Source organism: Papaver somniferum, chromosome 3 (genome assembly GCF_003573695.1).
Source record: "Papaver somniferum cultivar HN1 chromosome 3, ASM357369v1, whole genome shotgun sequence".
In the NCBI taxonomy this organism is placed as follows: domain Eukaryota; kingdom Viridiplantae; phylum Streptophyta; class Magnoliopsida; order Ranunculales; family Papaveraceae; genus Papaver; species Papaver somniferum.
In genome coordinates, this window is record NC_039360.1 from 114672533 (window position 1) to 114816711 (window position 144179).

Below are 144179 nucleotides of genomic sequence, written 5' to 3' on the forward strand. Positions count from 1 at the left end.
CCAAACGATCACCCAAAGGTGCTCAGTCATGCTACCTTTTTAAGACGCTCAATCCGCGACTGATTCAATCGAGCTCTAAAACAATGATGCTTCTTGAACATCGATTATTTTCAGCTGCTTGTTTAAAAGTGATGCTTCATACACATCGATTATAAGCGATGTTTTATAAATATTGGTTTCACAAATAATTTATTATTTGACCTAAAAGCACCGTGTGATGCTTTCAGCGACGAATCTCACGACTCGACCCACTTACTCGAGACATCAAACATGTCACAAACTAGGGGATGCTCAATGGGGTATTGGTCTGGCGGTTTACAGCGTGCGGCGTGCAACGCGCCCATTACGAGAACGTGTCAGAGAAGAACGGACGGTTAACAACAATGAGATAGTGGGTGAAGGCGTGACCAGTTTCCCCCCATAGTGGAGACGTGGTGATCACCACTTTTTACCCAACTCCACTTCTCCACTGCCTAATCACCTCCACTTCCTACGAGATCAGGGTGTGCTCGAACATGACTTGTATAAATAGGATTTCAACCTATTTCGACAAACAACACAAGTGTTATCAACACAAGTAGACAGAAACCATTTTTCTGATACAAGTCATAAAAAAACCTCACCTTCATAATTCAACATTTTGATCTCAAACACCTTCTTCGCTTCCCTCCCTATGATCAACCCTTCTCCTTCACCTTGCGACCGGATTGAATCTGGAACGACCATTTCTTGGTTTAGGCCAAAGTCTTACAGATTGATCTCTCGAATCTAAAAGTACTCATGTGCAGTGCATTTGTTTAGGGTTTGAATTCGTTTCTCATCAACACACCCAAATTTACCAAAAACAGAAGAATCAGTTTTTACCCCAAAACAACTGGCGACCACAGTGGGAGATTAATCTCTCGGTTACAAGATCAATTTTCAATTTCATTTCAATTTTCTGAAATTCAAGATGTTGGATCTTAGGTCTGGATCAGCGACAAATCCCGATCTTACTGGTGCTGACAACACCCCTGGTGTCAACATTCCTGCCGGTGACACCAATGTACTGCCTACCAGCACGATCAACGCATCTCGTGGTACTACGCCCTCAACCACCAACACCAGCGGCGCAGGAAACATCCTCTTAGGCGTGACACCTCCAATCACCAGAGCCAGAGCCGCTGCCGCCACCCCCAATGTTTCTTCGAGCGTAACGCCCCAGGTCGTTACTAGACCTATTGCAACTCCCCCATCAGGACGAGAGACTGGAGGAGCCAGAGGAGGCAACCCCCTATTACCATTGTCGATTTGATGAAAAGACAAAAGGTTCTTGCTAAGGCTCAGACAGACATGGCTACAACTCAGAAGAAGGTACTCACTTTCCTCAAGACGCCAACGGAGTGACTACCACAAGATCCACATCAACCCATGGAGCCAATTAGGAGTACTTTAAACAATCCTGGCGCAAGCGCTTCAACAGGGCGTGCCTTCATAGATGAAGAAGTTTGTGTTGCTCCTGAGCGCTCAAGGGAAAGGAATCATCCGTCCAACTTCGTCACACGTAAGTACCTGGAGCGTCTCCTCCAAAATCGAGGAAAGGAAAACCCGGTGGACATGCACCAAAACCAACCTCCATATCCTCCTGATGTGCAAAGAGTCCCTCTCCCGAGAGGATACTCTTCTCCCCAATTTTCCCTTTATGACGGAACTGGTAATGCTCGTGAACACATCTCTCGTTTTCTAGAGTCATTAAGAGAACACGAATACAATCATGTCCTCCGCCTGAAAGAGTTTTCAAAGTCACTTACCGGGAGAGCGTACACCTGGTACAACAACATTGCACCGAACATCATATCCAACTTGTGTGAGATGGTAACTTCTTTCTACAAGAAGTATTTCTTCGTATCCGAGCAAATCACCTTTTCAGACTTGGGGAGAATGTTCCAACGAAACAATGAGCATCCAAATGATTACGTCAAGAGATTCAGGATTCAAGCGCTGGATTGTCACGATCCGAACGTGACTGCACAACAGTTGGTAGAGTCATGCATTAATGGCATAGTACCCATCTATCACACTCTACTGAAGAACTTTTGTTTCCAAACTTTTTCTGAAATTCATGAAGCCGCTAAACGCTCGGCCACGACAGCACCGACATTACTGGAGAGGACCAGACCCGCCAGAAACGAAGATGCACGTGAGACTCGAGGAAGCAGACGTCTCATCAACAAACAATACAATGTTGGACCCTCTGTAAGTGTAGTGAGTGAAGGAGGAAAGAGAAAATCTCCAGCGGTGGAACAACAACTCAAACGTGCAGCACCAGCACATCAAGCAGCTCAACCACGGAAAACACCAGCTAAAACGCCTTCGCAACAACAAGATCCCTGAGACACTGCTCCAGAATACCCATTCCCAGTGGTAGAAGTAATTGAGCTCCTGGAAGCATGGATTCAGGATGATGCCACAAGCTACCTCCTGTTAGACCCCCACAAACTGAGGAAGAGATGGCAAATCCAAAATACTTTTGTTACCATAGGTTCTTCAATCACCCCACCAATGAATGCAACAAGTTGAAGCGCATTTTCAAAGAAAAAATAGATGCGGGAGAGCTTCAACTAGGCACTGAGGTAGTTCACAGAGACCCTCTTCCAGTCAGAAGCTGCACACTTTCTGAGGACTCTGTCCACAAAGCCATGCAATCCATGATGGAGCGTGTATGTGAAATTCTTTATTTCTCCAAAGCACAACGTCAAGATATATTCGCATCCCTCAATCGCATTGTGTCGGGCAAGCGGCTGTTTTCAGTCGAAGGAGCCACTCTTAAGCCCCAACCTCTTTTAGAAGGTGTTGTTGGAAAATGCAATTGGGGACTGCTGACCACTACCCACCTGAAGGGCGTCAAATTCGACAACATGCTGATCGACGCGGCATCTGACTTCAACGTTGTTACCGTCAAGACTCTGAGAGCTGCAGGGATTTCGAATCAGGAAGCTGTTCATTTCCCAACCGTGATTAAAAACGCAGAAGGAGAATCAAAAAATGCTTACGAGTACATTAATCTCGAAATCAAGATAGAAGATGCTCTAACACGCGACAAGTTTCATATTGTTAAAGAATGCCCGAATTATGATATGATTATGGGCCGTTCGTGGGTGCATGACACCAAAGCAAAGCTATGAGTATGTCCTTTTCCAGTGTCTATACCTGAAAGGATTTCCAACAAGCCGTTCAACCCCGAAGATTATTTGTTTTTGTATCAACAACTTTCCAATGTGACGCAGCTACCTGGGGAGAGCCCATCGACGTACATTCGAAGATTCCGAACCCAAGTAAGTCTTATTGAACAATCCTTTCTACAATCAGTCAATCCACTTTCCGTCAAGGGTCGGGGACTTGACCAGATCGTCAACCCAGCCGCTACTAGGAGATGTGAATGGGTTGTTGGGCCTTTCAAATGCTTTATCAAAATCTAGAAGCTGTCGCAATCAAAGACAACGAGTCTAAGAATCAAGTAATTTTGCAACACCCAAACCCATTCCAAATTGGAGATACGGTAGTGAAGGTGACCGCGTTTCAAGTTGGAGATGTGGCAGTGAAGGTGACCGCTCATCCTGATTCGCCTACAGAAAGGGAAGACGAGCCATACCTGGTGGCAGATGTTATCTTAGGCGGTTACTGCAAGCTCATCAATGTCGACAAACTGGAAGGCGTGACAATTCACTCACGATGTCTCAAGCCTTTCAATACCTAAAACGTTGTGCTATTTTTTTTTTCCTCCAGCGTTCTCTTTAGTATTTTCTCCAGCAATTGCCCTTTTCATGCAATATTTTTAATTCCTCCAAAATGATTGCACTACTTGCATTCATAATTAGGGTTTCAATTCGTCAATTAATCGAAATATTATTTCCTTTTAGAAATCTCTTTACTCCTAAATCTTGACGCAAAGTCTTGAGCAAGCCTAAACCCTCATTATTACCCATTAGTTCAAACCAGAAAGACAAAACCCCAAAAAGAAACATCTCATATCTTTCGAGAAACATTGAAGGAATACATGCAGAAAGAAAAGGGGGGAAATGAATCGTATGATTATTAGAGCAAGCGCTTCGTACTCTGAAGAGCAGTCTACTCCAACAATAAAGCTGCCTCTCGATCACCACATAATTAGGCGGATTGCAACACATTATCAATTGGAGGACAGACAGGTTCGTGGTCAATCTCTGGTTTCCGTTATTGCATCCCTTTCATTGATTTTAGGGTTACGCGTAATCATCACGAAGACAGTGGACGGACGCATAAAAGCGCATCATCGCTTATGAATGTCGCATTCTCTTTGGATGTGCGATGGAATGGATAGATTCTATTGCAACCCTACTGGGGAGTACTACAACAAGGGATCCCAGATATCGTGAATAAAAAAAAACATCATTCAATGAAAACCAGGCTCGGCCACAAAACTACTGAGTATAAGAAGAAAGTGTCTACAAACTATGGAAAGTTCTCAACTATGAATGAAAGCAACAAAGGAAAGTCTAGTCATTAGAGGGATCAGCAGTGTCTTCACTGGAGCCGTCATTGGAAGCTGCTTCAACACCTTCATCACAAGCCACTACTGCATCATCTCTGGAATCTGTCTCGACTTCCCTTTTTGATGTCGTTTCAATGCCTCTCTCAACAGTTGCTTCAATATTCCCTCCAGGAGACGCGCCAACATCTTCCTTGGAAGATGTTTCAATATCTTCTCCAGATGCCGCTCCCATGTTCTACTCAGCAACCACTTCAGTGTTCCCTCCAACAGTCGCTTCAGTACCCTCCACAAAAGCTACTTCGACCTTTTCCTCAGGAACTACCCCAACAACCTTCTGAGGATGCTCCGATTCGTCCACGTCAGAATCGAGAATTATGATTCCTTTGCGGATAGGGTAATCATGCTTGTTTTCACTGGGAGGCCGCTAATGCTCGATCCTTAGCCGCTTTAGCCGGGCTGCAAACCTTTCAGCTCTCGCGCTCGTTGGCTGAGGCGCTTCATCGTGCCTCCATTTCTCCTCCATGATGACTGAATCCAAAAGGCCTGTGTACGCTCTCGAACGATGCGTAAGTGCAGAAGAAACATACCCTGTATGGCATGACCAGCTTCGCGAAACGGGGAATCTATTTTGGCCATCACCTCCTCGAACGCATTAGCCTTGGGTTTGTCGACTTCAAAGATCTTTTCTGGAGAAGTAAAGGAGTAATCATCACCAGCAGTTCCCATCATATACTGTAAAAAGGCGTTATGATTATATCAACAGTTGGTATAAAAATAAAATAATCATCATTAATAAAAAATCAAACAGCATGATGAACATGGAGCAATACCCGGAACGAAGAAGAAAAGCAATTCTGCGATGGGAGAAAGGCTTTGGTGTCTTCTTTATATTCCACAAATCAGCAAGATCCTGGGAAGAAAAGGAGTCTCTACTTGCCCTGTATAAAGGATCCAGATGCGCGATAACAATCAAATAGATACTTATCTATCTATCTGAAGACAGCTGACATGCGCTGAAAGGAAACGTATCTTGCTCAAGGGACGAGCCAAGCTCTATCCTGGTAATGTGCGCTAAAACTCTTCTTGTGAATTTCTTTTACTGTCACCATCTAGTGCTTACCCCGAAATAGTGTCACTATTACATGCAAAGCAGGGGAATTAATGTTGATGGTGGTTTTTAGTTCAGGGTCAAAATTGTAAAATATTTTATTTAATGCGATGTCATCTTGCAAAGAAATAAAGGCCATTTAAAAGTAATGAGTGTCCAAACATCTTTACTTACATATGTATTGAGCAATTCAACATATTTATGAAGTTTATTCAGAATTGTGCGTGAAGCAATAACCCCTCATATTCTGTATAGGGACGATCGACCTGATCAAATTAGCGCCCAACACTTTCAATCGATCAGCCAAAATGGGGTTGGCCTCACTGAAAATGCGGGGGTCTAACAACCTCACCCAATATTTCGATTAGCAATCTGTATGGACTAACTCTAATATACTTTTAAGAGAATCAACTAGACAGTCAGACTCAATCTTAATAAAAAGTATATCAAGGAGTTAATATCTCAAGCTCTTGATTTAATCTATACTCAAGCAAATAGAAATATGTGAGTCTTTATTAAATACAAGAGATATAAACTTGGATGGTACCAAAGACCAATATCCAAGGATTAATCAATTTCCAATCAACAACCAAAGGTTGGATTTCACAATTGATCGATACAACGCACAACCTGTGATATTTCAATTCTATAACAATATATAATGCGGAATAGAAATAACAGAGACATCAGAAGTTTTGTTAACGAGGAAACCGCAAATGAAGAAAAACCTCGGGACCTATTCCAGATTCAAAACCACACTGTATTAAGACGCTACAGACACTATCCTACTACAAACTAACTTCAGTCTGAACTATAGTTGAACCCCAATCAATCTCACACTGATCCAAGGTACAATTGTGCTCCTTACGTCTCTGATCCCAGCAGGATGCTACGCACTTGATTCCCTTAGCTGATCTCACCCACAACCAAGAGTTGCTACGACCCAAAGTCGAAGACTTGAATAAACAAATCTGTATCACACAGAAAAGTCTACGGTAATAGATAATCAGTCTCCCACAGATAAACCTACGAGTTTTGTTCCGTCTTTTGATAAAATCAAGGTGAACAGGAACTAATCGTTAACCTGGACTTATATTCCCGAAGAACAGCCTAGAATCATCATTCACCTCACAATAATCTTAATCGTATGGTAGCAAAACAAGATATTGCGGAATCACAAACGATGAGACGAAGATGTTTGTAATTTCTTTTTATCTTTCCCTGTCGGAGATATAATATCAAGTCAATCTTTCATTGAACTCGTACGATAGAAAATGACAAGATCAGATCGCTCAACTGCAAGAGAAGTAGTTTCGTCTGGCTTCACAATCCCAATGAAGTCTTTAAGTCGTTAACCTACAGGGTCTCGAGAAGAAACCTAAGGTTAAAGGAGAATCGACTCTAGCTAAACCAACTAGTATCACAAATAAGGTGTGGGGATTAGTTTTTCCATTTGCTAGAGTTCTCCTTTATATAGTTTTCAAATCAGGATTTACAATCAATGTTAGCTTAGTAACAAAGCATTCAGTATTCACCGTTAGATGAAAACCTGATTAGATACAAGCTAATATCTTTCAACCGTTAGATCGAAACTTAGCTTGTCATACACAAATGAAATGTATTTCATTTAGGTTTGAGTAACCGTACCTAAACATGTAACTTAGTTGGTTCACAAATAGTTAACCAATGGTTACCATATGAGCACTTTCATATTAACCGTATTCATCTTCTTCATAACTAGTTCAGATGACTTCAAAAGAACTAGTTGAAGATTTGTTCAATTGCTTAGGTCCTTATACATAGACACAATTGAAAGAAAATCTGTTTGATTCATTTGAGTCAATTCATGAACAATATAGCCATGTTTTGCAAAGATTGCATTCCTTATAATTTATTGTTTAAGTTCATGAACTACCGATTTGAGAAAATAACCAGCTTGGGTACGCGTACGGGTATGCGTACCTTAGCAACCAGATTGATTTGGTTTTGGTTTCCAAACTCAGCAGAATTTTTCGGGTAGAAAAGTTCTTCCAGTACGCATACGGGTACGCTTACCTAAGGTGACTGGTTTACTAGTTTGTAAAACTACAAACTCAGCAGAATTTTCCGGGAGGAAAAGTTCCGCCAGTACGTGTACGGGTACCCGTACCCAACCTGTCTCCTTTGCCAATTCCGTATGCACACATATGCACACAATTGGTTTCCGGTACATGGATTTATACACTAATGTGCGAACACACTATATATGCTTATATTCGTAGATGGTTACATAATCTCAACTCTACATTTCAATCATTGAAACATTCTTTTATAATGTTATAATAATCGTTATTAAAAACTATCGTCATCAAAGCAATTTTCAAGAGATTGAAACGTCATCATGACTTTCGTCACGTAAAGATGAAAATGGTTAAAGTGAAAGCTTACCAACACATATTTCGAGAAATAGATATGCGAGATAAACTCGGCTCGAAATAGAAAATGTGTATGTATGAAAACTATGATACTTATACGACTTTTGTCTAAAGAGTAGGAGATAGAGTAGATAGAATTTTGAGTGTTAGATAAGTTCAAGTCTTCACATAACTTTTAGTCGGATGAAGTTCCACTGGTTCCTTGAGTAGTTCTTCGTCTTCGTAAGATGATCGTCGTGGAGTCTGGAGCTCAACTACACTTAACTATCCTAGTCCGAGACTTAGCTATAAGTAAACCAGAAATCAAGACATATAGTTTTGACAACTAAATTTGACAAATAAGATTGAGATAGCAACGCTTGCGAGTTCGATCGATCAATGCTCTAACAATCTCCCCCTTTGTCAATTTTAGTGACAAAACTATCAATACATATGGATTACAAAATAAATAAAACTTTGTAGCTTCTCGTCCACATGCTTGATCTCCTTGGTGCTTCAACATTACTTGAAAAAATCGTCTTTTCTAAGTATTCCCATGATTCCATAGATTTTCAGTTCAGCATCATAGTTGTTGAAGATCCGTAACTATAACAATGATAAAACAAAAGCTCTCGATCATTGTTATATAGTGTCATAGTATTATTACACAGTATCAAAGTTCAATTGTATCACAACTTTGACAACAATACCATGGTGATATGTATCACTCCCCCTTAGTCAATACTTTCATCTCAACATGAAAACCACTCCCCCTTACATAATGATCCGAAAATTATATGTATTTGTAGTATGAACTACACATTAATTCTCCCCCTTTTTGTCAATAAAATTGGCAAAGGTACGAAAACGGGATCCTAATGAAATTTCCACGGAGATGCTTCAAGACAAAATAAAAGTACATATCAACTTTGTTTAGATGCAATCATATAGCCGAAGCTAAATGCATTCATCAAGGAATTTATAAAGATACAAGATAACTCCTAAAATATCCCACAGCCGCACTCCCCACAAAGATATGTAAATTAAGCGCAAGTTCAAAAGAACTCTCCCCCATTTGATGTCATTCCCGAAAGAACAACAAGAGCCACCTTACTTTCACAAGAAAAGAAGGATTTCTTTGGACATCAAAAACCACAAAGAAAATGATTTTGTATCCAAAATTCTCAATTAAATTAATCACAAGAGAACCCATGATTAATTTAATCGGAATACTCAACCAAGTTAACCACAAACGAATTCATGATTAGTTTAGTTGGAAATGCTCACATAAGAAGACTTATGGATCCGCACAGTATATACATAAAATATGGATCAGGGAAGATCAATACTTTGGAATGGACAAAGATTCATTCTTTTTTCATCACTATTTGCATAACAACATATAATAGACATAATCTTTGTAGACAAAAATTCATCCTATCTTCCATCAATTATTTGCATAACGACATAATAGGTTCATTTTTTTTTGTCAAAAGTTCATCGATCTTTTATCAATACATGCATATCGACATATGAAGGAGATAACTTTTGACATCATATGGGACAATCATAATTCACGGACGCAAACACACATATCCCATAACATATTGCAATATATAAAACCATAAAGATTAATAGTGCAAAAATCATCTTCCAAATCAACTTTAGAATTTAAATAAATAAATCTAAAAACATTGCAAGATGAAAACGTTGGACATAGCTATGTGTACTCAGAATAATGGCTATTCCAAACCCTAGAAATACTTCTTAAACAAAAACAAGAATAAAAATTCTCTTAAGAAGTTTCCTAGACAAAAAAAAATCTACTAGAAACCGATCACAAGCTAAACCAAAGTTCACCTTCGGTAGCTTCACGGATTTCGAGACATTTGAGCTTGTGATTTATATTATCAACTGCGTCTTCGGTGTAGATATCCTCATTGAGAAGTTCTTTAACATGTGACTTTATTAGACCAAGGTCAGTAGTAACCTTTTTCAACTCAATTCTAATCATATCAAGATCCTTCATAGTATCAATAAGTTGCAGTTTTGCTTCCTCAAAGTATTTAAGAAAGTCATGAACGACTTCAACAGAGACCATATCCTCATTCTCAACATCCTGGTGTGAGTAGGCATAGTAGAATGAGGCATTAGGTGCACCATCTTCTACAAGATTTCTTTTCTTCCTTCCTTTTGATTCGAAACCAAAACCTTTCTCAAGAAATCCCTTTGCAAAATCACCATTGCGAGATGAAGAAGAAGACATTCTTGACAGCCCAAAAATAACCTAGAGTATGCGTACGTGACTTGCGTAACTCAATAGGTCGGGTACTTAAAGGTTTCTTAGGGAAGGAATTTTTTAGGGTTTCCTTAATTGATTCGTGTCAGTCACACGGGTAACCTATACGAGTTCAATCTCGACCCAAAAGAGGGACAAGAGTCGACGAACACGACCTTGCTGAGACCTCTTGCAACAAGAAGAAATCATAATGTCTCAAAAAAAAATTAAGTCTCATAAGAGAAGCGATTTTTTTTGGGTACATAAGTAGCACCTTGTTTAACCAAAAAAACAAAAACAAATAGAAGTTTTGACAACATCAAAACAAATACTTGTGCAAGCATTTTTGCAAAGATACTCATGCTAAAGCCGATAACAAAATAGCTTGAGAATCTGAAAACACCATTTCCAACAAGTATACCTGAACATATCTATCAACCAGGATTTTTGTGTGAGAGATTTCAACCTTGTGATCAAGTAGCACAAGTATGAGCTTTTGGCTCATCAAATGAATATTGTTTTTGGTTAAACCCCTTTCTTCTGTACTTTGGAGGAAGACTATTATGATGTGAAAAATTGTCATAAAATTTACTATCATAGTATGACACATAGTAAGGATTTTTACCTGAAGAGTGTCGTCTAGATGGAGTACACAGTTTGTTGATGATTTCCTTGTATCCCTGAATAATAAATTTAGGTTGTCATCCATCTGCTCATATCCGCATTCTTCACTTGATACATGATTCATATCAGGGTTAGCATTATCCCCATTTCTAATAGGAGAGAGAACATGAGTTCTTCTTGGACGATATTTGTCAAAAGGTCTATTATGCTTTTGTGCATTTGAGGAACTCGTTGAACTGAGCTTCCTGGTAAGAAACACACGATGTGTACTAAAACCAATTGGTTTAGACATACGAATGTCAATTACACCTTTAAGAATCAAATCTAAGGTGTGTTGAAGTTGAACCAACGATTTGTTTTCAACTTGGGTTTCCTATTTTGCACTATATGCCCTTTTGAATCACAAAAGAGACACACTTTCTGATCACGGGAGTGATTAGATATTGCAGACCTAACATTATCGTTTGGAGATTTTTTTCTTCCAGCTGATGTGTGAATCCCCTGCACACCAGTTTGAGTGGGAAGAGAATCTGAAATTACTTCTGAAACTCGAGCTCTTTCAGTTCGAATAGAAGTAGAGGGTATAACAGACTTTTCTGAACATCCTTGAATGGAGAGATTACTTAAGAGATGTTCAATTTCTAAAGAATCATTTTCAAGTTTTGCCGCAAGTAAGATACGAGTTGATCGAACTTCAGTATTTTCCTTATAAGAAGCCTTTTCACTGGAGCTACAATCTTTTACTACACCAAGAAGGATATTGACATGTTTTTTCAACTGTTTGAATCTATCAGCTTGAATTATAACGAGATTTAGAATTAGTTTACTCTCTATAGTTGTTTCCTCTTGAACAACAAAGTCAGATTCATCAGGATAACATATGTCAGTGTTAGTCTGTTTCATTTGAACACTAGGTTCGTCTATAACAGAGATTGATGGATCTTTCTCAATAGACCTATTAGAAACAGAGTCTTTATTTCTAGTGATGCGTTTATCAGACATAGTACCTCTGCCCATAGAGTCAGATCGCTACAAACACAGACTTTTGAGGTCTTGAACGTATTTGCCTGCTCTGATACCAATTGAAAATTCGGGGGGTCCAACAACCTCACCCAATATTTCGATTAACAATCTATATGGACTAACTCTAATATACTTTTAAGATAATCAACTAGACAGACAGACTCAATCTTAATAAAAAGTATATCAAGGAGTTAATATCTCAATCTTTTGATTTAATCTATACTCAAGAAAATAGAAATCTGCGAGTCTTTATTAAATACAAGAGATATAAACTTGGATGGTACCAAAGACCAATATCCAAGGATCAATCAATTTCCAATCAACAACCAAAGGTTGGATTTCACAATTGATCGATACAACGCACAACCTGTGATATTTCAATTATATAGCAAAATATAATGCAGAATAGAAATAACACAGCCACCAGAAGTTTTCTTAACGAGGAAACCGCAAATGCAGAAAAACCCCGGGACCTAGTCCGGATTGAACACCACACTGTATTAAGCCTCTACAGACACTAGCCTACAACAAACTAACTTCGGTCTGGACTATAGTTGAACCCCAATCAGTCTCACACTGATCCAAGGTATAGTTGTGCTCCTTACGTCTCTGATCCCAGTAGGATGCTACGCACTTGATCCCTTAGCTGATCTCACCCACAACCAAGAGTTACTACGACCCAAAGTAGGAGACTTGAATAAACAAATTTGTATTACACAGAAAAGTCTACGGTAATAGATGAGTCTGATCTCACAGGTTGTGCGTAGTTCAATCAATTGGTAAATCCGACCTTTGGTTGTTGATTGAAATTGATTAACACTTGAACATTGGTCTTTGGTACCGTTCAAGTTATTTCTCATATCAATCAGGCTCACAGATTTCTATCTGTTTGATTGCAGATTATATTGAGAAATTGAGATATAACTCTTGGATGTTTATGCTTGATTGAGTCTGTCTGTCTATTTCATTCTCTTGGACTTATATCGGAGTTAGTCCATACAGATTACCGAACGAAATATTGGGTGTGGTTGTTAGACCCCCGCTTTTTCAATTGGTATTAGAAAAGGAATACATGCTAAGACCTCATAAGTCTGTGTTTGTAGCAATCTGACTCTATGGAAAAAAGCGATATCTCTATAAACGTACCGCCACTCTTCGATGGCTCGAATTATTTATGGTAGAAAATTGTTATGCGTGCCTTTCTTCAAGCACGTGATTTTCAATCATAGGTTTATGTTGTTAATGGCTATAATCCTCCAATGGTTACAATAGACGGCGTAACTGTTGCAAAGGATATTGGTAGGTATGAGCCTGACGAGATTCTCGCTGCAAAGAAAAATTCTGACGGCTTAAATGCTATCATACATGCCATTACCCCAGATCTTCAGCACCATGTGAGATGGAAGTATTGACTGAGGGGGAGTGACACATATCACCATAGTATTATTATCAAAGTTTTGATACAATTGGACTTTGATGCTGCGTAATAATACAATGACACTGTCTAACAATGATTGAGAACAAATGTTTTTCATATGTTTTTTTATTTTTATGGCTAGATCTTCAACAACAACGATGCTGAGTTGAACACGTTCAGAATCACTGAAGTACGTGGAGTAGCGAAGAATTCAAGGAATGTTGAAGAACCAAGGAAATCAAGCATGATGGATGAGAAGCTACAAAGTGTATTTATTTTTTAATCCATATGTATTGATAGTTTTGTCACTAAAATTGACAAAAGGGGAGATTGTTAGAGCACTGCTTGGTCGAACTTGCAAACGTTGCTATCTCAAGCTTGTTTGTCACGTTTAGGTGATGAAAACTATAAGTCTTGATTTCTAATCTACTTATATCTATGTCTCGGACTAGGATAGAATGTGTAGTTGAGCTTTAGACTTCACGGCGTTCATCGATTGAAGACGAAGATCTACTGAAGAGAGCTTGGAGGAACTTAATCAACAAAAGGTATGTGGAGACTAAAGCTTATCTATCACTCAGAATTCTATTCTATTCTATTCTATCTCCTATTGAGACGAAGTCGTATTGCTATATAGACTTATACATTATACACATTTGATATTTCGAGCTGAGTTTAACTCGCTTATATCTTTCTCGAAATATGTGTTGGAAGTTTTTTGCTTTAGCTACATTCATTATTATTCTTGACGAGTTTAGTTGGAAACAATTTATTTGTTGGAAACTGAATAATAAGTCAAAAGATGATCATGTGAAAATTGCCTTGAAACATCTTACATGATTTGTGTGAGATAGTCATTTGTTGTCGACTCGGAATGTTTTGTATTGATCATTCGATCACTTGAAAATTACTTATAAGCTAATAGTTTGTGTGAGACAGCTATTGTCGTATTATAAGGATGTTTCAGCGATTGAAATGGGAGTTTAGGATAATTAACCATTGTCTGGATATGGCCAGTATGCATAACCGTATGCAAACTGTTGTGTTATGATTCAGGTCCGGAAACCAAGTTTGCATACCAGTATGTGAATGGTTTTATTTGTTAAAGTCCGGGAACCAAGTTTGCATACCAGTATGCGAACAGTTCTACCTGAGTAAGGTCCGGGACGAAAGTACGCATACCGGTTTGCGAACTATCGGACAAGACCAAAGTCCGGAACTTAAGTTTGCGTACCCGTTTGCAAACTAAGTTGGTTTAAGTTCTAAAATCGGTTAAGTATGATTTCATACTCATGAACAAATACATATATAAATTAAGGAATGCAATCTTTGCAAACCGTGGCTTAATGTTCATTAATTGATTCTCTTGAATCAATCTGATTTTGTTTCAATTGTGTCTTGTATACTTCTATGAGAATATCAATAATTGAACAACTCTATGAGTAACACAATTAGATTCATGTGATTATCATTTGATCTAGAAGTTTTAGATGAATGTGGTTAATACAAAAGTGTTCGTATGGCTAATTTCGATATACACGTTTAGGTACGGTTACCCATATATAAATGAAGATATATTTCATTTGTGTGTAACAAGATAATACCATCTAATGGTGGAGAGATATTGCTTTGGATTTAAGAAAACTTAACTTGAATCTTAAATCAGGATTTCATCTAACGGTGAATATTTATTGCTTTGTTTAAAAGTTATCAAACCCTGATTTGAAGACTATACAAGGGAGAACTCTAGCAACTGGGAAACCTAATCCCCACACCTCATGCGTGCTACTAGTTACGTACTAGAGTCGATTCTCCTTTAACCTAGGTTTTTCCTAAAACCATTATAGGTTAACGACTTAAATACTTCATTGGGATTCTGAACCCAACTATTTTCTTTATAGTTGCGTGTTCCGATCTTATTTGTTCTATCTTTTTGAGTACTATATTTTCTAAGATTGGCTCGAGATTTATCTCCAATGGGTAAGATATAAAAAGTAATCACAAAGCTCTTCGTCTCATTCTTTGTGATTCCACAATAACTTGTTCTACTACCATATAGTTAAGTTATTGTGAGGTGATTGATATTTATAGGATGTTCTTCGGGAATATAAGATTGGATTATCAATTGGTTCATGTTTAACTTGATTTATCAAAAGACGGAACAAAAACTTTGTAGTTATTTCTGTGGGAGACAGATTTATCTATCAAAATAGACTTTTCTGTGGGAGATAGATTTGATTTGCTTATAAAGTCTTCGATTTTGGGTCGTCGCAACTCTTAGTTGTGAGTGAGATCATCTAAGGGAATCAAGTGCGTAGAGTCCTGTTGGGATTCATAGGCGTAAGGAACGCGACTGTACCTTAATCGGTGTGAGATTTGGCTAGGACTCAACTACATTCTATTCTGAATTTAACTTGTAGTAGGCTAGTGTCAATCAAGTCTTATCCAACAAACAAGGTCGGATTTATCAACTATGATTGAACTATGCACAACCTGTGATATTTCAATTATATAAACAAATATAATGTGGAAAAGAAATAACACAGACACCAGAAATTTTGTTAACGAGGAAACCGCAAATGCAGAAAAACCTCGGTACCTAGTCCAGATTTGAAACCACACTGTATTAAGCCGCTACATACTCTAACCTACTACAAGTTAACTTAGGACTGGAATGTAGTTGATCCCTAAACAAGTATCACACCGATTAAGGTACATTCGCGTTCCTTACCCCTCTTGAATCCCAACAGGACTCTGCGCACTTGATTTCCTTAGATGATCTCACCCACAACTAAGATTTGCTATGACCCAAAGTCAAAGACTTATAAAAAAATCTATCTCCCACAGATAAGTCTATTCTGGTTGTTGTTTCCTTCTTTAGATAAAGATCAAGGTGTACAGGAAACTCAACTAGTAGTCCGGTCTTATACTCCCGAAGAGCAGCCTAGAAATATTAGTCACCTTACAATAACCTAATTGATTAGTAGAAGAAGTTATTGCGGAATCACAAGAGTCTGAGACGAAGAACTGTTGTGATTACTTTTTATATCTTACCTATCGGAGATAAATCTCGAGAAAATCTTAGAGAAGATTAAGCTCAACGCGATAGAATAAGTAAGATCAGAATACGCAACTACAGAGAAAATAGTTGGATCTGGCTTCACGAATCCAAAATGAAGTCTTCAAGTCGTTAACCGAATAATGGTTTTGGAAACCTAGGTTAATGGAGAGTCGAATCTAGTTTTCAACTAGGACACACGAGATTATCGTGATTAGGTTTCCCAGACGCTAGAGTTCTCCCTTATATAGTTTTTCAAATCAGGGTTACTTACAATCAAAGCTAAGATAGCTTAGTAACAAAACAATTGATATTCACCGTTACATGAATTCAAGATTTAAGATTCAAGCTAAGTCTGCTTAGAAAATAAGCAATCAATCTCCACATTTAAATGGTATTAGCTTGATACACACAAATGAAATATACTTATATTTAGATATGGATGAACCGTACCTAAACGTGTATAACCGTTGGCTCAATAATAGTTAACCGAAGTTATCCACATGAACACTTATAGTTTATCCATATTCATCTAACATTTCTAGATAAAAAATGATGATCAATCAATCATGATAGATAATCAAATGAATCTTTATGTGTTTCAAGAGAGTGGTTCAAATGTTCATCATCTCATAGAAATATATATATGAACTATTTGAAAAATATTCGGTTTGGTTTGTAATTGTACAAAGTACTTATATAAGAACCAATTCATGAATATAATGCCATAGTTTGGAAAACAAGTTCGCATACCTTATTTCATTAAAGTTCCAGGGACTTTAGTTCGCAAACGAACTTGAGTTCATGAGTATGAATCATACTTACCGATTTAGAACCTAACCATTGTGTTCACAAACAGAGTACACGAACCACATTTCCGGACTTAGCTATTCTTAGTCGTTCGCAAACTGTGTTCGCAAACCATAATTCCGGACCTTTCACAGGTAAACCCATTCGCAAACACAGTTCGCAAACAAGAGTTCCGGACCTGAACTAGCATTCACAGTTCGCATACTAGGTACGCATACTGTGTTATATCCAGATGTTGGTAGTAGTTCTAAAACTCTCATTTAATCATTGAAACATCTTTAGAAGACAACAATGGTAATTTTACACATACCACTAGCTTCAAGTAATTTTCAAGTGATTAATCGATCAATACGAAACTTCCCAAGTTAACATCAAATGATTGTCTCACACAAATCATGTAAGATGTTCAAGGTAATTTTCAGATGATCATCTTGACTTAATATATAGTTTCCAACGAATAAATTGTCTACAACTAAACTCGTCAAGTAGATGATGAAGTTTTGCTAAAGCTAAAAAGCTTCCAACACGTATTTCGAGAAATATATAAACGAGATAAACTCAACTCGAAATTTCAAATGTGTATAATGTAAAAGTCTATATAGCTATACGACTTAGTCTCTTTAGAAGATAGAATAGAATAGACTTCTGAGGGATAGATAAGCTTTAGTCTCCACATACCTTTTGTTGATGAAGTTCCTCCAAGCTCTTCAGTAGATCTTCTTCTTCAATTGGTGAACGTCGTGAAGCCTAATGTTCAACTACACACTTCTATCCTAATTCGAGACATAGCTATAAGTAGACTAGAAATCAAGTATATAGTTTTGATCAACTAAACTTGACAAACAAGCTTGAGATAGCAACACTTGCGAGTTTGACCGAGCAATGCTCTAACATTAATATTTGTCTACGATCTTTTATATCCAATAGAATCTATTATCATCATCGAGGGTCACCTACCTAGATTTATTTCGCATACGTAATATCACCGAACCTCATTTGCTCGACCAAGAAATTGGATACGTAAGGGCACGCCCTACGGTAGTAGGTAATTTTTTTTTATCAATTCACGTAGATGACAAAATCTGATTTTCCACTATGAAAAAGGAGGTCAAAATGAACAAATTTGATTGAGTGAACCCAACTATCACTTGTGCCCCCACTTAATTTACACTAACAAACAAAATTAGTTGATATAATATGATAAAGTCCTTAAAATTTATCTAATATAAAATAAATTATTATTATTATATAATTATTTAGCCGTAATAGAAGTAGTGCAATATAACTGGGGATTATTATGTGGCTGCCAGCGAATAGGTTTTGACTGCGCGGACTAACTTTTACCTCGCCGCCTAACAAATCATGCGCGGCTCTTCATAATATGCAATGGGAAAACTAATAAATTTGCCCATTTGTCCATCCGTTTTTCGCTTCTTTTTCATCTCATAAATAAGCTCAAAATGGAAAAAATTTAATGCCCATCTCATAGCAATTGCCCTCAATACATAACAGTATTCACTTCCTTATATAGGGAGACCACATTTAAAAGCAGTTTTTTGGTTAAATAGGCCCTAAATTTGAATTCCTGGGTCTAAAAGACAAGCAAACTATGCTAACCTTTCAAATAGCCATATATTCAAATTTATGGTTCAAATAACCTTTTATGGATATTTCACCCAAACTTTATGACTGATTTTACATCCCGGTACTAATATACCCTTTTTAATAATCATCTTTTACAAGCTCGATGACGGCGACAACCTTTTCTTTTTCTGATTGACACAACTTCCTCTTCTTCTTCTTCAGTTCAGAGGCAAGAAGCACAGATCCGTTGATTGTTGAACAGGGATTTCAGCAAGGCAAAGAATGATAGGTCTCTAATTAGTGGAAATTTGGTCGAGTTTCAAGATCAGAAATGAAAGCTAGGGTTGCTGATGAATGAATCAAAGAATCTGGTGATGATAATTAATGATCTAAAAAGGGAAGAAGATGGGATTCACTTGGTTTCAATGAATTGAAGAATGAATCCATCAGGTAAACTCCTTTATTAAGGTTTTAATATTTCTGGTGGTAGCTGTATTTGGATTCGTTTGGTTAATTTTCTTTGTGCATGAATATTTTCCGGCTAAGATGTGTTTTTAAGATGGCGTTTAATTGTAAGCTCTAATTCTTATATTGGGTTTGTGTTGGAATTTCTGCCTGCTTAAGTTACCTTTTTTTTAAAGGGGAAAAAACTGAAAAAAAACAAAAAAATTGAAAGACCAACTCAGACAGAAGAACACTCACTCGCAATGAGCTGAGCGATACAAGAAGGAGGGAGAGTAAACCACTCATTTGAGGAGTGGGATGTAACACCTAGAGCTGCAACATTGTGTGCCACATTATTGGCAGTCTTCTTAACATACCTGAAGTCTACTGATCTGAACAGACTTAGCTCATCTCTGATTATGTCTATAGTACTTTGAATGCGCCAGTTTGGTTTATAGTGAGCATATTTGAGAGCATTGATAACTGTGATTGAATCCCCTTCCAGAATAATGTCTCTGAACCCCTTTCTTCTGGCCAAATCCACTTCTAGCAATGCTCCTTTTCCCTCAGCTTCAACTGCCTTGCAATAGTTTAGACTCTGATTTTTGCATCCCTGAAAACTTGACTTGGAATCCCTAGCAACTGCTCCACAAGCAAAACCTCTAGGTCCCGCTGCTCCATCAAAGTTAATTTTGATTTTCTCTACTTCAGGTGGTTCCCAGTTGTTCTTTTGGGACTCCATAATATCAGTCTCAGTCAGCATATTGTCCATATCTTCAGCTGTGGTTTCCATGTTATCCCAATACAACGCCTCTTTAAGAACATATTGTATGTTCAACTTGGACCTGTTGAATATCACAGCATTTCTAGCTTTCCAAACAGCCCACCAGACACACGCCCCCATCTTCAGTTTAGTGTAATCTCCACCTTCAGCCAACCACTGTGTCACATGATTTTGTATAGTCATACTAGGTTGTTCTCCTACTCCGAGGCTGAGTGGTGATGTAAACAAAATTGCTTGGGTTGTTGGGCATTGCAAAAACAGATGCTCACTGTTTTCAACCTCTTTATCACATAATCTGCATTCATCACTAATCTCATGTATGTGCTTTCTTATGTTGTGCGCTCATGAAATGCATTTTGTTTATCCCACTTTAATGCCCCCACCAAAAGTTTCTAATAATTCTGGTCAGCTGAGTAATAGTTCTTTTTGGAAGTAGAGAGGTCGCCATATAAAAAGGAGGGATTAAGCCTAGCTCAGTCTTGATCAACATTGTTCTACCTGCATGAGACAGGAATATCCTCTTCCACCCAGCTGTTTTAGCAATAAATTTATCTTCCAGAAACCCATGTGAAGAAGTAAGATGTGCAGCTTTAAGTAATTGATGGCCCAAGTATTTATCAGTACCCTCCATTTGTTTCACTCCTACCATATTTGCAACCTCCAATCTTCGATTACTTTTTACTCCTTTGCTGAAGTATACTGCTGACTTCTGCATGTTAACTTGCTGCCCTGACCAAGCAGCGTAGATAGATAGAATCTGAAGTAGTGTGTTGATGGTTTTGTTGTCGAGAGTACCAAACATGAGTAAATCGTCTGCAAACATTAAATGGGATACCATGGGGGCATTTCTGCAAGCTCTGTAACCATTATATAAAGCATTCTCCTCCATTTTCATCATCATCCAAGACAACCCTTGAGAGCAGAGAATGAACAAGTATGGTGACAATGGACACCCTTGTCGAAGTCCCTTTTCACTTACAAAGAAACCCTCCTCCTTCCCATTAATTACTACAGAGAAGCTAGCAGTACTTATACAGTGCATAATCAGTGCATGAGTGTGGCCAACAATACCAAAAATGTTGAGACAGTGACTTAAGAACCTCCAACTAATCCTATCATACGCCTTACTTATATCTATTTTTAAAGCAAAGTCTCCAAGGATGTATTTTGAGTTTGACATGGAGTGGAAAATCTCTTTTGCTGTCACTATGTTATCTATGATTAGCCTACCAGGAATGAAAGCTGATTGAGCTTTATCTACTAAACTGTCTAGGTGCCCTCTAATTCTCTGAGCTAGAATCTTAGTAATAACTTTATACATAATGTTTGTGAGAGCTAATGGTCTATAATCAGATGGAAGAGTTGGGTGTTTCACCTTTGGTATCAGCACCATGTTTGTGTGATTTAGTCCTTGAGGTAATGTCACCGAGGTGAAACAATGTTGAATTGTGCTTGTGACTTCATCACCAACAATCTCCCAGCATCTTTTGTAGAATAGCGCAGGCATGCCATCAGGTCCCGGGGATTTGAGGCTTTTCATTCTCTTCAGAATATTCCAGACTTCTCCTTTGAAGGGGTTCTTGAGATTTGATCATTACTCATGCTATCTATCTGAGACTCGGCTTGAAGTTGAATCTGGTGTCTGTCTTCCTCTGGGTCCTTCTTGAAAAGATTTGAGAAATGGTTTACCAAGTAGTGCACCACATCATTGGCTTCAGTCACCCATATTCCGCTTGGAAGTTGTGAGGCAGCAATCTAGTTCTTCTTCTTTCTTTGCATCACAAACATATGGAATACTCTAGTGTTTTTATCCACATTTGGTATCCATTTGAATTTACTTCTCTGTTCATAGTATCTTTGTTGCATGATGTTATAATGTTCAATCTTCTCCTTGAGCTCTTTCTCTTCCAGTCTAGTATCTCTTAGATGTGCCTCCATTTGTACCTGGAACAATTTAGTTTTACATTCTTCCACAGTTCTGAATATATTGCCAAAATTTTTCTTACTCCATTCATTTAGCTCCTTACCAACCACCCTTAGTTTTCTAATAGTATTCTGTTGGCTCTCAACCCAGCTCTTATGAACCACATCTTGAAATCCTGGATGTTCTATCCAGTAAGCTTCAAATTTGGTTGTGTGTCTTCTTCTCATTTTGTTGGTTCTACTTGTATTTAACAGAATGGGAGCATGGTCGCTGCTTATCCTTGGAAGATGAAGTACACCATTGTCAGGGACCTTGAAGAACCAATCAGCAGTACACATATCCCTGTCCAGCCTCTCAAAGATGGGTTTATCCACCACAACGCCATTTGACCATGTAAAGGCAGAGCCAATGAATCCCATATCAATCAAACCCCTCTCTTGGATAAACTTGATGAACTCAGTATTGGTGTTGCTCAGTTTCTGACTGCCTTCATTTTTCTCACTAACCGATGTAATAGCATTAAGATCTCTCATAAAGCGCCATGGGTTGGAGATTCGAGTATCATAAAGAGATAATCCTCTCCAGAATTTGTTTCTCAAATGGTTTTGAGGGGGACCATAGACACAGATCAAGTCCCAAGCATTTCCATCTACTTCCTTTATTCGACTATATATTATGTTCTTGTCAGCTCTGATAATTTCTAGGTCTATACTATTATTCCAAAGTAGAACACTCCTACCACTTCTACCAATTGCAGGGATGTCTATATAATTATCAAATCCCAGAGAATTGAATAAATTTACAGCATTTAACTCACCTATCCATGTTTCCGTTAAGAATGCAATTTGGTGTTTGCAAGCTCTGAGAAACGCCTTCAGATTGCGGACTGTCGAGATGTTTCTCAATCCTCGACAGTTCCAGGAGATAATTAACATTTTTCTTGTGGCTGGTTTTTGGCAGCCACCACACCCTTCTGATTATTGTAATTGTTGATGATCTTCTTTGCTGGGGTATAAATATCCATTGGACTCGCCATTCTTTTCGATCCACTCGAACATCTTCCATTGTCACTTTCTTTTTTGTTGTTGCTTGGTACTCTAGCTGCTCTTTTCCATCCCGATATTTTCTTTTTTGGGTTATTCTCTGCTAGGGAGGTGGAGGAAGACGATACAGTTTCTTATGTATTTTGAAGTTGTGAATTAGGGATTTGCTGAGATAGGGTATCAATTGGGTGTATGAAAATTTTCCTTATTTGGTTGGATACATCCAACGGGGTTTCCATGGGTTTTGTTGATTTGGGTCCGAATTTATTACCCTTTTCGTGAATTTCAGTTGTGGACGTTTCTCCTGCCTCTGTCCTACGTGTTTCACCCTCAATTTTTGTCATCTGAGGTAGTGAATTATTTATTGTCTGATCTTCTACACCCGACAAGACCTGCTCCACCTTCTTCTTTTCTGCCATAAATTTGTTTTTAACTCTAGGTGGATTCCTTGGATCCGCAGTGGTCTTTCTGACAGTGTTTGTCTCAGTACCAGCCTCAGCATCATTCAATTGTACAACAGTGTCGGTTGTTTTGCTCCCTACTGCCATCTTGTCTTTTGCTTGCGCCATACCCAGCTTTCGATACCCTGTATCATTTGCATTTATACTTCCGCTGCTGTCATCGTTGGATCCGTTCATCCTCAGTGCTTCCAAATTTAGATGAAGGTGACGTGTGTCATCCCTCTCATCGTCCGTCTTCTTCTCACCGTTTAACGGTTCTTGAACGTTTACCTTCAACCTCTGTATTGATTCAATGCAACAACTGATATTGATGACCCCTGGTTCATTGGATTTGTAGTATGCTCTAATTTATTCAGTATATATTGCCAATGATTTATCCCTCATACTTGCTGCTATTTCCTCTGCACTGTGACTTAGATCTTCCTCCAATTTCTTTGACAGAGATGGACACTGCTTCATTTGATGACCAAAATAGCCACAGTAGAAACATAGCCTGGGTACTTTTTCATACCTGAAAGTGATCTTGATCTTCTTTTTTGATCTAAGTGTGATTTCCATATCTCTTGGTAACGGTCCTTGGATGTTCAATCTTACCCTAAGCTTCGCAAATCTCCCCCACTTCTTAGCCATCTCCTTATCTATTGGTTCTGGATCCCCTATAGTTTTTGCAATATTATACACCTTCTCTGCGTTTAGCATACTAAATGGTAATCCATATATGTGGATTCCAAAAACAACATGCTTAAAATCATATTCTTCTAACACAAACCCATCTACTGCCTTCTCCAGTAACATCCAATCCTCTCTAACTGACCATGGCGTTCCCTGCAAAACTGCTGCAATATCACACAGTAAGGAGAATCGAGCGTTATAATAACCACTCCCCAGATCTGTAATAGATATTGTTCCCGATGGTCTCCAGGCTTTTGACAGTACTTCATTAAAAATATTGATGTTGTATTCTCTCCCTGAAATAAACTTAAAAACAATATCTTTGTTATGTTCTGAAACTTCTCCGTTTTCCTCATCTGCTTCCTCATAAACATATGTTTGCAGTTCTTCGATCTTGTTGTTGTTTTCTTCGTTTAATCTTGAACCTTCTCCATATCTTCCTACCTCGTTATCCATAATCAGTAGGACCCAGAAAAGGAACAATCTTCTAACTTTGCAAAAACTCTACAAAAAACGAAACCCTTGAAAAAAGACCACTCTTAGCTCTCAGTTGAAGATATCCAGAAAAAAACAAGTGAATAATCAATCACTAAACAAGGTTCACAAATCTGTGAGAGATAAAACATCCATGAAGAAGAGAAAAATCATCGGAAGATGAATAAAATCAAAAACTTGACCAAGGTCAAACTAACGACGGCCAAAATTGACCAAAAAAACCGCATTGCCTGCTTAAGTTACCTTGAGAATTTGGTTATGCATATATGATGTTCGTGAAATTTCCCCTAGCAGAATCCACATACTTGCATACATATACTTTTAAGTCAACAAGACTTCATCGTTTGTTGTGTGTACACCTCAGTAATAAGTGGTGACATTGTCGCAAAAAGTCATGGGTTAATAGTTTGAATTTTAACTATTAATTTGCTCCGAGGGACTGAAATTTATATCGAGAAAGATTAGTTAGTCCACTCATATCGGGATGGAGCCACCAATACTTCTAAGATTTTAGACCATGTGATGAAAGCCTGCAACTGGTTTTTAGTTGTTGCACCTCATGATGTACTTATTTTGATCTATCTATTTAATGGTGAGTACTTCTTACTTTTGTCTTTTTTATGTGGCAGTGGAAGGCTATTGGCATGTTGCTTTTGGCATTAGTATGAAACACCTTCAGTCATTACGTATTGGGGCTATATCATCTCTGAATATCCCACTGGCATATATACATGGGGATATATTTAAGTAGTCCAGTACATTGTTCCCGGCTAAGATTTTGCTTACAAGTTTGGTGACCTTTTTATTATGGTGAATGTGATGATAATGGCGGTGGATTATTTTATTTGAGATCTTGGATTAGTGATTTTAGTTGTGTATAATAAATTGCAGATGATTATTAGATTAAACTTAGATTTATCCATGAAATGCATAAGATGCACCTGAGTGCGTAGTATATAATCTGTCAGAAAAATAGGTTTTGGTCTAAATGCATCCAAGTGGATAATATATATATATTTTTTTGAATTTTTTGTTGTTCGTCTTATTTTTCTTGTATGGTACTTATATTTGGTTGATGTGTTAATGGTGAATGTGATGGTAATGGTGCTGGATTTATTGTTCGAGATTATGAACTAGTGATTTTGCACATAATATATTGCAGTTGATTAGTAGGATAAACCTAAATTTATCCATGAAATACACAAAATGCACCTGAGTGCATAAAGTATATTCTGGCAGGACATAGGTTTTGGTCTGGTTGCACCCGAGTGTATAATGTATATGCATATTCTTATTGGAAATATGTTTTGACCAGGTTGCACCTGGGTGCATAATGCATATTTTTATAGGAAAATGTTTTGGCCAGGTTGCACTTAGGTGTATGATGCATATTTTTATAAAAAATAAATTTTGGCCAGGTTGCACCTAGGTGCATAATGCATATTTTTACATGTAATAATTTTTGGTCAAGTTGCACAAGGGTGTATAATGCATATTTTTATAGGAAATAAATTTTGGCCTGGTTGCACCTGGGTGCATAATGTATAATCGGCATGGTTTTAAATAAAATATTATTTTTTTTCGAATTTTATACCAACAATGGATCTTGTTTTGTAGAGATTTTCGAGCACTTTTCAAAAATTTAAATTTTATCAAAATCCGACTTGTATTTCGGAAGTTAAGACTTTTTCGCGATTAATTTTAAATTGAAAAAATAAAATAAATAAGAGAGAGAAAATGATATGATACAGAATAAAGTTTAAAATAAAGGGTATATATGACTAAATTTTGTTGTGTCTTTTTCACCCAGACTTATATTTTACAAGTCCATTACACCCGCACTTTATGAATTGTGGTCATATGACCCATTTTTCGAATTTAAAAGATACTCCATTTAAGAAAACAATGAATTCCGAGTTAGAAAGTCTGGTATAGTGGTACATGTTTATAAACCAGTCGGTTTTCTGTGAATGTGTGAGGGCTGAAAGATGAATCCAGACTAGAAGCATGGTCGTTCTACAAATACAATGTGAAAAAAGAAAAGACGGTTTTAAGTCTAGATTCACAACAGAACCCTCAATTTAGGAACATCTCCCACATATAGTTCTAGATTCATCTTATGATCTCTGATGAGTCAGACCAACTGACAAGTGAGATGGTTCTTCTTTCTTTTGGTTGGGAATGAAACCTTTGCGAAATGAATCAAATGATAGAACGAAGGCGGAGTACTATCTTGGCTGAATATGGTGGTCACTTAGAATTTTGGGATGCATCCACCGGGGAGGTTGTTTAACTAAATCACCCTCCACCAGCATAATTCGAGTTGAGATTCAAGTCACTGGCAGTAAAACACACAACAAAATGGCATATGCATCTCTGATGATATGTATGAGTGCCAAAACTTTTTTTTTTTTTCTTTAATCGGTCAAATAGAAGTTTCATTGAAAAAGACACTTAAGGGGATACCTTAACCCAATAATTACAACCGAACAAAAAAAGGGGAGCCGAAAGGGGATTCGGCTACCCAAATAAAAACCACAAAAAAATAATTTATGACGGAAGCCGGTATAATGAATCCCATAGAGAAATCACCATATTTGTCGTAAGCCCTAACATTTTTGTACTTGATTCGGTCCAGAAAAATGCTTGCAATTTGATATTTCTAACGAGGCTTGCCAAAGTATGAGGGCCAAAAAACTAATTCACCGTTGTTATACATTTTGATTTAAAACTTGAAATTAGTCAACATTTGAATTGTAATATCGATGGATCAAATCAACAAAATGGCATATACATGATCTTTCTTTGTATTTGCTTAGTTAGGAGTTGGCTTTTGCCACTCTTTTAGTCTATGTTTTTGCTTTTGGTGATGGCGTTTGCCGTCACCTTTTGTCTTGTTGGAAACAGTGAATAAATAATGAAATGGAATCTCAAACAGCTGAGTCGCGGATTAGGTCGTTATCTTTAAGGTATTTCGCGACTCTGCCTCTTTGATTGTGCTAGCAGTCAAAAATTGTCGAAAACCTATGGGATAAAACAGCTGATACTCTCTTTGTTCGATTTATCTGCACCTTGAGAAATCGAACCAACTCTTACTCTTTATAACACTTGTTCAGAATACAAAATAGATGAAAAACTAATGTTATTCATCTTCTCCAGAAACTGTTCTTTTATAACTCATAGGAAATCAATACGCTTTTAATGAAAATAAATTTTGCAATTACTTCCCACTGAAATTCCTCCAAAACAGTCATAAAACGATAACAATATAATTACCAAAAATAACAGAATTAATTAGGGAATATTAATTTCAAAAAACGTTTTAGAAATTAAGAGTCAAGCCTGCAAAAAATCAGTTTCTGAATCACCAGACCTCCCAAGACCCCAAGGCCCCGCTCTCCCGGATTTTTTAAATAATAATATAGATATATATATATAATATATCTAGTCAAATGCATGGGGTAAGACTTGAACCCAAGTCTATAGTGTGGGAGCCCAAAACAATACCACCACACTATCTCTCTAAGTTTGGTAAAATATTACAAAAATATGTTTTTAAATATACTTTCCTCAACATGTCTCGCTTAGGCGCTCCTCCCCCGTACTCTTTTTTATGTTTTAATATACTCTCAACCTTTCTCTTCAAAAATAAAATAAAATAGAGATGAACACTACTTATTACTGGACGTACTGGCTTGGAGTCTTGGACAGGGTTCAAATTACTCTTGCGCTATAGCCGTGAAGGTACCGTCCACTCACTGATTACAAACTTTCCTTGCGGTATGAAGCCCTCCATAAGAGCATCTCCAATGGAATATGAGTTTCTAAAATATTGATGCCACCTAAGATTTTAGAAACTTTTACCAAAAAAAATTCTCCAATAGTGGTTGGATAATTAAAAATTAATATGACATGGAAGTTGAGTACGGAGGAGAGTATGGGTTTTTGGAAACTCTCATCCATCCCCACGTCATCAATTTATTTTAATTTTAGTTATTTATTAGATTTTGTGAATTAATTATCCAACAAATAATTGACAAGTGCATCAAATTAAATATGGATACAACTACTACGTGAGATGTTAATCAATACAAAATTTATATTTGTATTTTATGCTATCAGATTCTTTTTTTAGATCTCCATGTGGGATTCATATCCATGTTCCATTGGAGATGCTCTGAGAAAACAAGACCAAGTTACGCGACAAACCGCAACAGAAAGATGCACTTGTCAACGGAACGGAAGCCTTGAAACTCACCTTTACTCCCTGCATCTAGTGGTGGATCTGATGTCACTTTCAGAGCTCTCTCTCTCTTTAGTTATTACTCACTCGATCATCCTAGCTGACCTAATATTTTGTCATGCTTGCCCTTTACCTTTATCCGTTTCTTAGGATAAGCATTATCAGTTCCACCATTCAGATGCTGCGAATTGTGTGAAATGCTGTAATTTTTGTAGACGGAAATTTGAGTCTTAGGTTTAACAGATGCATGTCGTCCATAAATTTTGTTGCGTATGCTCTTTTGAGTACATTGGAGAGACTTAAATTTGAAAAGAGAAAAAAAACTGAAGACCCTTAGAGGCGTGTGATGTGAAGATATACAGATTAACACCAACTAAGCATGTATATTAAACAAGAAATCGTTTCGTTTTGAAATACCTTTGGTCCATCATGATTACTTATCTCATAACCCATTGACACTGATTGCCTGATTAGTTCAACTTGTTTAATCCGGTTTTTAAAGATAAAAGGTTGTCTCAATTTGTCTATTTTCATCGTCCAGTGTAGACATTATCTTAGTTTGGTTGATGTCGTGCTGCGTTTTCCGCATATTCATGTTATTATCAGATGTGGACAAATGCACGTCATTCTAGCTGACAAACCAACAACAGGAGCACCAAATAGAGTGGTGACCAGAGTCCAGACGGATAAATCAAACCAAGTCCCAGTTACAGAACTCTCGAAAACTGTAAAACCTTCAAAGATATGAACAACAAGGATTCAAGGAATGATTCCAAGAGACGAGAGTATATTCTTTCGATTACGAAAGTACTACTTGGCTTATCAATACCTCGTTTCTGTCTGTTTGCGCTTTAGACCCTAGTTAGCAATAGGCCTGTCAATATATGTCCGATATCCGGAATCCGTTTCCGATTATTCGAAATCCTATAGGATTTTATCCGTTTTATCAGATATCGGATAAAAATATTTATCGGATATTTCTTCCTTAACCTATCGATATCGGATTGGGCTATATCCGTTTGGTTAATATCCGATATCCGATAGAATTAGGGGTATAATTGTAATTTTGTCAATTCAATCGATTATCAGTCAATTCAGTCGAGAACCGAGTCATTTCCTTTTCTTTTTTTTCCTCCTCTTCTCTTCTCAGTTCTCGATCACTCTCGATCAATCACTCACTCAGTTGCTTTGCTTATCAATCACTCGCCCGCTCAATCAGGTACTGATTATCTTCTATTTCCATGTTCGATTTCTATGTTTGATTCTTATGAAATTAGGGTTTCATAATTATGAGTTTCCAAATTAGGGTTTCATAATTATGAGTTTTCAAACTCAATGAAGGCAAGAACTCTTGGAGTGATTCAATCTCACCTTGCAACGTATCCATTTTATTTATCTACGGGTATTTTGTATGTGTTCAGTTCTTATTGAAGGTGAGATTTTGCATACTCACTTTTGAGGTATGTCTCTTTGCTCTACTTTTGTAAATGTAACATTGGGCTATTTTCTCTCCACAGAAAGCTATCTATCTCCGCTTAAGCCAGCATCAAAGAAAAATCTGCAGAAGAAATTGGGGTTTCATCAATTTCAAATACGGAATCAAATTTTGTAAGTATATAATGCTCCTTAATGAAATACGCTGATCTTCCTTTAGTTTCATATGATTCATTAATTTCTTCCTTTTAGGTGTTCTTCAATTGTTTGTTAGTAAAAATAACGATGGCTTTCAGGTGATGGAGACGTTCCTCTTTATTTGGGTCAATGTTGACACCAAGGGGAATAAATTTTAGCTGTCTGCAACCCACTTACGACTCAAGTGTGTCCACAATATAATTGTTTTTGGCTAATATCTACAAATTTTGTTGTTCAGGCCTTTGCATTCATTTCAAATCCGAGAATAATCATTAACCTCATCTCAACTCAATTGGTTTTTCAGGTGCTGGGTTTCTTTTTCGTCACGTGTCTTCTATGTTTAGTGTGAAGGAAAAATTGTTTAGGTACTGATATATTTCAACTAATAAGGCCTGAAATGGAATCAGATTCATTTGGCCCCTAAACTCATAATTATGAAGGCCGAGATAACATATGATACTTTTATGGTTAATAGAACTCAGGTACTGATCTCTTGTTGTTGATGTTTATTGCAGACTCCCAAGAAAGGTGTTAAAACTCCAGTAGCAGCAAAGAAGAAGAATGTAAGTTGTAATCTCCAAGTGTTGTTAGTATTTTGGTTAGAAAAATGATGTGAAGTTTAGCCAGATGTTGTATTCTCATGTCTCTTAAAAGCTTATCATGTATTATTAGTATTTTTCTGTATTTTGTGGTGCATAACTTCACAAATTTTTAAGTTCCCTGCCGAACAAAGTCCCCTGTATCTCTAGGAACCCGCACTAACTTTGCACAGAATAGTTGGTATTGAGAGATGCATTACTTCTCATCTTCATGTTGAAAACCAGCACTAACACCTGTATATGGACTAAAACCACCAACTCCAAGACCAAGTTTGTTCTTTTGATGATCAGTAGCCATTTGACAGTGCAGAATATATCCATCAAACCTCTTAATTGGTTCTTCTACAGCCCTTCTTGCTCCTCCTACAGTTTTATATGAGAGTTAGTGAGACGCATCATTTTTTTCAACTGAGGTGTTTAGCTCATAGAGTTTAAATTAAACTGCATTCACCTGATGTCGTTATACTTGGACTAACCAAATTGATTCGCATCTGGTATTTCCGCTGACCGGTGATCCACCTTACACGAGCAACAAATTTATATATCCTTGAGAATAAATGTGTGTTATAATCTTATCAGTTAAATTTTGAATAATTAATTTTAAATTTTTATGATGAGTATCTTATTCTTATATGAATGTCGACTTCAATGACTTGTTATAATGCAGATGTGGAAAATTTGGAAGCCGAAGACGAATGAAGACAAGAGAGTCAGAGGATGGAGATGAGAGTGACAGAGACACACAGTACTTATCATACTTTGTGTTTCCAGTTTTTACTTTCTTTAGCATTTGCTTGTGTTTGTTTTCATGTATGTGTGTGAATAAGAGACTTACTTAGAGACATAACTACTTGAGTGTAACGTTTTAAGACTGTTTATGCGTTTGAAGACAATTCAGATGGTATGTATGAGAATTTCGCCTCAGATTAAAGATTACAGATTACACTGTAAGTTTGTAACTTGAATTTCATCTCTGATTACAGGTTCTTTTCATTTTTTGTCACTACAGGATATTATCGGACAAATATCCGATATCCGGTAGCTTAACCTATCGGATATCGATATCTGATTTTGATATCCTATAGGATATTCTCGGATATCGAATATCCGATAATGCTTAACCTGTCGGATATCGGATATCCAAATATCCGACGGATATTCTTCCATTGACAGCCCTAGTTAGCAATTCGGGATACGGATAGTAATTCGGGACGGCATACGTATGGGAATTATACGGATTCGGATAGGTTGGATTCGTTCAAAAATCCGGTCAACGGTTCGTTGTTCGAACAATAGTTCGGAATGGCATACGTGCATATTCGTTTTATAAATGTGAGTTCGGCACTTAAAATTCGGGTTACATATATGACAAATTGATAAGTATTATGACCTTATTACGAGACTAATTTTATTTGTATATGATTTATAAGATGGAAAAAAGATATTTTAGCGTGATTATTTAACAAGAGGTAAACAATTTAATCGCATAAATGTATTATAAAACGAGCTTATAGACTTTTAAACAAAAATCAACACATAAAACACTGGTTAAACGACTACCAATAGAAAATTTTAACTGAATAATTGTATTTAAATATAAAGTATATACAAATTCAAACAAAAACCAATCAACAAAACTCTGGTCAAAGAGTTACCTATGGGAGTTCTAGTTCGGAAATATCATTCGGATTCAGTCATTTCGGATACATTCGCGAATTATTCGTGAGGTCCATATAATCCGCGAACTAGGTTCGGTGTTGAAATAGTTCGGAAATATCATTCGGATTCGATCAGTTCGGATACATTCGCGAATCATTCGGAAATGATTTGGACAATTACTAACTAGGCTTTAGACTTCACGTTCGATTTAGGAATCGACAAAACAACTATGTACGTAATTAGTCATATGACTCAAATCTGTGTCATACTTGCTGTAAGTAAACCTTCTAGAGGAGGAAAACACATGCATGCGAGAAAATGAGGACACTATGATGGATAGGTGTTGTTTATGTGCATTATTACTCTGACAACTGCAATCCATAGCCTAGTTCTTAACCGACCCGTTTACTTCGTCCCCACGTTCGGTGGATCGGAGGAACCGGAAATATACCTACGAGTGCATCTCCAATGCAAAGGTCTTAAAACTGTATGATACATAATTTTTAAGACCTTCTCCACTAAATTTTCAACTTCAATGTAAGGGTAAAGTTCATAAAGAAAAATGACATGGCTAAATGGACGTAAAGGACTAGACTTTCTTCATCCACGTCATCTTTTTGTCCACATAAAATGACATTGACCACTTGCATCGGAGATGCCTTGAAAAGGCTTAAAACTTCACTCTGTCTACAGTAATGACATGTCTATTGGGGGCTCGGGAATATAAGGCTTCTATCGAGTGACCTTGGGTCATGCTGGCTACACGATTTCCCAAGCATCTGCACAGTAGTCTAGAAGGATATACGAAATAGATATGCTTCGAATGCATTGTACCTGAATCACACCTCCGGTAATAGATGCTCAAATTAAATCATGCCAGAAGTTCGCCATACGCTCAAAAAACTTCCGACAGGTACATCTGTTTACGACAGATCCACAGTCCATCCTAGGCGAAATTATGCCTCAGAAAATCTTAGGCGACAATTTGAGATGCGCCCATTTGCCGCAATATTTAGCCCAGAATGCATGGATTTCACCCGCTCAGCCAACGCAAGTCAAAGTAATTTTGGGGTACACCCGTAGGCCTTTCTAGAATCTTGCTTAATCAGTTGGGGAAGTGAGGGCGGTGAAAGGGAGTGATATATTGTCTGAATCCCCATTTAGTATTATTCCACTATTATACCTTCCTAAAAACGTATCCGTTCCAGTATTCATATTCACGTAAGAACCCCTTTTACAATAATACATAATTTACTTTGCGTCCACCAAAAGAGATCTCAATTGGTATTGTTACAATCATCCAATCTAAATGATATGGACGAGTCATATATATATCTTATAACTATACTTTCTTTTGCCAACATACACAATACATTTTCTGTGGAAGTTCGCAAGGGTACAACAATCCTTACGCCAGCTGCAGGGCTTCATCACGTTTGATGTCGAATACCTTGATCAGTGCATCTTCAACCACCTGAACCAAAAATTTAGCACATAAAGGTCAGTATACCAAGATTAATAATAGACCAATGGCGTAGGGTACTTCTGAAAATAGAATAAGTTACACCATGAAGACTAGTGTTAGTTTACCTTATCCGGGGTGGAAGCACCTGAAGTTACACCTATGGTAACAGGACCCTCCGGTAACCAGTTTTCTTTCTCAACCAACTCACCGTGCTGTTACAACACCAAGAGACAGCATATTAACTGAGAATCAAATTCACTAAAGCTAGTTCATATCAGATTTATTAAGAGTAACCTAACCGACATCAATGAACAAAGAAATGGATGAGCATCCAAATGCCTTGGCCATAAAGTAAGGCAACAAGCAGTAACCTAATTCAGCTGCAAGGCTGATGAGAAAAACAACTTACAAGCAATTTAAAGCTAATTTTATTTCCTGGTCCTATTCTCTGCTCACTGTCTATCCAGTAAGAAGGGATCCCACGGAGCTCGGCAATCTCTTGTAGATGGGATGTATTACTTGAGTTCCATCCTCCAATTACCAAGATGAGGTCAACCTTTTCCTCCACCAGCTTATACATGGCATCTTGGCGTTCCTGATATAAAACAGAAAACCGAAGGCATTACTGTCATTTTGCCTCAAAATAACCCAATCCGCGGTAGAGAGATAAACACGTGAAACAAAATTACAGCACTGTATCTACATACATTGACCACTAGTATTCAACAGACCTTTATTCATAGGATGCAACTTACATTGTTTAAAATCAAAGGACAACCATTCATGACCAAAACCATTAAAATCAAAGATCTAAAGAATAAGTTACCATCCACTAAAAAATATGCAATTACACCTCGATTCCCCACCCCCTGTGCCCTACTTCATACTTTCCTATGCACGAAGGTTCAATCATGGATGCCATAAAGGTAGTAGCAATGAATAACTCTAAAGTTGCTTACAAATGAACAGAAGATGTAACCATAGTGTGAAGATCAGAAAGTCACAAGAATTTCAGGCAACTATTCAAGCATACTATCAAATTGATTGCATGGAATGTCTGAGAACAACTACCTGTTTCTAACATAAGTGTGTTTCCGAGCCAAATGGCTTTGCTAGTGGATAATGGTAGAAACTGACATACAGTTTAAATACGCAACTTACAGTGTTGTTCTGAAAGAAAACCAATAATACTAGTACGTCAACGAGAGTTATACCAGCCTTTCGTACCTCGCCCAAATACTTTTAAGTACCACTTGGGAAAGGAATCAACTATGGTGGATTTTATGATGTGAACGAACTGAAGTATGCACACATACACGTCAACATGGTGGCTCCAGGGAGACTTTGCTTTTAACTACCATTAGGATTAAAATCGACATAGATTTGACTTCAAGTGTACATACATGAAAAGAGAAGTCCAGTTTCTGTGCTGCTAGACATGACTATAATAATACTTGAGCATATCCAACGGATACATCATATATATTGGAATAGGTCTAGAAGATAACAAGCAACCTTATCTTGACTAGGTAAAACATATTTAGCTAGGATATACAAGATTTACTAGCTAATTATAACGACTAGGTCTTCCCATGCACACCAGCTGTATACTATTCCGATAATATACTTATACACACTTAGCAACTGATATATATGATAAAGAATATAGACTTGGCACATGCGACTAATTGTTAGGTAATAGTGTTGCAAAGAGTGTAACCGAAGTCTAGTTTGTACCTACGGGAGAAATTCAAATAAAAGGTACACGCGTGGATCAATCATCAATAACCTATCATATGCTGCAAGCCTACAACAGGATATTAACTATATTATAGTAAATAATCCATAAAAATAGAGAAGAAGTGAGGAGAGAGGAGTACTTGAGTGGCGTCACAAATTGTATTGAAGCTTATGAAATGATCATTAACATTTTCTACTCCATACTTGCGCATCATCGTTCTCTCACACAATTTCCCTGATAGGTTAAACCATTTATCAGCCTGAGCAGAAATATAATAAACTAATTTGAAAAAGGTAGATAATGCAGAGCATATTATGCTTGTTCTCTATTTAGGAATTTTTACTAGTTTCTACTCTTTAGAAGGGCATTTCAGTCCTTATTAGTTTTGTGTTTCTTTTCCTAGGGGTTGTTTGTAGTCTAAAAACTACTCCCTCCGTCCCTAAATAGATAACCTAGTTATTTTTGAATTTTGTCCCATTATTAATAGATGACCTATATCACTAAACAAGGGGATATTTCAATGGTATAAGAAATATGTATAACTTGATAGCCATGTTTATATTTGTTATGCAGGTGTTTTAAAATGCTTTTCAATGCTACCAAGTTTACGAATATCCATGGTATAGTTTAAGAGATAAACCATTTCTAAATTGTACTAGTTATTATCCATAAGGGTATAATTGTGCAAACTTGAACTAGGTCATCTATTTAGGGACGGAGGGAGTATTAGCAAGTCTTTTAGAGGCAGAATCAGTTGATTATAGAAGAGTGCTGGGTCTCAACCTAGACTCAATTTTTATAGGCGTTATTTTATAGTTTTAACTTCTGAGAAACCCATCATACGAAATATAGCAAGTTGGCAGATATCAACTGTAACTTTTAGAGGCAGAATCAGTTGATTATAGAAGAGTGCTGGGTCTCAACCTAGACTCAATTTTTATAGGCGTTATTTTATAGTTTTAACTTCTGAGAAACCCATCATACGAAATATAGCAAGTTGGCAGATATCAACTGTAACTAACCAATCTCTTCAGTTTCTCCCTTCAGCATTGTAGTCTGATTAGCAATGCCTACTTTAACAAGATCAACATCTGGATCAAAACCCTTGGAAACTGCAAACTTGAATTTCTGCAGACACAAATAATGTCTTATAGAACTTAGCTACAAGACTCTCTGGTCAAAGATTTGACAATTCAGACAGAATAAGCCTTCAATGCTACCTCTAGAAATGCCTCTTTCGTAGAACTAGACCCATCAAGGCTCCCCCCAAGGATGTAATCACAAACATATGTTGCCTGGTCGAAGCAAATTAGTTGTAAGACGAACCAAAATTTTTGATGAAGTAGGCAAAATAAGGTAGTTCCATACATTTGATGGCAACCAAGTGAAAAATGTTGAGAAACAATACCTCTGCCATACTCTTCACGACAATATACTTCCCTGCGAAAGATGCAGTTGCAACAGTCTCCTCATGAGCATATTTACCATGAATGACAGAAGTGTAGTCTCCTTTCTTGTGCTTCTCGACAGTGTTCCATACCTTTCAAAATTTTAAGAACTTAGAAAAAGATTATAATCATATAAATACCAATAGGACAAGTCAGCTTAAAGGAACCATTCAGATTGCTTTCATAAAAAGTACCTTAGACACCCATGGACAAGTTGTATCAACTATTTGTACATTTTTCTCGCTCAATGTTAACATTTCATCAACTGCAGCTCCAAAAGCAGGCAAAATCACAACATCACCCTTATCAACAACATCAAATTGTTTCTCCCCATCCCCTAGAGGAATATATTCAACTTTCATCTCCTCCAATCTCTGCAGAACATGAAACTAGCTTTAACATAGATTTAGACAAAATATCAACTAACATTCCAATAAAACAGGAAGTTACAGGATTAGGAGAAAATCCGCATCTGAAGACTCACATAGTCTCATATTTGCCTATACATTTAGTGGGAACGATATCTCATCCTCAGAGTGATAATTTTAATCATGGAATAACCATAAAACTCTCACCAGTGTAGCTCAAGCTTCAACTATTCATAAAATTATCAAGTACCCATGAAACTCAAACTACTTTGGAGTATCGATTTAACGCATAATATAATCTTTAAAATCCTATAAATCTTTCCCTCAGTTATTCCGAAAAGCCAACAACTCCGAAATCATAACACCCCATAAATTCAAACTACACAAAAATCTTCCACCATAACGCCTCTAATCAACTCAAAATGATTAAAATTAAGTAAAAAAACTATAATACCTTATTAACAGTAGGATTATGAATAATTTCATTAGTAATCCAAATCTTTTCCTCAGGAAATTGTTTTCTCGCTTCATAAGCAATTTGAACAGCTCTTTCAACTCCCCAACAAAATCCATAAGATTCCGCTAATTTCACGGTAACATTTCCCCATGTATATTCATATCCATTTTCTTTCAAAGTCTTAATAACATCACCTGTAAACATACGACAGACAAAATCCTGATTCTGAATAATTCCCATCATGAGATGATTAATTAGAGAAATTCATAATCGAAAGCAGAAATCAGAAACTTACTAGTGTACTCTTGATTCATAAGTTCTAGGGTTTCAACTTTATGTCCAAAACCTTTACGATTGTAATTCTTGCCTCTGGTCAAGTTATGACGAAACACCTTAGTATCGAAGTCTGAATCACTGGAAGAAGAAGCTGATGAGGAAGCATCACTGACGTGACAACGAACGGGGAAAGGTTTCCTGAAAGTTCCGATACGAGTTCCTGGTAAGCAGAGACCATTTCCGATGGAAAGACGACAGAACTGTGGTGCGATGGCCATTAGTGAGAAATTTTGGATTTCTCTGAGAGGGTTCGAGAGAATTTTGTCCCCTTTAGATTCTCATCTGCTATTGTTGATTTTTAGGTGTGTTAATTGTTTTTTATATTTCTGGGGCACGAATAAAAGTGCCGGGAAATTCATTTGGGCCGAAAAGCCCAGTACTGGAATGTTATTAGGAACCAGCTTTTTGGACACCTCGGTGGTTTTCTTCTGCGGGGGTCATTCTCTCAACACTCTTTGTTGATAGGGGTGAGCAAAAAGTCCCGAACCGGGGATTTCATCCATATCTGTCCGTAAGATTATGGATGAAATCCAATTCGCAAGTTCTATAAATCAGATACAGATGAAATTCTCAAATCCGCATTTTTAACGGTTTGATTGCGGTTGGATTTTGAAATCCGCGGATTCACCCGCACCGTAAGATAGTAAAGTTTTATAACAGTTATGGATGTCAACATCCTCCCCATCTAACTTAACCCTTAACACACAGGCAATTCGTCCCTCCAATATCCAAAGCATAAAATAGCTTGTTCTCCTGCCTAATCACGACGTCAAAGTGATACGTTTTGAACACCACATATAATAACAAAGCAATAAAAATGAAGGAATTAATCAGATAGGTCCAGTTAAGATTAATTGAAGAACATACTTAGTATGCAAGTTATTAACATAACTGAGAAGCATCCTAAGATCACGTGCACCATCAATATTAAGTCCAGCTTTCATATGAGCAATCATTGATTTTGCAACTCTGTTTAGTACATCAATAGTAGTAGCACAACCATTCTGCAGGATTTCAGGGATCGAGTTTTCAGAAATGGTATTTGACCGATCGTCCATCCTCCGTGTAGGTAGGCCTGTCAATATATGTCCGATATCCGGAATCTGTTTCCGATTATTCGAAATCCTATAGGATTTTATCCGTTTTATCGGATATCGGATAAAAATATTTATCGGATATTTCTTCCTTAACCTATCGATATCGGATTGGGCTATATCCGTTTGGTTAATATCCGATATCCGATAGAATTAGGGGTATAATTGTAATTTTGTCAATTCAATCGATTATCAGTCAATTCAGTCGAGAACCGAGTCATTTCCTTTTCTTTTTTTCCTCCTCTTCTCTTCTCAGTTCTCGATCACTCTCGATCAATCACTCACTCAGTTGCTTTGCTTATCAATCACTCACCCGCTCAATCAGGTACTGATTATCTTCTATTTCCATGTTCGATTTCTATGTTTGATTCTTATGAAATTAGGGTTTCATAATTATGAGTTTCCAAATTAGGGTTTCATAATTATGAGTTTTCATAATTATGAGTTTTCAAACTCAATGAAGGCAAGAACTCTTGGAGTGATCCAATCTCACCTTGCAACGTATCCATTTTATTTATCTACGGGTATTTTATATGTGTTCAGTTCTTATTGAAGGTGAGATTTTGCATACTCACTTTTGAGGTATGTCTCTTTGCTCTACTTTTGTAAATGTAACATTGGGCTATTTTCTCTCCACAGAAAGCTATCTATCTCCGCTTAAGCCAGCATCAAAGAAAAATCTGCAGAAGAAATTGGGGTTTCATCAATTTCAAATACGGAATCAAATTTTGTAAGTATATAATGCTCCTTAATGAAATACGCTGATCTTCCTTTAGTTTCATATGATTCATTAATTTCTTCCTTTTAGGTGTTCTTCAATTGTTTGTTAGTAAAAATAACGATGGCTTTCAGGTGATGGAGACGTTCCTCTTTATTTGGGTCAATGTTGACACCAAGGGGAATAAATTTTAGCTGTATGCAACCCACTTACGGCTCAAGTGTGTCCACAATATTTTAGCTTTATGGTTAATCGAACTCAGGTACTAATCTCTTGTTGTTGATGTTTATTGCAGACTCCCAAGAAAGGTGTTAAAACTCCAGTAGCAGCAAAGAAGAAGAATGTAAGTTGTAATCTCCAAGTGTTGTTAGTATTTTGATTAGAAAAATGATGTGAAGTTTAGCCAGATGTTGTATTCTCATGTCTCTTAAAAGCTTATCATGTATTATTAGTATTTTTCTGTATTTTGTGGTGCATAACTTCACAAATTTTTAAGTTCCCTGCCGAACAAAGTCCCCTGTATCTCTAGGAACCCGCACTAACTTTGCACAGAATAGTTGGTATTGAGAGATGCATTGCTTCTCATCTTCATGTTGAAAACCAGCACTAACACCTGTATATGGACTAAAACCACCAACTCCAAGACCAAGTTTGTTCTTTTGATGATCAGTAGCCATTTGACAGTGCAGAATATATCCATCAAACCTCTTAATTGGTTCTTCTACAGCCCTTCTTGCTCCTCCTACAGTTTTATATGAGAGTTAGTGAGACGCATCATTTTTTTCAACTGAGGTGTTTAGCTCATAGAGTTTAAATTAAACTGCATTCACCTGATGTCGTTATACTTGGACTAACCAAATTGATTCGCATCTGGTATTTCCGCTGACCGGTGATCCACCTTACACGAGCAACAAATTTATATATCCTTGAGAATAAATGTGTGTTATAATCTTATCAGTTAAATTTTGAATAATTAATTTTAAATTTTTATGATGAGTATCTTATTCTTATATGAATGTCGACTTCAATGACTTGTTATAATGCAGATGTGGAAAATTTGGAAGCCGAAGACGAATGAAGACAAGAGAGTCAGAGGATGGAGATGAGAGTGACAGAGACACATAGTACTTATCATACTTTGTGTTTCCAGTTTTTACTTTCTTTAGCATTTGCTTGTGTTTCTTTTCATGTATGTGTGTGAATAAGAGACTTACTTAGAGACATAACTACTTGAGTGTAACGTTTTAAGACTGTTTATGCGTTTGAAGACAATTCAGATGGTATGTATGAGAATTTCGCCTCAGATTAAAGATTACAGATTACACTGTAAGTTTGTAACTTGAATTTCATCTCTGATTACAGGTTCTTTTCATTTTTTGTCACTACAGGATATTATCGGACAAATATCCGATATCCGGTAGCTTAACCTATCGGATATCGATATCTGATTTTGATATCCTATAGGATATTCTCGGATATCGAATATCCGATAATGTTTAACCTGTCGGATATCGGATATCCAAATATCCGACGGATATTCTTCCATTGACAGCCCTACGTGTAGGATCGAGCAAGAGAGAGGAGAGCACAACGCGGAAGCAAATAAACGATTACATTGATAATCAGTTTTGGTGTACATTAACTCATGGCTTACTAGCCTACTTATAGTCTCACAAACTTGACAATCATTCAAACGACTTTCCTAATAAAAACAAACTCTAAATAAAGCACACTTCTAGAAACTCTAAATATAGTAAAACTCTAAAACAAGCAACTGACACAACTTGCTCTTCTAGTTAACCCAAACTTCTAAATATCGCACAGTGTGTCAACAGCTCCTGTTGATCCAACTTGACTGCGTCAACTGCAGCAGTTGATCCACTCGGACTGGATCAACATCATATGTTGATCCACGACCCAAATCCATATCTTGGTTTAACTTCCAACATCCTCCCTTAAACCAAGATATCATTCAACGAGAATTCTGTAACCCTCCTCTACTCCTCATTTTCTTCCATAGATCGACGTTAGCACGTCCTTTTCTTTTATCATTTTCCATTCCTCTTCTTCCATTGATAAACGTTAACACGTTCTTGTCTTTTTTCATACTTCTTCAAAGAAACCACCAAACAAACCCTTACTCCTTGATACTCGATTATAGCTCATCCCAACTTCATGATCACACCGGAATTCCGTCAATCATTCTCAAACTCAAATCAAAAACAAAACACAAACAACAAACTAACTAAAAACGAAGCAAAAACAGCAACCAACAATGAAGCAATCTTCTAATTTTGCTTAACAACAATCTTCAAACACAAACTTTTCTTCTTCATCATCTTCATCGCAGCGGAACTTCATCCTTAATAAGCTAGAAACACCTCGTTGTGCTCTATACAACTTGCTAACCAAACACATCTTCCAATTCTTTAACTCATCACGGAGCATTGTAGCTCATCTTCAACTTTCTTCACTGAGTATTGTAGCTCAAACTCAACACTTGTTTACCTACTTCACTTGCAGGATTTCCACTTAACACTTCAAATTCCACATTGGAATTTCTTCTAGCCAAATCCCCACTGGGATTGCTTCACACAACTCTAGCCAAATCCCCACTGGGATTGCTTCACACAACTCTTATCCAAATCCCCACACTGGGATTACTTCTTCCTAACATGATCACACCCTTGTGACGTCACTTCCACAACTCACATGCTTAACCTCCTTTTGTTGTCTTCTCACACATCACCCCCTGGTGATTTCTTCTCTTACTTCACAACCTTACTGTTGTTTCTTCTTCTCTTTTCTTCTTTAGTTCCAGTCACGCTTGTTAGAGTCGAAACCTTCACCCTTCTTTGTTTTTACAAGATTCTCTCACAATCTTTCTCTTGTTACGCTTCTGCCACAAGCAATAACTAACACAAAGTCTGCCACACTTTGTAAGACTTCCAAGTTTCTGCCACAAACTTCAAACACCATGTTTGATTTTAACAAGATACCATCCTCCCTTAAGCTCAAACATAACCACCCAACATACCTTGTCATTCTAAGTTTCTGAATTCGATCACCTTAATCAAATTGTACCAATCATCTTGACTGTAATACCAACTTTGATCTTCTGTTGCGTATATTTCAAATCCATAACCTAACCCTTCGAATCAACCACTCACCTAAAGATTCTTCAAACTCAACTAACATCAAATTTGCTTTCTGCAACGTCTTCTGACATACAGTAACACTTTCTCACTGTCACAACTCTTTCGTCACACCCACTGTCACAACGGTGACCTTTGATTCTGTTACACTTCTGTAACTGTTCTTCTCTTCTGTAACAATCCATTAGTCATACTACTCTTCATCCGTAACAGTTCTCCTTTGTAACACCCAAGCTGTTACAAAATAACACTTTTTTTTTTTACGCACATCAGCAAAACTAGAACTCACTTGATATTAGGGTCGTGAAACCCCAAACCACCAGCAAACTACTAGAAGAATAGAGTTGTTGTACCAGCTTGAGCTCTTTCTCTATAATCACCATCGTGATCAACCATGGTTATCAACCATCAACGCCGGAAGTCAAACAACCCAAATTCTTCTGCAACTCTGCTTCGTCTGCAACCATGGTTATCAAATACCAACCCAAATTCGTCTACAACTTTTTCAATTCTTCAACACCGCTACCAAACTCAAACAATACCAGAGCAACACAACTTCTATCGTCAGCAAAACAAAAAACTTTCCGTTCAACACAACGTTATAATGGCAGCATCATCTCGGCAACCACAGCAGCCACAGAACCCTACAACTCTCATCGAGTTTCTTCAATGGCAGCAACCAACCATCTTCGTAGTACCAGAACCACACGTCAACAACTCCATGAATATCAGCATCTCTGACTCTCATCTTCTGTCACCATCACGATAAAATTGTTAGAGTTTTTCTCTGTATTTCTCACGCAAAACAGATTCAAACTCCATTAACCCGATCAAACAATAACAACAGCTCGTCTTGTCACTTGGTGAAGACTCACACGGACACAGCTTGCATCAGATTTTGAAGTAGCAACTACAATAGTAACAGCTCCATCTTCACCTTGCTCACGTTCTTCCATCTCCATTACTTCCTTGCTTGCAAACGAATATTCCAGCAACAACTTTTTTTTTTTTAACGATGCACCCACACAAACAAATCCCTCACGAACACTAAGAACACCAACAATGCAAATGTCAGCAATCATCAACAACAGCCATTACTCCTCCTCAAACTCTGTATTCTTTGAACTGCCATAGCTCTTCCGTCTCTATTGACGACAGTGTCAACAACAGCTACCGAGCTCAGCAATATGAGCAACAACAACAATCATTCTCAAACTCAAATCAAAAACAAAACACAAACAAAACTCAGCAATATGAGGGCAGCGGAAGCGTGGTGGGCCCATAACCTACAGGTCCCAGGATCGGAACCTGGCTCTGATACCAAATGTAGGATCGAGCAAGAGAGAGGAGAGTACAGCGCGGAAGCAAATAAACGATTACATTGATAATCAGTTTTGGTGTACATTAACTCATGGATTACTAGCCTACTTATAGTCTCACAAACTTGACAATCACTCAAACGACTTTCTTAATAAAAACAAACTCTAAATAAAGCACACTTCTAGAAACACAAAGAAACTCTAAAACAAGCAACCGACACAATTTTCTCTTCTAGTTAACCCAAACTTCTAAATATCGCACAGTGTGTCAACAGCTTCTGTTGATCCAACTTGACTGCGTCAACTGCAACAGTTGATCCACGACCCAAATCCATATCTTGGTTTAACTTCCAACACTCCGTCTTCGGGTTTTTCATGAAAATGTAAAAATTGTTGGTGATGATGATAATAATGATTACAGTTAATGGTGATTTGTTCAGCAAAATTACTTCCAATGCTTGTTTATCCTTGAAATTCTACACCAATGACGAAAAATTGTTATTATTTCTTTTTTAACTAAATCCGCGGTTAATCCGCATCCAGTCCGTATCACCCGTTGATCCGCCGATGTCAAATCCGCGGGTGATTGGGTCGGACACGGTTGGATTTTCCAAATCCGCAACTTTAACGGTTTGGACGCAGGTGACCCCTAATCCGCATCCGTCCGCCCGTTGCACACCCCTATTTGTTGATATAACACATTTCTCTCTCCAGAAAACTTTCTCTTCAAAGTTCCAACAAAATCCTAACATTGTTTGAGCAATCTCTGGGTTAGATGAGCTCTTTTAGAGCTGAACATTTATAGGTGCACAAGACTTAGCAGTTGGTTTAGCCGTCGAAGCAGCCATTTTGGCCTCTTTCTCTGTAGTCAAAGTTTTCATCCCCTTGGTGGAAGAATCAATAGCATCAATCATAAACGAAGGAATTGCACAACCTTTACGACAAAGAATTTTATTCTTTATATCAATGTATTAAGCATTGGCGACAAAGAATTTTATTCCTTATAATAGATTATGAAGAACTACCACCTTATGATAAAAATTTTTATTCCTTATATCAATGGATCAAGCATTGACAAGTGTGCCTATTAGGAAAATAGGTAGTGTTACATTCAGATCACAAACCATTGGAGTACCTACACGCACAGACGAAACTACAACAAGCCCGACACATGAAGTGGATGTCTTACTTGATGACTTACAACATTCTCATTAAGTACAAGAAGGGAGTAACAAACAAGTTAGCAGATATGTTATCTCTTCCACCAGTTCGAGCATTACTGGTATCCATGAGGATTCAACCATTGTTCCTCAAGAGTATGCAGAGTCATACCATCTAACAAAGACTTCAAGAAGGTGTTAAAAGGTATAAATAGTGGATTAAAAGGTGAGTTCGAACTCCGATATGGATTGTTATACAAAGGTCAATTACTTTGCTTTCCAAAAGATGGGGATCGTTTATAATGGTTGACAGAGGCACACACTTCCCGAGTTGTTGGACACTTTGGGATGAATGAAACTCTACTTAACCTTCGTCGTTATGTGTTTTGGACAAAAAAGCAAGACGATGTGGGTAAGTTAGTGAGAGGGTATAAGTTATTGTGTAGCACATCTAAACTTTCCAACAAGAAACGTGGGTTATATCTACCACTACCAGTACCATCAAGACCTTGGGAGAGTATTTCTATGGATTTTCTTGGTGGGTTACCAAAGATCAAGTCTGGTTATGATTATTTGTTCGTTTTGGTCGACCGATTCAACAAGATGATCACATTAATTCCGTGTACAAGGACGGTAATGGGAGCCGGTGCAGCAAAGCTTTTCTTTGAGCATGTGTGGGAGCATTTTGAGATACCTAATTCAATTATTTCTGATAGGGATAGTCGGTTCCTTAGTCATTTTCGGGATTCTTTATAGAAGATGATGGACACTAGGTTGAACAACAGTACATCGTTTCATCCACAGACATACGGACAAACAGAAGTGTCCAGCAGGACTATGGTTCATATGTTAAGGGGATATAATTCCAAGCATACTAAAACTTGGGATGAGAGTTTACTATATCCACAGTTTGTTTTCAATAGAGCAGTTCACAATTCTTCGAGGAAATCTCCTTTCTGGAAGTGCTATGGTTACTTACCACATAGCCCTTTTGATATAGTATTTTCTAGTGACACGTCAATGGGGTGGAAGGAAGAAAGTGAAGGACAAAAGGCACATAAGTTCTTGGAGAAGATATCTCAGAGTCACGCGACTGTTGAAGCATAATTAAAGAAGTCACAAGCCAAATACAAAGCAAAACATGACATGCATATTGTGCATTGTAATTTCGGTATTGGTGACTTGGTATGGTTAAAATTAGGTAAGGAACGACTGAAGGGGGAAGGTAAGCAGTTGAAGCCATTGAGATATGAACCTTTTCGTATTCTCGATCAGATTGGTGACAATGCCTTTCGTCTGGATTTACCACCTTATCTAGGAATATACTCGACTATAAATGCCAAATACTTGAAGTTGTTTGAACCACCATTACTAGATGATGACGGTGACGATACTATGATCTTACCACGATTAGAAGACTTATGGATCGATAGTGAGGAACCACTCAAGGAAGACTGCATATTGGAGCGAAGAGTGACCAAAAACACGACAATGAGAGAAAGAAGCTTTTCTAATTGGACGTAAAGGTCAAGTTCCCAGCAAGGCCAAGTAGTTTAACAAGGAAAAAAGAGACTCTTGAGTTCCTTAACCTTCATTTTTTAACTTTCACCGGAGTTCAAATTCTTAGAAGAGGGACCCATGATACAGGTGTATCCCTACTCCTCTTAGGAACTTAGTAAACCTCAAGCTAAGTTGAGGGAAGAATCATATATTAGGAAGGAAACCTTATTTGGGCAGAATTCCTAATTAGGAAAGAGTTTTGTTTTAGGCAACATTCTTAATTTAGGAAATAGATTCCTAATAGAAGACCTTATCGGCTGAGTACGATGATAGTCTAGAAATAGGGAGGTTTTGTTGTTAACTTAACACACAGACCTAGAAAAAGCTTGTAGACAAATACATGTGTTATTGTCAAAGGCAAGCTTAGCAAACAGTTAAGGGTTAACCACTGTTTAGAGAGATTGTGAGCGTAACAAAGAGAGAATTGTAATCGTTTTCTTGTTCATAATCTAGAGAAGATATATTTTTTTTCGAATTACTTCTTTGTGTTATTATTCTGAATTCTGCCTTTATAATAATTGTCACCTAGGTATAGAACCCATACGTATCAGATAAAGCAAAGTTGAAGACCCAACTGCGGTTACTGGAAATGATGTCGCTAACTGTACTCCACATATTGGTTAACTTCTTGTTATATAAAAAAAAAGAGTGCAAATTTGTGCACTCCTCTTAAATCGGGGTGCACAATCCTCCCTTCCTGATTGGAGGAGATATATTTGATATTTTTGCATAAAATATAATTTTTTAATTTTTATACGTATTTAGTGCCATTGTTTATCGCTTTTAATTATTCACCTAGACAAACTCCTTTTTTTCTTCCTCCATTAAATCATCTCTGTATACAAGCTTGAACCAGAAGAGGAAGACATGCTAAAAAAACAAAAAACAAGAGGGAAATCGATTCAACACTTCCTTTAATTTCTAAATAAATCTCTAGCTGCTTTGCTGAATTCACTCTTCGCTCACAAACCTGAACCCTTCATTTTCTCTCCAACTATCCATAAACTGAAGTTGCCGGTTGTTTGTTAATTAGTCAAACAAAAAAAGAAGCTTAAATCTTTGATTAATAATTATTGTCATATTTTCCCAGAACTTCGGTAGGTATGTATCAAAATTTGAGAATGTTAATATGATATATGATTATCAATTAGCATCATCAGATCCATTCTATGGATGTTGTTATGATTACACCAGTACAACACTTAACATTATTTATTAGCTTTGATCTAATAGAACCAACAGTTAATCAAGTGTAAAAATAGGAATTCATCTACCAAATTTTCTTTTGTTAAGAACCTCTTTTTATTTTGCAGCAAAATGGTATAATTTTTACCGAAGAAAGAAATGTGAAACAAGAAGAAGAAAGAGGGAACGAAATAATACCAAACATAAACTCGGAGAAATTTGTGCTGAAAATAAAAAATACAATAAAAATAAATAAATAGAAAACCACTATCCGGTTTTCCTGATATATCTCCTCCAATCACAAAGGGAGGAATGTGTACCCCGGAAAGTCTAGAAATAGGGAGGTTTGGTTGTTAACTTAACACACAGACCTAGAAAAAGCTTGTAGACAAATACATGTGTTATTGTCAAAGGCAAGCTTAGCAAACAATTAAGGGTTAATCACTATTTAGAGAGATTGTGAGCGTAACAAAGAGAGAATTGTAATTGTTTTCTTGTTCATAATCTAGAGAAGATATATTTCTTCGAATTACTTCTTTGTGTTATTATTCTGAATTTTACCTCTATAATAATTGTCACCTAAGTATAAAACTCATACGTATCAGGTAAAGCAAAGTTGAAGACCCAACTGCGGTTACTGGAAATGATGTCGCTAACTGTACCCCACATATTGGTTGACTTCTTGTTATAAATATAAAGAAATGGAAATTCCAATTTCAAAATATCAGCTAATCCATGTATCATGCCAAAAAAAAAGAAGAAGGTGAATTTCCACTTCTCAAAGTGCAAACTCAATTATTCTGCATTATAGATTTAATCTTCAAGACTTCCACAAACCACGACCCCGAGGTATAGTTGTATCCCCGGGCATTGTTCTTAAATGCCAGCCCCTGTCTTCTCCTTGATGATCCTGCACCATAAGCCTCGCGTTTTTAGGGGCCACTCAAAAGGATTCAGGGGCCATCAATTTATATCCATCCAAAGACTCTAGTTAAGGGGTACCCTATATGATATTGAAGTTACATAAATGCCCTTCTGGTAAAACTGTATAAAAACCAAATCAAAAAAAATTCTACTCATTTCAACTCTTCTTCTTCCGGTTTCATATCTTCCGATTGTGGAAGAAAAAAAACTTTCCCTCGTTCAACCGAAACATTGCCGCGAATCGTAAAATCAAAACATCGTCGATTCGTTTATAAAACAATGGATAAGGGAAATGAAACCCACAGACCTAGAACCAAAAATGTTGCTCGGGGTATCGATCCAAAGATTGGGATTTTAGCAAGAAATAAAGAAGTTCTTGCTGCAAATGAAGAAGAACGCGAAGAACGCGAAGAAGAAGTACCCGGCAATGTAGTCGGTGGTAGCGATTCCGATAGTCAAACACTTCGTCAACTTCAAATGGCCCCAATTAGGTAAGAATCTATCATTTTTGGGGTTTATTTCGCTTTAATTCGACGAATCGAGAAAAAATATTTCTAGGGTTTTCGGTTATTTATCCAGATTCGGGCGATATTCATGCTTATTTACTACTTCCGAATGTAGTCGTGTTCTTCATTTCTCAAGAACATCGACAGTATTCGGGAGAAATATTTGGTATATCTGCCGAATATTGTTGGCCATATCTTCCTGGATACAAATGGTAATAATCGGTAGTTTAATGAATTTTTTGCTCCCGAATATATTAAGTAGACACACAGTATTCGGAAGTAACACTCACTACCGAATATATATTGAAAAAATCTCAAAATTTCTGATATAGGAAAAATCTCATTTTGGGGCCAGTATTTATTCGGAAGACAATATAATGTTTTATACCTCCGATTGTGTAGATAAAATTTTAGAGTTTCTGAACTCCAGTTGATGAATATTCGGTTGTAAACATGTTTAGTTATATTCCGATTGTTTTTCATTCGGAAAAATATGTGTCTTCTTACTTCCGAATTTGTTTATTCGGGTTATAGTTGTGTACTTTGCTTCCGATTGTGTAGGATGAAAAATTTAGAGCTTCTGAACTCCAATTGATGCATATTCGGTTGTAAATATGTTTAGTTAGCTTTCGATTGTTTTGTATTCGGGAACAGTATGTGTCTTCTTACTTCCGAATGTGTACATTCGGGTTATATTTCCATACTTTGTCTTCCGATTGTATAGTTTGTAAATATTGTTCCTTTCTTTGTTGTTTAGACAAAGTCGAGAAAGGAGGAAGAAAGTGACAGCTAGTGCTAGGAGGGAAAGGAGTGCCAAAGATAATTCAAGTGCTCAACAAAGCTTAAAGAACAAAGCAGTCAACAAGGAGTGCAACCAAGTGCTGAACAAAGTGTAGAACAACAAGGCAGTGAACAAGGGGTGCAACCAAGTGTTGAACAAGCCGCTCAACAAAGTGCAGAACCAACTGCTCCACAAGTTACACCCCACCATGAAATTGAACCAGTTGATCCAGTGCCAAGAGTAGAAGAAGAAGGACAACCAAGTGGTACCCAAAAAGCCAAAAAAGGAAAAGATGGTGTAAAGAAGGATATTGCTAAGAAAGCATCACATCTTGTCCCTCAGCACTTGAAGAAAAAGGGTATTCCAGCAGGCACAATCCTTGGGCTACCAGCGGATGGAGGAAAATTGTTATTTGGATACAAAGACTCATGGGCCAGAGAAATATACGAAACCGAGGTAATAAAATTATTATTTTTTATTAATGTATTGTCTATGTGTTATATCATAATATTTGTATTAAGGATTTTTTTATGTACTTTAATAGGATCATCAAGATGCGGTCCGTCTACTCAAACCTACCGCCGCACCAACAAAAATGCTTGCGTGGCCTTTATCCGGTGAATGTGAAAGGTTCAAGTCAATTGTTGCCAACTCGGGGTTAGCTAATGCCGCCGAGAATTCATTGTTGGAACATGATCGTGTGGCCATATCGGCGTTCGTGGAGAGAATGTATCCTGATACCGATACTTTCCATATGCCGTTTGGGGAGATGACGATTACCCCAGATGATGTTGTGCAGATTCTTAACCTTCCCGACCAAGGCACAACTGTGAAGTTTAACTACACAAAGCAGTTAAGTTGGGCACAACTTTATGCTCTAACTAAAAAGTGCTTAGGTTGGGATGAAGAGACAACAACAGCAGAGTTTAGGAGGCATGCAAGTTACAGAACAAGACAGATCAACATTATAGCTTTGATGAATATGTTCCGAGGCACCTTGGAGAAGGAAAAGAATGGAACGTTAACTGATGAGCAAGTGAACCACACTGCCACCGCATATCTCCTTTGTGTATTGGGATGTGTCATATATCCCCAATACTTCTGGCAACCGGATCGACGCCAACCTCATACAACTTTTGGATCCTCTTTATGAAGTCGGTGACTATTCTTGGGGCACGGCATGCCTAGCATTCTTGATGGAAGAGTTGAGAAAGGCTTCGAGGCTAGGAACCTGCCAAGTTGCCGGGAACATGGCTCTATTGCAGGTTTTTTCTTTAACTCTATAACTCACTCTATAGTTATTTGGTAGACAATACATATGATGCATATTCATAACTCCAAATGACGCATATTCGGTAGGCAATGATCCATCTCTTTTTCCGAATGTTGGTTATTCGGTGGCTAGGTACTTATTTTTGTTTCCGATTATATATATTCGGAAATATTCTTTTGATATTAGCACCGAATAAACAGGCCAGAAAAACTACAGGTTACTGAACTCCAAATGACGCATATTCGGTAGGAAATGATCCATCTCTTTTTCCGAATGTTGGTTATTCGGTGGATATGTACTCAGTTTTATTTCCGATTATATATAATCGGAAATATTCATTTGATATTAGAACCGAATATACATGCCAGAAAAACTATAGGTTACTGAACTCCAAATGACGCATATTCGGTAGGAAATGATCCATCTCTTTTTCCGAATGTTGGTTATTCGGTGGCTAGGTACTTATTTTTGTTTCCGATTATATATAATCGGAAATATTCATTTGATATTAGAACCGAATATACAGGCCAGAAAAACTATAGGTTACTGAACTCCAAATGACGCATATTCGGTAGGAAATGATCCATCTCTTTTTCCGAATGTTGGTTATTCGGTGGATAGGTACTCAGTTTTATTTCCGATTATATATAATCGGAAATAATGTTTGGAAATTACTACCGAATATACACAATCTATTTACTAAAACTTGGTTTCTTATGTATATAGGCATGGATCTATGACCACTTCCCTATCCTGAAGTTGGCCGGAGAGAACCCGGGGTGGTGCAAAGGTACTCCTAGAGGAACAAAGTATACATTTGAAGACAACCGTTCTAGGACAAAAGAGCAGCAGTTGATTCGCATGAGAGAGATTTTGGACCAATTGAAGGCCTCGGACGTATGCTTTGATCCATACAAGGAAGATCGAGCCAGTGGGCTTATAAATGGTCGGTCGGACTTGTCCCTTTATTTTGGACCATTGTGGCAACCCACAGGATATGTGATGTATAACCCCTCTAGGGTGATGCGACAACACATGTATATACAACATCAACCTGTGGAGAAAATAGGGGATTACTACAAATTGGAGTTGGAGTTGTGCTCTTCTGGTGGTGATAATCTCACGATTGTTCACACAGGCCCACCTACTGTTCTTGATAACTGGGATAAGAGGAATGACTTCATTATCGACACTGGTAGACGAACCACCCGAGGTGATGAAAATTCTCCAGACTATATGAGTTGGTATAACAAGGTATCACATCTTTTGGTTATCCGTGAAATCAAATCCAACACTACTGCGGCGGGTTCAAGTTATAATTGTATCATCAAAGACAAACCAGCTGGTTATGATAGACTGGTGTGTGTTCTTATATTTTTGTTCATTTTATATTATTCCTATAAATCTTAGGTAATTACCGTTTGATGTTATGTCATTACGTATAAAAAACAGGTGAATAGGTTCAAGCGTGTTTCCAAAATGTTAACTGCATGCCTGAAGAGCGGAGATCCCATGCCAGCTGAGAAGATCAAAGAGGATAGAGATCTAGTTGATAATATGGATAACGAATATTATGATGCCCAGTTTGGGGAGAAAGTCACGAAGAGGCATCAGCCCAAGGTGGCAGTATCAAAGACGGGTAAAAGAACTCGAGCTTCATCGAGCGCTGAAGCTGCTCCAACTGAAGGTGCTCAAACCCGTGGTCGTGCAGGACTGGCAGGTAGTCACGGTCGTAAAGTAAAGAAGAGAAGATAAATAACAATGATTTGTGTTGTACATTCGGAAGTTTGGGTAACTAAGTTAGACAAGTTCAAATGACAATGATTTGTGTGGTACATTCGAAAATTTTGGTAACTAAGTTAACTTCCGATTATTTCAAGTTCAAAATTTGAAAAGTATCAGTTTTTCCCAAATTATGATTTTTGGGCCATCGTACATGCGGGACTTTACAAAAAAAATTATCCTCCGAATATTACAAGTTCAAAACAAACCATGCCATGGCTCTAGGTGGTTCCAAGGGCCAATATAGAAGGTTAGACAGCCCATATTCGGAAGTTTTGGTAACTAAGTTAACTTCCGATTATTTCAAGTTCAAAATTTGAAAAGGATCAGTTTTTCCCAAATTCTGATTTTTGGGCCATCGTACATTCGGGACTTTACAAAAAAAATTATCCTCCGAATATTACAAGTTCAAAAAAAACCATGACATGGCTCTAGGTGGTTCCAAGGGCCAATATAGAAGGTTAGACAGCCCATATTCGGAAGTTTTGGTAACTGAGTTGACTTCCGATTATTTCAAGTTCAAAATTTGAAAAGTATCAGTTTTTCCCAAATTCTGATTTTTGGGCCATCGTACATTCGGGACTTTACAAAAAAAAATATCCTCCGAATATTACAAGTTCAAAACAAACCATGCCATGGCTCTAGGTGGTTCCAAGGGACAATATAGAAGGTTAGACATCCCATATTCGGAAGTTTTGGTAACTGAGTTGACTTCCGATTATTTCAAGTTCAAAATTTGAAAAGTATCAGTTTTTCCCAAATTCTGATTTTTGGGCCATCGTACATTCGAGACTTTACAAAATAAATTATCCTCCGAATATTACAAGTTCAAAACAAACCATGACATGGCTCTAGGTGGTTCCAAGGGCCAATATAGAAGGTTAGACAGCCCATATTCGGAAGTTTTGGTAACTGAGTTGACTTCCGATTATTTCAAGTTCAAAATTTGAAAAGTATCAGTTTTTCCCAAATTCTGATTTTTGGGCCATCGTATATTCGGGACTTTACAAAAAACATTATCCTCCGAATATTACAAGTTCAAAACAAACCATGCCATGGCTCTAGGTGGTTCCAAGGGCCAATATAGAAGGTTAGACATCCCATATTCGGAAGTTTTGGTAACTGAGTTGACTTCCGATTATTTCAAGTTCAAAATTTGAAAAGCATCAGTTTTTCCCAAATTCTGATTTTTGGGCCATCGTACATTCGGGACTTTACAAAAAAAAATTATCCTCCGAATGTCTTATTCGGAGGGAATACGTGTATCGTTAGCAACCGATTGTAGTGCATCATTGATACGAAACCTCAACGACCATATTTTCAGAAACCTCAACGGCCATATTTTCAAAAATTAGAGCCGTTGGAACTCTAATCTATATAAGGAGGGTAACCCCTCTCAGTTATTATTGAGTAAAAAATCAGAATGAAAAACCTTTTCAATGGCAAGTCCATCATCAATCAACAACATACTTCGAAGATGCAAGCGAACAACTACATCAATTGCAGCAATGGAAGAAGAAATACAAAAAAGGAACAAACAACCCAAAAAAATTAAACCATCGTTAGTGGAAACGAAGGAGGAGGAAGAGGAAATCAAGGCTAAGAAGTGAGGTGAAGAACAATTCCATCATAGAGAAAGATTAAAACAAGTTGAGGAAGAGACCGAATGGATAAAAAATTATTACATTGTGAAAGATCTACCCAAAGAACAGCAGGACGATCGTATATTTTGGATTAACGTTTCATTGGGTCCTTTTGTTGGTAAGTACAAGAAGCCACGCCACAATCTTTCTTACTCTTAAACCGATAAAATGCATTTCATTCACAAATGCCATTACGATTCTTCTATCTTTAACCGACTCGTTGCAAGCCGTTCTTGTGGGTGCAAACGTTATGCTAAGTCCATACATAGGAGGAACAAAGAAATGTACCACGCAATTCAAAACGTCCGCTAGGAGATATCCAAATTTAGGCATTGTCATCCAATACTTGGATCCGATTGTCTTCAATCCTTTTCGGAACTTCACACGCGCAACTAAGTCTTTGAACTCTTGTTCTTTGTCATATCTATCTCCTCGCCTCATCATCTCCATATAAAAACCCTTGTCCTTCACTAGTTGTACCGCCATCTTATTTCTTAAATATTGGAATTGGGTGACATCTTCGATATCCGCCTCTCCAAAGTAACCCATTTGTTCCGTAGCAACGTGAAACCCACAATTTCCATCCCCATCAACCTCGTCGGTCGACAAAACAAATGGAATGATAAGTGGAGGGAGTTGTTCCAAATACTCTTTGTATATTGTATATGTGGATCGATTTGGTCTTCCATTAAGATCTCTAAGGCAACGAAGAGTACCTTTGTCCTCTTTTATAGTAAGAATTTTCATTGATTGGGTTTGTTGCGAGGCGTTCATTTTCTCAACAACTTCTTCGACAACATTGGGTTGACTTACTTGAGAAGGCTCTGTAGAGATCTTTGGCCTTACTTGTCGGGTGGTTGGTCCACTTTGATCATTTCTTGGACGACCTCTTTTCTTAGGTTCCGGCTCATCTTCAAATTCGGCTTCCGAACGCTCGTGCCTAGACAATATTCTTTTATTAGACAAATACTCCTTCAACTCTTTTCTTTGGATGGTCCTCGACACTTCGGTGTTCGGCCTACCGGTGTTCTTTTGCTTAATAGGTTCATCAACCTCCCTTAAAGAAGGGTGAAGGGCTTCCTCCAAATTATGCATCAATATTTGCTTTTGGTGCCGTTTGATGTAGCGTAACGCTCGGCTATTCGTGCACACAATTCCGACTCCAAGAAAGACGGACCATCAACTACCGGGGTGTTCGGAGTGAAATTTAATTGCTTCCAAAATGGTGAATATCATCGATGTCAATCACTTCAACATACCTACCCAACTTATGACGACACGGGAGTCCAATACCTATCATATCCTTGCAAACACAAACCGTATTCTCGTCATCATAAGTTTTATATAACTTCAATTGTTTCATCATCATGCGATTTATTGCCCATCTTGAAACTTTATGAACAACTCCCCTTAGAAGCAATTTTTCCTTAATATGTTCCATCGGGAATTGGTGTACACTAAATTGCATACATTTCCTAATCTTTACGAGATCACGATTGGTGAATTCATGGATTGCTTCTTGGATCGACACAACTCCATTTTGACTACCAATTAGTATTTTCTTTAGTCGACCATGAGACCCCTCCGCAATGCTTGTCGCCTCGTTCTTGAAGTTACGATATTCATATGTCCATGCAAACACAAACCTCTCCTTAATCGTTAACCATTGTTTTTTACAATACTCAACCGGTTTTGGGTAGTCCGTGCCGTATTCATCCTCAAATTTCTTCAAGTTACATTCGTAAATTTCCTCGGTCATCGACCAAACGATTTTGTCCCATGCTTTCATGAACATTTTCCAAATAATTCCATCCTCCTTCCACTTTTCTTCAAATAGCCTATCCTCTTCCTTACGTTCTTCCACGGTTAATTTACTAATGCGCTCATCCTCTTCCTTTGACCTCTTGGTACCCTTCCTTGGTCTTTTAGCTTGGAAATGATGATGGCAATTGGTTTTGAGATTGCATTGAATGTGCCACGTACATTGCAAGTTTTGGGCTTCCGGAAACACTACCGCTATTGCATGCATTAAGGCTTGATCGTTATCCGTTACAATAACCCTTGGAAAATTATCACCGTTATAAATGGACCTCAACGTCTCCAACATCCAAATGAAACTCACATTGTTCTCATGATCCATTAAACCCCATGCAATCGTAAACGTGTTTTTGTCCGAAGTATGGCAAGCAATGTTCAACAACGATGTTATACTTGTTTGTCTTATAAGTAGCATCTATCAACAAAATTTGATGAAAGCATTGAGCCAATTGGATCATTTCGGGATGTGCCAAGAAAATACGAACCACTATACCATCCTTTTCTTCCCTTCTCAAGGTGTAGCCGTGTAACTCCGCTAACCACTCCGATTGTTGCATGACCGTTCTACCATCCCATTCAGTCCTTTTGATCGTAGCTAGGGCCGACTTAATTGTAGACAAAGAAGACAAGTTGTCGGGGTCGTCCGCCTTTATTTTACTTAAGATCGCACTCGCTTTTTGGATCCGCATAGACCTCACCGTCTGCATTTGATGTGGTTTTAACTTGGCAACCATTACATGTCCAATTAAATCCAACGGATCATCATGGTGTGTGACAACCGTTATCAACTTTATACATTTTATACTCTTTACCTTTAATACCATCGGGCTTATAGAAGACAATCTTAAATGGGCATCCTATCTTCTTGGTATTGCTTCGGTATTTCCTATTCGTCTTCCGTACGTACTTACTATTCTTTCCCTCGTGACTCTTTCGCGTCCCACCTCGCTCACAAATCATTTCAAATCGAGTGTCACTAACATGATTATTTTGAACTACCACGCACATGTTATCTTTTGCCTTGTTCATAAGCCATTCCTTTGCCTCCTTCTTACTTCCAAATGTCTAAACGTGCATAAAACAAAACAAATCTAATAAGCATAACCATTTAACATATAAATTTTGAAAAAAAAGAAAAGTAGTAATGAGTATACCAAATCGTTTGCATAGTATAGGGAAGTGTCGGGCCTCAAATAGAAATCATCAACAAACTCTTCAACGGCCTGCATATGAAAGCAACAAATTATTATACAATAATCGGAGGTTATTAAATAAGTCAAACTCCGAATATACTATATTCGGAATCCTATCGGTTACCCAAAACCCGATTTATGCAAATGAATGTACACAGTTTACTGAGTGCAAAAAATGATATAATCGGAATCTAAAATATAGTAAAACAGCCGAATATAAATAACCGGGAGATAACTTTAATCGATAAACATCCGATTTTAAGTTTTCGGAAATTTTATTTTGAGGCCACTGTTATATTCGGCAGTCAAATAATGTTAAACTATTACCGATTGTAAAGGATAAGAATACTGAGTTTTGAAATTTTTTGAGGAATTCGTTTTTGGGGCCATTCGGAGGTAAATAACTCTACATAACTACCGAATGTAGATTTTTTTGGAAAACCAGTTTGGGGTTTTTTCTCATATTCGGCAGTAAACTACTATCTTGGAACTACCGAATATACATATTTGGTACTCAGTGTGTTATATTCGTAAGTTTATTCGAGAAATTATCTACCGAATCTGGGTAGTTCATGGCATTCAATGCATGCAATAATCGGTTTTTCTTGTTTACAAAAGCACACAAACGCATGCAAATCGAGTATTTGAGTTTCTTAACACAATACCTGTGTTTTACATGCATCGTTAGCTTCAATATCAGGCGATTCTCCATTTTCTTCCATGAAAGGGTCGTCTAGGTTTTCCTCTCCACAAAAGTTTGGATCATTCAACATATACCCCAAATCGTCTTCTCTAAACGGTCGTGAACCCTCAACATTTTGTTCTTCGCCATGATTCTCACCTTCTTCATATCCATCCATTTTTGTAGTGATAAAATGGGTTTTCTCTTTTTTCCTTCACATTCTTCTCTATAACTCTAACAACTCAAAAATGAAAAGAAATGGAAAAAATGAAACATAAATCATTCTAATACTGCACCGACTACAATCGGAAGTCTGGGTAATATTTTGGCTTCCGATTACAATCGGAGGATAACAATGTTATCATATCCAAGGGCTGGCTACATTTTCCCTTTGGGTGACCTTTTTTGTTTTATTGTTGGCCCCTAAATCCTTTTGAGTGACCCCTAAAAACGCGAGGACCATAAGGCCTGTTTTTCCTTACTGTATCACCAAATCCACTTAGACAATAAAGTCTCACTTGTAGCACCCGAATCCTTAAAAACCACTTTTTTTTTTTTTTTTTTTTTTGTCATCTAATTTGCCTACAAAAATTTACACGAATATTTTCCCGAGTCTCGCTTACTCTTATTTGTTGCGACATCCAATCGGGTAGTTCACCTGTTGCGAGGAGACACTTTAAGGGGAGTTATATATCTCGTAATTGGGTTCCTTCTCTTAATTGAAGAGATCAGAGGAAGTACCAAGGGTAGATGCGGTGGAGATGGGTGTGATATATACCGCTTCACAAACTGTCTTGGTATATCTTCTTTGTTATTCATCGTTATCGGTTACTACCTTCGTTTAAAAAAATAAATATACTTTCATTTTTTCAATCTGGCCTATCTTTTTTAAAAACATGAGGGAGTATATATTTTATAGGGGAATTTTATTTCTGGCGCAAATATTATTTTTTCTATTAGAAACACATCATTTAGATTTTATATATGGGTAACCCATGAATGACCTTGATTACAAAATAACCTTCCACGTAAATAAGGGACTGATTGTTTATTTTCTTTTATTTTTAGAAATTTGACAACTTGACAGGATAATTCTAACCATAATCCCTAAAAAAGCTCCCCGAAGTAAATACTTTCATTTGAATAATAATCCCTAAAAAACCGCCCTAAAATAACTCTCCTTTGATTACCTTAAATAAGTCGTTTTTAGTTTTCACATTTGGTCATAATCCTAATTAATTTTCATGGATTGGGTTTTGGTAATAATAATCCCTAAAAAAACGCCCTAAAATAGCTCACCTTAATTAAGTCCGTTTTTACTTTTCACGTTTCATGTGAAAATTTCAGTTTTCACATTTGGTGATAATCCTAATTTTCACGGATTAGGTTTTGTAAGACGTCTATTGTGAAAATTTTAGTTTTCATATTTTTGTGATAATAGTAATTTTCATGGATTGTGAGTTTGTAAAAATATGAAAATCCCAATTTTCACAGTTTAGCGATAATCGGCATCGTAGTTCTCACAAGGTGAAATCCGTTGCATTTTGTTGAAAATCTTGATTATCACCTAACTCGCGGAAAATTCTGGTTTTCAAAATCCAATGAAATCACAAAGTTAACTATTTGGAATCAATCGCGTCTTGTGAAAAATTGTCATTACCACCCATACATTGAAAATTCCAATTTTCATACTTTAGTGATAATTACAATTTTCACCTGTAAGTTTTATGTATAATTGCATCAAACGAAAATCCGAATGCATTATCAATTTAATCTAATCACTTAAAACATAAACAACAAATAAAAGAGGCACCTCTTCAATTTGAAAATATGATGGAAAGTTTTGACATGTATGTATATATGAGAAGACGAAAATTGAGTTATGGGATAAATACGGCTACTTGTGAACTTTCCACGCAATGCCACTATGCTTTAGTGAAATTTAATTCCTGGAATTAATTAGTAGTGATATTCCCTTGATAAAACTCTCCTATAATATCTTCCCCAAAATATCTCCCTTAAAAACCTATAGTAAGTGAATCCCATAAGAGTATCTCCAACATAAAGTGTAAAAAATCCCATGTGTCATTTTTATTTAGTCCTTTAATTTATGTGGTCTACACATAGAATAAATATAAGACTCATATATAAAAATGAAAGAGTTGGGTTCTTTAAAGCAAGGGCTATGAGGGTTGAGAGTCTCTTTCAAAATGAAAGAGTTGATCAAATTTGATCAAATTAGGTCATACTATGGATAGAGGGAAACCCCCTTTCACCCTAAACTCTATCACCTTCTCTTCCGATCGGACGAGTGTACGAAAGTCTTCCCTATACGTCTAATTATTTGCCGTTTGAAATACTTATTGGAAATACGGCAAACAGTTTGCTGTGTATAAGTAAATTGAAAACAGAAGGAAAACTGTTTGCCGTTTAAGTTGGTTTTTTTTCCAAACGGCTTTTCAAGTGCCGTGTAAATATATTTGCACTTTATACGGCTAAAAGATAGTATAGAATTTAAACGATTGAAAGAGCCTGCCGTACAAGTATAAGCCTGCACTTATTCTTAGACTACGCTCAACTTTATTAAAGTGGGGTGTGGGTTGGTTTGCAGGTTTTTGTTTGGAAGAGTTCTTCACAGTGAAGTGGTTTTTCTTGTAAGCTGGTGAAGTTGGATTAGATACTCACTTTTCTCTGGTTTTCTTGATTTCTTGTTATGGTTATTTTGTCTGTGTGGTTTTAGCATCTCTGGATTGTGCGACTTAGGGGCTTTCCTTTTTGTAGATCGGGTTTTTGCAGCTTCGCTTTTTCTTCTCTTTTTAATGGCCACAGTGAAGTTTCCACTTCTGAATGTAAGCCGGTAAACTTTTGAAACTCCAAATCTGTTACAGTCAAAATAAAAAACGGCCAATAGTTGGCCGTCCACTTTTGGTTCTTTTAAAAAAGCGGATAACAGTTTCCCGTGTAGTCTCTGGTCACTCTATCCCACGGGTGATTTTTCACTCGTTCAGATGAAGACTTGCCCATTTTGGATAGACTCTTTCAAAGTCTATCCCATAATCCTATAATCCTTGCTCTTATTTTTTTTTCCTATTAAAAAAAAAATAGCCCTTGCTCATAGAAGTTTCCACTATGGTCCTAAATTGAGAAATAATGTCGTTTGATACATGATTATAAATTGTGTACAGATCTTGTCTTTATCTCATACATAAGTTTCATTTTATGCACACCGTTTAGCTTACATCTCAGGTTCTCTCCGAACAGCAGACAATCATTGCGACTTACTAGGTTCAAGTACTTGAATGAAAAGAATTTTAATAATATTCCCAAGAGCCGGTAGTTCTGGATTGTCAGTGCAATTCAGTAATTTAGTTGGCCGCGATCAAACTTTTCAAACTTTTCCAAATGCCCATCGTGTCATCCTTGTTTTGAAAGAGAATTTGCATAGTTTGTACTATTAAGCTAAAAATCCACAGTCGGTAAGCAAAGCCACCGACTTCTTCTTTTCTAATCGAAATTTTGTTATAATACTGTAGAATAGTACACTGATTAGTAGTTCCAAATTTCCAAATACTTTGATGTCTTGATGAGGTTTTAAAATGTCACCATTTGTATGCATAGTCAGTGCGTTTCTCCAAGTATGAATTAGTCACTGTCCCTATTTTCTAATTATACCCTGTCTACTTTTCCGTGACCTTGAATATTGGAATCCTTTTGAATTTGAACAGGTATGATTTTTGACATTTTCAATGCATTTGATTACATTATCATATTATTGGTCTATTCAACCAAAAGTAATTAGGGACAGTGACTAGAAGTGTGGAAGCAGGTCGAACTAGGACGCCACACGAGAGTGTTCATATGAAGAATGTCAAGTTAACTTGCACAGTAACACAGAAGGATCTCATTAAAAAAACTCTATATTTTACTAATATTAATTGAAGTTTTCTTGTCACCATAAAAGAGTTGGACCAGAACAAAAACCTCTGTTAGTTCTTTCGTTGAAGGTCAACACCACCCTGATATTTGCAGTCGAAGTTTAATATGCCAATGACGCGATCGCAGTATTCATCAAGTTCAAACATCAATAAATTCTCAACTGTCTCTACTGTATTCAAGTTCAAACATCAATAATTCTTAAGCGACTCTCCATGAACTCATAATCATTTTTTCATGGTAACCAAAAGCAATGAATCCTAATTTTCTTATAATCTTCGTATGCCTCTGGTTTTTCACTTCCAAAATCACCTCTCAACAGAATTATTCTGAAAATTTAGTACTAGATTGTGACGGCACTGACAAAACAGGCACTATCCCTGATAACTTGGACACCTGCAACGGCAAAAACAAGTCCTGCCAAGGTTTCTTGCTATTCAAATCTCAACCTTCATATAATTCAGTTCTTACCATTTCTAAACTCACACATTCAGACCCGTCAAAACTTGCGCACGTCAACAATGTTTCATTGTCTGCGAAGTTTCCCACTAATAAAGAAGTTGTAGTTCCTGTAAACTGCTCTTGTTCAGGTAAGTATTATCAGGCCAATTCATCTTTTGTTATCCTTACTTCCCAAGACACCTACTTCTCAATTGCAAACAACACTTATCAGGGGTTATCTAGTTGTGATTCGCTCATAGACGAAAATATTTACAACGTTACAAGCTTGTTACCTGGTTATGAATTGCGAGTGCCTCTTAGATGCGCTTGCCCAACAAGTAATCAAATTCTCAATGGCACCAAGTATTTGTTAACTTACTCTGTCTATTGGGGTGATACCGTTCCTAAACTTAGTGACAGATTTAATGTAAGCATCAAGAGCATACTAGTCGCGAATGGGTTCTATGAACGTGAAGAAGATCCTACTCTTTTTCCTTTCACAACAATTTTGATTCCTTTTCAGCTGAACCAGTCAGCATCAAAACCAAGATTCACACTCTACAAATGGAGTCTCCTAATCCATACGTTCTTAACGAAAATACTAAAGGGAAGTCCAAGAGAGGATTTTACTTATGTATGGGAGTTCTGGCAGCTTCCACTGTTCTAGTCATCTCATGTATTGCTCTAATTGTTGTGTGTTTGTATCACAAGAAAAAGAAAGATAGTCAGACAGCAAAATGGGTTTTACCAAAAGAAGTAGTAGATGGAATAGCTGTTATGGACCAAGTGTTCAGAACTTTTTCACTTGATGAATTGAAGATGGCTACAAACAATTTCAGTGTGGAATTCAGATTGAAAGGCTCGGTTTATCGTGGGATTTTAGCTTGGGAAGAAGTAGCTATTAAGAAGATGAATACTAATGTCAGGGACGGAGGCATGTGAGCGCAAATGGGGGCGCTTGCACCCACTGAAATTTCAAATTTAGTAAGAATAGAGTTGGTTTTTCCATAATAATAGACTCTTGTGGGTGCAAATATAAATGGCACACTTGAAGTTATATATTTTCAAAGGGTCAAAGTTAAAACTAATAACCATTTTTTTTATTACTCCACCGAGTAGCTTAGATTGGTTTTTTATCTTCACTGAGTCACCGACAGTATCTCTTTGGAGACCACGAAAGAAAAAAGAGAACCTCTTCTCTGCATCTCTTCGACTCTTTCGCAAGATATTATTAGTTAGCTAATGATACCGATCACAAATCAGGTGAAGGTGAAGCTTAACCATGATTTCCTTTTTTATTCTATTTTCAATTCTGAAGTATATGCCATCGTTTGTTTGGATTTGGTTATTTTGAAGTTAGGGTTTTTATTCTTTTCTTAATCAAAGCAAAATTCCTCCTCGCTATAATCATAGTTTACATAAATATACTGAGATTCGTTAAAATACTAGCTAATCCATAAGTAATCAGAGTCACCCTTGTTTTTTATTTGAATTTTTAGGGTTTTCTCAAATTTATTTATTTTATTCATATTGTTCTTAATAGAAGTATGAAGTATCAATGTTCTGTTTTGTTTGATTTTTGTATATTTTGTTTGTTTACAATGTTCTAATTGAAGCATCAAATCGTCAATGTAGGTTTACGCATCCAATTCCGTGATTTATGATGAAGAAAACTCAATTGTCGATGGAGAGGTTTTACAAAAGGAAGGCGACAGTTGATTTATCATCGCCTTCAAAACGAGGTGGATCAGGTAGTGGCAGTACAAATGAACTTGGTGAACTTGCTTCTTCTTTACCTACTGAAGTGAAAAGATTAAAAGAAAGTGATGCGGTGAACTTGTTAACTGATGTTGAATTGGCAAACCTCCCTTCGGATCCAGGGCTTCGAAAACCGATTATGGATTATCATCCAAATGTTAGAAACCAAGTTCGAAGGGCATATTTGCAGAATGGGCCGTGCCAGCCTAAAAATCATAAATTTCCTAATTCATGGAAAGGTAGAAAGTTCAATCATTCTTGGTTCAAAGCTCATGAATATTGGCTAGAATACAACATATCAAAAGATAGAGTATATTGTTTATGTTGTTACTTGTTTAAATCAAGTGGTGCTAATAACTTTGCTGATGAAGGATTTTGTACTTGGAGTAAGAAATCAAGACTGCAGGTTCATGTAGGAGATATAAATAGTGCTCACAACGAAGCTCGGAAAGCCTGTGAAGACTTGTTAGATGAAAAAGTACATATTGACACAGCACTTGTTAAGCAAACAGATGAAACTAGAAGGCAATATGGAATTCGTTTGAGGGCTTCAATACAAATTGTCCGAATACTTCTAAGACAGGGTCTTGCATTTCGTGGGAATGACGAAGGTGATGATTCTGCAAATCGGGGTAATTTTCTTGAGATTTTAGCATGGCTTGGTAACATCAATGTAGAAGATTTGCAGCCTTATATTATGGAAAATGCACCGAAAAATCTGAAATTGACCTCTCCTGATGTTCAAAAAGATATTACAAGTGCTTTTTCATTTGAAATAATTGCTGCAATTATTCGAGACGTTGGTGATTCATTCTTTTCAATTCTGGTTGATGAGTCTAAAGATATTTCGTCAAAGGAACAAATGGCTATCGTTTTACGGTATGTGAAAGAAGGACGTGTTATTGAGCGCTTTGTTGGGATTGAACATGTAGCTACTACCACTGCCCTCTCACTCAAGAAAACAATCGCTAATTTCTTTTCGAGGCATAATTTAAGTTTTTCCCAGTTGCGAGGACAAGGTTATGATGGGTCTAACAACATGAAAGGTGAGTATAATGGTCTTAAGAAGCTTATTTTGGATGAAAATGAGTCTGCATATTTTATTCATTGCTTTGCTCATCAATTACAGTTAGCTGTTGTAAATGTAGCGAAAAAAGATCCAGAAATCAAGGATTTGTTTTCATTAGTTACTTGTGTGACTAATGTTGTTGGAGGATCACCTAAACGCCTTGAAATACTTCGAAAAATAAAAGGTGCTGAAATTTCTGAAGCTCTTAGCAACAATGAACTTGAAACTGGGCGAGGTTTAAACCAAGAGTCGAACCTCAAGCGTGCTGCGGATACAAGGTGGGGTTCGCACCAAAATACTTTAATTAGCTTGATTAATTTGTATTCAGCTGTGATGGGTGTACTTAGATCAGTTTCAAAAGATAAAACTTCTGATAAGAGATTTGAAGCTAGAGGTATTTTGGTTCATATGAAGTTATATAATTTTGCTTTTCGTCTTCATTTGATGAAAAATATTATGGGAGTTACAAATGATTTGTCAGAATCTTTACAAAGAAAAGACCAGGATATTGTGAATGCCATGAAGTTAGTTCGGATTTGTAAGACAAGACTACAAGAGATGAGGGATAATGGTTGGAATGATTTACTTAGTGAAGTATCTTCATTTTGTGAGCAGCATAAGATTAAGGTTGTTTGTATGAATGATTCTAGTTTAGGTAAAGGAAGAGCAAAGCGCAATGTCCAAGAAAACAGCAACGAGCATAAATACCGTATTGGGATATTTAATGCTGTTATAGATTTGCAACTAAGAGAATTGAATGATCGCTTTACTGAAACAACTACGGAGCTTCTTCTTTGTGTAGCTTGCTTATGTCCGAGTGATTCGTTTGCTGCTTTTGATAAGGACAAGTTGAAGCGCCTTGCAGAATTTTATCCAAAGGATTTTTATGAAATTGACATTGTATTACTCGATGGTCAACTTCAAAACTACATTATGGATGTGAGAACAAGCACTGAGTTTTCAAGTTTGAATGGAATTACTGATCTTGCCCGAAAAATGGTGGAAACAAAGAAAGACAAGGTCTATTCAAAGGTTTATTTACTGTTGACATTGACGTTGATCTTACCGGTTGCTACTGCCAGTGTAGAAAGACTCTTTTCTGCTATGAAAATACTGAAGACTCTATTGCGTAATAGAATGGGTGATGAGTGGTTGAACGACTGCTTACTTGTATGTTGAAAAAGTAATAATAGATAGCATCGTCAATGACATTATTATGAACCGTTTTCAGATCATGAAGCCACGCAAAGGGAGGCTGTAAGTTGGTACTTGAGTATACAATGTGAAATGGGGGAGATGATATAACATAGATTAATTAGCATCAGGTAGGGTTTACATGAATGATTTATTTTCTCCATCTTTTGGGCAGACTTATGGTTATGGGTCTTTTGATTTTTGCAGTTGATGTAGAGATGAGTTCATCTATTTTGGCGAAAATGGTAAGCTTTACATTTTTGTATATAAGTATATTAGTTGTAATGGGTTTGCTAGCTCGTTAAACAGTCATGCTTTTGAACTCCTTTCGTCTTTGTTGCAGGTATCTCAAACTTGGATTCAAAGGACAAAACTCGCATATGCAAATCATAGTCTAGTCATGTAATTTACTTTGTTGAGGAGAAAGCTGTGCTGAAAATGCTTTTGGAACTAAATTGCAGTGGAACTTGCGCACAAAGGCAAAAATTTCGAACGACGTTTTTGATTCAGTTTAAAATTTTTTTTTTGTGAATATTAGAAATTTTTTTTCGACCCCACAACCTTTAAGTCCTGGCTCCGTCCCTGACTAATGTATCCAAGGAGGTCAATATAATGCACAAGATGAATCACTTTAATCTCATTAGACTTCATGGTATATGTGAAGATGAAGGATATTTCTACTTAGTTTACAAGTTCATGGAAAATGGTTTTTTAAAAGACTGGCTTCACAATGAGAAATTTTCTTTCACCCAAAGTTGGTCTCATAGGATTCAAATTGCTTTGGACATTGCACAAGGTCTTCAGTATTTGCATAACTTTACAAACCCTGCTTGTGTGCACAAGGATATAAATAGCAGAAACATTTTACTCGATAGGAATGTAAGGGCTAAGATTGCAAATTTTGGTCTAGCAAGATCAACAGAGAGAGGGGAGAATGGGTTTGCTTCTATGAAGTTAGTGGGTACGAGAGGTTACATGCCACCTGAGTATTTGGATTTTGGTTCCGTAACAACAAAGATGGATGTTTATGCTTTTGGAATTGTGATGTTAGAGCTGATTACTGGGAAGGATGTAATTATGATGCATGATGGTCGGAGAACGGAATATCTGTCAACTGCAATAATATCTGTGATGGCCGGAGAAGATATTGAAACGAAGCTCGGGGACTTCATTGATTCAAATCTCAGAGGAACTTATGGGTTGGAGCTTGCACTGGCTATAACCAGACTGAGTCTTTCCTGCTTGATTCGAGATCCAACCAGCAGACCAAGCATGAATGAAGTAGTCTCAGCGCTGGTAAATATTCAGATGGGTTCAATGAAATTTCTTTTGAGTAACTAAATCTAGAGAAAACTAGAGTCACTGTAAATATGTTTTCTGAATGTGAGGATTGAAGAAGGCAGATTATCAACTAATTGGTTTGTATTCTATTTTTTGGGACAACTGGATCGCTCTGATACCAATTGTTGGGGTTCAGAGCCATCTACGTGCTAATCTTGTGGAAACATATTAGCTAACAAGAAACACTTGATTTCTCGGATTGCTTCATGAACCTTACTACGATCTAGGATAAGAAGAAGAGAAAGAGAACCACATAGATGCGAGCCATAAACAAAAGCAACAAGAAGTAAAGTACTCACGGATTTAACGTGGTTCAACAATATACACAATGTGTGTATTTGTCTACATCTACCAAGCGGCCACGACTTCTTTATTCATTATAGAATCACCACTGAGAATTACACAACTGACTGACTATATCAATCCATCGACTCACCACAACGTGACCGAACACAAAAACTCTCACAAGCACCCTATAATATCCAAAGTAATGTCTTCACCCATACGTGATAATATTTACCACATTATCTACCACAACGAGATGATCTTGTCTGCACACCCTGATATAAATTATTATGGACGCCTTTAGCTCAACACCAATAATCTAATCCAGCACCACCAAGATGATCTTCTCCTCAACAAGATGTTTTACCAACATCTCCATATGAATACTCCATAACGACATATCTTCCAACATCGATAAGTATCCCAGAAGCACCATAATGGTGTACTCCTTCCACCATTAGGTCTCCCACATAACCACCTCAATAGGTGGGATGAATCCCTCACATCTCTATGAGATTTACATTGAGGATTCCACGACTAAAACACTTAGCCTAGACCTCCTTATATAGGAGTCACAAACTTGGTTCCCAAGTCTTGGCCTCCTTGGATTAGGAAACCGACTCATATTAGGAAACCATGGTCAATTTAGGTATCCCATCTTAATATGGTAATTAACTCAAACTAAGAATTTAACCTAAACTAGGAAACCACTGTTTCCCTACAATTCTCCACCTCGGATCATGCATTTATGCATGAGACGATCAACTTGTTATCCCTCCATCTTATGAACATCGATTGCACCATTACTGGTTGCCTACATATCCTCAATAGGAATCAAACCGAAAATGTAGTTCACCCAAATTGTTCCGTAGAACCTCCACCAGAAGAGAGCAAACCAAACTTGAAGATCACCAACTCAGACTTAACAATCCAACCTACTGGTGATTGTACAAATCTCCACCACGGTGAAAAATATGACCATCTCTACAAATCAACATCATATGATCATCCGTTATGCAACATCTTGAGAAACACCTTTCTCCTTTATGTTCATAACTCCACATTGATTGGAATCATTCTAGGTGTATTGCATGTCAAATCAATCATACCATACACGATCATTGTTCATATGCTTCCATCGAACTTAGTTACAGTCATTATGCGCCCTTGAGCCTTCGCCACCTCCGAACTTGCTCCATACTACGAACACAGCTCCGTCTTGGATTTCCTTGCTCCACCTGAGTCAATGTTCCGCTCTTCTAAGCCACTAACTCCAAGTTACGCACCACATCCGTTAGGGTTGACATCCATAACTACTCGATAAGCAAATGAAACTACCACAGTAGCCTCCATGTGTCTGCCTAAGTATTACCTTAGCAGAACCATAGTCTTCATCTTCGTCTCTAAACTCCAGCCGAGTCAATTGCTTACTTAAACAAATGATCACATACTTGCTCTTTTCCATGAGGATGTCCTCCAAAGCGAGTTAACGAAAAACCTTGCGTTAGTTTGTCATAAACCAACCTTCATGTTAGCTCCCAAGAAACTAACCATCTTGTATGTATCAAAGCATATTGATCATGACTCTAACTGCGCACCAAATACAACCAATCGATGGATGATTGCCACTGGGTGCCAATCTCGATCTCATCTCTTATGAATCTTGCTTTACGAGCCTATCTCCGATTGTATCATGATTCTACGACCATATTTCCCCAATTGAGTTTTACTATTTCAAAAAAGCTTATCATATCTTCGACCAATGCATACATACCAAACACGTGTATAGCTTCACAGAGACTTCGATAGCTGACACACCAATCATCTTCACCACTTCATCAACCTCAACGGGCTTTGACAACAATGTCCTTTTTACGAGCTTGAACATAATTGTCAAGATAGTCTTTTATCAATTTCATAGCAAGCATGTAATTTCAACCTCGCGACAGTCAAACCACAACACAATCGGAACCGGATATAACTGTGACCATCGTCGAAGAGTTCATTGCTACCTTCGTAACAATGCATAATGTCACATTCTCTCTTGTACATATTCCTTTTCCAATCTTGCTCCAAAACGTACACCAACGTTCGAAATCTGATAATCCTTCCTTCACACAAAGACCCAATCACACCCAGCCATAATATGAAACCTTTGGTAACTTCCTCAAGCTCCAAGCAATTCAAGACGCTGTTGTGTTTATCTTCTCAAACAATGTAGAGAAAATAACTTGACGAAAACTATATCGTTGCTGAACCAAATTTCTCAAAAGAAATCTTTACCTTCATCTCTACAGGCTCTGTCACTATTGAAATTAATTTCAATAACTGTAGCAGACGAGCAAACCCCCAAATATTATCATTGCTATAATGTAGCTCTCTCCAACAGAAAGTCTCACACCGATCATCAGGAAATCAAATAGCCAATGGATAATAAAGGTTGACGGAAAAACACGCCGAAATTGTAGCCCTGTCAAATTCATGCACCGTGTTTTCTCCTAAGTAATATGCGCTAGCTCGTAGCCATACCGCCATACACATTGTAGTATTGTATCTTTATTCTTTAAACTCTTGAAATGTCCAAGCGATACCTTTTTAATTCCTCACAACGAGTCTTCACCAAAGTAGGAACGTATCCGCAACACAAATAAACCGACCTGTTTCTCACAATGGTCTTGCACTTCAACTATCCCCGATCGACTTCAAATGGTGTAAACCAAACACAAATCTTCGACTGAACGTCATCGACAAGAATCAAAAGATCACAAACTATCTAGCTTCTCCATCGGAAACAATTGAGAGAAACTCCAGAAAACATTGTTCTACCCGACACAATGCCATACTCAACACAAACAAACAAACCCTACAAACTGTGTCGACAAACTGAATCTTATACAATAATAAGATTCAATAGCTCCACCACAACCAATATCACATCGCATCCAACGGTCCATGTCCTGCAACTTATTTGTAGCTTCGTGCTTCAAATACTAAGACTGAATATCAAACTCTTCACTTCTGGAACATATCAAACCCTAGCCAACAAACAATACTTCCAAAACGAAACCTACTACGAGATTTCCCCAAATCCTTATTGCAACAAACAACTAAGGTAGAACGAGTATGAATCCATCTTCACATTCTTCAACTTCATGTTAAATACAACTCAGCAACATGATCCAAACGAATGACGATTGATAACCAAATTATTGTTTCCCTTGGTTTGGAACAATATTGAGACTTTGACATGCTAATATTCCATCTTTACTTCCACAAACATACAAACTAATACTTGTATCCCAACTACTATATTCTTGCCTTCTCATGTCTTGTTAAACAAACACCGATCAATTGAAAACCAACCTACGTAGGTCTTTCAAACAGTTAACAAGAATATAGTACGAAGTATAGAGAATAAATAAACTTACTTGAAGCCATACATAGGGTTTCTGCTCCAATAAGTATCGATGCCAAATCTCCAGTATAGAGCACCAAAACATCAAGACCACACATCATGACCACATCGAATGCAAATTAGATGATATAATCCCATTCCTTTAAAAGTATGCTTTACTTTGCTTTCTTCCCAAAACTAATGAAATCCAATCCTACACATGCTTGATAACATCAAATTCTGCATCTTCGGAAGCTGTAACATCAAATCCTCACTTACTTGATGAAACCAAATCCTTCGTCTTCAAGATTTTCTGCCAATCCAGAAAACCCAAAACTTGTCTCTTCAAACCTTCTATCCATCCTAAAGCTCTGATACCAATTGTTGGGACAATTGGTATCTAACTTAATGCTCTGATACCAATTGTTTGGACAATTGGATTGCTCTGATACCAATTGTTGGGGTTCAGAGCCATTTACGTGCTTATCTTGTGGAAACATATTAGCTAACAAGAAACACTTGATCTCTCGGATTGCTCCATGAACCTAACTACGATCTAGGATAAGAAGAAGAGAAAGAGAACCACATAGATGCAAGTCATAAACAAAAGCAACAAGAAGTAAAGTACTCACGGATTTAACGTGGTTCAACAATATACACAATGTGTGTATTTGTCTACATCCACCAAACGGCTACGACCTCTTTATTCATTATAGAATCACCACTGAGAATTACACAACTGACTGACTATATAAATCCATCGACTCACCACAACGTGACCGAACACAAGAACTCTCACAAGCACCCTATAATATCCAAAGTAATGTCTTCACCCATACGTGATAATGTTTACCACATTATCTACCACAACGAGATGATCTTCTTTGCACGCCCTGATATAAATTATTATGGACGCCTTTAGCTCAACACCAATAATCTAATCCAGCACCACCAAGATGATCTTCTCCTCAACAAGATGTTTTACCAACATCTCCGTATGAATACTCCATAACGACATATCTTCCAACATCGATAAGTATCCCATAAGCACCATAATGGTGTACTCCTTCCACCATTGGGTCTCTCACATAACCACCTCAATAAGTGGGATGAATCCCTCACATCTCTATGAGATTTACATTGAGGATTCCACGACTAAAACACTAAGCCTAGACCTCCTTATATAGGAGTCACAAACTTGGTTCCCAAGTCTTGGCCTCCTTGGATTAGGAAACCGGCTCATATGAGGAAACCATGGTCAATTTAGATATCCCATCTTAATATGGTAATTAACTCAAACTAAGAATTTAACCTAAACTTGGAAACCACCGTTTCCCTACACTATTCACATGGAAACATGAAATGAAAGTTCTGCTTGGACTGTTCTAAATTCTCATAACACTGTACATCATAATCAACGTGCTGCTAATGGACTTATGATTTGAATAGACTCTTGTGCTTCTAAACCACCTATCCAAGACGTGTCTAAGGCCTCAGAAGATTGTTGATTTAGAACAGAAAGATTGTAAACCATTTCTGCCATGTTTGGCCTCGACGAGGATTTCTCCCCCGTGCACACTTTTGCCATGGTTGCCAAGCTCATTGCACTGTCAATTGAAAATGAGTTCTTCAGGTTTGGGTCCATCCATCTCCGCAGCCGTTCTTCTATTCTCTCTTCGACTTCAAGAATCACTCTAATTTCTTTCCACAACATCACCATGTCACCACCTTTTTTTGCTTCCGTAGCTCTCTTTCCTGACAGTAATTCTAACAAGACAACCCCAAAGGCGAAAACGTCGGCTTTGAGTATGGAAGAGTCTGTAAGTGGTTTGGCCCTAGAAAAGTTTGCAATCTTCGCCTTCAACTTGGAATCGAGAAGTATGTTTGATGTTCTGATGTCCATGTGAACAATTCTTGGTTGAGTGTGTTCATGCAAGTATTGAAGACCACTGGCAACATCCAACGCTATGCTCAACCTTTGATCCCATGTTAGGAAGTTTATTGAACTTGACGAGCATGACACCTTAGGGGTCAGCCATTTATCCAAGGACCCATTTTCGGCAAATTCATAAACCAAGAAGTAATATTTATCTGTATCAGTGGAAATACCCATAAATTTCACCAGATTTGCATGGTTTACTTTCTGGAGTAACCTCAGCTCATTTGTAATGTCGTGTTTTGCCTTCTTCACAGCAACCACATTCCCTTGTACAGTACCCCGGTAAGTCGAGCCACCTATACTGCAGTGTTCATCAAAATTCATGGTTGCTTCCATTATAACTTCCTTCTCATACATGACAGCCTTGCCTAAATAGCCAGAAACCCCCGGCAATAGCTTATCCACAGCCTTGGGTCCTGAATTCGCCTTAGTTACTATAGAGTCATCAGTGTCCAAACCCGTATCCTCCGGATCCAACGTCTTTCTTCTGTGACTTCGCAAAGATATTAATATCAATAAGCATACAGAAACGAAAATGAGAGCTCCCATTAAAGTAACTGCGACAATTGGAGGATGGCTTGATTTCTTTGTCACAGGTGGAGGTGAGTAAGATGGTTGACGGAGAGCAGGTAATTGCTTTACCGGAATAAACACAGGAAACCCAACCGCAACACTGAAATTCTTGTAGTTATTTGCAGCAGCAATATCATCAACTGATGAATTTAGCATTGAGCTCACTAGCGCCATATTGTCATCAGGTTGCCATATGTAAGTTAAAAGAAATTTATGACCTTTGTCCAGCTGAGACTTTGTTAAGCATTTACAAAAAATTGGAATAACTACTTCTACACCAATCTTTAAAGAATTTGGATTCAAAGTAGGGTTAAAATCTATTGCAGTGTGCCAGTTGGTAAGATTCGCAAATGATTGAATAGAAAGTACATGATAACTATCTCCTGGTTTAATTTGATAAGTGATATTGGCGGAGAAATTGCTTCGGCTGCAACCACATGAAACAGGCACTAGTACGAGCTGATTGGGAATAAGTTGCACATCTTCCGAACTCAAATTACTAGCTTTCTTAAGTGATAAACGACTAACCTCAAAAAGATCCGATATTGATCCAAGATTCAAGAAGTCCGGTGATTGTGCACGATAGACAACGTAAGTCTTGCATGAGCTTGTTGAATTCGACGAACATGTAGAATCCGTGCCCGTTTGTGCTGCTATATGAGATATAATCAGGAGAAGACACAGAATTTGCGGAGTATGATGTAAAGGGAGAAATGTCATTTTGATAATGTTGGTTTTTCTATAATTCATTTCGGCTTGATGAAATATTTAACTAGTATTGTTGGTATTGAGCTCTCAATGTCGAATAAAATAGGTTCTTGATTTTTATAAGCACCAAATGAGAATTTCTTTTTCTTTTGTCTTAACGTTAATGAGAAAGATTCTTTTTGTTTTCTTCTGTTAACTAGTTAAAGATGCCATCAATGTAGGTTCAATAGTAAATAGTTGACTGACTATATCAGCATGATTAGCTGTGGATCATTACTCTTAAATTGATAAGATGACGTAGTATATCTTTCTCTGTATCAACAATGATTGTTGATCCTTTTTCTTCTATATTAATTTTAATAGTTGACCCAATGATTATGGATCAACTATGACAGTTGATCCCTTACGTCAGTTTAAGTTTGTTTGCTTTGCAAGTATTTTCTTTTCTAATTTACGTTAAACTCTTTCCTTTTATCAGCTCATGTAAGCCTATATAAAGGCTAGGTCTCTTGTTTACAAGAACACATCTCTTTTATTAATATTATTATCAACTTTGATTATTCAAACCCTTTAATTCTTGATCCTAAAATCATGTTTTAATTAAGTTTCTGACGAAACTTAAACCCTATCCCTGTTACCCTTATCTGTGCTACACTAGTTGGTATCAGAGACAGAGTTTTTAGATTTTTATCTAAGAACATATCCTTTACACAGCTTCCGCACACAACTCAAAACCCTATTTTTTTTTTCTTTTCAATGGAAAAAGCTGATATTGAAGCTATGATGAAAGAACTCTTGAAGAATACCATCACTGAGATTACAACCAAACTTGACGACAAATTTGAAACCAGTGAAACAAGCATCAAAACTATTACAAATAAACTTGAATCTATGGAAAAGAGGTTAGGTTTCCAGGGCGATTATGTGAACAAGTTATTTAAACACACTGGTTTAGAAAAAGAAGACATACCTGAATTAGTTGATGATACCGAAGGAAAAAAGAAACTGGAGAAACAAACACTGCAGAAAAAGAAGATTATGGAACCAAAAAGGTTAAACCTTCTTTTACTAAGAACGATTATATTCCTGAGAATATCTCCCATAAGCTTAACCACAGGGAACCATTCGAAGGTTATGTCAACAAAAAACTGGTTACTATACCCCTCAACTATGATAAGGATGACGAAGCTGAAGAAATCCAAGAGCAACGATGGATTGATGAAAAACGATTAAACTCTGGTATGAATCCTTATGGAACTTTAACAGAATATAAGTTGAAGGCTGATATCCCTAGTTTTCATGGTGGTTTACATATTGAAGACTTGCTGGATTGGTTTTATGAAGTAGATTCCTTTTTCAACTTCATGGAAGTTCCTGAATATACTCAGGTAAAACCTTGTAGCTTATAAGTTAAAAGGTGGCGCTGCAGCTTGGTGGAAAAAACTCAGTGAAGATCGACGCAATGCTGAACAACCTCCTATACGTACTTGGGATCGAATGAAAGGTTTATTAAGAGCCAAGTTTTTACCTAAAGATTATAAGCAGCAACTGTTTATTAAGCTTCAAAACTGTCGACGGGGAGCTAGACTTGTTGAAGAATATATAGCTGAATTCTATGCTTTAATTGCCCATAACCAATTGAATGAAACTGAAGAACAATTAGTTGCACATTTTGTGGACGGTTTGAACAATTTAATTCAACAAGGGATGACACAATCCGCATTTACTATGGTTGAAGCAATACAACAAGCTCTTAAAGTTGAAAGGCGTGTACTCAGTACCTATAGACAAGCAAATCCACGTCAAGCTCGTTATCAACATTATTATAAAACTGCTAGACCATATAATTTTTCTTATGGTTATCAAGGTGACAAGGGATCAACAGTCGTTGTTGATCCATATTCAAAGGGATCAACTGTCTTTGTTGATCCACCTGACAGAAGTGCAAGCCAACCATATCAACAACAACAATTTACTTCTGTTCCTTCAGAACCTGCACCTACGATGCATATCTCATCTGCTAAGCCACCTCAGGCTCATCCTCAAAGAAATATTGTTCGCAATACTAGAGGTAATCAGTTTCAACAAGATTTTCCACCATTATCTAAAAATTATAATCCTTATTCAAAGTTTCGAGGTGATAAATGTAACAAGTGCAACCAAGCTGGTCATACTTTTAGTGATTGTCGCAAATTCCATGCTTACATTAATGAAACTACAGAAAAACCACAAGAGGAAGAAGAGTTAGGAGATTATGAGTTATTTTATCTTCAGGAACATGAGACTTATGATCCAGATTTCCTTGGAATGATTCGACCAGTTTTCACTGAACCATGTCCTACTCAGAGACATAATATTTTCAGATCTTATTGTTTCATTAAAGAGAAGCTTTGCACCATGATTATTGACAGTGGAAGTACAGAAAACTATGTTTCTGCAAAGTTGGTTGAAAAACTTGGTTTACATGTTACTCTTCATCCAAAGTCGTATTCAGTTGGATGGATAAACAACTCTTCCACTCAGCAAATGAATCATCAATGTTTGGTAAAGTTTTCTTTCCCTGGGTATTCAGATTATGCTTTGTATGATGTAACTAACATGACTGCAGCAAGTTTATTGTTGGGAAGACCATGGCAGTATGATATTCGTGATGTTCATAACTGCTATGAGAATACTTATACTTTTGTTCATGAAGGGTTTACTAAGGTTTTATGGCCTTTACAATCTTCTACTTCAGTCAAGGAACCAACCGATAAGAAGACAAATGCGCTAGTTGCTACAATTTTTCATTCTTTACAACCAAATCATTCTTTGAGTTCTCATGAAGCTGATAAACCAATGGTGGAGAATCCTGACAAGGTACAACCTTTATTTTCTTCTTTTAGTGACTTATTTCCTACTGAATTTCCCAATGTTTTTCCTCCATTAAGAGATCTACAACATCAGATAGACTTTATACCTGGAACTTCTATTCCTAATCAACCTCATTATAGGTTAAGTCTTAAAGAACATATGATTGTACAAGGTCAGGTTGATGATTTGTTACAAAAAGGTTTGATAAGACTTAGCAAAAGTCCTTGTGCTAGTCCAGCCTTTTTAGTAGACAAAAAGGATGGTGGACATCGTATGTGTATAGACTGTAGAGCATTAAACGGAGTTACTATACCTTATAGGTTTCCCATACCAAGAATTGATGACATGATTGATATGCTTGCTGGTTTTAAAGTGTTTACAAAGCTTGATTTGCGTAGTGGATATCATCAAATACGTATTCGAGAAGGTGATGAATGGAAAACAGCTTTCAAGACAAAAGAAGGTTTGTATGAGTGGTTAGTCATGCCTTTTGGATTATCTAATTCTCCAAGTACCTTTATGCGCCTCATGAATCAAGTTCTACAACCTTTTCTTGGAAAGTTTGTCATAGTATATTTTGATGACATACTGATTTTTAGCAACAATGAAGAAGAGCATATTTCACATTTATCTCAAGTCTTTCAGGCACTACAGGATAATGTATTATATGTAAATCTAAAAAAGTGCACTTTCTTTACAAATAAAGTCACTTTCTTGGGATATGTTGTGTCAGATACTGGTATTTCTGTGGATGATTCTAAAGTTAAGGCAATTGTGGATTGGCCTACTCCAACATCTATACGTGAAGTAAGAAGTTTTCATCGGTTAGCTTCATTCTATAGAAGATTTGTGACAAACTTCAGTACTATTGCAGCTGGCTTGACAGATTGTTTGAAGTGTGACACTTTTGTATGGACTGAAGAAGCAGATAAGAGCTTTAATCTGCTTAAGGAAAAATTGTGCAGTGCACCTGTTCTTGCCATGCCAAATTTTGATAAACCTTTTGAGATACATTGTGATGCTTCTGTTGTTGGTATTGGTGTTGTATTATCTCAAGAAGGTCATCCAGTTGCATACTATAGTGAAAAGAATTCAGATACAAGGAAGAAGTGGTATACTTATGAGTTGGAGTTAATTTCTCTAGTTCAAGCTCTTAAGAATTGGTATCCTCATCTTATTCATAGTGAGTTTGTTGTTAACACTGACAATCAAGTTCTCAAGTTCTTAAAAACTTCAACAAAGGTCAACAAGATGCATGATAGTGGTTATCTACTATCAATCAATATACCTTTTCCATTAAACATCAGAGTGGAAAACTTAATCAAGTTGTTGATGCTTTGAGTAGGAGAGCTCATCCTCTAGTTACTCTTAAACATCAGAGTTTAGCCTTTGATTTCTTGAAAGATTTGTATCATGAAGACAAAGAATTTCAGACACTATGGGAAAAGTGTGGTTCTTCAACAGGCAGTGTTGATGATTTCCTCATTCAAGATGGTTTTCTTTTTAAGGGGAATCGTTTATGTATACCACAACTTTCTTTACGTCTTTATTTAATCCAAGAATTACATGGAAGTGGCCTGGGAGGACATTTTGGACGTGATAAGACTATAGCTTTGGTTGATGAACACTATTTCTGGCCATCTCTTAAAAGGGACGTTCAAAGGTACGTACAAAAATGTATGGTTTGCCAACAGTCCAAAGGGAATATTAAAAACATCGGTTTATATACGCCACTTCCAATTCCAGATGCTCCTTGGGTGGATATTAGCATGGATTTGGTGCTTGGATTACCACGTACTGCCAGGGGGAATGATTCTATTTTTGTAGTTGTTGATCGTTATTCTAAAATGGCTCACTTCATAGCCTGCAAGAAAACTACAGATGCATCCAACGTTGCTTACTTATTTTTCAAAGAAGTGGTACGTCTGCATGGAATTTCCAAGACAATTACTTCTGATAGAGACACTAAATTTTTGAGTTATTTCTGGAAGTCTTTATGGATGCGTCTGGGAACTAAACTTCAGTATAGTACAACTGCTAATCCTCAATAGATGGACAAACTGAAGTTGTCAATCGATCTCTCGGAAATCTGATTCGAGCAGAAGTTATTGGTGGTAAAGAGAAGCAATAGGACAATTTTCTCCCCAACATGGAATTTGCTTATAACACTTCAGTCAATAGATCCACAGGTAAGACACCTTTTGAAATTGTTTATTCTAAGGTTCCCAATCATATTTTGGATCTGGTTGTGCTCCCCAAGCTTCGTAAATCAAATGTTAAGGAAGATAATTTTGTTGAGAAAGCTTCCCTCATACATCAAGAAGTAAATACAAAGCTTGCAGATTCAAATCACAAGTACAAGGAAGATGCAAAGCAACATAGAAGACTCAAGACTTTTAATGAAGGAAAATTGGTTATGATTCATCTCAGAAAAGAAAGATTTCCTACTGGTACTTATAACAAGACCAAGATGAAGAAATAAAGACCATTCAAGATTTTGAAGAAAATTAGTGAAAATGCTTATGTTATTGATCTTCCATCGACTTGGAACATCTCTAACATCTTTAATGTGCAAGAAATATTCACGTTCCATGGAGAGAATGAAATTCTTTCTATACTTTAACTCGAGGACGAGTTTCTTTCAAGAAGGGGGGACTGATGTAGTACATCTTTCTCTAGATCAACAATGATTGTTGAACTTTTTCTTCTATATCAACTTCAATAGTTGACCCAATGGTTATGGATCAACTATGACAGTTGATCCCTTACGTCAGTTTAAGTTTGTTTGCTTTGCAAGTATTTCCTTTTATATTTTACGTTAAACTCTTTCCTTTTATCAGCTAGTGTAAGCCTATATAAAGTCTAGGTCTCTTGTTTACAAGAACACATCTCTTTTATTAATATTATTATCAACTTTGATTATTCAAACCCTTTAATTCTTGATCATAGAATCAGGTTTTAATTAAGTTTCTGACGAAACTTAAACCTTATCCCTGTTACCCTTATCTGTGCTACACTACAAGAACCAAGTGTGTTAATCGTTCATATTGTCATCTAATCGTTGATGATTAGACAAGGTTTAATAAACGAGTCGTGCCAGCGCCAATGCCAGTGACCGTTAATAACAGATTAGGGCATTGAATGCATTTAAGGAGGAAAAATGCGTTCTTTTATGCTTTTTCTACAAATAATAGCCGTTGTAACGGTAAAATCAGAAAAGAACAGAAATTTAATACAAATTTATATGTAACTGGATTTCCACGCAAATATGAAATCGATTCTAAATAACTATCTTCACAGTAAAAAATTAATCATCATTTTTAATCATAATGTTAAAGAAAATAATTAAAATAATGTGTATTTTTTTTTGCACGATTGTATAATGTCCGCTATAACGTAAGAATGATAAATTTTCTATGGAATTCCAGTGATACACATAGGAAAATGTGTTGGGTCTCATGGGTGAAAATTTGTTTTCCAAAGAAAATGGGAGGATTGGGAGTGAAGAATTTGAGACTCACTAGTAGAGTACTAAAGGCTAAATGGGTCTGGAGATTTTCTAAGGAGAAAAAAAATATGTGGAAAAAGGTAGTTCAGCAAAAGTTTAGAAATAAAAGTGAAACTTTGATTCCAACAGATGATGCTAGACCTCATGGGAGAGGTATGTGGAAGAATATTGTAAATTCCTCTACTTTCAGGAATAAACATTTTGAGTTTCTGGTTAATAATAGTAAAGGCATCAGTAAATGGACCACTGATGGTCCATTAACGGAGAAGTACCCAGCAATTTATAAGGAAATAAGATAGAAACAAGCATCCATCTCAGATATGGTGGTTGGTGGAAGATTGCAGTGTGCCACAAAGAGAAGATTGTATTTAAATGAACAGATTGAATGAGATTTATTGTGTAACGAACTGGGCCATGTTCATGATTTTGTAGATGAGAATGATAGTGTTTAATTTCAAGGTGGTTTTTATGTGCAGAGGTGTTATGAGTTACAGTTGCAGGAGGATATTGAGTGCAATTTTGTGAAGTTTCTTTGGCAGAAGAGTATTCCACCTAAAGTTAGCTTTATGTTGTGGGCTACATTTCACAACTCTCTCCCAACTCTGTGTATGTTAAGTCATAGAGGAATTAATGTCCAAAGTAAACAGTGTTGTTTCTGTCAACAAGAGGAAGATGCAGCTGGTCATATTTTCTTGAACTGTTCTTATGTTGTTGAATTCTGGTGCTTCTTTGTGAAAGCTTTTAGAATCTCGTGGGGTGTTTCCTAATACAATTTTGCAGCATTTTGAAGCCTGGAGGTTAAACAATCTTACTGGAAGATGCAAAAAGCTTTGGTGGTTGGTTAATTATGCTGTTTTTTGGCATATGTGGAAGAAAAGGTGTAACATGACTCATGGTGGAAGGCCAAAGACTGCTATTGTCTATTATTTTCTCATGAATCTGATACTTTCAATGGGTACTCTGTAAATCAGATTTTAATTCATTGGGAAACCATTCTTCATATGTGATATATGTGAAGTTTGATTCCTAGGCTGTGTATTATCTTTTTCTTTTAATATAACCTTCTTTTAAAAAAAAACGTAAAAAGCTAGTAAAATATCTTTTTGGAAAACGAACTTTAAAGCTTATTACTAGGAAAACATTTGGAATAGGCGTTATAACGTTAAAATGATTCTTAAAGACAACCATTATTTGCTATATGATGTAATCAATTATGTGTTGCTTTGTAACGAATATCACTAAGTGATAGTCATTGTAAAAGGAAAATCTAAAGGAAGAAAAAAGGGGATTTTGATAAAGTACACCCTGTTGAACAGTATTTCCTAAAGTATACCCGTATTTTTCTAAATTGCTAAAATACACCTAATTTCAGTTTTCCATCCCGTTTTTTCAGTAAAGCGGTTAACGGACGTTACTTTAGTGAATCTGGTCGAGTTCACTGAGATGACTAGTTAGTAAAATATCCTAAATACCCTGACTGTTACAAATCATTGAATTGTGTAAGGAAAATAATTACTGATGATTATTATTTTGGATTTGCTCTTCCAACTGTCGTAAAAGTTTCAGCGATAAAAGCGTCTAGTACCTTCATAACTTTGACCAGAAAACATAATTCGGAATTTAATGGGCAATAAGACCTACTTACATGTTATATTGACTATTGAGTTTTCAAGGAAAAGAATTGTGCACAAGCTAACATGAGTAGGAAGCTCTGTCTCAAGTAGAGCTGGCAAACGGGCGGGACGGGGCTGGCTTGTGACCAACCCGCGGGTTACGGGTTAATACAAGCCTAAGCTTGCGGGTTGAAATTCTTCACGGGTGGTCATTTCTCCAACACGCGCCCGTCCCGGGTAAAGCTTGCGGGTTCACGGGAGCTCACGGGTTAGCTGGTTTATGTTGAGTCAACTCGCCAGAAATCGATTTCTGGGTTATTTCCGGGCCTTCCGGCCACATTCAGGCCACATTCAAAAACTCAAAATTGCAAAACTAAACTAATTTTGCATTTAAAGGATTAAAAGAACACAAATTACAAATACTAGTCATTAGTAGTTTAAATACTTTAGTTACAGTACTTCATCAGTTCATGTCATGATGATATTTTCCACAAAGAAAAAAATCCTCCGAGACTGTAGCAATACCATTGTTTGTAATTTGTATCACCAAGTGCGACAATAAAGATATTAACAACCACTTCCTGCACAAAATATATATTGTGTGGTTAATCAAAAAAAGTGTTAATTGTCCAAAAAAACATCTCCAATCTCTTTTCTATGCAATATTTGGAGACACTGGTAAGTGGTAAGTGATAAATAACTGTCTGTCCAAAAAACATTCTCATATTCCATGTCTATCTTTGAGTTGCTCCAACTATTCAATATGAATCTGTAATTTCAAGAAAAAATAAACCAAAAAAAGAAAAGATTCGAGTCAAAAACATGGAATTTGCATAATTACCCCGCTTTATATTGAAGAAGTACGCATACTAATTAGACGCATAAGAACTTACTTCCTCCACATCCTCCACTGCCCCATCCTCCACTGCATCAGGTTCAAATCCTAATACATCTTCTTCAATAATCCCATTGTTCTCATCCATATCTTCTTTTCCTACATGGATAAAAACAACCAATGTTATAACTTATAACTTATATATAAGATTTAGACATTCAACTAAAAGAAATATTATTGGTTTGCTTACCAATTCCATATTCCCAATCACGAGTTGTTATCAACGCCTCAGCATTTTCAGGTAATAAGGAACTGCGAAATCGATCAATTACCCTTCCTCCAATGCTAAATGCAGATTCTGAAGCGACAGTTGAAATAGGAATTGACAAAATATCCCCTGCCATTCTTGAAAGTACCGGAAATCGTTGTTCATGGTTCTTCCAATAATTTAGGATGTCGAGTGGTGAATTTAGACAACCCCTGTACGACTCGCCAAGATATTCATCTAACTCTGACAAGTCAGTAAGTACATCACCACCACGTTCCTGTGTTGCAACATATTCCTACATGAAACAACCTAGAAGTGAGTGAACTATGAATATATGAGTCTTAAAAGTCTTAGAAACAAGCTAACACCATCACATACTACATCCACAGTTGACAGTAATTCAAAAGACAACATATTTTAAGATGAAAAGCAATAATTCAAAAGACAACAGGGTTCAGTTAAGTAAGCTTTAACTGTCGGCAGCAGAATTCCCACCATTTTGAAAAAATCACAGTTGACAGTAATTACCTGAAAAAAATCACTCCCTTCTTCGGCAGCAGAATTCCCACCATTTTGAATACCCAAATTCTGAGTTGCACAACTATTGGAAGCTCTTGAACTTGACAAGGTGTAATACTCATTAAAAAGTGCTGTCATATTACTACGCACTTTATTAACTTCACGTTCTAATTCTCTCACCTCAGGATACAACTTGGAGTAAGTAAATTTCACAAAATTCATTTTCGATCTAGGATCTAACACAACTGCCATAGCCAATATAGGACTCAACTCCTTCCAATAACTATCAAATTTTGCTTGCATCTCTTTTACCATGTTCCTAATGAATTCAATATCATTTCTACTTTCTTTCTTTAGTAACACCTGAACTTGACAAATTCTTTCAAAATACAGATTGGAAGTAGGATACTTACTACCAGAAAATATCTTTGTGATATCATGAAACACCTTGAGAAACTTTGTGACTACTTCAATTTGTTCCCATTCTTCATCAGTTGGACAGTCTTCATAGTCTGAATCTACCAACTTCAAATGAGAGAAAACTGGCTTATACAGGATACAACTATCTAACATAAGATAAGTTGAATTCCACCTGTGTAAAACAAACATTCAGTGAGTATATAATAAACATTAATACAATTATCTAACTTTATAAGTTATAACAGAAACAGAATAGAAGTGGAATCCCACCTTGTCTTTACGTCTTGACGAATACCCCTTTTTATTCCACACATTCCTAAAGTATTAACAATGTCCAAGAACTTTTGTTTTATTACTTGGGACTTTTTAAGGGACTTCACTGATGCTCTTATCTTAAGCACGGCTGGATCAATCTCCTTAAGTCCTTCTTTTACAATAAGAGCTAAGATATGAGCACAACAACGCACATGAAAGAATTTTCCATCGTTCAACAAGATATTCTTTGCAACAAGTCTACTCTTCATAATTCCAGCACAAGCTCCGTTATTTGCAGCATTATCCAAGGTGATGTTGGATACCTTGTCTTCAATTCCCCAATCTTCTATCATAGCAAATAACTTAGCAGAAAGGTGTTCACCTGTTTTGAGGTAGTAGAAAGGAGAAAAGTTATCATGAATTTATATTGAAGAATAAGATAAATAAATAACAGTAAGTGCTTTACCTGTATGAGGTGGTGGAAGAGGACAGAAATTCAGAAGCTTCTTTTGCAACACCCAATCTTGATCAAGATAGTGCGCAGTTAAGCTTATATATCCAGTAGTTGTTACAGAAGTCCACATGTCTGATGTTAGACATATCCTACCTGTAAGGGTGAGACATACACATTAGCACATCATATTAATCAATTACTCATACATAAAAGTATAAACAAAACATATGGGTCATTAGGATTTGAAACTTTGAATCATACCTGGAGCAAGTTTCAATCTGTTGCGAATAATTTCTTTTTGTGCTTTATGTTTATTTACTACATCGGCTTTCCCAGTATTCCTTGATATTGGTTTAGCATCCTCATTTAAATAAGTACATATATCCCTAAATTCTTTCCACTCCACCAAAGCAAATGAAACATTTCTTGCAATGAGTAATGCTGAAAACAGATCTCGTAATTTCATCTGATCAACTTTGCGTACGCGGGTAGACAACTGGCCATTGTTTGCAGATAATATCATCTGCCCTACGTCCATAGACTGACGGTTAGGGCATTTATGCCTTTTCATGGTTGAGGTTCCACCTTTTTGGCTTTCATATTTATATCCTACATTACAAGCCTTGCACACTCCCTTCTTTGTTCCATCTTTATATTTAACAAGTTTAAAAAATTCCCAAACTTGGGATCTAAGTTTATTTTTCTTTCCACGTGAAACTGGTGCAGGACAGGCAGGTGCACAACCAACAGTTGGATCCTCATTCACAGAATCTAGCATCTCAACATCATCATCCTCACCATCACTACTCATAACATCATTATAATGGTCTTGTAACTCTTGTTCTTGTACACTTGACATACTGGACACATCAGAGAGAGTAACCTAAAAACAATAGCACCATTGACAGTCACAGACTCATAGTAACATTATCAGTTTATCACAATTCACAGTTTTACACACAAATGGAGAGCATAATACCATACACATTATTATCTTGAATAAGATGATATCCAGCTTTAACAACCAAAACCCAGTCATGGACTTGGAATGTTGGATACTCAACAAAGAAACATCAAGCAAGGAAGTTCACATAATAAACCCCCACTTTGTTCTTTCAAGGTAGGAGGTAGCACACTAGCACTAGTCAGTAGTCACTACTCACTACTCACTACTCACTAGGTCTTGCCAAACATAGCATACAAAATTACAAATATACAAATACAATCATTGGAAAATGGAGAATTGAGATGAATGAAAATGTAAAGAAAGAACCAACTGTAATTGTGTCTGTAACACACTGTATCCATGCTCTAATTAAAATAAAATATGCACAATCACATATTCACATATTCATATTCACATACATAACCAACTGTAATTGAGCTAATAAAAACATCCATCCAAGATTCCTAATAAAACATATGCACAATCACATATTCACAATCACATACATAAGCAAATCCCTAATAAAACCATAGAAAATATTAAATTCAAACCAATCTTTAATCAAGATGTTATACCTGAAGATCTTTGAGAAATTACTGCACCTGGAGGCTGGAGGTCTTCCACACAATATTAAAAAGAAGGGAACTTCAATTGAAACCTTAACAGAGAAATTGAAGAAAGGAGTTACTGGAAAATCTATCAAGAAATTAACCTCTAACAATTCAAATAGAATCAAAGTGATGGAGAAATTCAAATTACCTGAAGATTAATTTGCACCTGAAGGACTTCTACATTCAAAAAAAAAAAAAAAATTTAAATTCAAACCCTAACATCCAAAAAATTGAAAACAAAACAAAAAGAAATTAACTTTCGAAAACCGTAACATTACCTGATGAGTGATGAGAATTGAAATCAAAAATAGGGTTTTGAAGATACGAAGAGAAATAGGGTATGAGAAAAGGGGTTTCCCTCTTTCACTTTCAGACTTTCTCCCACACCCACAGTCCCGCTTGCTTACACAGAGAATACTCAAGAGTCAAATGACTCAAATCCTTCAAGATCGAAGTAGTAGCAGACGGAGAAGACGAAAGAACTTTCAACTTTGTCTGTGAACTTTGCCGCTGGGAAGTGCTGCGGACGGAGAAGAAAAGAGAAGAAAAGACGAAGTAGGGTTTTTTTGTTTTTATACCATGGCAGATGAGCGAGACACGTATAGTATTAGTGACACCCGGCAAAAACGAAGTGCGGGTTAACGGGTTAACCCGTGATTGTACGGTCCAGGCCGGGTTAACCCGTTTTTTGACGGGTCACCATTTCTCCAACCCTAACCCGGCTTGTTTAGAAACCAGCCGGTCCGGGTTCGGGTTTTCACGGTCCGGGCACGAGTTAACCCGCGGGTTTCAACTTGTTTGCCGGCTATAGCCTCAAGAAAATTACCCAGTTACAGTAGAAGAAAGGAAATAGCAGATAAGGACCAAACATAGACTTTACAACCGACGGGGGAATATGTGCTACTTCATCAATAACTAAGAGCTCAACCTAAGAAAGTTTTTCGTTCTCCCGTGGTTGTATGTATTATGACATCAAGGAAGAAAAATAGCTCAACAGACAAATTATTTTAAACCTGCAATCCGGATCAATGTAAGCAACTCATGCATAAGACTTAACACACGATGGAGCGACAAAGATTTGGCGACAAATATAAATTAGATATAAACAGCTTAAACCCCAATTAAATAGATTGCTCATGTTCAATTTTAAATTGTCATCAACCAGAAATCGGAGATTCAGGAATTTGAGTGAAATTGATAAACGTAATTACAAAGCAATTGAAGTTGAAATAAATATTTTGATCGGTGATTATCAGTGAACTAAAGGTTTCAAATTGTAAGTTTAAAGAACATAAGCGGAGAAGTAACTGAAAAGGAGTAAGCTTTCGTGGTGGATTAATCTGCATAAGATTATACTTGAAGAATTTCACACGGTAGTAAGTGAATTCTCTAGAAAGATACGACCATCAACTTGGCTACATCTCTGATAAAACCACCGTAAGCAGTTATTCGGATTGCATCGGTGGAAGTAACAACTGTATATTCAAAAGGAAAATATTGTTTAGAAAATCGTCCAATTAGTTTGAGATTGTTTGAAGCTCATTTATTATTTGACTATTGTTGTCTTTAGGTATCTCACCACCGCTACTCCTCTATTTTTTCTAAGAACGCTTTATTAACAATATTGATAAACCATCTTAAGGCCACACAAGTAATTTCAATGTTTAGAATGAATCTTGATCGTTGATTAAAATTATAGACGTATGGTTAGATATGGATTAAAGGATGGTGGTCCTTAATAGATAATTGGATCGTGGGTGTATTTTAGCAATTTTAGAAGAAAAAAAACGGGTGTACTTTATAAAATACTAATCTTATGGAGTGTATTTTATCAAAATTATCAAATAAAAACTTGCGAGTAATATAAATTGATATTCAATTTTAAAGAATATAAGCATTTAATTTATGAATTAAAGCAAGCAAAATGAGTTTGGTGATAAATATTACAAGTCGTCTCATATCATCTGGTTCATATTTTTTAGCTATTGTAGTTGCCTAAAATCGGTGGGAGACTAAAAGTGAGATTTTAAAGTTTCTGAAAGTGAGTATCAGGAGGTTAAGCACAAACAATCCTCGCCTAAACAAATAGGAATGGTCGTATAAGAACCGCTTTGGTCACAAGAGAGATTGGAGACGGTCTTAGGATGAGAAGCATAGATGAAGAGAAAGTTGTATTTAGTTTGATGAGTACCTATTTATAGCTGAATTCTCTAACCCAAAGACAGTGAAAATAGGGTTATATGCCATGCGAGTACTCTTCCAATTTTAGTTTACCCTCTTATTCCTTTATGCCAAGTTTACTCTCTTTTGCGATGAGAAATATGACGAGCATTTTTCACATGTGTCCTAATTGATATCCCATCATTTTTGCGTGAATGAGTCAGCCTTTGTGATAATGTGTTGACAGGATAGGATATTCTTGTTAGAGCACTACTTGCTCCAACCCGCAAGTTTTTCTATCTCAAGCTTGTTTTCAATCTTAGTAGCACATAACTAGATCTTGCTTTCTACTCTACTAAAGTCAAGTTTCGTGCTAGGATTAGAGTATGGTAGTTGAGTATCAGAAATCACTGAATACCCTTGAAGATTGAAGACTGGAGAACAAACGAAGACATTGACTAGGACCTCATTAATTAAGGTATGTAGATATTGATTTCATTTGAAACTCTTGTTTAATTCTTAACTTTTGAATCTGTCGAAACAAGTGTTCACTCTATGCAAAATGTTCTTATGATGGTAAATATATATTTATGTACATACTCAAGGATTTTTGATCCCAAGACTTTAGTGAGAATGACCTTTATCCCTAAAAAGGTCCTCATGTTATAGTGAGTGAGTATACATTTTCAACGAGCCAAGAATCCCTCAATTATGAGTTTTAACGAAGAAGTTATGAGTGATTTATTAAAGCAACACTTATTATGTGTTCAAGTTCATGAATAGGAAACAATCCACGAACTGTTTGTAATGGCTCATAGACTAAACCGTAAAAATGTGACTAGATGCCTTTTTTAATCAAGTTTTTTATGTTTCCTCTTCTAGGAAAGATGGCTATTCTTCCACACACAATTGATTTTCATATTAAAGTGTGTCTGATGTTTTAAACTCCTTCCTAAGTTAAACTGTGATTTATCTTATTTAATTAAGAGATACAATTGAAAAAATATAACTTATGCTACAATAATTATTTATGCAGAGTTGTAACTTAGGAATGACTCTCAAAATAAGGAGAGTCTTGAAAAAGGAAAATAGCTCATGAACTTACTTCGGACTCAAGCTATCATTCACTGTAAATAAAGGGTTCATGTAAGCTACACAATTTATCCCTTGGAAAATTTAAACCCCGCGGGAATATCTCCCCATTGGCCAAATTCAATCACACAAAGGGAAAATAAAACCCATTTCTTTACCTTCTTTTCCAGTATTATGCCATAATGAATTTACTTCTTTAATGAGTAAGACGCGGAAAGCACAAGGCAAGAAGGAGCATATTTGGACTTGCTTCCCATACTTTATATGGTTGTTTTCCACTGCTTCTTCTCTTTAAGAAAAAAAAAAGTGAGACAATAATACTTTACTTGGGAATCAAAGCACAAGTTGGTAGTAATCTTCTTAGATAGTGATGGAACTTGTATCCAGGTTAATTTAATGATCCTTGTCTATTCGAAGGTCATTCTTTTATGATATAATGTTATTCAAGGTTTGTTGATCATAAATTTATAAATTCCAATCTTAGATTATATACCGATACTAGTTAGTCGAAATGTGGATTAGAAATAAAACTTCATATAAGGTGTCTCATAAATTCCTCAAGAAGTTTTACAAGATATCTCTAGATTTATTTTAGTTGTTTTTGTTGTAAAACATATTATGTATTTATACAAGTTTTGAAGAGTGTAAATCCTAATTATACAAGTTTATTTTGACATTACTTTTTCTTAGTATTTTTCAAAACAAACACAAGATTTCCAAAACCTTGATTCATATCTAAAGGGAAATCAAACCGGTGTATTGTGAAAACAAAATATAAAAAGCCTCCACTTAGGTAGAAGCAACTCTTAGGTTGTAAAGGACATCACCTACGGGAATCAATTGCGTAGAGCTTGCGAGGTTCATGAGACGTAAGAAGCAAGACTGTAGTTGAATTGCTTGGAGGGTTAATTCGGTCTCAACTACATCGAAGTCCGAGTCTGATAGTAAGCTAGCGTCTGTACCGGCTTAATACAATTTAATGTTTAAATCTTGACAAGGTCCCAGGGTTATTCTGTAGGTGCAGTTTTTCTCCTTAATAAAGTTTCTTCGTGTCTTCCTTTATGTTTTACTTACACATTATACTTGTGTTTTATATAGTTAAATTAAAAGCAAGTGATTTGAAAACCAACCTAGACAGTTTTTAGCTAAAACTATATAGAACCTACAGGACTTGTTCTTGTGAATTCGTATCCTAAAATATAGATTGCAAGACTTGTTCTTGTTGGAATTCGGCTCGTGTACTGTTTCTATACATACTAATTTAATCTTGGATATTGATTTTTGAGATATTTCAAGAGTTCATGTATACAATCAGGTTCACGGATCTTTGATCTAAATTACCGACTGTATAAGAAAGATAAACCATATATACAATCATATAGAAAGATATTTTCTAAAGGTATACCTGTTGATAGTATTAGGTTTTGTCTTATAGGTACAGACGAAAAAGTTGGTGGTATACTTGGTACCTTATATTTTTCAATTCTTTATGACCGACGCTGGCTCAAATAGAGAAGTATTTCATAATTTGCGAACATGACTAGGATGAGTCACGTAAAAGGCAATAAATTCCTTAGACACCGTGTATAGAACTCAACTGGAGCTAAGACTGAGATCTATATTTGAAAAAGAGGGGGTCTAACAACCACACCCAATATTTCTCTTAGCAATCTGTATGGACTAACTCCAATATACTTTCAAGAGAATCAACTAGACAGTCAGACTCAATCTTAAGAAAAGTATATCCAAGAGTTATATCTCAATTTCTCAATTAAATCTGCAATCAAACAAATAGGAATTTGCGAGCCCGATTGAATATAACAAATAACTTGGACGGTATCAAAAACCAATATCCAAGTGTCAATCAATTTAATCAACAACCAAAGGTTGGATTCACAATTGATTGAACTTACGCACAACCTGTGATATTTCAGTTATATAGAAAATATAATGCGGAAAAGAAATAACACAGATACCAGAAGTTTTGTTAACGAGGAAACCACAAATGCAGAAAAACCCCGGGCCTAGTCCATATTTGAACACCATACTGTATTAAGCCACTACAGACACTAGCCTACTCCAAGTTAACTTCGGGCTGGAATGTAGTTGATCTCTAACCAATCTCACATTGATCAAGGTACAATCGCATTCCTTACGCCTCTAGAACCACGTCGGATTCTGCGCACTTGATTCCCTTAGTTGACCTCACCCACAACTAAGAGTTGCTACGACCCAAAGTCGAAGACTTGATAAACCAATCTGTATCACATAGAAAAGTCTATTGAATATATAAATATGTCTCCCACAGATATACCTATGAGTTTTGTTCCGTCTTTTGATAAATCAAGGTGAACAGGGACCAATTGATACACCGGTCTTATATTCCCGAAGAACAGTCTAGTAATATCAATCACTTCACAAACGATGAGACGAAGATGTTTGTGACTACTTTTTATCTTGCCTATTGATAGGTGTCTAAAACACCTTAATATTTATCTATTGTTTATGCTTTCTTTGCTAAGTTTTCTTGTAAATTATGTATCTTATGTTTTTTTTTTAAGTATTTAGGTACTTTAGAATCATTTGGAACAAAAAAAGAAGAACAAGGCAAAAAGATGCAAATGTTGTTGGAGGCGGATTATTTCTCATTGTTTGCTTTTATTTCTTCATCTCTGTCTGAAAAGTATGTCGGCTTTAGTGATGCAATTTTTGTCTAAAAAGCACGACTGCTCTAGTGATGAATAGAAATTGAAGAGATGAAGTGGTTTTGAGAGGTAAGAGGCGGCTGCTGCTGGTGGAGGAACTGGAGAGAAGGTGAAAGCGTTCAGTTGGGAGCATAAAGGGCGGTATCATCACAAAAGGGCTGCATCTAGTTGACCTTTGTCTTATTTTTGGGTTCCTAGAATCAATCTGAGGTTGACCCTTATCTATTTCACTTGGGTGACTATATCCACTATCATTTTACTACAGAAACCTAAATTTCAAAGAGAACAAAATCATTGGTTTTTATTTCTCCACCTAAAACCAAATGGCAGCTTCATTATCGGTCCGAGGAAGGAAGAGAGAAATCAGTGAAGAAATGAAGAAATTCAGAGAGAACAAGGAGCTTGAGAAGATGGAAGAATGGTTGTGGTAGTTAGATCGAGAAGCCAGGGAAGAACATCAGTTGCTGCTGTTGATATCTAGGGTTTCATGGAGATGAATATTTGGACGCCGATTCAGAGTTTAAATAAAGAATTGCGTATAAATTACACATGGGTAATGGCCAGAACTCGAATTCAAAGAGAAATTAAGAAGAATTGAAGCTTGAATCTGTGATGCTACCACTGTTGTTGATGGGAGGCTGTACAGAAATGGGTTAAACTGGAATTCGAGTTGGATTGCTTTGGGAAGAATCGGTTGGTTACTACATGAGTTTGAAGAAAGAAGCTTGTTCTGGAAATTGAGATGGAGGGAATGAACCTGGTTGTTTATGTTGGTGTTTGTCACTTAGGGTTTGGACTGAGATTGAAGTAGGCAGTGATGGTGAATATATTGTAGCTGCAATCGAGTGTCTGAGGTATAAGTGATGTTGTGAGATTCAGATGGAGATGGAAGACGTCCATGGGTATGAATTAATGGCTCTGGTGAATTCTGTTTATGTAGAACATTTGGTATTGAATGGGGGTTTGTTTGAGTTTGTAAAGATGTTGTTGCTGTCGTCGATTAGGTCGAGGTGTGATAGTGATAGAAGCTGCAGGTGAACTGAAGTGCAGAGATATGATGCTGCTGTTGGTGGAATCTAGTGGTTGAGATAGAGAAATAAGCAAAGAAGAACAACAAGTACAGTTGCTGTTGCAGGGTGTATCTGATGGTAGCAGGAGAGAGTTGCAGTTGGTGGATTTTATGGAGCAGTTATGAAGTTGCAGTTGGAGCTCAAGGAAGAGCCTGGTGATACAGTGCAATGGCAGTGGTGACTGAATGAGATGTGATTAGATGAATGCATAAACATACGGGGTTATGGTGGAGTTGCGGCTGCAGTGCTTGGATATGAATCTGTGCAACTGAAATGGCAAGAATGGTTGATTCCTGGATCGATAGGGATGATAGTGCAGCTGCAATTGCAATGCGGAGTTGATACTGCTATCGACACTAGAGCTTGAGTTGGTTGAGCTGTGGTTGAGGGGGACTGGATAGAGAAGATACTAAAATTGGTGGAGAATTTGATCTTGGTGGTTAGAATGGTGGTCTGAGTTTGGGTACAATGGTGGAATTGAAGCTGAAATGGTGGTGTCTGCATGAAACTGAAGAATGAGATCTTTTACAGAAGGTGGAGTTCAAGCTGGTCGTGTGGATACAATTCAAGCACTGGTGGTTGTTGGTTGGGATGTGTTTGAAGATGCAGAGTAGTTGCTACTGTAGCTAATGAACTTACAGAAAAGAAGAGGTACGGAATGGAGGGAATCTGTGGTGATGCGACTTACCGATGCAGGTGGTGTTGTGATGAGCTATGCAACTGCAATGGAAGCAACAGATGGTGAGACAGATTTGGTTGTTGCTGCTGAGGAAATGAAGCTGCTGTTGAGTTCAAATGGCAATGATTTTGAGGCAAGGTTACAGGAAAGACATGAAGTTTCTGCAGCTGTGGAGGTGATGTGCCACTATGGATGGAATTGAAGTGGTCTTACACTGATGGTGCAACACAAGCTATGGCCTGTGCAAACTGCAATGGCTCATGCTAAACCCAGTCAGGCTAGTTAGAACCTGACTCCATCTAACTCGGTACTGACTGAGTTGACTCTGCTCTGACTCATCCGCTGGTAGTCTGCCGTTAACTATAACGGTTGACTGCTATGTTTGACCGGTGACCGAGAGGGCTTTGCCGGTCACCTGAACTACTATTCCGACCATTTGCCGGCGAAATTCCGGCGGTGAACCCAGTTTTCCGGCGACATATTTTTGGTATAATTTCTACATGGGTTTTCTCACATATGGGCTTGGTGGATTTTCATCTAATGGACTTTTGAAGACTTGACCTAGTTTTGGAAAGCAAAGGATTATAAAAGAAGACTTCTACAACTTTCAAATGACGATTCTACTGGGAGCTTTGGAGATAGCCGCAACTAGGGTTTGCTTTCGTATTTATTTTTCATCTTATTTATTTGATTATTGATCATGATGAACTCCATAGCTATGAGTAGCTAATTTATTCATTATTGGTTAAGGATGTAGTCCTATATCTACAACTTGTGCTTGATTAATGCATTAGTTTTCTCTCTTGATTATCGTTCGAACTTCTACTGTTTTTATAATCACATGATTGATGTATTGTGATAGGATTTAGATGTTTGTTTAGTTAAGTGGCCAATTAATTGAACTTGCATCCTTGTCCATGGCTATTTTAGGGTTTTTCATCGAACGATAACCCCAAATACAAGTAGCATGATATGATCACGGTTTGTAGTGATACACTCTTGTGATCATATGTAGAGTTTGACCATTGTCCGAATTCTCATGCGCAATGTATGACAATTGCATTGATTAGCCTATTTCCAAAACTTAATGCTCCTAGGAATTGAATTTAATTAGCGCAAGGCGTTAGGTTATTCTTTAGGTAGAATTCACATACGCAACTCTAATGTGTGTGTTGATGAACTTAGAAAATTAATGGAATATCTTGCTCTCTTGATACTCTAGGCTTTTGATGATGAAGAGATTAAATTGTAATTCTAATCATGTATGCAAGCACTCGTCTAAGATTGTAGATGAATTTCTTGACCAATACTTTCTCTCATTGATTATTTCTCCAATTTACTTTGCTTTTGATTTACTTTTATTGTTTACATAAAAATCAAAAATCCCCCCAATTGGTTACTTTAGGAAATTGAATACATAATAACTACAATCGCCTCTCTGTGGAAACGAACTCTTTCTTATTATATACTTTAGGAAAGTGAAATTATTTTTAACGCATACGACTGCGATCAAATTAGGCGTCGTTGCCGGGGAGGCATGCGGCTAGTTATTAAGTTTTTAGTTTCTTATCATCATTTCTGCTTTCGTATTTGCTTTTTGTTTCTTTTTTCGCTTTTCTTACTTGTTTGTGAGAATTGTTTTTCAGGTACCTATTCCCTGGCTTCTAAAGATTGGAACTATCCAAGGTGCGGGATAACTACTCAAAGAGGCACAATACTCCAACCAAGTCAAGACACGACGGAAGAACAAGAGTTAGAAGTGGAAGAAGAACAAGAGGTTTCGGTTGAACAAGAACCACCTTTTGAAGAAGAATAATAAGAAGAAGCAATGGGTGAGCAAATCGTACACTCAAGAACTTGGCTTCTCACAAGCTGGATACACAACAATGGTGTATTCAAACAAACTCTACTTTCGAGATCAATCCGGGGTTGCTTAGAGAATTACAAAAGTTCCATGGCATGGTGAATGAAGACCCAAACAAGCATCTTATGGACTTCCACACCATTGTCACGGCCATGCTTCCAGCGGATAATGATGCGGATGGTGCAATGTTGAAAGTTTTCCGATTCTCTTTGGCGGATAGTGTTAATGATTGGTTGTATTACTTTCCCTCCGGAAGTGTTACAACATGGAATGGGTTGAATAAACTATTTTTAGAGAGATATTTTCCAGCATCAAAGGCTACTCAAATTCACAAGGAGATTTGCGGGATGAAGCAAAATATGGGAAAACCTTTATATGAATGCTGGGAACGATACAAGAGATTGGTGGCAAGCTGTCCTCACCATCAATTCAATGACACTATGATAATCCAATACTTCTATGAAGGACTCCAAACAAGTGATATGTATCTTCTTGATGCTGCGGGTGGTGGTGCACTAGTGAACAAAACGGTGGCACAAGCTAGAGAGTTGATTGAAAACATGGCAGCGAACTCCCAACAATTCTTGAGTCGTGATTCGGATGTGATTCTTAGGATAGTAAATGAAGTGAGCGAGGTCGAGGAACTTAGTCAACAAATAGGTAATGATGTGGTTTTGAGATAGTGGTAAAAGTGGTTCGATTCTCAGACTTGCGAAGGATAAAATATAGACTTAAATTCTAAAACTAAAATAGAAAACAAACTAAAAATTGTCACAAACTCAATCAAAGATGATATCAGTGTTAAAAGAACACTGAGGCTAAGATTCCACTATTTTTCAAGTTCAAAGTGATTTAATCCCAATATTTATATTTATGCAATTTTCTCGTTCAAGTTTATTCTAACTTATTGCAACTAGTAGATTATCAAAATAACAAGTGTAAATCCAAAGCATATAACATCAAAAACCTAGGTCCAAGTATGTTCTATCAAAAGAAATCGCAATTGCTTAACAAGGATCATTCAAACAATTTTCAACCAAGGCAAATAATCATAAAATAATTTCAAATAAATAAATAAAATAGAATATACCACTTCTTGTTGGAAAAATATCTTCCTCTATCGCCTCAGCAATGGGGTTTAGCTCCTCATATTAATCACTTGCTCAAAATATATGTTTATAGCTCAAAAAGTGTTTACAAGAGGTGAAACAATAAAACAGAAAAATTGCAACAGAAATAACTGATGCAAAGGCGCTGTTCAATTGTTACAGTGAAAGAAAAGGTGATGGACAGTTCAGCTGTTACAGAGAAGTGATGTTGCGAATTGAGACGTTGTTCTTCCTTGCAACGTTTGTTCTTCAGCAGCAGCAGAAACACGTAACTTCATGCAACTCTGATTCTCGCCTCCTGAGTGCTCTAAACTACTCCAAACTCTTCGTCACCCTTCTAGGGGACCTAAGCATCCTATTTATACACAAAAGGGTCATTGAATCTTTCCCAAATCGCTTCGAAATCTCTTCTTTCCTTCCTTGGCAGTCACAGCAATAATCTCTTCCCTAATTCGTTTCACGCGTTTCTGAGCTCTCCCAATTATATCAAACTCTTCCTTAGATAGAATATGTATCTTTGGAACGAATTTATTGCCTTTAATCTCTCTGAATGTCCAAAAACAAACTCGACAGGGACTTGTTTCCTTATTTGCTCTGTTTCCTTTTTCCGACAATTCTAGCCCAATTCGATCGGTCCAATTGCTTCTAATGAACTTGTTAAGTCATATCAAGTCCATCCCAATCAATTTCCGGTGTTGAATCTCCCTGAAACAGCTCCAAAAATCGAGTCCAAAATCTGCAGACGCTGCACATAGTTTCCCGCCAATCGAGTCCAAAATCTTCAACCGTCCGAGTGGATTTCAACCACAACAACAACAATTTCAGCAAAAACAACAACAACCTCAAAATCAGGGGTCAAGTATGGAAGAGTTACTGAAATCTTTTATGCAAAGAACGGAGAGCACGGTTAAGGAGTTGCAAACTCAAGTTGGTTCCATGGCTATTGAGTTGAACCAGTTAAAGGCAAAAAATGGTGGGAAACTCCCTTCTCAACCTATCAACCCAAAAGAGGGTGTCAATGAAATTATGTTGAGAAGTGGTACACAAATTGTACAACCCGAAGTTACTGATTCAGGCAAGGTGGAAACCCCAAAGGAACCTGTTTTGGAGGAGAAAAATGAGGATTCTCCCCAAACTTCTGAGGTACCTATTTCTAACTCTAAAACTCCGGTTTCTACTTATGTTCCTCCTAGTCCTTTTCCTCGTAGATTTGCAAATTTCAAGAAGGCGGAACTAGAAAAGGATATTTTAGACGTTCTCAAGAAGATCCATGTGAACATACCACTCATAGATGCAATCAAGCAAGTTCCAAAGTATGCAAAGGTGTTGAAGGACTTGTGTACTAACAAGCAAAGGCTCAAAGGTAATGAAGTGCTAAGTGTGGGGGAGAATGCTTCGCCAATCTTACAACACAAACTCCCACTTAAGTGCGAGGATCCCGGTAGCTTTGACATTCCCGTCACAATTGGTAACACCACATTTAACAAAGCTATGTTGGACATAGGTGCATCCGTTAATGTTATGCCTGTATCTATGTATAACTCGCTCGATCTTGGTCCTCTTAAAAAGGCTGGAATTGTATTGCAATTAGCTAATCGCTCTAATGTTTACCCAATGGGTATTGTTGAGGATGTTCTTGTCCAGGTTAATCAACTAGTATTTTCAGCTTACTTTTGCGTGTTAGAGATGGATGAAGGTTCACCGGACTCATCTCTTCCATTGCTACTTGGGCGTCCCTTCATGAAAACGGCGAAAACCATTATCGATGTTGACAAGGGAACACTAACTATGGAGTTTGATGGAGAAATAATACGTTTCAACATTTTCGAGACGATGAGATATCCTAGTGATGTCCACTCTTGTTTCTCCATTGATATGATGGATACATTGGCGCAACAAATGTTTGAGTTGAATGGTGTTGATACTTTGGAAACCGTGCTCACTACACCCATTGATAATGGTTTGGAGTATGGTGATGATATTAAAGAAACCATTGGTTCTCTTGACTCATTACCGGAAACATATGCGCTTAAGAATATTTCATATACTTCTTTACCTTGCAATGATGAAAAACTTGTGCCTTCTATTGTTAAATCTCCAAAGTTAGAAATGAAACCTCTTCCAAGTCACTTAATGTACTTATACTTGGGTGACAAGGAAGACTTACCTGTGATTGTTTGTAATGATCTTAGTGAATTACAGAAGCAAAAACTTCTAAGGGTGCTAAGGACGTACAAGACGTCTATATGATGGACAATTTCCGATATCAAGGGTATAAGCCCTGCCGTTTGTATGCACAAAATCCGTTTGGAGGACGATGCAAATCCTACAAGGGAAGCGCAACGTCGTTTGAACCCTCCCATGATGGAATTTGTGAAAAAGGAGATACTAAAGCTTTTGGACGTGGGTGTTATATACCCCATCTCCGATAGCAAGTGGGTGATCCGGGTACAAGTAGTACCAAAGAAATCAGGTGTTACGGTGGTGGAGAATGATAAGAACGAACTTGTCCCAACTCGTGTGCAAACTGGTTGGAGGGTTTGTATTTATTATAGAAAATTGAATGCCACCACTAGGAAGGATCACTTTCCATTGCCTTTTATTGATCAAATGCTTGAACGTTTAGCTGGACACCCTTACTATTGCTTCCTTGATGGCTATTCAGGTTACAATCAGATTGTGATAGCGCTGGAGGATCAAGAGAAAACCACTTTCACTTGTCCTTTCGGTAATTTTGCTTATAGAAGGATGCCTTTTGGCTTATGCAATGCTCCAGCTACCTTCCAAAGGTGTATGGTAAGTATTTTCTCATAATATGTTGAAAACATAATCTAAGTATTTATGGATGACTTTAGTGTCTTTGGTGATTCATTTGACTTTTGCTTGCACAATTTATCATTAATCCTTGAACAGTGTGTTGAAACAAATCTCGTGCTGAATTGGGAGAAGTGCAATTTCATGATAACTCATGGCATAGTTTTAGGCCATATAATATCTTCTAAAGGCTTGAAAGTCGATAAATCTAAGATAGACCTTATTCGTGATCTAAACCCTCCCACTTCCGTGAGGAAGATACACTCTTTTCTTGGTCATGCAGGTTTTTATCGTAGATTCATCAAGGACTTTTCCAAGATAGCATCACCACTTTGCAATTTATTGCAAAAATATGTGGGTTTTAACTTTGATGAAAAGTGTGTGGCGGCATTCAATCATTTGAAAGAACTTTTGATTTCAGCCCTTATCATTAAACCACCGGATTGGAGCAAGCCTTTTGAGATCATGTGTGATGCAAGTGATTATGCGGTTGGTGCGGTGCTTGGGCAGCGTGTGGGGAAGATACCTCATGCCATTTATTATGCTTCTAGGACACCTAATGAAGCCCAACAAAACTACACAACCACTGAAAAAGAGTTGTTAGCTATTGTTTTTGCTTTGGAAAAGTTTCGCTCTTATCTAATTGGTACAAAATTTGTTGTCTTTTCTGATCATGCATCACTTAGGTACTTGCTAATGAAGAAAGAGGCGAAACCGAGGCTCATACGATGGATTTTACTCTTGCAAGAATTTGATATAGAGATTAAAGACAAGAAAGGAATTGAGAACACCGTTGCAGATCACTTGAGCCGTCTTGCTGTGGACAAGGAAACTATCCCATTGCGTGAAAGTTTCCCGGATGAGCAACTATTCTCAATTGCCTTTGGAGAACCATGGTACGCTGATATTGTTAATTACTTAGTTTCTAAACAAATCCCAAAGAACTTGTCTCGTGCTGAGAGGGACAAACTTAAGAAGTTAGGAAACCAATACATATGGGATGATCCATACTTATGGAAACATTGTAGTGACCAAGTAATAAGAAGGTGTGTTCCCGAATCAGAATTTAATTCTATCTTGTCTTTTTTCCACTCATATGCTTGTGAAGGACACTTTGGGAGCAAGAGAACCGCTCTCAAGGTACTAGAGTGTGGTTTCTATTTGCCAACTTTGTTTAAGGATGCACATGCATTTTGTAATACATGTGATAGGTGCCAAAGAACAGGCAATCTAGGTGCTCGAAATCAAATGCCACAAACTATTATTCAATTTGTTAAGGTTTTTGATGTATGGGGAATTGATTTTATGGGCCCTTTTGTCAATTCTAGTGGGAATTATTATATCTTGCTTGCTGTTGATTATGACTCGAAATGGGTGGAAGCTAAGGCCACCTCAACTAATGATTCTAAAGTTGTTTCAGATTTTGTGCAAGCAAATATATTTGCAAGGTTTGGAATTACAATGGCTATAATTAGCGATGGAGGTTCACACTTCAAAAATAGGTTCTTGCAAAGCTTGTTAAGGAAGTACAATGTGTCGCATAGGATTGCAACACCCTACCATACACAAACAAATGGACAAGCCGAGGTTTCCAACCGAGAGGTGAAATCCATTCTAGAGAAGACGGTGAATCCAACAAGGAAAGATTGGAGTTTGAGACTCAATGATGCTTTGTGGGCTTATAGAAACGCATACAAGACACCTATCGGGATGTCTCCCTTTAGACTTGTGTATGGTAAACCTTGTCACTTACCCGTGGAAATTGAGCATAAAGCGTTTTGGGATATTAAGCAGTGCAATATGGAGTTGGATGGTGCTGGAAAGCAAAGGAAGTTGCAACTTCAAGAGATAGAGGAAATTCGTAATGATGCATTTGAAAGCTCACGGATTTACAAGGAAAAGACGAAGACATTTCATGATAGTATGATTACAAAGAAACAATTTTGTATTGGGCAGAAAGTGCTTTTGTTTAATTCTCCCTTGCAATTATTTCCGGTTAAATTAAGGTCACGTTGGATTGGACCTTTTATTGTGACTAATGTGTTTTCTCATGGTGCAGTGGAAATTCGTAGTTTAGCTACAGGAAATGAGCTTAAAGTAAATGGGCACCGGTTGAAACCATATTATGAGAACTTCTCTTCGGAGGTCGTGGACGGAGTTAACCTTGTGGAAGCACTCCCTCTGGAGGAGCCTTAGCATATGAGGAGATAGTCGGGATGACGACTTTAAACCAAGCGCTAAGTGGGAGGCAACCCACCGGTTTTGTATCTTTATCTTTCTATTTTTATTCTTAAACATTTTATCTTTGTTTTTGCATATCATTTGCGGAATTTCCCACCTTGAACTTTACTTTGAATGAATAAATTTTACATTGAGGATAATGTAATGTTTAAGTGTGGGGGAACATTTATATGTTTGTATAGTTAGTTGATTTGATGCCTTTAGTGAAAAAAATAGAAAAAAAAAAAGATGATAAACTCCTAAGTCTAGAAAATTGTGTCTTACACTAATGGAAACATCGTGGTTGTAGGAGTTGAGGAACCCATTAGTAGAGTCTATTCATATGAAAATGAACAAAATATAAGAATAAATAACATATTAGTTGTCATCATATCTCAGAGTCGTCACCATATCATGTTCAATTTTTATTTTTTTCCATATTTATCTATCGTTTCTCTAAGTGATTTGGTGGGGCACCAACATCGAATTGTTATCACTGCTAGGATGAAATAGAGTGATTGAGTTACTAAAAAAAAAAGAGAGACCAGACCAATTTAACCAAACGGTGTATAGAAAAAAAAGAAAAAAATGACACTTGGATAGCAATATGTGTGTGCTCTCCCTGTCTTCGTCGCCTAAGCAAGCATGGAATGCAGGACCCATGGGAATTACCATGTAATCTGCTGACAAGAATCATGCGCTTGGATTCAAAAAGATCCAATCATGTTGTCGATTTGAAAAAAAAAATTTGAAAAAAAAAAAGAAAAAAAAATATTATTGTGTTGAATAAAATCGATCACTGGTTCCCTTGTATATGCCAGTGAATTGATCTAGATTTATTTTTGTCGACCGCTAGTTCCCTTGTATATGCTAGCTGTGTTGATATTAAAATTCAGACCAGTAGCTCAATCCAATAGGATTTTTAGGTTTGTTTTGGCAGTGACCTTCAGACAAATATGGGAAACACCGTTCACCTTAGTCAACAGTCCGCCACCATCTACTTTCTATATCCATCTTCTTAATCTTTTCATGTGATTGTGGTTGATTCGATTCCGAGTATTGTGGTTGTGTCCAACTTTCTGATAAAGCTATATTACTAATTTATGAATTGGATTTGAAAGTGGGTACTTCCTCCTGTGATCATTGATAGTATGCCAATTACAAAATGTTTAGTGTCATTTTTAGACTTTCACAGGCAGCTGGATTTTGGAAGTAAAGGTTTTGTAGGTACACCTCTTGTAAACCTTCACGAGACTAAAACTCGTCCACTAGGGACACCTAGGGGTTCAAAGGCTTGTTATTTATGCTAAGAGTAACCGTAGCCTCGACGACACGGAGTTTTATGTATCTTTTATAATTATTTTATTTGATTTGCTCGAGGACTAGCGAAGTCTAAGTGTGGGGGAATTTGATAGGTGTCTAAAACACCTTAATATTTATCTATTGCTTATGCTTTCTTTGCTAAGTTTTCTTGTAAATTATGTATCTTATGTTTGTTTTTGAGTATTTAGGTACTTTGGAGTCATTTGAACAAAAGAAGAAGAACAAGGCAAAAAGATGCAAATGTTGTTGGAAGCGGATTATTTCTCATTGTTTGGTCTTATTTCTTCATCTCTGTCTGAAAAGTACGTTGGCTTTAGTGATGCAATTTTTGTCTAAAAAGCACGACTGCTCTAGTGATGAATAGAAATTGAAGAGATGAAGTGGTTTTGAGAAGTAAGAGGCGGCTGCTGCTGGTGGAGGAACTTGAGAGAAGGTGAAAGCGTTCAGTTTGGAGCATAAAGGGCGGAATCATCACAAAAGGGTTGCATCTAGTTGGCCTTTGTCCTATTTTTGGGTGCCTAGAATCAATCTGAGGTTGACCCTTATCTATTTCACTTGGGTTGCTATATCCACTCTCATTTTACTACAGAAACCTAAATTTCAGAGAGAACAAAATCATTGGTTTTTATTTCTCCACCTGAAACCAAATGGCGGCTTCATTATCGATCTGAGGAAGGAAGAGAGAAATCAGTGAAGAGATGCAGAAATTCAAAGAGAACAAGGAGCTTGAGAAGATGGAAGAATGGTTGTGGTAGTTAGATCGAGAAGCCAGGGAAGAACATGAGTTGCTGCTGTTGATATCTAGGGTTTCATGGAGATGAAGATTTGGACGCCGATTCAGAGTTTAAATGAAGAATTGCGTATAAATTACAAATGGGTAATGGGTAGAACTCGAATTCAAAAAGAAATTAAGAAGAATTGAAGCTTGAATCTGTGATGCTACCACTGTTGTTTATGGGAGGCTGTACAGAGATGCGTTAAACTGGAATTCGAGTTGGATTGATTTGGGAAGAATCAATTGGTTACTGCTTGAGTTTGAAGAAAGAAGCTTGTTCTGGAAATTGAGATGGAGGGAATGAACCTGGTTGTTTATGTTGGTGTTAGTCACTTTGGGTTTGGACTGAGATTGAAACAGGCAGTGATGGTGAATGTATTGTAGCTGCAATCGAGTGTCTGAGGTGTAAGTGATGTTGTGAGATTCATATGGAGATGGAAGATGTCCATGGGTATGAAATAATGGCTCTGGTGAATTTTGTTTATGTAGAACATTTGGTATTGAATGGGGGTTTGTTTGAGTTTGTAAAGATGCTGCTGCTGCCGTCGATTTGGTCGAGGTGTGATAGTGATAGAAGCTGCAGCTGAACTGAAGTGCAGAGATATGATGCTGCTGTTGGTGGAATCTGGTGGTTGAGATAGAGAAATAAGCAAAGAAGAACAACAAGTACAGTTGTTGTTGCAGGGAGCATCTGATGGTAGCAGAATACAGTTGCAGTTGGTGGATTTTATGAAGCAGTTATGAAGTTGCAGGTGGAGCTCAAGGAAGAGCCTGGTGATACAGTGCAATGGCAGTGGTGACTGAATGATCTGTGATTAGATGAATGCATAAACATACGGGGTTCTGGTGGAGTTGCGGCTGCAGTGCTTGGAGATGAATCTGTGCAACTGAAATGCCAAGAATGGTTGATTCCTGACTCGATAGAGATGATAGTGCAGCTGCAATTGCAATGCTGAGTTGATACTACTATCGACAATAGCGCTTGAGTTGGTTGAGCTGTGGTTGAGGGGGACTGGATAGATAAGATACTGAAATTGGTGGAGAATTTGATCTTGGTGGTTAGAATGGTGGTATGAGTTTGGGTACAATGGTGGAATTGAAGCTGAAATAGTGGTGTTTGCATGAAACTGAATAATGAGATCTGTTACAGAAGGTGGAGTTCAAGCTGTTCGTGTGGATACAATTCAAGCATTGGTGGTTGTTGGTTGGGATGTGTTTGAAGATGCAGAGTGGTCGTCTGAGGTACCTATTTCTAACTCTAAAACTCCGGTTTCTACTTATGTTCCTCCTAGTCCTTTTCCTCGTAGATTTGCAAATTTCAAGAAGGCGGAACTAGAAAAGGAGATTTTAGACGTTCTCAAGAAGATCCATGTGAACATACCACTCATAGATGCAATCAAGCAAGTTCCAAAGTATGGAAAGGTGTTGAAGGACTTGTGTACCAACAAGCAAAGGCTCAAAGGTAATGAAGTGCTAAGTGTGGAGGAGAATGCTTCGACAATCTTACAACACAAACTCCCACTTAAGTGCGAGGATCCCGGTAGCTTTGACATTCCCGTCACAATTGGCAACACCACATTTAACAAAGCTATGTTGGACATAGGTGCATCCGTTAATGTTATGCCTGCATCTATGTATAACTCACTCGATCTTGGTCCTCTTAAAAAGGTTGGAATTGTATTGAAATTATCCGATCGCTCTAATGTTTACCCAATGGGTACTGTTGAGGATGTTCTTGTGCAGGTTAATCAACTAGTATTTCCAGCTGACTTTTACGTGTTAGAGATGGATGAAGGTTCACCGGACTCATCTCTTCCATTCCTACTTGGGCGTCCCTTCATGAAAACGGCGAAAACCATTATCGATGTTGACAAGGGAACGCTAACTATGGAGTTTGATGGAGAAATAATATGTTTCAACATTTTAGAGACGATGAGATATCCTAGTGATGTCCACTCTTGTTTCTCCATTGATGTGATGGATACATTGGCACAACAAATGTTTGAGCTGAATAGTGTTGATACTTTGGAAATCGTGCTCACTACACCCATTGATAATGGTTTGGAGTATAGTGATGAGATTAAAGAAACCATTGGTTCTCTTGACTCATTACCGGAAAAATCTGCACTTAAGAATATTTCATATGCTTCTTTACCTTGCAATGATGAAAAACTTGTGCCTTCTATTGTTAAATCTCCAAAGTTAGAATTGAAACCTCTTCCAAGTCACTAAAAGTACTTATACTTGGGTGACAAGGAAGACTTATCTGTGATTGTTTCTAATGAGCTTAGTGAATTACAGGAGCAAAAACTTCTAAGGGTGCTAAGGACGTACAAGACGGCCATAGGATGGACAATTTTTGATATCAAGGGTATAAGCCCTGCCGTTTGTATGCACAAAATCCATTTGGAGGATGATGCAAAACCTACAAGGGAAGCGCAACGTCGTTTGAACCCTCCCATGATGGAAGTTGTGAAAAAGGAGATACCAAAGCTTTTGGACGTGGGTGTTATCTACCCCATCTCCGATAGCAAGTGGGTGAGCCCGGTACAAGTAGTACTAAAGAAATCAGGTGTGACGGTGGTGGAGAATGATAAGAACGAACTTGTCCCAACTCGTGTGCAAACTGGTTGGAGGGTTTGTATTGATTATAGAAAATTGAATGCCACCACTATGAAGGATCACTTTCCATTGCCTTTTATTGATCAAATGCTTGAACGTTTAGCTAGACACTCTTACTATTGCTTCCTTGATGGCTATTCAGGTTACAATCAGATTGTGATAGCTCCGGAGGATCAAGAGAAACCCACTTTCACTTGTCCTTTCGGTACTTTTGCTTATGGAAGGATGCCTTTTGGCTTATGCAATGCTCCATCTACCTTCCAAAGGTGTATGGTAAGTATTTTCTCATAATATGTTGAATACATAATCAAAGTGTTTATTGATGACTTTAGTGTCTTTGGTGATTGTAGATGGGGAAAAACGATTTAATGGTTTTTAAGGAATTGAGGAGACGACCGTACGGAGGAGACTTCTCGAAATGAGCAAAATGTTAAACCTCACACAGATGCACCGCTGCAAAGGGGGTGCTTTAGATTCGAGAGATCAATCTGTAGTACTCTGGCCTAAATCAAGACAATGACCGTTCCAGAGTAAATTCGGTCACAAGAGAGGATGGGTTGATCTGTAGGAGGGAAGCTGGGAAATGTGTGGAATCAATGGTAATCAAAGATTGTGGGTGTATGAATTCTGAATATGATAAGCTCTGAATGATTGAAATTGCTCAATTAAGAGTAGTTGCTCAATTGATGAGTTGAAGATCTCGTGTTGTCGATGAGACGTGAGATTGATGATATACTGTTGATGATGATTCAATCATGATTCAGAGACTTATTTATATTGCTGGAATTTTAGACACCATGATTCCATGAAGTGTAACAGTTGATGGAATCAAGGAGTGGGGAAGTGGGGATCGTGTTTGAAACCAGTTTCTCAACGTGTGGAGACTTCGTCGATTTTCCACCCACTACCTCGTGAATTCCTTCAACTGATTGCACGACTTGCTCACATTCCATCGTGTGTTTGAACACACGTGCCGTAGACCGCCAGACCAAAAACCTAAGTGATATCCCCCCAAGTGACACGGTTGACGTCTCGTGGTTTGTTAGTCAATTGATGACTTCGTGGTTTGATGGGACGATGAGTCCATGTAGTTGCTGAGTTGAACATGATGTTCTGAAACTCATGAATTGAACATGTCATGAGACAGAGGTATAGTTCTTACGATGAAGTGAGCAAGTATTGCTCATTCGATGGATCGTTGAATATTGATTGTTGAACCAATATTCCTTGGTTTGAGCAAATATTTATCATCTGAGCAAGTGTTGCTCATGTGATGAATTGTTGAATATTTGATCGTCTGAGCATGTGTTGCTCATCTGATGGATTGGCAGCGTACCAAAATATTAATTAGAATACTGGTCGTTGAACCGAGCATAATTAATAAAATTAATGACCATGAGGTCGTCGTAAAATTATTAAGGTTGGAATCTGGAATGATGATCCTTGGATTCAGAAACCCTAATTTGATCAATTGATGATCAATTCATGGTTCGTCAGAAGTTTAACCATGGGACGAAGGAGGGAGCGACTACATGGGACCGTGGATCAACCATGTAGTGTCCATATGCTCACGTGAAAATACAAGAACTCCTGAAGAGTTGACGATTTGTTGTGGAAGAATGATTAAATGCTGGTTAATCATTTATTCGAAAATGCTCGTCTGAGCCTTAGGTGAGAAAACCTAATTAATTATGACGAGGTGAGGGACCGACCATGGGTCATGAAACCGGCCCTGGGTTGTCACGTGACCGCCTGACGATCACTTCATGAAAATCCAAAGTGTTTGGAAGAGTTTTGGACCTAATACGAGCAATTGTGCAAATTAGGTCAAAACTGTGAAAATTGATGGGACCGGCTTCCGTGAGCCAAAGAGCCAATCTTGGTCGGTCAAGATAGCGTGCTCGTGTCCCAAGGCGTCCGCGTCTCAGTCCTGAGAATTTTGATATTTTCTGGCGTGCAATTGAGCATCCATTCGAGAAAATATGCCAAAATTAGGGTTTCGACGAAACTGAGGAAAACACCATGAGATGATGAAAATAATTATAAAATAAGGAATGAGGAGGCGTGGGACCGCCGTGGTCAAGGCATGGTCGGCCGGTCGTGACCACGGTCCCGTGGTGCCTTTTCCTTAATTTTATAATATTTTGATGATTTTATGAAAAATTCATGAATTTTGAGAAATTTGATGAATTTAGGGAGTTTCCATGAATTGAAGGAGTTTTCATGAGTTCAGGAAGCAAAATATTAAAATAATAAAAACAGGGCGTGTGGGACCATGGAGGCATGGCCGGCTATGGACGGTCCCACGAGTTTTCATAATTTTTTAATATTTTTAGGTATTTTTGATGATTTGAGGGAATTTTTCCTAATTTGAGAGAAATACCATAAAATCAAGGAATTTGATGAATTCAAGGAAAAATAGGATAAATAATAATAAAATAATAAAGCAAAGGGCGTGTGGGACCGCTAGGGCATGGCCGCCGGCTAGTGGCCCGGTCCCACAAGTTTTCATATTTATTTTATTTTATTTTATTATTATATGATGATTTGTGCAAAAAATACCATGAAATCAAGGAGTTTTTTCATGAAATTAGAGAATAATAATAATAATAAAAAAATAATAAGGAACCGTGGGTGTGGGGCTGGGACCAAGGCATGGCCGGTTGGCCAATGGTCAGCCCCACACTCCTTTCCTTAATTTTATATTATTTTTTATGGATTTATGGAAGTACCATGAAACCGAGGAGTTTCCTCGAGACGAAGGAGATTTGATCAGATGAGAGAATTTTCATCAAATCATGGAAAATAATAAAAATGTAAAAATATAAAACTGGCGTGGAACTGACCACGCACGGTCGGTAGGTCGTGTGTCCGTGTTCCCAGCACCTTGGTCAATATTTTTAATTATTTATTATTTTCTTCCCTATTTTGCATAGGTTCATCGTTTCGTTGTATTTTGAAATACTCGTTCGTGCGGTGACTGTTAGTGTATCGTCGTTGAATACACTTTCACCATTTGAATCGGGGCTTACTTAGAGGTAGCTCAGACGCCCGGTTGTTGATTATTTATTACTAATTGTGGAATTCAGTGGAGAATAATTCACAAAACTGAGTAATAAGATGTTTTTATTAATTCATAGGATCAGCTGAGGATTCGACTACGAATTCAGAATAATAAAGTGAGCATTACCATTCCATGGGATCGTAGATTCGACCATAGAATCAGAGTAATTAATTTATCTATTACCATTTATGAGACCAGTTGTGGATTCGATCATGAAATCGGAGTAATGAGATAATATAGTTATTGCTATTCTATGAGATCAAGCGTGGATTCGATCATAGAATCAGAACAATTGTTATTGCCATTCCATGGGACCAGTCGTGGATTCGACCATGGAATAGGAGCAATTTTTTCCATTCCATGGGACCAGTCGTGGATTCGACCATGGAATAGGAGCAATTGTAATTAGGAATAATTAACTTTGTGGCTCTATACTAGCAGAGCAAGCTGTCTAGGAGCATTAATTATCCCGATATGAGCTTGTCGGTAAGTCATATCCTTTATATAGTCAGGGTAAACTCGTTGTTTGTTCCTGAAGACGTTATCGCTCTATACTAGCAGAGCAAGCTGTCTAGGAGCCGTCCATCTCGTGATACTATATAGAAATAATCACTGAAAGTATTCAGTATTCATGAGATATGCCGTTGTCCAGTCGTGAGACTACATATCTACATGTACTCTGAGAGAAAGTACTCTCCGTTGAGAATTCGATGAGAGACCCGTTCTCATACTCACGTCTGATTGCTGGATCAGAGCTTCGTATAATTATGAGTTTAATTTTAGCCCTTGTCGAAAATCCACCATCTACATTAAGTCCCCTGCTTACTGAGGAAAGCTGTGTTCCTCAGTCAGCATTAAATGGTGATTTTCCGGCCATAAATAATACCAGTAATTGAACTTAGTCGTAAGTTGAGACGTTACCGGATTTAGAGAGCATGAGCAAACCACGACTTGATGAAGGCTTCAATGTCATGATTGGAGCGTCGTTTGATGAGCATAAATTGGTGTTGAACCGCTGGTTTGGACGACGAGTCCGTGGTCGGTTAGGATTCGCGGGTCGGGCCCAATAAGGAAATCCTTAGAAAATTAGGTTTTGGAAATAAAATTGATATAAAAGGGATTAATCCTTTTTTTTTCTCCACGACCAGTCTCATCACCTCTCCATCTTCGCGAGCAGGAGAAGATTCGCCGCCGCTCGATCCACCTGCCGCCGCGTCGCGTCGTTGCCGTCGGCCAATTTCGGCCGGCGCTCCCAGGTACGTTTTTTTTTTGATGATTCAGACCTTCATGAATTGTTCATGCCTTGATCAGATGAATTATATACATGTGTATATTAGTGTGAGTTTTATGAAAAAACCCTCGTTTTTGAAAACGTATGTTCGTTCGATCGTTAGTTTTGAAAACTAACTATAATCCCTGATTTAGAGAGATTTTTTTTTAATATATGAACTAGGTCCAGTGATAAAACTTAGTGTATGAGCTTTCATGTGTACCAAGGTTTATCATAAAAGAGTGAATTTTCACGAAATCGAAATAATCCTTCGTTTTAAAGACAAATACGACGACACGAAGGAAAATATATGATGAACTTGTGTCCAGTGATAAAATTTTGCTTATGAGCTTTCATGTAAATACAAAACTTTATCATATGTATGAGATGTGAGCTTTCACAATATTTTTGAAATAAACCTTCGTTTTAAAGACAAATAACGACGATACGAAGGAAAATATTTTTTTTTTATATATATGCAGCCGTGACATATATTGTGAAAATATGATGGTATATTTTATTTGCATGAATTTGTTTTCATTAGATAAAATCCTTGAGAATTTATGTAAGCAATGTTGCATTAATTGCTGTTTTTTGAAAAATCAGAAACGTGGGTTTTGAGGAACCTTCGAAGATAGACAATATTTATGAAATATTTTATTGTTGTAACTTCATAGGTCAGTTGTGTGAATGTTCACATTATGAAAATTGTGTCCGTGATTTTATGAAAAATCAGTTTCGAAATTAATAAAGTTTCGTTCGTTTTTGCAGTTTTCGAAGAGACGAACGATTTTGAGGTGTTAACTCTACCGTTACTATCACTATTGTTAGTGGAAGTACAAAAGGTAAGAGTTAAGAGTTACCATTTTTGCCGTATTTCCTTGATTCGTGTCTGGACAGCATACTGAAGTAGAATGTAATGTGGACTTTGCAGTTGTTTTAGCAAAATGACCAATTCCCAGCCAACGATACTTCAAGGGACGAATCGCATACTGATGATGACATCTCCAGGGATGATGCATGGACGAGACCTCCATTGGTGAAGAAGAGGAGGATGCCACTGGCGTGAAGAACATTCCGAATATAGACGACGCATTCTTTGAGGAGGATCCAAAAGGAGCTGAAGCATATCTCAAATCCCCAGTATATCGTCTTCTGATCAACCCTAGGACTGTGACTCAGAAAAATTGGTGACCCGAAGATGGTAATACGGCTTTGTCTCGAACGAGGGCTTTTCCTTGCATCGACCATAGAGTTTAAGCTTTCTCGACGCCCTTTGGAAAAAATTCTGGATGGGCGAGGCATATGTTGGGCTTCCCTCATGTCAGGGCTATGCTCAACCAGGCACAAGTGACGAGAGCTATTCAAGCTTCTGGAGACTTGTCTATTAATCATGAGTGAAAAGTATCGTGGCTTTGCTGGCTCGTTGGTGTGTTCCCACTCACACCTTCATATGTAGATGGGGAGAATTTACTGTTACCTTAGAAGATGTGGCTGCTTTGATGCATCTCCCGATTACAGGTAATTTCTCTGGAGGTCTTTCGGATGAGGAAAAAGTGGTTTTTGACACTCTGACAGCTGCGATGGAAGAAGTGAACAAGGCGTCTGGTAGTAAAGGTTGTTATGCCCATTGGTTGACACGTTGGTGGCCAAGAGATGAAGTTTCTGATAGTCCCATCACCGGTATGTTACCTATTGCCGCTTTCTTATGCTTATGGTTATCCAGAGACATATTCGAAGACAGTGGACATTTGTTGAAGCCTTTCGTAATCCCTTTTGCTATTAAGATGGCTCAAGGTGAGAAACTCCCAATAGGTAGCTTATTCCTGGGTTCCTTGTATTCTAACTTAGACTCCTTGGTGTTAGATTCCAGCGTGTCGAATGGATTCATGAAGATTGAGTGTTATGTTAACACGATGTTTCTTCAAGCTTTGATGTGGGAACACTTCAAGAATTATGCGCCTATCCCACGTAATATCCTGCAAGGACCAAATACTGATGCCCGTCACATCTTCGCCGAGAAAGATAATGCCTGAATCATGCGTTGGTCTACAAAGCAGCCTCGGTCTAAAGCACGCCTCATTGATGTTTGGATAAAGAATCGGAGTTCGACTTTTGTCCGTGGGTGTCGGTTCCTGATTATGTTTCTCAACCAACGACTTTCAATACTGGAGAGAGCACGACTCTGAAATCTGGTGCTAACCCGAATGATGGTGAGAGATCCTTCATGTTGAGCTGTACTCCTGGTCACTTGTTATCCGTTATGTATGGAGAGTGGGCCGTAGAAGAATACAACATTGATAGGGCGGCTCGAAAAATGGGTATGGATCAATGTGTTCCAACTACCCGGAGAAGGAAACCATCAGTTGATTAGCTTGCATCTCGTTTAGATCACACTCACGTGGAAGGGAGTAGTTACTGGTTTCCTGGTTCTGATAGATTTGCATATGTAACCCCTGGTTATATAGAATTCTGGCATCAACAATTTGAGAGGTTGCATGAATTCGTGATAGTTAGTCAGCCTCCAGTGAAGATTCCTACGTCTGCTAAGATGATCTCTGGTCGACCAAGACTGAAGTACCTTTCTGGTGATAAACGAAAATTATCTCCAGGATGTTCTCAAGTAAGATTCTCCACATGTCTTTTATGAAACCATGGTAACTGTATTCTGATCATGTTATTGAATTCTTTACAGGAGGTCGTAGCGTAAGACCTCGAATCCATGCAGATTTTTCAGATATTGGAGAAGTTGTTCACGACGGAGAAGGAAGGAACAAAAGTTATAAGCTGTTACCTAATACCGTGAAGTCCCCAGTTCGTTCTTTGGTGAGTTCCCAATATTTCTCACCGTGACTTTCACTGGTATTAACATTAGAATCATGAAGCCAATGTTGTTAATTTTGTTGCAGAATTTTACTCCATCAAGTCTTGAAGGTCTTCAATTTTCTGCTACTGAACAAGCAATCGCTGATTTGAGTGACGAAGAAACTGTAAGTATTTCTTCACATGTTCAAATGTGGTGCTTCATAGATGAAAATATTGATTGTAAAGGACGTGTACAGGAGGATGTCGTCATGGAGATGGAGAATTTTGGAATCAATCATCCTCTGGGAATGGGAATGGAGGTAATTCCCAAGATTCGGAGCCGGATGGAAGTGATGTTCCTCTTATCGTTGATGTGGATAATTCCAACCCCCTGGACACTTTGGAGACTCCTCAAGTAAGTATATATCCTGTATATTCTTCGTAGAAGTATAAAAGTGCTGACTTGTGAATGAATGAATGAATGAATGAATGAGAACCCATGTGAATATATGAAAACTTAGTCGAATTTCGTCGTCAGAAAATTCAGAACCCAGCTTTTTAGTAGAAACGCTGTAGAATCTTCGTCCGGAGTCGGATTTTGATGATCTGCATGTGCAAATTCAAGCCCGGAAAATTTCCAAGTTTTAGTAAAGAATATTTTTAAGTTTTGAGCATGTTCAGATCCTGAAAAAGGCGAAATAGTAAACTTCCAGGAGACTTCCAGAACTTTTTCATATTGCGCATCACTTAATAATTTGGCCACATCTACTCGCTCGTTCATCGGATTGTCATGAAATCTTGACATGTCATAGAGGACATACATACAAAGAGAATTGCATATGACCCATCCTCAGATTCCTTGTAGATTGCTCCCAGTTAGTCTCTTAGCACAGGGCAGAGTTCAGTTTCTTCAGACGGACTCATCGTAAAATGTGTTTTCATGACTTTCATGTTATTTGATCGTGCCTTGAATGTAGTATGATGAACTTTGATGATATTGACTTGCGTATATACTGTGTTTCATAATCTTATTTTGCTTCGTGACTCTAACCTCATGTAATCTTCGTATTAGGTGCTAAATACCGAAGTTGAGGATACTGGAGCCAATGATGATAACTCTAACCCTTCCGAAGTTATTGATGAAGAGACGGACATACCTGCACTTCGAGGCCATGAAAAGGTCTCTTCTGATTTTATGGAAAACCAGATGGTTGTTGCCTCAGTGATAGAAGAAACCGAGATAGCAGCGGAGAATACCGAAGGAACTGTTGCTTTGGTCGTGGAAGCCGCTCCAGTGACTGAGAACCGTATAATAGTGTATGAATATCCAACTGCAGGGGTTGCTTTCGATCCTCCCTTTAACACTTCACTCCCATATCATGAACTGGTCGGTGGATTCAGCGTTCCCATTGGATATACACGCTTGTACGAGACGATATGGAAGAAGTTTGGCCACATGATCGTTGATAGGAACCCTGGGCGTGCTTATGCTTTAACCATGCAAGTAGGCGTTTTCTTGCGTGTCGTGAGTGATATGCATACGAGACCTAGGAATACCGTGACTCCAGATATAATCATTGATTGGGAGTTTAACTTGGAGAATTCAGAAAAACTTGGCCTCAACGTGAAATGGCTTCGTAAGCAAATAAACGTTATCAAGGATTCATGTGAGAAGAACATACCCTTTCCCAATGATGCTGTGAAGGAGGACAAGATTACCAAGCTGACCGAGGAGTTGAACAAGGAGAGGGCGGCTTTGCAAATCTTGAAGGATGCTGATGAGCGAAAGCCTTTTCTTGCTGATCTCTTGAACTTCTGAACTTTTGAGAGATGTGAGGTTTATACTTGGGTTTTGATATTTAGATGGTTTTGGATTGACTGATGGTTAAGGATTTTCTTGTACATTTGATAGAGATTTTCTTTTACGAAATATGAACTGAATTTTGATAAATTGCTAAATTCAAATACTGATTGCAAGTATTGCAAATGTTTTGGAGGAATTGAAATAAAAATGAAAGAAAATCCTAAATGTTAAATCCAAACGCCATGAATGCTTCGAACGCCCAATACCTTAAATAATTTCATATAAACGCCTTGAGCCAATTTTCGTGAATTACTGGTAAGGTTCTGCCATATGTGTTGATCAATTTGTAGTATCCTCCGGCCACGGACTTAGCGACCATGAATGGTCCTTCCCAATTGGAGTTTCTTATAGAATGAAGACCGCGCTGAACTGCTTTGAGAACCAGGTCCCCTTCATGAAACTTGTTAGGCTTGGTCGATCGTGCCTTGAATATCTTCCGCTGATTCAGAATTCCCTGTTTGACGGAATTCCACGATTGTGGCACATATGGACACTCGCGCGGAAGAGAGTATCCAGCATAGTGTTGATCATGCTTAGCCAGGTCTTCAGCAATAAACCTCTCGATGGAGTGACCGATTTGAAGAAGTTCTGAACCCAACCATTGAGTGTAATATTGCTGAGGTGAGGTTACCCACTCGTAGCTTTTGATGACTGCTAAATTGTTCATGGGGAGAAGTCCTTGGACCATAGTAGCATATCTGAATATTGGTAATATTGGAGCATGATGAGGAATAAGACTTTCCTGCGCTCGAAACCTTCTGACAAAGGTGTGCGGATTATTTCCAAGTTCCTGCGTAAGTCCCATCAGAGTTTTTACTTCTTCCAGATGCTCAAACGATGGTGCGTCCTCTGCTTCGTCTTTCGACTCGGAATCCTTGTCGATGACAGGATGTGTTGAATACATGGTTGTCCTTCCAGCATGAATCCAAGTTCTCCCAAGGACCATGTCATATCCAGGGTCTTCCCAGATTATGAAAAACTTGGCCTCAGTGCAAATCAATCTTTCCGTAACTTTGAGAGTGATGAAGTCGTATGCGTCTCTGGAGATTCATTCGTGGTCCCTGATTTCTTTGGGAGCGTGGGTGGCTTCCCGTCGAGTAATACCAGCAGCTCTGAGAGTTTTCAAAGGAATGATGTTGACAGCGGTACCAACATCGACGAACGCCCTCTTGAACTCATTTCCTTTAATGTGCACTGTAGTGAGCAGTCCCCAGTCATACATTTCTGTGTCGGTGGCTGAAGGTCCGGTGGTGGTCTCTTGGATCAGCAGACGTCTTCCGGACACGATGTGGTTTAGTGCAGCAAACATGTCTTTCCTTTGAGCTTTCGAAAGATACAACAACTCGCAGACATGTTCGATCAGAGATTGGACCGCTTCCTTGACAGGAGGTTCAGAGATGGTAAAAGTTTTGACTGGGAGGGGTTTTTTGTGTACTCCCTCAGTTCCCAGGTTAAGCTCTCCTGATTCGACCTTTTCTTTAAATATGCGCTTCAAAATTTTGCAATCACTTGTGAGATGGTGACGTATCTATGGAAGCGGAAATACCGAGGATTTTCCATGGCTTCTTCAGTTGGTTCCTTCTTGACATAAGGCAATTTTATTGCACCATCTTGGATCCAGGCATCGAGTAATTCATTAACTTCTTCCATTGAACAGGGAAAATCAGGTGCTTCTGGATCTTCCGTATGCTGAAGAGGGACTTTCGAATTCTCCTTCTTGTGTGCCTTCGAAGGGGTGGAGGAAGTCTGCTTGTGCTATGGTTCTGCTTTTCGCTTACTCCCTTCTGCGACAACATTTGTTGAAGGTTGCAGGTTGTACTGCTTGTTGATCAAACGCCTGCTTCCTCGAGTGTCTTTTGAATCCTCAGTCTTTGTAAACTTTTCTCTTTCCAAAAGAGCGGGTGCAGTGGTTGCCAACCTTTTCGCATCTTCGTAAATCTCTGAGAAAGTCTGGAATCGAAGGTTTTCCAGCAAGGCCCTGTAGACCGGGAGCATGCCATTGATGCACAAGTCCACCAGTTGTTTCTCCGTGACGTTTGGGTCATGACAATCCAGGGCTTGGACTCTGAACCTTTTCACATAATCATTGAGATTTTCACTGACCCTCTGAAACATTCTTCCAAGGTCGGAGAGGGTGACTTGTTCTGACACGAAGAAGTATTTCCTATAGAATGCGTTAACCATTTCTCCCCAATTGTTGATGGTCCCTGGTATGATGTTGTTATACCAGGTGTATGCCCTGCCTTTCAGAGATTTTGAGAATACCTTGAGACGGACGACATGATTATGTTCATGTTCTCCCAGGGCTTCGAGAAAACGAGAGACATGTTCCCGAGCATTGCCAGTTCCATCATACAAGGTGAAAGTTGGAGAAACGTAACCTTTGGGGAGTGGAATCCTCTGCGTAGCGGCAGGATAAGGAGGTTGATGACGATGGTCATGCGATGTCTTGCCTTTTCCATGGTTCTCTAAGAGGTGCTCCAGATCCTCGCGAGTAATGAAGTTCGATGATCCCTTTGCTGATGAGTTGTCTGCAGCAGTTTTGCGGACTTCGTCGTCTTCTACTGTATGGATTGGAATTAATTCAGGATCGTCGCCTGAGGATTTCTCCTTATCTTTCCCTTCTCTTGAGTTTTTTATGACATATTGTCAGTAAGAGTTTTAAGACAATTACACAACTCCTTCTATGCAGCATCCATGTCAGTCTGATTCTTTGCAAGGGTCTCATGTGCTTTGATAAGATCAGCAATGGTAGGTGGTGGATTTCCTCTGACTTCTTCAGGGTGTCGTCCGGACAGTGGATGATCTTCTACGCGAGGAGGAGTAATGTCACCACCATCAGTGTTGGAGGTCGGAATTGTCTCCGGGATATTCTGATTGTTGTTGTTGCTAGTGCTAGCACGGTTTGCATTAGGATTCGTAACTGAACCTGACCTGAGATCAAAAATCTTGTGAAATTGTGAGATTGCAACCGAGAGAATGATCTCCCACTGTGGTCGCCAATCTGTAGATGGGGAAAAATGATTTTCTGGTTTTTAAGGAATTGAGGAGATGACCGTACGGAGGAGACTCCTCGAACCGAGCGAAATATTAAACCTCACACAGATGCACCGCTGAAAAGGGGGTGCTTTAGATTCGAGAGATCAATCTGTAGTATTCCGGCCTAAATCAAGACAATAACCGTTCCAGAGTAAATTCGGTCACAAGAGAGGATGGGTTGATCTGTAGGAGGGAAGCTGGGAAATGTGTGGAATCAACGGTAATCAAAGATTGTGGGTGTGTGAATTCTGAATATGATAAACTCTGAATGATTGAAATTGCTCAATTGAGAGTAGTTTCTCAATTGATGAGTTGATGATCTCGTGTTGTCGATGAGACGTGAGATTGATGATATTGTTGATGATGATTCAATCATGATTCATAGAATTATTTATATTGCTGGAATTTTAGACACCATGATTCCATGAAGTGTGACAGTTGATGGAATCAAGGAGTGGGGAAGTGGAGATCGTGTTTGAAACCAGATGCTCAACGTGTGGAGACTTGGTCGATTTTCCACCCACTACCTCGTGAATTCCTTCAACTGATTGCACGACTTGCTCACATTCCATCGTGTGTTTGAACACACGTGCCGTAGATCGCCAAACCAAAACCCTAAGTGATATCCCCCCAAGTGACACGATTGACGTCTCGTGGTTTGTTAGTCAATTGATGACTTCGTGGTTTCATGGGACGATGAGTCCATGTAGTTGCTGAGTTGAACATGATGTTCTGAAACTCATGAATTGAACATGTCATGAGACAGAGGTATAGTTCTTACGATGAAGAGAGCAAGTATTGCTCATTCGATGGATCGTTGAATATTGATTGTTGAACCAATATTCCTTGGTTTGAGCAAATATTTATCATTTGAGCAAGTGTTGCTCATGTGATGAATTGTTGAATATTTGATCGTCTGAGCATGTGTTGATCATCTGATGGGTTATTGGCAGCGTACCAAAAATATTAATTAGAATACTGGCCGTTGAACCGAGCATAATTAATAAAATTAATGAACATGAGGTCGTCGTAAAATTATTAAGGTTAGAATCTGGAATGATGATCCTTGGATTCAGAAACCTTAATTTGATCAATTGATGATCAATTGTTGGTTCGTCAGAAGTTTAACCATGGGACGAAGGAGGGAGCGACTACATGGGACCGTGGATCAACCATGTAGTGTCCATATGCTCACGTGAGCAAATACAAATAACTCCTGAAGAGTTGACGATTTGTTGATGAAAGAATGATTAAATGCTGGTTTAATCATTTATTCGAAAATGCTCGTCTGAGCCTTAGGTGAGAAAACCTAATTGATTATGACGGAGTGAGGGACCGACCATGGGGTCATGAAACCGGCCCTGGGTTGTCACGTGACCGCCTGATGATCACTTCATGAAAATCCAAAGTGTTTGGAAGAGTTTTGGACCTAATACGAGCAATTGTACAAATTAGGTCAAAACTGTGAAAATTGATGGGACCGGCTTCCGTGAGCCAAAGAGCCAATCTTGGTCGGTCAAGATAGCGTGCTCGTGTCTCCGAGGCGTCCGCGTCTCAGTCCTAAGAATTTTTATATTTTCTGGCGTGCAATTGAGCATCCATTCGAGAAAATATGCCAAAATTAGGGTTTCAACGAAACTGAGGAAAACACCATGAGATGATGAAAAATAATTATAAAATAATGAATGAGGAGACGTGGGACCGCCGTGGTCAAGGCATGGTCGTCCGGTCGTGACCACGGTCCCGTGACGCCTTTTCCTTAATTTTATTATATTTTGATGATTTTATGAAAAATTCATGAATTTTGAGAAATTTGATGAATTTAGGGAGTTTCCATGAATTGAAGGAGTTTTCATGAGTTCATGGAAGCAAAATATTAAAATAATAAAAACACGGGCGTGTGGGACCATGGAGGCATGGCCGGACGACTATGGACCGGTCCCACGAGTTTTTCATATTTTTTTAATATTTTTAGGTATTTTTGATGATTTGAGGGAATTTTTCCTAATTTGAGAGAAATACCATAAAATCAAGGAATTTGATGAATTCAAGGAAAAATAGGATAAATAATAATAAAATAATAAAGCAAGGGGTGTGTGGACCGGCTAGGGCATGGCCGGCCGGCTAGTGGCCAGGTCCCACAAGTTTTCATAATTTTATTTTATTATTATATGAAGATTTGTGCAAAAAATACCATGAAATCAAGGAGTTTTTTAATGAAATTAGAGAAATAATAATAATAATAATAATAAAATAATAAGGAACCGTGGGGTGTGGGGGCAGCTGGGACCAAGGCATGGCCGGTTGGCCAATGGTCACGCCCCACACTCCTTTCCTTAATTTTATATTATTTGTTATGGATTTATGGAAGTACCATGAAACCGAGGAGCTTCCTCGAGACGAAGGAGATTTGATCAGATGAGAGAATTTTCATCAAATCATGGAAAATAATAAAAATATATTAAAAATATAAAACTGGCGTGGAACTGACCATGGCACGGTCGGTAGGTCGTGTGTCCATGTTCCCAGCACCTTGGTCAATATTTTTAATTATTTATTATTTTCTTCCCTATTTTGCATAGGTTCATCGTTTCGTTGTATTTTGAAATACTCGTTCGTGTGGTGACTGTTAGTGTGTCATCGTTGAATACACTTTCACCATTTGAAACTTACTTAGAGGTAGCTCAGACGCCCGGTTGTTGATTATTTATTACTAATTGTGGAATTCAGTGGAGAATAATTCACAAAACTGAGTAATAAGATGTTTATTATTAATTCATAGGATCAGCCGAGGATTCGACTACGAATTCAGAATATTAAAGTGAGCATTACCATTCCATGGGATCGTAGATTCGACCATAGAATCGTAGTAATTAAGATTTATCTATTACCATTTATGAGACCAGTTGTGGATTCGATCATGAAATCGGAGTAATGAGATAATATAGTTATTGCTATTCTATGAGATCAAGTTGTGGATTCGATCATAGAATCAGAACAATTGTTATTGCCATTCCATGGGACCAGTCGTGGATTCGACCATGGAATAGGAGCAATTGTTATCGCCATTCCATGGGACCAGTCGTGGATTCGACCATGGAATAGGAGAAATTGTAATTAGGAATAATTAACTTTGTGGCTCTATACTAGCAGAGCAAGCTGTCTAGGAGCATTAATTATCCCGATATGAGCTTGTCGGTAAGTCACATCCTTTATATAGTCAGGGTAAACTCGTTGTTTGTTCCTGAAGATGTTATCGCTCTATACTAGCAGAGCAAGCTGTATAGGAGGCGTCCATCTCGTGATACTATATAGAAATAATCACTGAAAGTGTTCAGTATTCATGAGATATGTCGTTGTCCAGTCGTGAGACTACATATCTACATGTACTCTGAGAGAAAGTACTCTCCGTTGAGAATTCGATGAGAGACCCGTGTCTCCATACTCACGTCTGATTGCTGGATCAGAGCTTCGTATAATTACGAGTTTATGAGTTTAGCCCTTGTCGAAAATCCACCATCTACAGTGATTCATTTTAACTTTGCTTGCACAATTTATCATTAATCCTTGAACGATGTGTTGAAACAAATCTCGTGCTGAATTGGGAGAAGTGCCATTTCATGGTAACTCATGGCATAGTTTTAGGCCATATAATATCTTCTAAAGGCTTGAAAGTCGATAAATCTAAGATAGACCTTATTCGTGCTCTAAACCCTCCCACTTCGGTGAGGGAGATACGCTCTTTTCTTGGTCATGCAGGTTTTTATCGTAGATTCATCAAGGACTTTTCCAATATAGCATCACCACTTTGCAATTTATTGCAAAAAGATGGTTTTTTAACTTTGATGAAAAGTGTGTGGCGGCATTCAATCGTTTGAAAGAACTTTTGATTTCAGCCCCTATCATTAAACCACCGGATTGGAGCAAGCCTTTTGAGCTCTTGTGTGATGCAAGTGATTATGCGGTTGGTGCGGTGCTTGGGCAGCGTGTGGGGAAGATACCTCATGCCATTTATTATGCTTCTAGGACACCTAATGAAGCCCAACAAAACTACACAACCACTGAAAAAGAGTTGTTAGCTATTGTTTTTGCTTTGGAAAAGTTTTGCTCTTATCTAATTGGTACAAAAGTTGTTGTCTTTTCTGATCATGCAACACTTAGGTACTTGCTAATGAAGAAAGAGGCGAAACCGAGGCTCATACGATGGATTTTACACTTGCAAGAATTTGATATAGAGATTAAAGACAAGAAAGGAATTAAGAACACCGTTGCGGATCACTTGAGTCGTCTTGATGTGGACAAGGAAACTATCCCATTGCGTGAAGGTTTCCCGGATGAGCAACTATTCTCAATTGCCTTTGGAGAACTATGGTAATATTCTTAATTACTTAGTTTCTAAACAAATCCCCAAAAAACTTGTCTCGTGATGAGAGGGACAAACTTAAGAAGTTAGGAAACCAATACATATGGGATGATCCATACTTATGAAAACATTGTAGTGACCAAGTAATAAGAAGGTGCATTCCCGAATCAGAATTTAATTCTATCTTGTCTTTTTGCCACTCATATGCTTGTGGAGGACACTTTGGGAGCAAGAGAACCACTCTCAAGGTACTAGAATGTGGTTTCTATTGGCCAACTTTGTTTAAGGATGCCCATGCATTTTGTACTACATGTGATAGGTACCAAAGAACAGGCAATCTAGATGCTCGAAATCAAATGTCGCAAACTATTATTCAATTTGTTGAGGTTTTTGATGTATGGGGAATTGATTTTATGGGCCCTTTTGTCAATTCTAGTGGGAATTATTATATCTTGCTTGCTGTTGATTATGTTTCGAAATGGGTGGAAGCTAAGGCCACTTCAACTAATGATTCTAAAGTTGTTTCAGATTTTGTGCAAGCAAATATATTTGCAAGGTTTGGAATTCCAAGGGCCATAATTAGCGATGGAGGTTCACACTTCAAAAACAGGTTCTTGCAAAGCTTGTTAAGGAAGTACAATGTGTCGCACATGATTGCAACACCCTACCATCCACAAACAAATGGACAAGCCGAGGTTTCCAACCGAGAGGTGAAATCCGTTCTAGAGAAGACGGTGAATCCAATAAGGAATGATTGGAGTTTGAGACTCAATGATGCTTTGTGGGCTTATAGAATCGCATACAAGACACCTATCGGGATGTCTCCCTTTAGAATTGTGTATGGTAAACCTTGTCACTTACCCGTGGAAATTGAGCATAAGGCGTTTTGGGCTATTAAGCAGTGCAATATGGAGTTGGATGGTGTTGGAAAGCAAAGGAAGTTGCAACTTCAAGAGCTAGAGGAAATTCGCAATGATGCATTTGAAAGCTCACGGATTTACAAGGAAAAGACGAAGGCATTTCATGATAGTATGATTACAAAGAAACAATTTTGTATTGGGCATAAAGTTATTTTGTTTAATTCTCGCTTGCAATTTATTTCCGGGTAAATTAAGGTCACGTTGGATTGAACCTTTTATTGTGACTAATGTGTTTTCTCATGGTACAGTGGAAATTCATTGTTTAGCTACAAGAAATGATATTAAAGTAAATGGGCACCGGTTGAAACCATATTATGATATCTTCTCTTCGGAAGTCGTGGAAGGAGTTAACCTTGTGTAAGCACTCCCTCTGGAGGAGCCTTAGCATATGAGGAGATAGTCGGGCTGACGACTTTAAACCAAGCGCTAAGTGGGAGGAAACTCACCGGTTTTGTATCTTTATCTTTCTCATTTTATTTTTAAGCATTTTATCTTTGTTTTTGCATATCATTTGCGGAATTTCCCACCTTGAACTTTACTTTGAATGACTAAATTTTACATTGAGGACAATGTAAAGTTTAAGTGTGGGGGAGCATTTATATGTTTGTATAGTTAGTTGATTTGATGCCTTTAGTGGAAAAAAAAATAGAAAAAAAAAAAGATGATAAACTCCTAAGTCTAGAAACTTGTGTCTTACACTAATGGAAACATCGTGGTTGTAGGAGTTGAGGAACCCATTAGTAGAGTCTATTCATATGAAAACGAACAAAATATAAGAATAAATAACATGTTAGTTGTCACCATATCTCGGAGTCGTCACCATATCATGTTCTATTTTTATTTTTTTCCATATTTATCTATTATTTCTCTAAGTGATTTGGTGGGGCACCAACATCGAATTGTTATCACTGCTAGGATGAAATAGAGTGATTGAGTTGATACAAAAAAAAAAGACTAGACCAATTTGACCAAATGGTGTATTTAGAAAAAAAGAAAAAAAATGACACTTGGATAGCAATATGTGTGTGTTCTCCCTGTCTCCGTCGCCTAAGCAAGCGTGGAATGCAGGATCCATGAGAATTACCATTTAATCTGCTGACAAGAATCATGCGCTTGGATTCAAAAAGATCCAATCATGTTGTCGATTTGAAGAAAAAAAATTGAAAAAAGAAAAGAAAAAGAAAATAAAATATTATTATTGTGTTGAATATAATCGATCACTGATTCCCTTGTATATGCCAGTGAATTGATCTAGATTTAAGTTTGTCGGCCGCTGGTTCCCTTGTATATGCCAGCTGTTTTGATATTAGAATTCAGACCAGTAGCTCAATCCAATAGGATTTTTAGGTTTGTTTTGGCAGTGACCTTTAGACAGTTATAGGGAAAACACCGTTCACCTTAGTCAACAGTCCGCCACCATCTACTTTCTATATCCATCTTCTTAATCTTTTCATGTGATTGTGGTTCATTCGATTCCGAGTATTGTGGTTATTTTCAACTTTCTGATAAAGCTATATTAATAATTTATGAATGGGATTTGAAAGTGGGTACTTCCTCCTGTGATCATTGATAGTATGCCAATTAAAAACTGTTTAGTGTCATTTTTAGACTTTTCACAGGCAGCTGGATTTTGGAAGTAAAGGTTTTGTAGGTACACCTCTTGTAAACCTTCACGAGACTAAAACTCGTCCACTAGGGACACCTACGGGTTCAAAGGCTTGTTATTTATGCTAAGAGTAACCGTAGCCTCGACGACACGGAGTTGTATGTATCTTTTATAATTATTTTGTTTGATTTGCTCGAGGACTAGCAAAGTCTAAGTTTGGGGGAATTTGATAGGTGTCTAAAACACCTTAATATTTATATATTTTTTATGCTTTCTTCGCTAGGTTTTCTTGTAAATTATGTATCTTATGTTTGTTTTTGAGTATTTAGGTACTTTGGAGTCATTTGGAACAAAAGAAGAAGAACAAGGCAAAAAGATGCAAATGTTGTTGGAGGCGGATTATTTCTCATTGTTTGCTTTTATTTCTTCATCTCTGTCTGAAAAGTATGTCGGCTTTAGTGATGCAATTTTTGTCTGAAAAGTACGACTGCTCTAGTGATGAATGGAAATTGAAGAGATGAAGTGGGTTTGAGAAGTAAGAGGCGGCTGCTGCTGGTGGAGGAACTCGAGAGAAGGTGAAAGCGTTCAGTTGGGAGCATAAAGGGCGGAATCATCACAAAAGGGCTGTCCTATTTTTGGGTGCCTAGAATCAATCTGAGGTTGACCCTTATCTATTTCACTTGGGTGGATATATCCACTCTCATTTTACTACAGAAACCTAAATTTCAGAGAGAACAAAATCATTGGTTTTTATTTCTCCACCTGAAACCAAATGGCGGATTTATTATCGATCTGAGGAAGGAAGAGAGAAATCAGTGAAGAGATGCAGAAATTCAGAGAGAACAAGGAGCTTGAGAAGATGGAAGAATGGTTGTGGTAGTTAGATCGAGAAGCCAAGGAAGAACATGAGTTGCTGTTATTGATATCTAGGGTTTCATGGAGATGAATATTTGGACGCCGATTCAGAGTTTAAATGAAGAATTGCGTATAAATTACACATGGGTAATGGCCAGAACTCGAATTCAAAGAGAAATTAAGAAGAATTGAAGCTTGAATCTGTGATACTACCACTGTTGTTGATGGGAGATTGTACAGAGATGAGTTAAACTGAAATTTGAGTTGGATTGATTTGGGAAGAATCAGTTGTTTACTGCTTGAGTTTGAAGAAAGAAGCTTGTTCTGGAAATTGAGATGGAGGGAATGAACCTGGTTGTTTATGTTGGTGTTTGTCACTTTGGGTTTGGACTGAGATTTAAGCAGGCAGTGATGGTGAATGTATTGTAGCTGCAATCGAGTGTCTGAGGTATAAGTGATGTTATGAGATTCATATGGAGATGGAAGATGTCCATGGGTATGAATTAATGGCTCTGGTGAATTTTGTTTATGTAGAACATTTGGTATTGAATGGGGGTTTGTTTGAGTTTGTAAAGATGATGTTGCTGCCATCGATTAGGTCGAGGTGTGATAGTGATAGAAGCTGCAGCTGAACTGAAGTGCAGAGATATGATGCTGCTGTTGGTATAATCTGGTGGTTAAGCAAATAAGAACAACAAGTACAGTTGTTGTTGTAGGGTGCATCTGATGGTAGCAGGAGAGAGTTGCAGTTGGTGGATTTTATGGAGCAGTTATGAAGTTGTAGGTGGATCTCAAGGAAGAGCCTGGTGATGCAGTGCTGTAGGATCAGAATCTCGCAACAATTATGTCTCAGCGAAATTATCAATGGTATACATTAGCGTCGCATAACAATTTCAGAAACGACGTCAGCAAGGATCATGAGAAAGATGTGATAGTCTTGCGAAAATTAGAGAGCTTGCTAAATTAACATTTGTAAGGTTGCGAGAATGTCGCAAACCATACCCGGAAAAAAAGGACAGGTTAGTTGTCATCCACTATGTATTTCCTTATAAATAGTCATTCGAGTTGTAAAGGAAGGGGGATCTTTTTGGAGAGAAGAAACAAGTAAATAGGAGAGAGAAAGTTGAGAGCAGAGATCATTCTTGATTTCTTTAGTTTTCTTGTAAGAACATTTAGAAATTAATCAATAAAATTAAGAGTGAAAACCTAAAAATGGATTGATCAACAATGAAATTAAATGAGGGGTGTATTGTAGGATTTCCTGCAACTACATAATGGCGCTAGAAACAGGGACGAGTTGAAGATTATTCTAGAAAAAGCTAAAGATTGATATTGAGATTTGTGAAAATTTAAAGTAATTGATTAAGAATTTTTCATAATTTCTTGAAATACTGTTAGCATTGAAGAAATGGCTAGAAGAAGAAATACATCCGAACAACCGACTACTATTAGAAGAAGCAAAAGAATTGCTGGAAGAGAAAGAAGTGAAATGGGAGAATCTACTAGAATGAGAAATAATAGAGAAAATCTAATTCAATCGCCAATTCAACAAACACTAGTTCAAGAGAGGAATACAGATTATGACAGAGTGAGCGTACACACTTGGCGATCAAATTCAGCAGAAGAAATAGAAGAAGAGCAACAAAATAGAAATTACAGACAGGAAGAGAGAAATCAAGAAGCAGATGAAGGAATAATTCATGGAGGTGAGGAAATTGGAGCGTTAGAAACATTGAGACGAAGAATACATGAAGAAAGAAGAGCTGAGGCAGAAGAACGTGCGAATTTAACAAGGCAAAATCACGAATTAAGGATGGAGAATATCAGATTGCAGAATAGAAGATCGAGAAGTATTACAAAATCATATTCCAGATCGACTAGAAGAGAAATGAGTCAAAATTCACCACGATCAATGTTGGAAACAATATTCAAGAAGAAATATCAAATCCTAATGAAGAATATCGCGAAAATAGAGAAAGAACTGATGATCGTTACATTCCACAAAATGAAACTTTTGATGATGGGAAAATTGGAGGAAATCAAGAGAACGGGAAAATCAGAGACAAAATAACCAAGATGGCGAAGGAAATCAAGAGGAAGGAAGAAGAATTTTACATGTGAGAGAAACTCAAAGAAATCAACAGACAATTGAAGAAGAAATTGAAAGACATAATGCTGAACAAGCACGTTTAATCTGCGAACGTGAAAGATTGAGAGCGGAAATGGAAGAACAAGAGCTTCAGGAGACAATTCGCCAGAACAATCATGACAATCGAGAAAGAAGGCGTATACAAAACCGGAATAACGATAATCTCAATGAGGAGTATGATAGAGTAAAGAGAATGGCTGAAAGACAGCGAATTGAATTGATAAGAAATGAACAAAATTATGGAGGGGAAAATGAACGACATCATCATTTGCGAATTCAAGATAGGGATGAGGAAGAGAATCGCAGAAGAAGACGAGATGAGGATAATGAAGAAGAGATACAAAATTTCGGCAAGAGAATATAGACGTGAACGCAGAAGAAGAGAAGCAAAATTAAAGAGACCAATGGGTCAAGATTCAGGTAAATAAACAAATCTTGAAAGAATTAGAAGAAATGAGGGAATGCTAAATAACAGAGGAGAAGTAGGTAGAAGACAATTGGATGAAGCAATAGAAGAAGCTGCGAAAACTCCATTTACAAGGGAAGTACAATTAGGAGGAATACCACCGAAATGCAATTTGCCCGCATTAACCAGCATTTTCGATGGAACAACTTGTGCAATTCAACACATTAAAGCTTATGTGAGGTGCATGTTACAATGGGAAAATCATGATGCGGTATTGTGCAAATATTTCGCATCCAGCTTAACAGGAGAAGCGTTAAAATGGTTTGAAGGTTTCCAAAGAATACAATAACCTCCTTCAATCATTTGCAGACCACATTCTTGGGGCATATATAAGTAATAATTCCTCACGACCTGGTATAGAAGATGTGTTTGGATTAAAACAAAGGATTGGCGAAAGTTTGAAACACTTGACTAAAAGATGGAGAACTATGTGTAGCGAAATGGCTGGCCGTGTAGATGAGAGATATCTCATATTATCATTTATCAATGCTATGTTTGCAACAAACCTGTTGTATGTCCAAATTTTCAGAGTCAAGAATACGATTACAATGACTGAATTGCGAGAACTTCAAGAAGAATACATTGCTTTAGAGGAAAGACAAAATGAAATGGAATCATATCCAGTTGCGAACACCAGCTCACAAACAGCGAATGCAAGCTTATTACCCAAGCTAATAAATACAGTGGCGAATACTTCGCAAGTACAACAAGAAAAGGTGACAGTAACAATCAGCAAAGTTGGTAGCTATGGGAGCGAGATCAAGAAGAGTATGAAAGAGAAAGAAATTTCTACAGTCGTGGAGGAAATAACAAGATTCAAAGACTCGATCAACCGCAAGAAACTTATGGAGGTCAAAGACCAAACTTTAATAGAGGACAAGGAGGTCACAAGGTAGTATGGGAAGAAATCAAGATGCCACCTCTAAATGCAAGTGTGGAGAAGATATGGGAAGCTATAATCTTGATGGAGAATATACCAACACCATGGAACATGGGAACGGAACCACCTCCAAATCACAGAAGTCATGAATTTTGTTCTTATCATCATTTTCATGGACATACCACAAACGATTGCAGAAATGTAAAGAGAATTATTTTGAGAATGATAGATCAAGGAAAACTAAACGACTTTCTGGTAGGGCATCCACAATCTCAACCATTACCACCACCCCAGAACATCACAAAGTGAATACGATGAAAAAGAAAGAAACATTCTTCATAGAAGTTGGTGCAAAAGCAAAAAATCTATTCTGTCACTCTATCGTACATTCATATAAGACAATTGAAGATTTTCATGATAATGTTTTGAGTAGAGTGTTCGCAAGAGATAATAATGGAAGAGAAATTATGAATATTGCGAAAATCTCGCGACTAGAGGAATGGCAGAAACAGATCATTTCTTTTACCGCAGAAGAAATTCCCGAAGGAGAAGAGGTGCATGACAATCCATTGGTAATAAAATTAGAAATTAATCCAAAACCGAAAGAAGATGAGGATGATGAAGCTGAAGATTCATGGGCAATCAATAGAATTCTAGTCGATACTGGAAGCTCTGTGAACATCTTATTTTATCATACTTATAAAACCATGGGTGGAAGAGATGATGATCTTATACCATCAACATATAAGATATATGGTTTTAATGGTACTGCTAACAAGCCTAAAGGGGAGGTTACTATGCAAATTCCATTGAAGGGAATATCTTCTGAAATCTCATTCTGTGTCGTTGATGTAGAATCACCCTACAATGCATTAATTGGTCGACCTTGGCTACATGGGATTCTAGGTGTAGCTTCAACTTTCCACCAATGCATCAAATTCCCTCACCCCAATGGTGTAGGAATCATAAAGGGAGATTGGGTTGAAGGAAAGAGATGTTACGAAACTGAGATAGAATCTTGCGAAGGAAGAGCAAACAAGAAGGAAAACTGGCGACACAAAATCAAAGACGTACAAAGAAGTGAGAGGTTGATGGTGGATACAATCGAAAAGAAAGGAGAAGAGATGTTGCGAAATTAATGCTAGATAGAATAAAAAGGATGAACATACCACTACCAAGGAAGCAGTAGCAGAAAATAATAAAGAAGCAGAGGATGGCAAAGTAATAAAAACAAGAAATGTATGAATGATTAAGTTGTTGCGATAATCTCGCAATAAGTAAAATTCTCAAAAATACATTTGATTGAACAACAAAATTGAGATTGCGAAATTCAGATACAATATAATGATTGCGAGACTCTCGCAGAGATAATGAATTTTACAGAAAATAATCAGAGAAAATGACAAAAGAGAAAGAGGAACCTTTATGGCGTACACCCTAGTTCGCGAATACAATTTCGCAAGAGGCAAATGTAAGACCTAAAGTACGTCATATAGGGGGTACCTGTTACATGGCTCAGGGAAAGGCTACACCGCCACCGGAACCTGAGTCATGGAGATTTGGGGTCAATAAACCCATCCGGGAGAGGCACCTTGGATTCTCAACTTAAGCATATGACTTAGGTTGGGCGACTAAGGTAATAAGGACTCTCCCAAGGAGTGCAGATCTGATCAAGGCGCCGAGGTACACGGTTGAGTCAAGAGTGCCGGGGCGTTTGAAGCGTCCTTGCCATTCTTGACAAGTCTTGGCTTATACTGCACTCGGCCTGAAGAAAACCCCACTTAGGGTGCAGTCTCGTAACCATAAGCCCTATAGGTAAAAGGGATAAGAGGCTGCGAAAACAACTGGTTGTTGTTAAGACTGGATGGGAGGAGCTAACCTTGTATGGTAGAAGTACGCCTCCTTGAAGGGGCAACCAGGGGGAGATAAGGGCGGCACCCTCCATTAGGGAGCTGATAAGTGTCTTAAGACGCAAATGTCATGAGGCTTTTTATTCGCAAGGATATTAAGGCTTGTCATATTTGTGCAACAATCCTGAAGAGGCAATAATACAAAAGAAAAGATAAGACGAGATCAATGGGTTTTCGCATGAAAGTGCGAAGACGTCCTGCGATTTCGTCGCAAGACGGCAATGTCATGGGGCTTTATTTTCGCAAGAATATTTAGGCCTGTCATATTGTCGCAACATTCCTGAAGAGGCCATAATACAAAGAAAAAGTTAAGGCAAGATCAATGGGTTTTTGCATGAAAGTGCAAGGACGTCCTGCGATTTTGTCGCAATGACAAGAGGTGGCATAATAAGACCTTTAATTAGGAAGGCAAAATAAGACCACAGGAATGAGATTTTGAAAAGAACAAAATTCACTTCGCAAAAGGTTGCGAAATTATACAAAAATTTTTATGAAACTCTCATTTGGATTCAAATAACAGAGGCAAGTATGGGAATGTATGAAATTAGAAAATGTTATTTGTCTCCATATGAGAGATTTACTCAAAAATTCAAGAATTAATGATTATATTGATTAATGTATTGCAAAGAAGAATTGTTTTTTAATACGCAGGTCAAAATGAAAGAAACAAAAAACAGAAAGAAGAAATAAATATACAAGTATTACAAAGAATCAAAGAAAGAAGTAAAGACTATTTCTTGGTTAATCCTTCATTATCTTCATCAGACTTGTTTCCTTCTTCATCTGCGTCAGAATCTCATCACCATCAGAACTTCCATCACTATCAGATTCTTCATCGTCAGCTTCACTATCAGAGATAATCAAACTGGGAGTATTCTGTGGGATTTCTTCTAAAAGACAAGGGTAATCAGAATGTGGGATATTATGATCATCACAAACCATCTGGATGGTTTGATTGCGAAAATGCATAACGTCATTTTTAAAATTCTCAATGGTGATTTTGATTTGGTTCTTCTATCTAGAATACTTATCATTGCGAGAAGAAAGATTCTTTGCGAGTTCCTCCTTTTCAGCTTCAAGTTCTTCAATCTTTTCACGGTATTTATTTTCAGAATCTGCGAACAAAAGGCAACTAATTATTAACTTGATGAAAATCCATAAGAAGCAAAAGATTAGTAAAGAAGAGCAATTAGCAACCTTCTCTGTCAGAAATCATGTCTCTAATCAAAGCTGTATGTTCAACTTGGAGACTAACATTTACGCCTAAATCTTTTCTAGCGTCATCTAAAATTTTCGCAGCCCAGACAAATTCATCCTCACTACTTATGAGAAGACGAGAACGAATTTGATTTTCCCTTTCGCAGAGTTCAATATTCTTGCGGTTAGCTTCATCTCGCTCAAGTTGAACTTCAAAGAGAGATTCTTGGAATTTCGCCAAAGCATTGGCACCTTGATCAGAGATACGATCCTTATCATCTATGAGACCGCTAATCTTGGTTCTCAACTCATTGGTTTTCTCTTTGGAATCAATAAGAAGACGCTTAAATATGTTGGCTAAGCCTAAACTGGATCTATGATCAATTTCTAAGAGGCGAAATTTTGATCTAAGCTCATTTAGAGAAAGAGATGAAATCCTATCATTTGAAAAGCTATTTAAGGAATTGTTAAGACGTTCAAGAAGGGTATCATTATCCAAGGCATTAGGAAATGAACGAAGAAGGGTAGCTTCATCAGAAAGACCATAAATGTCTGCAAGAAGGATCATTTAAATAAGATAAAACAATAAGATGAATGCATAAAGAGAAAAGAGAAAAGTAATATACCGTAAAGTTGATTATTAGCTTGTTGAAGACTAGATATTTTGTTCTTATAAGAGGAAGAATCAATTTCTAATTGTCTATTCTTCTCATGAAGACCTTTAACTTCAACTTCCAATTCTTCATTCCTTTTGTGAAATTGAAGATTCTTCTTTTCAAGATTTTCGCGTCTTCTCTCTAGATCTGAGGCAACCGCAAATGAAGCTTTTCCAGCCTGCGAAAGGAAATAAAAATATTATATAAAAAGAGATTTTGATTTACAATAATGAAGAAGTAAAAAGATAAAAGTATACCAAACTATTGAGAGAATGCAAAAAGTCGGGAGTCACTGATCTAGAAACTCCGCGAAGAGAGCTATCACCATCTAGTAAAGGGGAATCACAAAGGGTAGCGAGAGCTTTGAAGGTATTTGCGAATTGGATATCTCCCATTCCTTGTAGAGAATCAGAAAAGCGGCCAGAAAGCTTAGCCATAGAAGATTCAGGTGGAGAATCTTCAGTTGCAGCAAGATCATCATTATCCTCATCATCCTTGTCACTTTCAAAATTTTCATTAGGAAGAACATTTGAGGGAGAAGGCAGAATGAACTTTTCTTTTATTTGGAGGAGGACCAGTTGATTTTTCCCTGCGAAGAGCACTTTTGCCTTTATCACCAACCTTCGCAGCATCAGCAGATTCTTCTACTTCAGCAATAATCTTCACACACAGAAAAAAGTAAGAAATTGAAGCATGGGAATGACACTACTATTTAAATTCATAAGAGAAAATTTCTTACCTCATATGTGTATGAGCGAAGAGCTAACATAGTACTAGATTTCCCAGTCCTGTTATAACTATCCTTTAGTTTTTGGATCTGCGGAATGTCGCAAGAGTTAGCGAACAGAATAGTAAAAATCAATAAAGAAAAATAAAATGAGTTAAAGGCGAAAAACATACCTCTTTCTCTTTTTCGGTCCAAGAGAAAACCCAAGGTTGATATGCAGCGAGATTCGCAGGAAGAACGTTTGATCCAACAATGTAGGGTCCCTTTAACATTAAAGGAAAAACACACCATTTATCGTCTTTGGATTGGCGAAGAGTTGTGTTTTTACCAGAATGCCAGTCAATATCTTGCATAAGAATTTTGGCTTCATCAATATTATCTTTCCTTCTTAATCGAATACCCCAGCGAGTATTCTCTTTTTTCATGGAGATAAGTTCGTAGTTTTCAAAGAAATTCGCCACTGTATACTTCTCAGCAACTATCTCTAGATTTGCGAATTTTGTATCCCTAAGTTCTTTGGAGTAAAGAGATCCTCTACCAGCACCACGATTAGCGAACTCTAGCATCAGACGGATGCAATCCCCACTTAGTTGGAAGATGGCTGGCGAAAATCCCGGATGAGCGAGAATTTCATAAAATAGAGGGAGTTCTGGGTTATAAAGAGGAATAGGGAGACCTGCGAGAATCTGACCTAGCGAAATTATGATTGATTGATCATTACAATTTTGATTAGAGAAAAGCTTGACAGGAAGAATTGATTTGGCATTCTCACCAGGAATGGTGGAGAGTGTAAAACCTTTATCAGCAAGATCTTTTTGGACATCTTGTAAATTCTTCTCATACCTATGACCACTTGGATCCATGTTTGAATATAGAGTATGAGAATGAATGGAAAGTAAAAGGATTGAAGGAAGAAAAAATTACAGCAGCAGAATTTGCAGAGATATAACAGAGTTGCAGAGATGAGAGAATAAAAATAGAACAGAAAGTAAAAAGAAAAGTGGAAAAAGGGGGGGATAAGAGTATATAAAGAAAAAATTTTACTCGAAGAAATAAACACCATTAAGACGAAGAGACGTGAGCGGTTGAAAAGTAGCGGTTACAGAAGACGTGTCAAGAAATAAATGGAAGAGAGAGTACGTGTGATAAATGTGGAATATGAAAAGATAAGAAGTTGCGGAATTTCTCACATCATTCTCTACTTTGCAGAGAAAGATATGAGAATAGGCAATATGTAGGATCAGAATCTCGCAACAATTATGTCTCGGCGAAATTATCAATGGTATTGCACATTAGCGTCGCAGAACAATTTCAGAAACGACGTCAGCAAGGATCATGAGAAAGATGTGATAGTCTTGCGAAAATTAGAGAGCTTACGAAATCAACATTTGTAAGGTTGCGAGAATGTCGCAAACCATACCCGAAAATAAAGGACAGATTAGCTGTCATCCACTATGTATTTCCTTATAAATAGTCATTCGAGTTGTAAAGGAAGGGGGATCTTTTTGGAGAGAAGAAACAAGTAAATAGGAGAGAGAAAGTTGAGAGCAGAGATCATTCTTGATTTATTTAGTTTTCTTGTAAGAACATTTAGAAATTAATCAATAAAATTAAGAGTGAAAACCTAAAAATGGATTGATCAACAATGAAATTAAATGAGGGATGTATTATAGGATTTCCTGCAACTACAAGTGCAATGGCAGTGGTGACTGAATGAGCTGTGATTAGATGAATGCATAAACATACGGGGTTCTGGTGGAGTTGCGGATGCAGTGCTTAGAGATGAATCTGTGCAACTGAAATGGCAAGAATGGTTGATTCCTGGATCGATAGAGATGATAGTGCAGCTGAAATTGCAATGCGGAGTTGATACTGCTATCAACACTAGAGATTGAGTTGGTTGAGCTGTGGTTGAGGGGGACTGGATAGAGAAGATACTGAAATTGGTGGAGAATTTGATCTTGGTGGTTAGAATGGTGGTCTGAGTTTGGGTACAGTGGTGGAATTGAAACTGAAATGGTGGTGTCTGCATGAAACTGAAGAATGAGATCTGTTACAGAAGGTGGAGTTCAAGCTGGTCGTGTGGATACAATTCAAGCATTGGTGGTTGTTGGTTGGGATGTGTTTGAATATGCAGAGTAGTTGCTGCTGTAGCTAATGAACTTACAGAAAAGAGGAGGTACTGAATGGAGGGAATCCGTGGTGAAGCGACTTAGCGATGCATGTGGTGTTGTGATAAGCTATGCAACTGCAATGGAAGCAACAGATGGTGAGACAGATTTGGTTGTTTCTACTGAGGAAATGAAGCTGCTGTTGACAATGATTTTGAGGCAAGGTTGTAGGAAAGACATGAAGTTGTTGCAGCTTTGGAGGTGATGTGCCACTATGGCTGTAATTGAAGTGGTCTTACACAATGATGGCGCAACACAAGCTATGGCCTGTGCAAACTGCAATGGCTCATGCTAAACCCAGTCAGGCTAGTTAGAACCTGACTCCATCTGACTCCGTACTGACTGAGCTGACTCTGCTCTGACTCATCCGTTGTTAGTCTGCCGTTAACTATAAAGGTTGACTGTTATGTTTGACCGACGACCGGGAGGGCTTTGCCGGTCACCTGAACTACTATTCCGACCACTTTACCGGTGGAATTCCGGCGGTGAACCCATTTTTCCGGCGACATATTTTTGGTATAATTTCAACATGGGTTTTTCTCAAATATGGGCTTGGTGGATTTTAATCTAATGGACTTTTGAAGACTTGACCTAGTTTTGGAAAACAAAGGATTATAAAAGAAGACTTCTACAACTTTCAGATGACGATTCTACTGGGAGCTTTGGAGATAGCCGCAAGTAGGGTTTGCTTTCGTATTTATTTTTCATCTTCAGAGCTATGATGAACTCCATAGCTATGAGTAGCTAATTTATTCATTATTGGTTAAGGATGTAGTCCTATATCTACAACTTGTGCTTGATTAATGCATTAGTTTTCTCTCTTGATTATCGTTCGAACTTCTACTATTTTTATAATCACATGATTGATGTATTGTGATAGGATTTAGATGTTTGTTTAGTTAAGTGGCCAATTAATTGAACTTGCATCCTTGTGCACAGCTATTTTAGGGTTTTTCATCGAGCGATAACCCCAAATACAAGTAGCATGATATGATCACGGTTTGTAGTGATACACTCTTGTGATCATATGTAGAGTTTGACCATTGTCCGAATTGTCATGCGCAATGTATGACAATTGCATTGATTAGCCTATTTCCAAAACTTAATGCTCCTAGGAATTGAACTTAATTAGCGTAAGGCGTTAGGTTATTCTTTAGGTAGAATTCACATACGCAGCTCTAATGTGTGTGTTGATGAACTTAGGAAATTAATGGAATATCTTGCTCTCTTGATACTCTAGGCTTTTGATGATTAAGAGATTAAATTGTAATCCTAATCATGTATGCAAGCACTCGTTTAAGATTGAAGATGAATTCCTTGACCAATACTTTCTCTTATTGATTATTTATCCAATTTACTTTGCTTTTGATTTACTTTTATTGTTTACATAAAAATCAGAAATCCCCTCAATTGGTTACTTTAGGAAATTGAATACATAATAACTACAATTGCCTCTCTGTGGAAACGAACTCTTTCTTATCATATACTTTAGGAAAGTGAAATTATTTTTGACGCATACGACTGCGATCACCTATCGGAGATTAAATCTCGAGAAAATCTTAGAGAAGATGGTACTCAATCACGATAGAAAACAACAAGATCAGAACACACAACTACAGAAAAAATAGTTGGGCCTGGCTTCACAATCCCAATGAAGTCTTCAAGTCGTTAACCTACAGGGTTTTAGAAAAACCTAAGGTTAAAGGAGAATAGACTCTAGTCATCACACAAGAGGTGTGGGATTAGGTTTCCCAGTTGCTAGAGTTCTCCTTTATATAGTCTTCAAATTAGGGTTTGTAATTAATGTTACCTTGGTAACAAAGCATTCAATATAAAACCTGATTAAACTCAATCTAATATCTTTCAACTGTTAGATCGAAATTAGCTTGTTACACACAAATGAAAAGTGACTTCATTTGGATATGAGTAGCCGTACCTAAACGTGCACACCTTTGGCTTAACAATAGTTAACCGAAGTTAGTTATATGAACACTTTCGTATCAACCTTATTCATCTTAACCATAACTAGTTTAAATGACTCAAATGAAACTAGTTCTAGAATTGTTCAATTGTTTATATTCTCATAGAAGTATATACAAGACACAATTGAAGCAAAATCGATTTTGATTCACTCGAAACTATTCATGAATATTATAGCCACGGTTTGAAAAAGATTGCATTCCTTATTATATAAATGTATTAGTTCACGAACAAACCCCGATTTTAGAACATAACCCACTCAAGTATGCAAACGGGTACGCATACTGTCATACACTTCCAAACTTCAGTTGAATCCGGTACGCGTACATGTACACATACTATAGTACTCGGACTTCAACTGACTTCGCCAGTACGCTTACAGGTACGCATACTCTAGCTCCCAGACTTTACCTGACCTCGCCCGTATGCATACGGGTATGCATACTATATTCCGGTCTTGGATCAACATATATACAAGTACGCATACTGTGCTTATAAACTCGCATTTCAATCATTGAATCATTATTAGAAGACGACAATAACTTTCTCACACAAACTATTAGCTTCGAAGCAATTTTCAAGTGATCGAATGATAAATATGAAACATTCCGAGTCTACATCAAATGACTGTCTCACACAAATCATGTAAGATGTTTCAAGGAAATTTTCACATGATCATCTTTTGACTTTCGTCAAGAATATAAGATGAACTTGGTTAAAGCGAAAGCTTACTAACACATATTTCGAGAAATATGTAAGCGCGTTAAACTCAGCTCGAAATATCAAATGTGCATAATTGAAGTCTATATAGTTATACGAATTTTGTATCAAATAGGAGATAGAGTAGATATAATTTTGAGTGATAGATGAGTTCAAGTCTCCACATACCTTTTGTTGATGAAGTTCTACAAGCTCCCCTTAGTTGTTCTCCGTCTTTGATCGATTAATGTCGTGAAGTCTAATGCCTAACTATACTTTTTATCCTAATCCGAGACTTAGCTATAAGTAGACTAGAAATCAAGACTTATAGTTTTGGCAACTAATCTTGACAACAAGCTTGAGATAGCAACGCTTGCGAGTTATGTTAGAGCACTGCTCGGTCGAACTCGCAAGTGTTGTTATCTCAAGATTGTTTGTCAATTTTAGTTGCCAAAACTATAAGTCTTGATTTCTAGTCTACTTATAGCTAAGTCTTGGAATAGGATAGTAAGTGTAGTTGAGCTCTATACTCCATGGCGCTCATCATGAAAAGACGAACAACTACTCAAGGAACTGGTGGAACTTCATCGACAAAAAGGTATGTGGAGACTTGAACTTATCTATCACTCAAAAGTCTATCTATTCTATCTCTTATCTTGAGATAAAAGTCGTATTACTATATAGACTTCGATTATACACATTTGCTATCTTGAGTCGAGTTTGTATTGCTTATCTATTTCTCGAAATATATGTTGGTAAGCTTTTCGCTTTGGAAAAGTTCATCTTTACTCGTGATAAAAGTCATGTTGATCATTTCAATTTCTTGAAAATCGCTTTGATGAAAAATAGTTTGTAGATAACAACTATATAACATCCTCTAAGAATGTTTCAATGATTGAAATGAGAGTTTAAAATATATAACCATGTTTGGATATAAACACTGTATGTGAACTCATACTTGTGTAAGTCCAAAATCCTTGAACCAAAGTATGCGTACTTTACTGGTTTAGGATGACCGGAGCTAAGTCCGCGTACCTGTATGCGTACTGTCGGAAGTTCATATCCCCTGAATTTCTGCTGGAGTTTGCGAACCAAAAACAAGCTCAATCTGGGTACTTAAGTATGCGAACCTGTATGCGTACTTAAGTGGGTTATTTTCTAAAAACGGTTTATTCGTGAACAAAAACATTTATAAATTAAGGAATGTAATATTTGCAAATCGTGGCTATAACGTTCATGAATCAATTCGAGTGAATAAAAATCGTTTTTGCTTCGATTGTGTCTTGTATACTTATATGAGATCTAAGCAATTGAACAACTCCCTAATTAGTTCATTTGAGTCATTTGAACTAGTTGTGGTGAAGATGTATAAGGTTGACATGAAAGTGCTCATATGGCTAACCATTGGTTAATTATTGTTGAACCAACTAGGTGTACACGTTTAGATACGGTTACTCAAACCTAAATGAAGTTACATTTCATTTTTGTATAACAAGCTAAGTTCGATCTAACGGTTGAAAGATATTAGCTTGAATCTAATCAGGTTTTCATCTAACGGTGAATATTGAATGCTTTGTTACCAAGGTAACTTAGATTACAAACCCTAATTTGAAGATTATATAAAGGATAACTCTAGCAACTGGGAAACCTAATCCTCACACATCCTGTGTGATACTAGTTGTATAAGCTAGAGTCGATTCTCCTTTAACCTTAGGTTTCTCTCGAGACCCTGTAGGTTAACGACTTGAAGACTTCATTGGGATTGTGAAGCGAGACCCAACTATTTTCTCTGTAGTTGCGTGATCTGATCTTGATGTTTCTATCATGTTTGAGTACAATCGTAAGATTGGATTGAGATTAATTTCTCTGATAGATAAGATAGAAAAGTAGTCACAAACACCTTCGTCTCATCATTTGTGATTACACAATATCTTGTTTCGCTAGTCGATTAAGATTATTGTGTGTGATTGATATTTCTAGATTGTTCTTCGGGAATATAAGTCCGGTATATCAATTGGTTGTTCACCTTGATTTATCAAAAGACGGAACAAAATATACATTAATGGGTGAGGTTGTTAGACCCCCGCTTTTTCAATTGGTATTAGAGCAGTCAAACACGTTTAAAGACCTCATAAGTCTGTGTTTGTAGCGATCTGACTATATGGACGGTACAGTCTCTATAAACGCTTCACCATGATTAAATTCTGATCGTAGAGAAAGTTCTGAAAAACTTGTTATTCTCCAGAAAAAGTTGGATGAACAAATTAATCCAGATCAACTTTGATCTTGTTTCAGAAATTGCAATGTATAAGGATTTGAAATCTGTCAAAATTCCTTCAATGGATCTGAATAACTCTGTTTATTCTTCTCTGAAGAATGGTCGTAAGTCAGATGATAAACGAGGTTTAGGCTTTGTGAAACCTGATAGGACTCACAACTACTCAAACAAGATTAAAGATGTTGGTCCATGTATGTTTTGTGACTCTTACGATCACTTTCAACATACATGTATGTCCTTCCGAAAAAGTTTAAAAGTTACAAGTAATCTTCATAAGAAAGTTGATCAACTGTTTACTTCTCTGAAAGGATGTACAAAACTAACATCGCCCTTTCAATGGTTTCTTGATAGTGGATGTAACCATCATATGACTGGTGATCTCCCGTGGTTTGTAACTTCAAAAGCGACTACGAAGGAGTTCCGGTAACATTTGGAGATGGGAGTTGCTGCTACATAAGCAAGAAGGGGACGATCAAACTTCCTAGCGTTCCTGAAATCCATGATGTAGTATACATTAAAGGTATGACTGCACACCTTCTTTCTATTAGTCAAATTTGTGAC

At 37.5% G+C, this 144179-nt stretch overlaps 8 protein-coding genes and 2 long non-coding RNA genes across 13 annotated transcripts; 4 read left to right on the forward strand and 6 right to left on the reverse strand.

The window, feature by feature from the left end:
- Positions 1 to 19487: 19487 nt before the first annotated feature.
- Positions 19488 to 20216, reverse strand: LOC113359875. The gene has a single exon (XM_026603445.1). It carries the CDS (start codon positions 20214 to 20216, stop codon positions 19488 to 19490), a length of 729 nt encoding a protein of 242 aa, XP_026459230.1.
- Positions 20217 to 21788: 1572 nt separating this feature from the next.
- LOC113359877 lies at positions 21789 to 24589 on the reverse strand. Its single transcript, XM_026603446.1, has 4 exons — positions 24056 to 24589; positions 23828 to 23911; positions 23272 to 23740; positions 21789 to 22720 (listed from the first exon to the last, which is right to left on the reverse strand). Exons 1-4 carry the CDS (start codon positions 24587 to 24589, stop codon positions 21789 to 21791), a joined length of 2019 nt encoding a protein of 672 aa, XP_026459231.1.
- Positions 24590 to 30211: 5622 nt separating this feature from the next.
- LOC113361558 lies at positions 30212 to 30680 on the forward strand. Its single transcript, XR_003365186.1, has 3 exons — positions 30212 to 30273; positions 30389 to 30479; positions 30602 to 30680. It is a non-coding gene; the product is annotated as an uncharacterized LOC113361558 (long non-coding RNA).
- Positions 30681 to 33888: 3208 nt separating this feature from the next.
- LOC113357100 (4-hydroxy-3-methylbut-2-enyl diphosphate reductase, chloroplastic-like) lies at positions 33889 to 38867 on the reverse strand. Its single transcript, XM_026600372.1, has 10 exons — positions 38536 to 38867; positions 38238 to 38434; positions 37610 to 37789; positions 37376 to 37507; positions 37188 to 37262; positions 36990 to 37095; positions 36107 to 36201; positions 34636 to 34821; positions 34352 to 34438; positions 33889 to 34235 (listed from the first exon to the last, which is right to left on the reverse strand). Exons 1-10 carry the CDS (start codon positions 38792 to 38794, stop codon positions 34170 to 34172), a joined length of 1383 nt encoding a protein of 460 aa, XP_026456157.1. The 5' UTR covers positions 38795 to 38867; the 3' UTR covers positions 33889 to 34169.
- Positions 38868 to 63389: 24522 nt separating this feature from the next.
- LOC113361560 (lysM domain receptor-like kinase 4) lies at positions 63390 to 64531 on the forward strand. The gene has a single exon (XM_026604767.1). The coding sequence runs from the start codon at positions 63556 to 63558 to the stop codon at positions 64408 to 64410; it is 855 nt and encodes a 284-aa protein (XP_026460552.1). The 5' UTR covers positions 63390 to 63555; the 3' UTR covers positions 64411 to 64531.
- Positions 64532 to 64694: 163 nt separating this feature from the next.
- Positions 64695 to 68377, forward strand: LOC113361559 (zinc finger MYM-type protein 1-like). Of its 4 annotated transcripts, none has more exons than XM_026604765.1 (4): positions 64695 to 65006; positions 65379 to 67895; positions 67972 to 68009; positions 68108 to 68377. In XM_026604765.1, the coding sequence occupies exon 2, from the start codon at positions 65404 to 65406 to the stop codon at positions 67747 to 67749; it is 2346 nt and encodes a 781-aa protein (XP_026460550.1). In that variant the 5' UTR covers positions 64695 to 65006; positions 65379 to 65403; the 3' UTR covers positions 67750 to 67895; positions 67972 to 68009; positions 68108 to 68377. The 4 variants fall into 4 exon arrangements, with proteins under 4 accessions (XP_026460550.1, XP_026460551.1, XP_026460547.1 ...); XM_026604766.1 differs by having other exon boundaries at positions 65379 to 66848; XM_026604762.1 differs by having other exon boundaries at positions 65379 to 68009.
- Positions 68378 to 68385: 8 nt separating this feature from the next.
- On the forward strand, positions 68386 to 69105 carry LOC113359878 (protein LYK5-like). The gene has a single exon (XM_026603447.1). It carries the CDS (start codon positions 68386 to 68388, stop codon positions 69103 to 69105), a length of 720 nt encoding a protein of 239 aa, XP_026459232.1.
- Positions 69106 to 74198: 5093 nt separating this feature from the next.
- Positions 74199 to 76016, reverse strand: LOC113359879 (serine/threonine receptor-like kinase NFP). The gene has a single exon (XM_026603449.1). The coding sequence runs from the start codon at positions 76014 to 76016 to the stop codon at positions 74199 to 74201; it is 1818 nt and encodes a 605-aa protein (XP_026459234.1).
- Positions 76017 to 84921: 8905 nt separating this feature from the next.
- Positions 84922 to 86544, reverse strand: LOC113359880 (zinc finger BED domain-containing protein RICESLEEPER 1-like). Its single transcript, XM_026603450.1, has 4 exons — positions 86291 to 86544; positions 85610 to 86192; positions 85230 to 85376; positions 84922 to 84972 (listed from the first exon to the last, which is right to left on the reverse strand). Exons 1-4 carry the CDS (start codon positions 86542 to 86544, stop codon positions 84922 to 84924), a joined length of 1035 nt encoding a protein of 344 aa, XP_026459235.1.
- A 1005-nt stretch (positions 86545 to 87549) lies between these two features.
- Positions 87550 to 88467, reverse strand: LOC113361561. Its single transcript, XR_003365187.1, has 3 exons — positions 88435 to 88467; positions 88251 to 88333; positions 87550 to 87612 (listed from the first exon to the last, which is right to left on the reverse strand). It is a non-coding gene; the product is annotated as an uncharacterized LOC113361561 (long non-coding RNA).
- Between the last annotated feature and the right edge of the window lie 55712 nt (positions 88468 to 144179).

Excerpts from the sequence above, each read along its gene's own strand:
- LOC113359875 (XM_026603445.1), bottom strand. The coding sequence starts at position 20,216 with ATGACTATACAAAATCATGTGACACAGTGGTTGGCTGAAGGTGGAGAT.
- LOC113359877 (XM_026603446.1), bottom strand. The coding sequence starts at position 24,589 with ATGGATAACGAGGTAGGAAGATATGGAGAAGGTTCAAGATTAAACGAA. Across the intron at positions 23,912-24,055 it reads GGAGATTTGCGAAGCTTAGG|TGTCCATCTCTGTCAAAGAA; the intron begins GTAAGATTGAAC and ends CAAATGAAGCAG. Across the intron at positions 23,741-23,827 it reads GTATGAGGGATAAATCATTG|AGGTTGAAGGTAAACGTTCA; the intron begins GCAATATATACT and ends GAATCAATACAG.
- LOC113357100 (XM_026600372.1), bottom strand. The coding sequence starts at position 38,794 with ATGGCCATCGCACCACAGTTCTGTCGTCTTTCCATCGGAAATGGTCTC. Across the intron at positions 37,790-38,237 it reads ATAATCCTACTGTTAATAAG|AGATTGGAGGAGATGAAAGT; the intron begins GTATTATAGTTT and ends CATGTTCTGCAG. Across the intron at positions 37,096-37,187 it reads CGAAAGAGGCATTTCTAGAG|AAATTCAAGTTTGCAGTTTC; the intron begins GTAGCATTGAAG and ends TTGTGTCTGCAG.
- LOC113361560 (XM_026604767.1), top strand. The coding sequence starts at position 63,556 with ATGAATCCTAATTTTCTTATAATCTTCGTATGCCTCTGGTTTTTCACT.
- LOC113361559 (XM_026604762.1), top strand. The coding sequence starts at position 65,404 with ATGATGAAGAAAACTCAATTGTCGATGGAGAGGTTTTACAAAAGGAAG.
- LOC113359878 (XM_026603447.1), top strand. The coding sequence starts at position 68,386 with ATGAATCACTTTAATCTCATTAGACTTCATGGTATATGTGAAGATGAA.
- LOC113359879 (XM_026603449.1), bottom strand. The coding sequence starts at position 76,016 with ATGACATTTCTCCCTTTACATCATACTCCGCAAATTCTGTGTCTTCTC.
- LOC113359880 (XM_026603450.1), bottom strand. The coding sequence starts at position 86,544 with ATGAAGAGTAGACTTGTTGCAAAGAATATCTTGTTGAACGATGGAAAA. Across the intron at positions 86,193-86,290 it reads CGTCAAGACGTAAAGACAAG|GTGGAATTCAACTTATCTTA; the intron begins GTGGGATTCCAC and ends TGTTTTACACAG. Across the intron at positions 84,973-85,229 it reads ACCATGAACAACGATTTCCG|GAAAAGAAGATATGGATGAG; the intron begins GTACTTTCAAGA and ends TTATCCATGTAG.